General features: G+C 33.9%; 2 protein-coding genes and 1 long non-coding RNA gene across 3 annotated transcripts; 2 read left to right on the forward strand and 1 right to left on the reverse strand.

Annotated features, from left to right (window-relative positions):
- The first annotated feature begins 47,037 nt into the window (after nt 1-47,037).
- On the forward strand, nt 47,038-114,311 carry LOC102805016 (uncharacterized). Its single transcript, XM_078011363.2, has 16 exons — nt 47,038-47,246; nt 83,931-84,152; nt 87,470-87,579; nt 90,933-91,067; nt 92,042-92,134; nt 95,896-96,026; nt 100,718-103,636; nt 104,732-104,866; nt 105,711-105,773; nt 108,574-108,648; nt 109,589-109,793; nt 110,524-110,633; nt 110,878-111,039; nt 112,576-112,891; nt 113,611-113,749; nt 114,134-114,311. The coding sequence occupies exons 1-16, from the start codon at nt 47,080-47,082 to the stop codon at nt 114,309-114,311; spliced, it is 5,160 nt and encodes a 1,719-aa protein (XP_077867489.2). The 5' UTR covers nt 47,038-47,079.
- Nucleotides 66,612-67,776, reverse strand: LOC146729035 (uncharacterized). Its single transcript, XR_014928215.1, has 2 exons — nt 67,643-67,776; nt 66,612-67,202 (listed from the first exon to the last, which is right to left on the reverse strand). It is a non-coding gene; the product is annotated as an uncharacterized LOC146729035 (long non-coding RNA).
- A 15,469-nt stretch (nt 114,312-129,780) lies between the features above and the next one.
- LOC100371318 (2-Hydroxyacid oxidase 1-like) lies at nt 129,781-138,897 on the forward strand. The gene is made up of 7 exons (XM_002737235.4): nt 129,781-130,010; nt 130,848-130,999; nt 132,025-132,296; nt 133,481-133,678; nt 136,658-136,816; nt 137,405-137,474; nt 138,613-138,897. Exons 1-7 carry the CDS (start codon nt 129,835-129,837, stop codon nt 138,663-138,665), a joined length of 1,080 nt encoding a protein of 359 aa, XP_002737281.1. The 5' UTR covers nt 129,781-129,834; the 3' UTR covers nt 138,666-138,897.
- The last annotated feature ends 5,282 nt before the right edge of the window (nt 138,898-144,179 follow it).

Below are 144,179 nucleotides of genomic sequence, written 5' to 3' on the forward strand. Positions count from 1 at the left end.
GTTAATTAAATTTTTTACTTACATTTTTATTTTGTTAATTTTTGCAATCAAATATTTTAAGATATTTTTCAGCCACCTCGTACCAATTAGCTCTCCGTCTAATAATGCATACTTAAATAATATAATCGTAATTGCTCGCAAGTAACGACTTCTGTCGTGTAAGTCTCTCAGAAGAATCAAAGTCGCATATAGTCTTAAATAATATGTTTTTCCAATTCCAATTCTTCTCGACTTTTTTTTTGTGTTTTTTGTTGGAGAAGGCAATCGTATAATCATATAATATGTGAAATTGTATATATTTTCAAGTTTAAATTAAAAATTGGCCATTGAATTTGTTTATTAAACAGGGAATTGAATATCCAGTACGATGGGTCAGGTTTGGAAACTGGGTTGCGAACTAGTAATAGAGATAGTTGAATGATCCCATTACTATACGGGTTTAATTGAAGTCACGGATAATGAACTTCGCAAATAATCGCAAACAAGGAAATAAAAAATTATATTCTGGAGTGCTTGGGATTGATAACGACTAAAAGTAAATCTGAAGGCAATTTTGTTTTTGAATTTCAAGTATCCTGGATTTCCTGGTCTAACAAGAGAGTGGTTTGGCAGTGGTCTTGGTCAGTGGTCACAATCAATCAATCAATCAAGCCAATAACTAGTAATTATTATTTTTTGGTAAATTGATTGATGTTCAACTAATTGAATTATTTGAAAACTTGAATTCATTTATTTCAAGACTGGCATATATGTTTTGTTAAGCAGCTTCTTTGGTAAAGCGATAATAATAATAATAATAATAATAATAATAATAATAATAATAATAATAATAATAATAATAATAATTATAGTTTGGATTAAAATATCCCTCACTATATTTACAATTACAGAGGTAATGATTAGTGCCATCGAGTTAAAACAGCATTAAGTAAAGATACACAAATCCTGTGATGCGGTATCAGCACGTGTATCACAGTGGTAATATTTTTAACAGCTATATTATAAATACTCACATAACGCCTTGAATTCAACTTACTATGTTAAGAATGTTTATTTTTAAATGGTGGATTTTTGGCCTCAACGGATTTTGGGCGATTCCATATAGAAAGGGGTAAAAGGACGTGAGGTAACGTGATCAAACCTGTCGGAGTTGTAAATATCCAAGAGATGACATTGCAAAAGATACACCAGAGCGCCCTCTTGCGTATGGGCAAATCCGATTCATTCGTAGTGTGTTGTTTCGTTGTATTTTTACTTTCCACGTTCCCATGTTACTTTTTGATTTTTCAATGCCACACAGTACCGTGAACGGTTGGGCCTGTGAAGCTCAGTAGACAGAAATATGCAGATTCTGCTCTTTTATGTGCTAAGTAATTGCCATTCAATGTATAGAACATTGTACACACCAATACAAAAGCCTAATTGTACAAAGGGGAGTTTGTTTATCGTTGCGTAACTGACTAGCTGAAGTTCGCAAGCAACTTTCATTTGTTTGTCCATCCTCGAATTCGGCTAGATTTCAAGGAAATATTGATGCTTGTGCATAGCCTTAAGATCTGTGGTACAAGAAATCGTTATAAAATTAACATATATTCAAAAGACCGGGTTTTGTATCATCAAACAGGGAAATATTGAGGTGTTCTTAAAATACATCATGATAGCCTTTGCTCTAGACCCGTTACGAATTTCCTTCACTGCTACTTTATTTGGCATTTTTATTTTGCACTCTCTATTTTAATTGACTTTCGAGTTCACATGATTTCCCAATCTACTAGTAGTATTACGCCCCCATCGACACTGAAAATATAATCTGTTGTCTATGGTTGCGGCGGTCAAGATTTGGCAGGGGAAAGAAGTCTGAGTTGATGTGCTGAAAAATATCGATAAACCACAATTTCAACGCAAGATATTTAAAATTCTACTTTATTTCAGACCCTCCACAACAAATAGTTGTATGTGTTGGTTCATACATATTTAAAATGTACAATCTGAGAGATGAGAAGGTCGCGGTAATTAAAGTAGATGTGGACATTCAGCTCGAAACAAATACGGGTACTCGTGAACAGTGGCAAATAGATTGAATACCGCAAAAGTTTACAACAATGTTTGTTCAATCTACCATCACATTCTTTGTTACATATTTGCGGGTACCATAATATACACCTTCCCTGCCTATTCTAACATGGTTTCGTCCACTCTATCTCAGAAAAATCTTCATTTTCACCAAAACGAGGCTGGCGATTTCCTCACTGAGCTTTCCCTACTAGATTGTATACACACAGTGTTGAGGCGTAGCCTGTCGACTGTAAAATCTCCGCCGTTTCTCCTTCAATCGGTGACGACTTTCGCGTAGTGTAGTACACAGTGCTTCCAGCTTCGAGATAAAGCTCATCGCAAACAATTTGTTACGGTGTTTTAGCCCGATCTGCTATTGCAAGTGTAAGTTCACCTATGTCGTCTTGACTGTCACAACACTTTCAACACGTGTGGGGATCTTGCATACTGTTTATTTCAAGGGACTCTGGCATTTGCCGTCAATTATCCGGCTCTTCGAGATCATTAACGATTGAAAGCTAATTCTTCCAAAACGTCAATTCTGTGATAACTCAAAGTTTACCGGGAATAAGGTGAGTTCTACATGTTGTTATTATTTTGATTTAAACACAGCGAAACGAAATCAACAAACGCGTTCCCCCGGCCCTATCGTTCTGGGAATCTTGATATTCAAGGCGTTCTTCCCCAACGTCAAGAGGACAATGAAAAGGGCTGACGGTACTCTGTACAAACGAGCAGGTAACGACGATGGTTTCTAAATAACCCAGAGCTATAATGCCAGACACGATCCGCCGGGATGTGACTTTTCACACGGGAGTAGTCGTGTACAATTTTTTTTTTTTTTTTTTTTTTTTGGAATTCGAGTTGTTCATTCATTGAAGAGTTGCTCGGAACGCAAATTAATCGCGAAATGTTACCATTGTGAACATATAATACCCCTTATTTATATTGTATTGCTTTTACCCGACTGATTGGTTGGCTGGTACTAGTACTTTCCCTGTATTCGCGTAACGACCCAGGCTCTGTTACCACCATTTCCTGGGGAGGGGCGGGGGCGAGGCGCATGGTGAATAAATTGTATGAAAAAAAGGCAAAAATGGTACTCCGTCAAAAATCTCATTTTAATGTATGAAGATATATGCATGTACGTAACAGATATCTGGGGTGGATGCACTATAATGAATGTGGATTAACAGATACATTGTATCACCCTGCTTAGGTGGTTTACACAAAACTCACAACAAAAGGACACACCCCTTGAAGGGGGTGTTTGCATCACCCAACAAGGAAAACAAACTACAAAGTCACAGTGTGTTGTCAAAAATGTCTTTGCCACCATGTCAACACTTGTTTGGTGATCAATAAACTCCACAATCGGATCCTATCAATTACATGATCCATTCAGTTTACTCATAGTGTTCTCTCCATTGAGCTATCAGCCTGTGAGAGAGCATAGCAAGTTAAACAGCTGTTGGGTACCCAGGGTAAGATCTCATAGGCTGCTGTTTTTTAGAGTGCTACTGTGTTGTGTTCGATAAGGCACTCATATCAATGCAACGTGTTGTTTGTTTACATGAAACTTGAACACATGCTGCGTGATGACTAAATATCGCTTTAACCTTTTCACCACCAGTTCCCCCATAATCACAAATTCACGAAAAAGGTCCTGCTTAGAGTCTTGACTTTTCTTCAGAAGATTGAAAAAAAAAATAGTCAAATTTGTTGAGTCAAAACTGAAAATTGACTCAAATTGTGTCTGTTGGCTGCAAAATTAGGGTTCAATTCCAGAAATATTGACGAATATAAAAAAAAATTGCAGAAAAATTTGGCAGAGAAAGTCTGGGGGTGAAAAGGTTAAGTGAGGAACCTGTCATATTTTTAAATGTTATATGATTTGCGAGTTCTGATATTTTTCACCGGCCTATAAGTTAATGTAATTGGACCCATCATTCATTTGTATTATTATATGAAAATATTTAATATAGTTTCAGTCAATATTAACCAGCAAATTTAATTTTAAGGCAAATCTAATTTTCCATTTTTTGTCTAGTATCTATGAAAAATGTTCAAAATATAATGAATTATAGTGCTCAACGTGATACTACAAGGTTCAGATGATATGCTTAACTTTTTCAGTGAAAGGTTTGTTTTCATGACTGTTATGATAAAAAAAATGTTGGAGGCTCATTTGGTTTTTGTTAATTATTTAAAATCTATTAGTCATTTCATTTATATTCATGGTAAACAAAAAAAAAATTATATTACAATAGACTGGTTTCAAAGTCTAACAGACACATTTATCAACCTACTATATTCAGACTATTAGAAGCTCATTTTATAGAATGCACATTCAGCAATAATTTCAGCGTTCAGCTCATTGGGAGATTCAATAAAAGAAAATTTTTCTTAGCTTTGACATTAATACATTTTTTTTTATTTGACCTAAAAGTAGTCTAAAAAAAGGTTAATTCCATTACAAAACGTGTCTACAATACTGGGGTGTTTCTTACCTTTTTGAATGAAATATACAATGAAACATACATTTTTACACACAATTTCCTCAAGACAAAAAGTCAGTATGTACAATAAAATGCGTGGGTTCTGTCCTGGGAATTAAAAATACGCACTGATCAATATTGCAAACATTTGTCTTCTAGTCTTAAAAATTGCACAGCTTGAAAGTACTGTAAACTACCATCCCCGTTAAAAAAACGCTATTGTCTAAAGGTGCTAATCCCTAGATAAGCCGGACGATGCGCGTTTCGCTCAAATCGGCTAATAGTGACGTCATCAACTCCATGTTGTCACCATGACTTGTCTGTGATCTCACATTTTATTATTGACAATTTGTCTCGTTCAACAATTTAAACAAATCTTCTATTACTGTTGAGGGACGGTGTGTAAATGTCATTTTCACTATTATAATGATCATGATATCAGGACTGTTGGGCAAACGTGAAAGTCAGTAAAACTCCATATTTTCATCAAGTGGAGGATACAATTTGTAGGAAATAAAAAAAAAAACGAGGAATTAATGATTTATTCTCTTGAATATAAAAATGTCATAAAAATACTGTTTGGGGAATTTATATGTTTTATGTCAAAATAACACAGGCCAATGACACAATTATTGCAGTATTCTTTATTCCAGACTTGAATTGTGCACAATTCTCCTCGGAGCAGAAAAGTCTATTTCGCTTTTGCACTGTGTTTGGGAAAAAATTTGATGGAATTTTGTCATGATAGGAACTATGGGAAACATGTTATCCAATTACGCTTCATTTGTGAAATTTACGAATTAAATTTGTGAAATTGTAAATTTTTACCGGTACTCTGGGAACGGAGATAATGTAATTCTCTAAGCGGTATATTTGCTGGATAGTCTGGAGCTATTCACGAGAGTGCTCTCTGGGGAGAATGCTTCCCACATCAGCATCTGCGCTCCTAATGCAATTGGCTTTCAAACTGACACAAGTCGGGAATGACTACACCATTATCGTTCGGTCAAGGAGAAGATGCCAGAAAAGGGCAGAGAAAATTAGTTCCAATCCTTAAAGATGTTAATTGGATTATACAAGTAATTTTTTGTTCAGAAGAGGGATTAAAACAGTATTTAAAAGTGATTAGCTTCCAGGTTAAATCTAATGCATTGCATATATGCATATTTTACATTGGAAATAAAATTTAAGGGTAAGAGCAATATCACCTGGGGGGGGGGGGGCTGACAATGAGAACTTGTAAATATATGTATATAGTATAGGTCTTTCAAAAGACAAGTACTTTAATACTTGTACAGAACCACATTATGTGTTTCTGTAGGTAAGCAGGGATTTTATTTTTTTTTTAATTTAATTTCTCACAATAATATACTCTTATGTTTTAACTACAATTGTGAAAAATAAGATCTAAATTAGTTTTCATGATAAATTTCCTCAATAAAATACAACTAAAAAGTAGTCGTTTACTACATGGAAGATTGTACAAAAATATATTTATGAATTCAAAAATAAAAAAAACACAACATTGGTTGCTAATTCGCATAGAAAAAAATAATTTTGAACTCGTTTGCATGATATAAATTTTTTAAATTTTCCCACCAAAAAATATAGGTAGGTAAGGTTACGCAAAATTTATTAGTCCCCGTTCGGACGCACTGCATCCGTGCGTGCGTCCGTACCTGTATCTTAGAAATGCCTGAACCAATCACAATCAAACTTCACACATACATCATACATGATATTATACATATGCAGTGCACATCAATTTGTTTCACAATCTGATTCAAGATGCCGAATCGCAGCCATTTTTGTGCTAAAAATCATCAACATCAAGCATTTCTCGGCTGTTTACAGATGGATTTTGTTCAAACTTGGTATATACATTAGACATTATAGGACCTTGTTGCACATACATTAGACTATATGGGTTCCTGATGCACGTCATTTTATTCAGATTGGATTCAAAATGGCTGACTGGCGGCCATTTTGTTTTAATGATTGGGCTTCTAGAGCCATATCTCTTAAATGCTTTGACTGATTATATTCAAATTTTATATATTCGTATACATCATGTTATATATATACATGTATTAAAATGGCTGATTTTGAATGCTGTTCCAAAACAATATCTCTCAATATGGACAAGTACTTGTTTGACGATCAGATACAAATGTCAATCAATTTAATGTTATATTCCAGCTATATATATTGGTTACATTCCAGCTATATTACTATGAACAAAACTATATATCTTAAATTTGATAACTAGCGGGGACTGTGCCATGCATGGCTTGTTTTACTTTACCTTACATTGTATTTCACTCAGATATATTCACAAATAAGAATTAAATGTATATAAAGGGAATTTATGTTTCAGACTGAATCTATGTATTAAACCAAATTATACATACATGTAGGTCCACAGAAGCCATTACTGTAAATGCATTAAATATTCACTGTGTTTTAATTTAATTGGCTATTTTTGCTAAGTGAAATCTGCTAAATTGAATCCACGTGAACCAGTAAAATAACTTATGTTTCTCTGTCAAATGAACAAAATTAAAACCCTCAAAGCATCAAAATAGTTAAATATTTAATTTTTTTTTTTAAATTAAATGCCAGTGAAAATAAATGGTTTCATTATATATACTAAATAAAAATACCAATTCTGAAGCATACATGTACATACCTAACAACCCCAACCCACCAGAGGGTTCAAATCCCTTGCTTAGGAGTAATAGGTTACTTTGCTATATCAGTTACAGGGAAGAAAAGGCAGGAAGAAACGGATCAATTGATTCATGCCTATTGATTTTATGACACACCTTGTGCATGGCGAGGTATGAGAAATCAAATTACTGTCGCATCATTTGAAGGGCAAGTCGACACTTTAATACGTCACTGTCCTAGTAGACAGGTGGATAATAATTACAGGCTATTTTATTTTCGTTGCTACATTTTTTGTATATGTAACAAATCTTTAAATAAGCAGAAAAAACAAAACTACCGTACTTTTCTTATCAAATGTACTTTGATTTCTGTGAAATTACACAATTTGATGATTTTATTGCGGTTGTGAAGACAACATTTTTTAAAAAGTCGTTGACACTTCATGTCGAAGAATCCCAGAGAAATTTTCACTGCTACAAATTTCGTGATTTTTACTGACTTTTACTGAAATTCACAAGATATCGTCTCTCACAGGATTGAAATGTATTACAGTAACCTATCATAAACTGACAATGTCATATTCATGGCAAAATATTGGGCAAAGAGTGTATTACTAAATAAATTCCAGCTCAATTACTTAGTTACCATATACATTTGAAGAAACACAATTCTGACAGAAGCATGCAAAAAGCAAAAATGGCATTTACTGTATGCTTGATATTAAAATGACTTTATTTTTGATCATAAACATACACTGTACCTCTAGCAAATGCTGCTACTAATAGAGTAAATACGGTATATGCGTATTATCTCATGTAGATTTCATTACACATCTAGCTAGACCTCATCGTTGAGACAGTCTTGGCTCAGCTGCTCTTGCATGTAACTGACGAGCACAATTCATATTTGCCAAATTGAGTCGTTACCAAGGCAATCAATTTTTAGATTAAAACACAATACATGCATGTCTGCGTTTGAACAACTTGAATCAAAAAGCAGCTAGGAGGAGCTCCATGGTAACTGGGATTGGATGAAGGAGGGAGGGAGGTATTCGATGAATAATATTTACTTCTCTAAACTATGTACCGGGTACCGATATATGTAGCATATACAATTTACATAATTTTAATTTTGTTTCCACATGTGTATTCATTCATTGCTAATTAAAATATTATAATGACCAGCATGAAGTAGGATTTCATAAAGCAGAATACGGTATACATGTACATGCTAGGAGATTGTACAGATAAGAAAAAAATTATTTTGTCCATTTTTTGAAATATTGAATACAACTGACACACTTTTCATACAGTTGTTGTGACTGACTGATTTGTGAGTCTAATAAAGAAAAACATTGGTGTACCCGAAATAGTTTTTGAACCTCAGGAGTATGTACCGGTATATTAATTAATTTCCTATTGAAAAAAACAATCAGAGCTAGGTTTAAATGTATATTTCGCGTAGATTTAAAGTTTGGTCTCAACTGATAATTAAAATTTGAGTCACTAAATTTGAACTTTAAACAAAACAAAACATCTCTCTTGCCCTTAACTCAAAGTTCATTTAACCGTTATTTAAAGTTTGAATTACTTAATGTGGGCATTTAATATAAAAACAAAATATGTTGCTCGTAACTTGTTGCTCGTATATTGCTCTTAACTCTGTTAACTGTTAATTAAACATCAAGTTACAATTTGGGGGTGGTTTCGCAAAAGTGTGTGTGGTCATTTTTGTAACTCGATGTCCGTAACTTGAACAATTCAGCGACTTCATAGTAATGAACTCAGCTTGCTTACATGAAAATAAAAAACATGCTGCATGATAAACACTGTGGGAATTGAGTCCTAAGCGATGATAACAACACACACTAAGAACGCAAAGGCTCATGAGTAGACGCTTTAGCATCATGAGAAATCACTGTTACCGTGAAAACAATTCGCACTTTCGTTTTTTATTTTTACTATTCTACTTTCTTTCATTTCTTAAAAAAAGATTTCAGCTTATACATGTATTAATTATTATCAATGTGCCAACCTTGATCTTAGATACGATTACAATTGATAATGAATACCTGTTTACATTGTATATTGTAAATGTACTAATTATTGACATGTTATTTATTTATAATTTACATAATCAGAGAAATTCACAAGATTAAAGGCTCATTGTTTATGATCAAAGTAGTGAGTTTAAAACCTTGGTAATGTGTCTTGAACTGACACAATAACACAGTGAATATGCTCTGTAAATATTCAATAGTGAATGTAAACCAGCTGAACATAAATTACTTTACAATAGTTGTCAATTCATTTATGTTCATGTACTGTGGAATACTTTATTTTCGCTGGAATTAATTTTCGCTGAAAAGGCTTTTTGGGCGTTTTGTATGGAATTTATTTTCACTGATTTTTGATGAATTTAATGTGAAATATAGGAAAAAAAGTATATTCGCTGGATTTTATTTTCACGGAATCATCCCTTCAGCGAAAATAAATTCCAAGTGAAATTAAGGTATTCTACAGTATTTTAAAGCTTTTTTCAGAAATTGGATAAATTTAAAAATAAAAACAGTACTGTTGTATTTGCTCTATTGGTATTGGTATTGGCTCTATTGTGTAGCACATGTGTTCACATAAATGACAGAGCTGTGTCAAAATAAGCCAAATTTCAATGATTCAATATACATGTACAATAAATGTTGTTGTTGAATAAAAATTGACTAACCTTTCGGCCAATTATTAAAAGCAGTAACTGTCTGTATTATGTATATTTCAAAATGGTGATAAAATTTAGCGAAAATTTTGAAAATGTCAAAATATTGGAGTATTGAGCAGGAAAAATATTTCGCATTCAAAAATTTATTTATAGAATGTGAAAAATGTGGAGGAAAACGAACATAGCTAATTGGTATATGAATATAATTTTGACCTCATTTGCATAAAATTAAATTTTTGATTTTATTGAAAATATGAGTAAGGTAGAGTTATCAGAAATGCAAAATTTATATATTTGGCATGATGTCTGGTAATTGTACACACGCACAAGTCCGAACATAATTAATGTTGAAATATGCAATTAGCATTTAAGGTATAAATGGCCTGTTTTGTCCACGTGAAGATAATTTGCATAATTGTGTGAAATTACTTTTAGTGTTCAATTGATATTTGATATTTTATTTTTAATATATGTGAAAAATTGACATTTACTCTCTGGCTCATAATTCAAGGAGTCAATTTTTTTCGCGTTTTGATCCTAAATAAAACCTGTCTCAGTATGTCTATTTTCATGGAATATGGATTACTATAAATTGCTTTAATGTCATTAAATTTAATTTCAAATTATCCTGAATTTCGCAAATCGGTGAAAATCATGAAATTTTGTAGAGTGAAAATTTCTATGCGGTTTTGTGAAATTTTTTTTTCACGAATGCTTACAAATTTTTATGTCATGAAAATTCTTAGCAGGAAAAATTTACTTGCAGCTGTGTGTCCTTCAACAAATCAAAATGAAATCAACTTTCATCACCTTATTGGCTGCTGTGAAGTAAGTTCTTCAAAAAATGAAGATTGCATGTAGTTCTATGTAACAGAATAACTCCTGATTTTCCCTGATTTGTTTTTTATTTAAAACATGAATTAATTCCATTAACTGTAGTATGATGTTTTTCAATATCAATATTTCAATCAATGTGTGATGTTCTTTTGTGCTAATAACAAGCCAGGGAATTTGCATAAATTATTGTTCTACAAAAGTTATTGTGCGTCTATTAAGGGTCAAATTGGCTTAGAGGGCACACTCATTCTTAATACATTAGCTCTTATGTGGTCAAGTCGATGTAAAAGTACACAGAGCTAACAAAATTAAGGTTAACCTTTTTACCGCCAGGCTTTCTCGCCGAAATTTTTTTTACACTTTTTTTCTTATATTCTATCAATACACGTATTTCTGGAAATGAACCCTAATTTTGGAGCCAACAGACAAAATTTGAGTCAATTTTCAGTTTTTACTCAAAAAATTTCCTTTTTTTTCCTGATCTTCTGAGGGAAAGTGCAGACTATTTATTAACAGGAATATTTTGTGAATTTGTGATAAAAAGAGGGAACTGGTGATGAAATGGTTAAAGGCATCTCTTTAATAGTTTGAACTAACATCATCATCACACAAATGTAAAGATGAAAGGTACTGACTTTAATAACCTACTGTAATCAAACCATAAAATTGAAGTAGTAATACTGCTATTTACATTGAAGTGTATTGACCATCTTGACCCCATCTTTTATAGTAAAAATATCAATCAGGATTTTGATGGAGTGTTCTTATTGTTAATTACGTATGGTATCTGGGGTTTCAGACGATGCAGGATTATCGGGAATTACATGTATTTACGTCTTAACGTGCTGTCTGTGTGGTACGAGACTGCTTTTGATGAAAAAAACATTGATTCGCTTTTGAATCATCCATTTACAGACTGAAGATGTGAAGTAATTCTTTATATTCTGATCGATTCATTCTTGTCCAGTGTGCCTTAGTTTATTTTTAGGTGCTACAAATTTTCATGTTGAGGTGACCGAATTGACTAATTTAGTAATTATGTTCTGCTAATTATTCGAGCTAGATTTAATTTTTGCTGAAAAGACATTCGGGCTGTTTTCAACAAAGTTTATTTTCACTGATTTTCAATGAATTTCATATGTATATAGGAAAACAATATTGAATTATATTTTCACTGATTTGTTTCTTCATGGCGAAATGAAATTCCAAGTGAAAACAAAGTAGTTACAATACATTGTTTGTCATATATCCGACATTTTGCGCAATTACTGCTTTTATTATTTATATATTACCTTAAGAGAAATGAGTATATATTGATATTTCTTTTTTCTTGAAAGTAAATTAAACTTGACCCACTTTATGTCGGTAAGAAGCAAATATTCACGAAATCGGACAATTTTGTAGCTGCATAATAACAGCGAATAACCAAAGTTCATCTCGATGAATGCTATCAATTTAAAATACTGTGTTTCATATTATATCATTTTTTGAAAAAATCTAGAGGTTCTTATTATTGTTAGTTAGTATCTGATTTGCTTTTTTAGAAGTGAATCTTCGATAGAAGCATGTGTAAATGAACTATTGCATTTACAGGGCTTCACCAAGGCATTCAAGTCATTAGGCTCGATGCCAAGGGAATTTGTTTGGATGCCTTTCAAAAAATACAGATTTTCCTCCCTGTACATGTATATTGTACAAATCTTTACATGCTAAGATAATATTATTAAACTTTAAAAATGGGTGTGACTGCTTTTATTATAGCTTTTTATGATTTTTGTCATTTATGAAAGCACGTACACATGTACACTACAATTAGAACAAATACAATATAGTTAGTTTTCTGTGATTTTTTTACCCAAATTGACCCCCCCCCCCTTACCACACATCAACATTTTTTATGGTCAACTCCCTAATTGATTTTAGTTTCACTAGATTCTCTGTGAAATCATAATGAAAGAATGACAGATAATTTAATACATGTGAAAATGTAAAAGTGTCTTGTAAATTTCTGAGACTCCATTTTAAATTCTTTTCCTTATTCTAAGCACTGAATGTCTTAAATTTAATTAGAAGGTATCACACGTACTATCACTATGTATCAAATGTATACATTACTGTTGAAAATCAAATTATGGATTACCCGTTTGAACTCCATGATTATTCCAGTCAAATATTTACATATTTTGTGTATTTTTTATAATTTATTGATTAATTTTAGACAAATTTGACATAATTTTCCATTTCCTATGGATCAAGATCAAAAATATGCAAAAATGATGAGGATTTATTTTGTGAAAGGTGATATAAGTTGAATGTTACGCTCAAGGGGTTATCACTGTATCTCACTGGGGCGAAAGTAATTCTACAAATGAAATATTGTATCTGTTAAAAACATGGTTGGTTGATATGTATGCCTGCTACAGGGCAGCTAAAAGTTTATTGTCCTTTATATGAGCTGAAATGCAGTCACTTTGAATGCATCATGAAAGCAGGTCATACCATTATTGTGGAGGGATGGCAACTACAAAGATTTATATGCACATTAAAGACACAAATATAATTCGTTGACTGATTATTATGAAAAATTATTTTAACACCAGGAAAGGGTTTCCTCCCATATTTTTTGTTGATAATTGCCATTTCCAGACCGGTGTATAGAGGGACTGGGCTTAGGGCATAATGGTTGATGCAACTGTCTACACAGTCTTTGAGGCTTACTTTCAATAGATCACAGCGAAGTGGCTGCTCTGATAACCCCCTGAGTGGACAATTTGTAACATTCTTATTTAATCTTCTGATAATAATCTTTTAAACTGTGACTGTAAAAGTATTAAGAACCAGAATATCAAAAATAAAAAAAAATTAATTAGGGGACATTTTTGGCTATGAACATTTTTCAATCATTCCATATTTGGAATTTGCATTTCCTAATAAGGTAGGATGACAGATGATGTAAAGATATAGATCTAAGCTTCAATTGCTGTGGGTTTTTGTGTCAAAATAACACCTAAGGGTGTAAGTGTAACTTACACAAAGGTTTGAATACTTGGCTTATATGGTTTTGAAGGTTATATTTTTTTCTGAAAAGTGTACAACTCAAACTTTGGTATGATTGACATTTTTATCTCCGCTGTTGACATAGTTTATAGAATATAGAGCAGAATAGCTGTTCATACAGATGTACAGTGTACATATGTTAATGTATTTTACTGATTGTCTGTTATCATCAATTGGCGACAACTTTACATTTTCAACTTTTTGTTGTCTGCTTGCTTTGATACTTGTTTACTTTTTTCTTAAATTATTTTTTGTGCCAGACGACAGTTCCGGACATTGAATGTCACTGTTGTCTCTCCTGACTTTGTTTTTTGTATGTGCAAATTGCAAGTGCTAGTGCTGACACATAGTGAATTTTGCCACAGAAGTCATATTCATGTTTGGGACTACATGACAGGGCTGTGTGGCCATCTCTCTATCAAATGGCAATTTAATGCGTTATCCTGGCATCAACCAGGCTCGGTCGAACACAAGCACCTGCGGACCTTAACCAAGCTTTCCCCAAAGTCGCATTCATTAGTGAATGAATCTTGGCCAGTGGAATTAGCTTTCCCATTGGGTCTGTAGCACACTCACCCATGGTCGATCCTTTTGATGTTCAGCCTAAGGTAGAATTTGAACTTGAGTCTACCGATCATGAGTCTGATGCGCCAACCACTATGCTTTGATACTTGTTATATACCAGGTACATGTTTGTACCTTGGGTGGACCTCTGTCAGATTTGTTCAATTCATGAAGATATTTTCAAACCTCTAATTTTGATTAAAATTTTTGTTGTCTTTAGTGAAAAGTGCCATTTTCAACTTCTTCTTGAAAACAGCTAGCCTGATTGCTTTGATATTTTATATCAATCAATCAAATATTTTATTTTACCTAGTAATGTACACTTGTAGTTTACACCTTGAGCAGAACTCAGATTTCTTCATCTTGTGACCATACCCATAGACTCTAATTTTAATGAATATTTTTGGTAGCAAAATGCTATTGTAAATTTCTTCTTGAAAATGTCTCAATTACTTTGATATTTTACACCTTGGGTGGACCTGTGACAGATTTCTTCATTTTGTTTAATTTTCTAAATTTGTTGTCATTTTTCGTAAAACTTCTATTTACAACTGTCTACACAGCAGAGCTATGTCAGCGCTTTCGAGCTTTTCACAAAAGTGATAACAGAAGATGCAGCATCTGATTTAAATTATTCATGATGAATATTTTATATTAATTTGAATATTTTATAAGTTTTCCTGTGATAAAGCAAAGCAGTATCAGAAAATGGTCAAATATACCTCATGTATGACCTTTGACATACTGATACTTTCAGTTTGTAACATTAATGAATTTTTTGTTTACAATTTTTTTTTTATGAATGTTGCATTTGTTATAGATTTTAGTTGTATTTTAATAATTTTGTGTTTTACGAATATTTTATTAGTTCTTGTTTGGACACCGGGACTATATCATTGATAATTTATTTACCTATTTTCACCAATTTGGAATAAGTTAGATACATTGTATAAATAAAATGTACTAGATTTAAATTTCCAGTGAAAATAAAGTATTCTACAGTAATTTGACATCTAGGGTATTTTTGTATGCAGTAACATAAAGCTGTTTTTAACGATTCTGTAAAATTGTTGCCACGGCATTAAAATGTTATAATTATAATTCCTCAATTTCCTGTGCTGAAATTATTTGTTAAATAGTAGTCGTGATGTGAAGGGATTTAAAACGTTTATTATTTATGATGTTCCATTTCCTGTTCTGAAACCCATCAAGTAGCGTATCTTATAGCTATATCTATTTATTTTCAAACCCTTTGCTTGGAGTGCTTTCATATTTGCCATGCAGGTGATTGTCGGCAGTGTTCATTTCACGACGTTGTGTCTGATTTTTAATTTAGTGTATGTTTAGGGAATTTTTGAACAAAGCTAATATTTTCGACTTCCCCCAACACTGCAACTGCTTTCAAATTATGGTATACAGTACAATCCTTTCCTGAAATTCTTTCCTGTGTACTATATTTTCTCTATTAGTAGTGGAGAGGAGTTCTATAGTCAAATCAATTTTAATGTTTCAGTATACAACAAACACAATTTTGTTTGATGTGCCCTTGTAATAGAGCAAATATGGTAAAAGATCTTCACTTGAAACTGAGTTGCTTGTTTCTTGGAAGCATCAAGGTTGTCGTTCATATTTTTCTGAATTTGTGTGATGTCACGTAACACCAATCCAGTAAAAGAGCAATTTGTGGACATATTGCATGGGATTTATACCAAAAATGATACGATGCAACTGCTATGTTACTTTAAAGTCAATCATCACGTTGCGACATGTTGTGGTCGGTATATGGGTCCCATGTGATATGTACAACACATTAAAATACGTTGTTTATATAAACGCATGCAATTGGTACAAGCTCTGCATGGCAACTGTGACATATGCATATGTTTAACGATCTGATTCAAGATGGCCGAGTGGCGTGGCAATTTTTGTGCTGAAAAATCATTGAAAATGGCTGACTGGTGGCCATTTTGTTTTAATGAATCGAGTTCAAGAACCATATCTCTGACATGCTTTGACTGATTATTTTCATATTTTTTATATATTCATTCTAGATGTACAGATTTATTGGTTTGACAGTCCGATTCAAAATGGCTGACCAGTAGCCATTTTGTTTGTTCTAGTCAATTAATGCTGTTGCAGAGCAATATCTCTCAATATGAACAAGTACTCATACTATATTACTATGAACAAAACTATAGGCAAGATTGATACACATGTAACTAAAAGGGGAGATTTTTTTATTACTTTGTAAATTATGGAAAATTTCAATCAAAAGTGGGCAGGTTTGTCAAAAAAGCCCAGAGTGACCTCAAGATTCTCACCAGCAGGTACAATGTAATTATTCATGTCGTAATATGCTTAATTATATAGCAACTACCGTAAAATCTGTATTAGAAGCTGCATCCCTAATATAAGTCACACCCATTCTTTTTGAACAATTGAGAACCAAAAATTCACCATTTCTCATACGTGTAGATGCTCAAATAGAAGCCGCATCTGCTCGATTGCATTGTACCATTTTAAGCCGCGGCTTTTAATACAGATTTTACAGTACTGATCGATTCAATTTTGATAAATGAAACCTAATTCTCACTGCTGAATCAAGAGCGGAAAACTACTATTATTGTTCTGCTGTATTCAACATATTTTTAATAAGTCCTGGTTAATATCTGGTTATTGATTTAACTGTTTGAACAACAAAGTCAACTTTTCCCGCCTTTTATAAAGCACCGATGTTTTTTTCTTCATTTTTCATAAATTTTGATCAAGACATTTTAGACAATGGAAAACTATGTGCATTTTGACTAAAATTTAAAACAAATTTATGAAAATATGCAGGCAAATTAGCGTAATGTTGTATCATAATTTTTAGCGTATCATACATAATATAATCTGAGGTTTATCCCTTGTACAGTGCAGCACTACCAACCTTCAACCTACATTTTTAGATGTTTGTTATTCATTTCCTCCAGTCAATTATAAGAGATTCTGTCATTTCCACCTGTTGGGAATTCAACTACTAAAATTGATTTTGAGAATCTAGTAAATTGGAAAACATTTACTCAAAGTCGATAAAATGGATTATGATTTGAAAAATGGATGCAACTATCGTAATCTTGTGTTGAATTTTTTGGAATTTGTGTAGAATTCTTCTGCCGCAGCGCACCCTTTCTAAGTGACTGAATAGAAACAAATTTTGAATCTCTGGTAATTTCTAATTTCCATTAGTTGCATTTTTAATCCCTGTTCGGACAAAGTCTGAATTACAGGCTTATGGCTTAGTCTCGGTGTGTACATGAGTAATTTTGTTTGTCACTAGGGAGCTGTATCATACTTTATCACCTACTGAGACATACATGTACACTATAATTTCATGATTGGGTAAAAGCTGATATCAAGCATGTGTTGTGCGATTTACTCGCTAGAAGGATTAACCTTTGTGTGTAATTGATACACGCTGCTCTGATTTGTAAATTTGACTCAAGATGGCTGACAGGTGGCCATTTTGTTTTTGACAAATTCGAATCTAGAAATACATGTACACTATAATTTCATGATTGGGTAAAAACTGATATCAAGCATGTGTTGTGCGATTCACTCACTAGAAGAATTAACCATTCTGTGTAATTAATACACGCTGCTCTAATTTGTAAATTTGACTCAAGATGGCTGACAGGTGGCCATTTTGTTTTTGACAAATTCTACTTTGGACATATACTTTCATTAGTGCTTCTCATACGTGTTTTGATCAATTCATTTCAAAAATTTATACATATGCAGAATTTATAACTTGCAATGAAAGCTAGAATACATCATCTAAAAGTTGTTTATTTGTTTTCTTCAAGCGCATAGTGAGTACATGTACAGATAATAGTTTTATTGCTAATAGTCTATACAGATTTGTTCCTGAATTTTTATAGCTTTAAACTCTAAATATTTTATGTTTATGTAATATATATTTTATGTATTAACACAATTTTGTTTGTCGACTATAAATAACTTGTTTTGTTTGCATAATTTAGTGATTAATAAAACAACTGTCTTATCTTAGCATCTGCGTTGTGTGTATAAATTTAAAATGATAGAATCACAGGTGATGCCACTAAGGTACTTTTAGCTTCATCGAAATCAGATAAGTTTCTGTCAACTTAATACCCACGTCCTTCATTATCTGATGGTATCGGGTGAATGTCTGTGATGACTCAGTCTTTCACTGCAAGCACTGCAAAATCTGATCTTTGGTGTTGCTAAAGATGATTCTGGGGGAAAGTAATCTGATTTTGTTGAAATACTGCTTTTAAAACGCTTTTAATGATGTTGGTACATGTATACATAAAATTTAAGACTTGAGAGAAATTTTGCACTCAATTAAGATATCATCTTAACTTCATCTTCAGTTGTCATGGCAACTAGAAGAATGGATCATACATGTACGTGGGCTTTTGGGGATTTTCATTTTGTGTACAGGTGTCAAATTTTATATTTAAGTCTTAAATATACACCTCCATACCTGTTCCAATTCTCACTTTCAAACGTAGGTGTGAGTTTCACAGAGCTTAGGCAATATAGATTGAGTACTTCTAATTTAAGAGGAACAATGTTATATTATTCATCATAAAATGAAAGAAATTTTTTTGGCCATCAAACACAAAAATATTCATTTGAACAATCCAAACCCCCCCCCCCCCCCCCCCCCCGATTTTCCCTGTACATGTACCCACTGTATACAGGTTGGTAAATGGAAAGCTCACATGTAGTGGTGTGTTTCTGATATCATCCATAAATATAAACACTATTTTTGCTACCATTTCTATTTTGCAATATACAATATATCACAACGCCCCATTGGTTTTATCATGATGATAATTACATGTATGTCTGCTTTATCATACACATAGTTTATTCATATCACTGCTTTAAGATGAGTGATAAAAATTAATGCTTGTATGTTAGGAATATATTGTAATTTTGCAGTGACAGTGAAAATTAAGACTGTTCATGGTGGCAAGTATACTTGCTATTGTAATGTCATTGGATAGGCTGCCTGTTCTTACATTTTTTTGTTGATGTTGTATCAAATGGAAATAATACCTCATTGACCAAAGTATCTATGTAAGGTTATTTTGTTAAAGGTACATGTACATTGTATATGTAATATAGATATTATGCAAATTATTATGTCACAACTTTATGTATACGTGTACTAAGAGTCAGGTATGCATGCTGTCTGAAAACACTTATTCTATAGGTCTCTTTAGAGTCTGAGCGTAGTGTGCAAAGCTGTGGCTGCGATTTGGCTCGGAGTATGTATACTATGAGTTGGAAAGTTTCAGTACTTCAAACGTTAGGATTGACATTTATTGAACTATAGAAACAGAAACATTGACATCAGCTTGAAAATACATCCATTGGAAAAATAAAAAAAAATGGTGTCACATGACCTGAAACTCAAGCTGTGATAGGTCAGTTCTAATCCAATCACTGATTGTGGTAATAACGTCATAAAGGTCAAATATGATATGATAGAAATATGAATAATCTAAACTAAACATCAAAGCTATTGCTGCACTGAAATAATACAGCAAATGGAATGATAAGTTTAGAAAACATCTTGATGTCTAACTAGACAACTCAACTTTAATCATTAACAAACACACCTAAGCACCCGACACCCGACATACAAATGTAAGCATACATGTTTGTAATCAGCTTCATTCAATAACACCCCACCCAATTCTTGATATCGTCATTGAACATTTTGTTATTATTCAAAGTAACTTTAAAATTGTAAAATGAAATAATAACGCAAATAGTTGAGTGGTAACTTTTGCTGACACCTGTTGTTATATCAGTTGATTTGAGTGGCATGGGTGTTCATCCAATTAACACGTATAAATGTAAAACACGAAAGGATTATAAATAATTTTTAAAAATATTGTTTTTTTACTCTAAGTGCCAGATATTGAATATCTGCGTTGGCCTGCCTGACCTTTCGTTTATAAATATGACTGATGTGATGACTGTTAGCGTACTTAACATAAAAACCATATCTCTTGTTTCACTGACATGTAAATGTCATCACTGCGCTGCCATCAATGAAACATGCAATATTCTTGTGTCATGGCTGGACCAGAGGAACACATCACCTTAGCAATAGTTCCTCTATACAATGTAAAAGTTCCATCCATGAATGAATCTTAGCTAGTGACATAATATATCTCATTTTTTAGCTCCGCTGTCGACTTTGTCGAGCGGAGCTAATCATATGAGTGATTGTCCGGTGTCATATGTCGTCGTCCGTCGACGTCGTCCGTGTCAATGTTTTACTTTTTTGACTTCTTCTTGAAAACTACAAGCCTGAATGCTTTGATACTTCGTGTATATGTACCTTGGGTAGACCTCTCTCAGATTTGTTCATTTCATGATGATATCTTCAATTCTCTAATTTTGGTGAATACTTTTGGCATTTTTAGTAAAAAGTGATATTTTCAACTTCTTGTTAAAAATCGCAAGTTCAATTGTTTTGATATTACATATATAGGTACTACATGTGTACATCTCTCAGATTTGTTCATTTTGTGATGATGTCTTCAATTCTCTAATTTTGGTGAATATTTTTGTAATTTTTGGTAAAAAGTGATATTTTCGACTTCTTGTTAAAAATCAATAGTTCAATTGCTTTGATATTACGTATATAGATACTACATGTAGACTTTTCTCAGATTTGTTCATTTTGTGATGATATCTTCGATTCTTTAATTTTGGTGAATATTTTTGTCATTTTTGGTAAAAAGTGATATTTTCGACTTCTTGTTAAAAACTGTAAGTCTGATTGCTTTGATATTACATATATAGGTACTACATGTGGACCTCTCTCAGATTTGTTCATTTTGTGGTGATATGTTCAATTCTCTAATTTTGGTGAATATTTTTGTCATTTTTGGTAAAAAGTGATATTTTCGACTTCTTGTTAAAAACCAAAAGTTCAATTGCTTTGATATTACATATACACACGTATATAGATACTACATGTAGACCTTTCTCAGATTTGTTCATTTCGTGATGATATCTTAAATTCTCTAATTTAGTGAATATTTTTGTCATTTTTGGTAGAAAGTGATATTTTCGACTTCTTGTTAAAAACTTTGATACTATACATATTGTTCATTTTCTAATGATGTCTTCAGTTCTTTAATTGAAATGTGCATTGCTAACAGCGGAGCTATCTCAGCCGATAGGCTGCTTGTTTCATCCCATTTTGGTAACAACAGAGAGGATACAGTGTTAAGTGTAAGACCTGCTGCAAACCAAACATGGGTCTTGTGCACGTGTACATGGACTACTGCTAAACATTGAATTGAGTTAAGGCGACGCCCAATTTTGGGGCCAAATTTAACAATTTAACAATGATAAAGCATTTATAAGCAATTGCCTTCCTTGCTTTCATGGAGATTAACGTCTGTTTACCTGCATTGAATAAATCTAAACTGTATTTGCCTTTTTAAAAGTGTTTCTCCAATAGACTAGCATAAACTGAAAATCACATTTGTCATACACATGTACATCGAATCAGTAGTATATTAGTTATCACAGAAATACTTCTTTGATTTATGTAAGCACATGTGCTCCTAATAGAGACATTATGGTATTCAAATTATCTGGTGCAAATTAGCCCCTAAAGTGCCAAACAACTCCACACTGGACCTGTAGCCTAGTAAGGGACGACGTCAAAAAATCGATGTCGGATAAAAAACTTGTTTCCTTTAGTTTGGGGTTGGGGGGTTTTGACCTCAACAAGTTTCCATCCTACAAACATGATTTTATTTTTCAATGAAGTCATTTGTAGTTCTTTTTTTTCTATCTAATCATGGACAGAAATAAACGAAAAGGGAAAAAACAGAAAAATAGTTTGGTTCGAGTGTAAATCTGTACGTCAAATGAGGTGCATTTGTAAAATCTTTTTACACCCATCCGACAACCAACTGCTATGCAATACTACTGTCCGATTATCAATTTGTATTTAATGGTGAATGTAGTCTGACGCCATGACCAATATTTATCAATTAAGTTTCAGTGGGGGGGGGGTGGAAAAAAACTAAAGGAATTAAGTTTTTTATCTGACATCGATCTTTTGACGTCGTCCCTAAGTTAGGGAATTTATCGCCATCCTGTTTTTCACATATTCCTCTTCCACACAGGCTACATGTACAGTAGGAATAATTCTATATGATGTCCTTTTCCTTAAGATGTAACTTTCCTTTTTAAGGCTATTGGCTACCATCAAAACAGATCAGATTTCCTTGTATTTTGTAATATTTTTCAGTTTTAGATAGATAACAACACATTCAGTATGGCGACTCAAATACTTTCACCAAAATTACTGGTTAACTACCCATGAAAATTGTGATTTTGAAGCATTTGTCACTGATTTTCAGGGAAAAATTGCCGCAATATATCTAAAAATGTAGTTTGATTACACACTGTGAAAAGATCATGTCTATATTCTTCAATATTTCTGGAAATGAACCCTAATTTTACGGCCAACAGACAAAATTTGGGTAAATTTTCAGTTTTCACTCACAACATTTTGTAGTTTTTGTCTCAATCGTCTGAAGGAAAGTGCAGACTATAAACGGGACTATTTTGTCATGAATTTGTGTTGAAAAGAGAGAACTGGTGGTGAAAAGTTGGACACCTGGTACGAAGGTTGAAATTCTGACAAAATCTATAATAATAATTTTTGAAATATAAATTGCTCAAAAAATTAAAATAAAATATTTCATGCTGGGTAAAAAATTTATAACTTGTGTCCAAATCAATTATTATACAACAACGTACCTTAAATAGTCCATAGAGCAGAAAATAAAATATTAATAACATTTGTAAATAATAAACGCTTTTATCGAATTTATTTCTACATAGTGTCATGTCGTTTAAGATTTGCCTTTTGCAGTAACATGGTGTGAACACATGATAATACAGGAACATGTGTCCCACAATGCACTGTGCTCAATTCCCATGACTGGTACATGTATTGTCATATTACTAATTATTGATGGGTATTATCTATGCTCGTTAATGCATCCAGTAATCTCTTGGTAATTCCAGCACTTGTATCAGAATACTATAGCGATGGATCAGAGATAAAACAATGCACAAAAACAAGATATCATATTTTATTATTTGTCAGAGTTTTTGTTGTGAAAAAAAGTGATAAGTTTATTATTTTCTTATTAAATTAACAATTGTGTTCATTGATATTCTACATGTATAAGGACGTAAAGGGGGAAATTTGCCTTATTCAGTTTTTGAAAGATACTACTATACCAATTTATATTATATTGTCCCAACTAGTCGAGTGAGAGATAGACTTGGGGGGAAAATCTTTGCAGGAAAATAAACTGTGTATACATTATTAATTATCATTTTCAGCATCAATTTTTTTTTTCCCTCTCAAAATTTGCTCACATTTTCTGTAATTTTCACTGATTTCAATCATAATTTTGGGCCAAACAGTCAAAATTGCTTCTAGTTTTTGATCAATAACAGTTATTCTTCTGAAAAATGAATAAAGAAAAAAATAATTTGCATAATTCTTTTTTTTTAAGTTTCTTATGGTCAAACCCTGTATGAAGTACTTAAATTCTGAATTATATCTTTTGTTTGCCCTCTTCATCTATATTTATTACGTGTAATTACAATTTCTTCTCTTCTAGATCAACATGCATATACACTGGAGCCAACAAAACTATGTTTATATTAAAATATACATAAATAATTTATAAACCCTCCTGTTTAATTCAAATATAGATAAGATGTTCGTTTGACTTGGACGGCACCACCTCTATTCCGTAAAGTGCTCAAGCGTATGTTAAAGCAGCCGAATCTATGACAACACTGCATAAGGTTATATAATTCTGTAATCCTCGAGTTAATAAATATTTAGATTTATAAATAATTCATGGCTTTGTTGACTGCAACGTAAATATAGGTAATTTATAAATCGTAAGTTCCGCGTTGAATGCGGCAATTACAATTGGTAAAGGAGATATCAGGTGATAACTTCTAATCAATGATTTCACTAAAACTAGCGGGTCTATTTATTTTAATTTCAATGCTTCACTTTACTTCTCATTAACATATTCATTAATAATTGATTCTACTTATTCACCAAGCTCTCTGAATTAACAGACCAAAAATTACATCAGGTTAAAAAATGATTTTTTTTTTCAGTTTATTTTCGAATAAAACTGAATATAATTCTCATTTTATTTGTATCATTCATGATCCATTCTTGGATTGATTTAAAATCGGATTACAGGTAGAAATGAAATTTGCAGACATGTACTACCCTGACATTATTGTCAGATCTTTTATAACATTAAAGTAGCTTCCGGAGAAAAAGTGTCAAGGTCGCAAACTCCTTCTCTCTCGTATTTGATCTTTCGCTGCATATAATATTCAACTATTTTCGGTCATTTTTTTTCAAGGTCATGTCTTCTTATGCATTTTTTTTTCCATTATCTCATCGGCTTTTTAATACATGTATAAGTATTTTAAAATAAAAGTACAAACATTTTAACTCAATAATTTTGTTGATTCACACAAATTTGCACAAGAAATTTAAGAAAAATTTTTTTTTTTAATAAATATATGAAACTCAAATTTTCTATATTTTTTAGTTAAAAAAAATGAATTTATTTCTTAGTGACTACATGTACATAATCATTTCATTTGAAGGAATCGCATCAGAGCTTTTAAGATCTTTTGGCCTCAAATTTATTTATATTCATATTCATTATTATAACTAAACTCCCCAAGGAATGTAGTAAACTAATTTGCATACGAGGTCAAAAGGCTGATCGTCCCAGACTGCATGTAATTATGAGCAATTCAGTTTGATGTACAGTAACCTGGAGACGAATGTATTCATTAAAAGGTACTATTTGAAGGTCAACAAAAATATCTTTAATATTGCATCAATTGTTACATAAATGTACATGTGTGCCCCCCGTGGCTTGAATGGAATATTCAACCACCAGTGTGCAAAAGTGATGTGAGGTACAAATTATTTAAGGAAGTTGCGATGAAATTGAAAGAGTTACTGTATTCGTAGAAACATGCACATTTCTAAAAGAAGTGCATACAAAATGTATAAACAATATAAACAAAAAATTGCATATAAAGTGTACATGTATATACTGTAAAATGTGTCTTTTTCGCGAGCATGTATTTTTAGCGAATTTAGCGAGAGAACTAATTCGCTAATTTAAGATGTCGCTAATGACTTCATTATAAATTCAAAATGGCGGCCAAACAACGTCTTTTTCCCCACACACACTTTGTAAACAACACAGAAAACGTAATAATCTGGAGCGCTTCCTTATTACACTTGACAGTTTTTCTTTGTTTTTATGGAGGTGATAACTGCGCATTTGTTTTGGCAGGTGACAGACAAGTATTGTGAAAACAGGAAATCAACAAAGATGAGAGAGATTCGCTAAATCAACATTTCACTATTACTTCATTTTACCACAATCCGCTAAAATAGTATGTCGCTTTTTCAACATGTTTTACAGTATATGATTATAGGAACACCACTGCTTGCGCTACTAATAGAGCAAATACTGTATCAATCAGCCTTACAGATTATATCAAAATGTCACACAACCTACAATGTACATGTACATGTAATACTTTCTGGAGATTCAAAATTCATTGTAAGTGAAAGTGTCTTTAATAATTCCCTGAAAATGCAAGATGTTTAACATGGCACATATAAATGTATTTGTATAATATTAGAAACTATTGCTGTAATAAGTCAATAATGAGATATTTTGGGGTCATGTATCGAGTGTACATTGTCATACATTTAATAATGCAAGTCCATTGCACATTAGCTTGCAGAAAATGAAAACTAATGGTCGCTGAACAATTTTTTGATATACAATTAATGGACTGATTGAATTATGAGAAAATATCGCAAGCTTCTCATTTGTCACTCATTTTTCGCTTGGTTATCCAGAACACGCTTTTCTATTTTTATAGTCCAATGCTTCAACTTCAGCAAAATTGGGAATCATCTAATGTGTATAGCACGTTATGAAGCGTATAATTTCCCCAAAATTCGCGAAGTGTTCACGTCACCATGACACTATGATCTTTGTTTGTCCTTCTTTTGCGTTTAATTTCATACATATTCTTCATGCAAAGAGTCGTTTCCAGCATAAGCAGTAAATTCACATCCTATTTATTATTGATATAAATCTTAATATTAATTGTTACACATTTTCAAGAAACTGCCATTTAATTTAATTTAAATTTATTGCGTTTTCTATCTGGGATAAAAGGTTTCTATTATATTAAGTAGGAAAAATCTCTCCCATAATGCATTGCTGTTGTTGGGAAATTTAAATTTGGTTTGAGCTCCTATAATTATAGATTCTAATTGGTTTACTTATACCGCTATTATAAAGTAAATTCTGTAAATTGAACACCTTGTAAATTAGAGAGCAATTATCTGAGTCATTTTGATGTTTATTTTGTACATGTTTCACTGCACTACATGTACATGTACTGTAGAATACTTTATTTGAGCTGGAATTAATTTTCGCTGAAAAGATTTTTTGAATGTTTCTATGGAATTTATTTTCACTGATTTTTGACAAGTTGAATGTAAAAGATAGGAATAAATGCATAATCACTGGATTTTATTTTCACTGAATATTTCTTTCAACAAAAATAGCAAAAATTAATTCCAAGCGAAAATAAAGTATTTCACAGTACTTGTGAAATTATCAATCACACCCAAACTGAATGCAGTCTGAAGTTTCAGATTTGGAGCAAAATATATTTTGTTCATTGACAGATCATGGTTTTTCGTCCAGATTGATTTTTTTTTTTCAAATTACATTTGTACTTCTCAACTGCCATCAGCAAGAACTGCGTGGGAGAACTTTCAAGAACTAATCAACATCGACGCACTGGCATAAATTACATGGAAGAAAATATTTTTATGGAAAAATGTCTCGAATACTTGCACTTAATTTGGGATAATTTTAATATTTGTATTGAAATGTGTTAAAACAAATTTGTTAATGAATTACATTTATTTACACTGCCCAACTGTTCTGTAGTGCCGGCCACAGTGTAAAACAAATAATATAGTGTCAGGGTATTTTGAGAAGCAGTTTATACTTATATTTTTAGCTCCGCTGTCGACTTTGTCGAGCGGAGCTCATCATATGAGTCATTGTCCGTCGTCCGTGTCAATGTTTTACTTTTTCGACTTCTTCTTGAAAACTACTAGCCTGAATGCTTTGATACTTGGTGTATATGTACCTTGGGTAGACTTCTCTAAGGTTTGTTCATTTCATGTTCATATCTTAAATTCTCTAATTTTGGTGAATATTTTTGTCATTTTTGGTAAAAAGTTATATTTTCAACTCCTTGTTAAAAACCGCAAATCCAGTTGCTTTGATATTACATATATAGGTACTACATGTGGACCTCTCTCAGATTTGTTAATTTCGTGGTGATATTTTCAATTACTTAATTTTAGTGAATATTTTTGTCATTGTTGGTGAAAAGTGATATTTTTGACTTCTTCTTAAAAACCGCAAGTGCAATTGCTTTGATATTACATATATAGGTACTACATGTGGACCTCTTTCAGATTTGTTAATTTCGTGGTGATATTTTCAATTACTTAATTTTGGTGAATATTTTTGTCATTGTTGGTGAAAAGTGATATTTTTGACTTCTTCTTAAAAACAGCAAGTCCCATTGCATTGATACTATACATATTGTTCATTTTTCTAATGATATCTTCTGTTCTTTAATTGAAATCTGCATTGCTAACAGCGGAGCTATCTCAGCCGACAGACTGCTTGTTTGAGCTTCTAATGAATATTACATATTCTTTACTATTGGCCAAAGTTCTGAGAAAATTTGATTCTGTAAGTTAAATTTGCATACAATTTTAAATATGCACCCATTAGATAGGATCGTCCTAGAATATTGCTATGGAATGTTCTACTATAAACAAAGACGCCATCTAGCTGCTGTAGTTTTAGCAATATTTTTTTGACAAACATTGGTGAAACATTGAGTCGAGAATATAAGTTTATTATCAATATGGATATTGATCACCTTTACATTCCTACAACATTTCCAGACCTAGATAAGATGTTATCTCAGTGTTTTGCTCTGTGTGTCAGTGTTATCTTGTGTCAAAGTATAACACCTGTCACATGACCTAGTGTAAATGTCATGTGACATGACTCCTCCTCAACCAGGATACAGTGTATATTAACAGTTGCTTATATGATATTGCGTCAGATTTACAAGTTATCATAGTATTCTAATGAGTCACAAAGTGACAAGTCAAAGTACTATGATAATGACTACAATTGTGCATTAACACAAGGTTGTCATGTGATAACCTCTTTATCATACATGATTTCACCGATATGATGTAATGTAAAGTAAATACAGATGAATTTGCTGTAGATTTTATCATTTTCTCCATCACTAGATGCGAGCACTGCGAAGGACTGCTAGCATACTGATGAGAATATCCTTCATATTATATATACATGTATTCTCAAATCACAAATGAATGACATAGCAAAGCTGTTCATACAGGTGATTGTCCATCATCGTTTGTATGTCAAAATTTGTTTTTCAACTTTTTTTTTAAAACTGGCAGCTCAATTGCTTTGATATGTTATACATGTATATAGGTACCTTGGGTAGACTTCTATATGATTTGTTCATATCATGATGATATCATTAATTCTTTATTTTTAAGCAATAATTTTTGTCATTTTGTTCTAAAATTGCTTAGATATATATATATATATATACACCTTGAATTAGAGTCATATCTTTACATATTAAATTACACTATATTACTGCAGAATTTCATAAAGGAAATACCATTAAATACATGATCACCATTTTATTTGACAATATACAACCTAAGTTGATAATATACGTCAAATGGATAACCTCACAGGAAGTCTACTCCGTCTCCAATCCTGTCTAGGTCGGTAAAATCCTCCGGCATCACTGATACATGTATATAATTGATGTAGAATTGTCTTCCCTGCAGTTTCTAGGTCACTAATACGGTCACCATTTTAAATTTCGAGTGACTGGAAAACAAATATCTAACATTTAATATTGATGGGTTTTTTTTTGCTTCATCATGCATAATTACATTTCACATGAATTTTTCAATATTTGAAATTAATGTTTTCAAAACTGTGTATGTCACGTATTACTAAACAATCTGAGCATGCATTAGGAAATTCGTTCAAGATTTTCTGTAATTTGTTACTCTCTTTGTTTTACCCAACCTTTAACTTCCTTTATTTTTCAAATGCGAATATCTTTAATTCTCTAATTTTGACGAATATTCTTGTCATTTTTGGTAAAATTACTTCTCAGATTAAAAGCTTTTGTCTCCTTTCGCAGATATCTACACTGTAGCTTCGATATTTCATTTTTTAAAATATGTAAATTTGACGATATACATCAATATATATTCGAATATTGAACAAAGAAATTAGAAAAATATTTAAAAATTATTGAAATACAAAACAAAAATGTGTGATTCCCAAAATGTGTACTGTAAAACAGGTAGGGAACAAATGTAGGTCGAGGAAACCATCAATTTTTTTTTTCATCAGACTTCATTTCTTGTGTAATAGCTTGCTGATTGGTTAAATAAGGTTTACATTAAATAAAGTCTTCCAATTGTGGATCATTAAGTCGAATCTCATTAAAATCTTGTGTGATTTTGCACCATTTTCTTTGTTTAATTGATTTGAGTTGGCAATAAATTTCAGATAAGGTAGGATTATCGAAAAATATAAATATATTTTGTTACTTAACCTAATTACATAAGTTAAATTGTAGGAACATCTCATTTTTTTGAGAGGGTGACATGAATTGACTTCATTTTCCTTACCTACATTCCTATACTTCTTCCTGCATATGAAATACATTCAATGTCAATGTACATGTGGTAGTCTTAAAAAGGAAACTAAAAACAGTTTTCCCTTATCTTTCCTTTGATCACTGCTATCTCCTTCAAATTTACATATATATGTGGCACGTCTGTATGTTACCTTAGGATATTTTGTTTATTTTTGAGTAATTATATTTGGAAACAAGTATATATGCAGCGTCCATATGTACGCAAACTGATACGCATATTAAATTATTTTTTTAAATTGGATCTTGACCTACTTTCAGAATTACAGACTTCAGATTGATGGCTTTCCGCTGCATTTGAATGTTTGAATTATTCATACTTAGCTCTGAGTAATGTACACTACATGCATATAATCTTCTTCAGTATTTAGCAAATACAGTGTTGATATTTTACCGACCTCGATAATATTTTGTTCTCGTACATTTGTCAAAATGTAGAAGGCATACATGTATGCCGATTGAAATCGCAGACGCTTGATTTATATTTTTGCCACAGATATGTACATGTAATGGGATACATAAAAGGTAATATATAAATATAAAATTCAGTGATATAATCTTATTTTATCTTTTATAATTCATGATATAATTGATGCCGAATTGTGTTCCTTGCAGTTTGTGGGTCAGTAATACGGTCGCCTTTTTATAGTGCATGTGACTGGAAAACAAATATCCAACATTTAATATTGATGCTTTTTTAGTCCCCGTTCGGACGCAGTCCGAAAACGGGGACTTATGTTTTGCCCTGTGTGCGTCCGTGCGTCCGTGATCACCTGTATCTCGAACATGCATGGACCGATTAAGTTCAAACTTCACTCATACATCACACATTATATGGGACATATGCACATGCATTTTTTTCATGATCTGATTAACGATAGCTGAATAGCGGCCATTTTAAGGCCGAAAATGCATCAAAATCGCACATTTTCACCATTCCGGACCCGGATCTCAGTTATGCATGGACGGATTTTGTTCAAATTTGGTACATACATTAAACATAATAGGACCTTGTTGCACGTCATTTTTTTTTTTGGATCGGGTTCGAAATGGCCGACTGGCGGCCATTTTGTTTTAAAGAATTCAGTTCTGGATCCGTATCCGAGACATGTCTGGATTGATCAAGTTCAAACTTCACACACACAAGGTACATCATGTCACAAATATGTATGTGCATTTGTTTCATGATCTCATTAACGATAGACAAATGGGAGCCGCTTTAAGGCCGAAAATGCATTGAAATCGCACATTTTCACCATTCCGAACCCGTATCTCAGTTATGCATGGATGGATTTTGTTCAAATTTGGTACATACATTAAACATAATAGGACCTTGATGCACGTCTTTTTTTTTTTCGGATCAAGTTCGAAATGGCCGACTGGCGGCCATTTTGTTAAAGAATTCAGTTCTGGATCCGTATCCAAGACATGTCTGGATTGATCAAGTTCAAACTTCACACACACATGGTACATCATGTCACAAATAGAGATGTGCATTTGTTTCATGATCTGCTTAACAATAGTGGAATGATGGCCATTTTAAGGCCGAAAATGCATCAAAATCACGTATTTTCACAATTCCAGAACCGGATCTCAGTCATGCATGGATGGATTTTGTTCAGATTTAGCACAATGTGTTGTACATATGCAGGTGCATTTCGGTCATGATCTGCTTTGAATGTATATGTCACTCAAATATGAATGGAACGGGGACGTGTCATTGACAATGACTTGTTTGTTTCACCTCACATAATTCATAAATGTAAAATTCAATTATATGATCTTTTATACCTAATTCATGTACTGTATTCGCTCTATTAGTAGTACAAATGCAAATGTAAATATATACATCAAACCGTTACTCACACTGAGACAGGTTGTCTCATAAACTGTCAGTCTGTTTTATATAATACATATTCATGGGTAGCATCTAGTAAACAATCTCGGACTATAAGTAAAATTTTAATCAACTCCCAGATTGCATGTTATTACTGTATCTCGTGAAATACATGTTATGATAACATATTACTGTAAGATTGTATGTTACTGTCACATTACTGTAACCACCTACAGTAGCACGTTTACCATAAAATTATGTAATCACCCACAAAATTGCATGTTACCATAACATTACTGTAATCACCCACAGGATTGCATGTTGCTATCACATTACTGTAATCACTTACAGAATTGCCCATTACTGTAAACTTACTGTATATAGACCCACAGGATTGCATGTTACCTTAACATTACTGTAATCACCCACAGGATTGCATGTTGCTATCACATTACTGTAATCACTTACAGAATTGCCCATTACTGTAACCTTACTGTATATACACCCACAGGATTGCATGTTACCATAACATTACTGTAATCACCCACAGGATTGCATGTTACCATAACATTACTGTAATCACCTACAGGATTGCATGTTGCTATCACATTACTGTAATCACTTACAGAATTGCCCATTACTGTAACCTTACTGTATATACACCCACAGGATTGCATGTTACCATAACATTACTGTAATCACCCACAGGATTGCATGTTGCTATCACATTACTGTAATCACTTACAGGATTGCCCATTACTGTAACCTTACTGTATATACACCCACAGGATTGCATGTTACCATAACATTACTGTAATCACCCACAGGATTGCATGTTGCTATCACATTACTGTAATCACTTACAGAATTGCCCATTACTGTAACCTTACTGTATATACACCCACAGGATTGCATGTTACCATAACATTACTGTAATCACCCACAGGATTGCATGATGCTATCACATTACTGTAATCACTTACAGGATTGCCCATTACTGTAACCTTACTGTATATACACCCACAGGATTGCATGTTACCATAACATTACTGTAATCACCCACAGGATTGCATGTTGCTATCACATTACTGTAATCACTTACAGAATTGTCCATTACTGTAACCTTACTGTATATACACCCACAGGATTGCATGTTACCATAACATTACTGTAATCACCCACAGGATTGCATGTTGCTATCACATTACTGTAATCACTTACAGGATTGCCCATTACTGTAACCTTACTGTATATACACCCACAGGATTGCATGTTACCATAACATTACTGTAATCACCCACAGGATTGCATGTTGCTATCACATTACTGTAATCACTTACAGAAGTGCCCATTACTGTAACCTTACTGTATATACACCCACAGGATTGCATGTTGCTATCACTTTACTGTAATCACCCACAGGATTGCATGTTACCATAACATTACTGTAATCACCCACAGGATTGCATGTTGCTATCACATTACTGTAATCACTTACAGAATTGCCCATTACTGTAACCTTACTGTATATACACCCACAGGATTGCATGTTACCATAACATTACTGTAATCACCCACAGGATTGCATGTTGCTATCACATTACTGTAATCACTTACAGAATTGCCCATTACTGTAACCTTACTGTATATACACCCACAGGATTGCATGTTACCATAACATTACTGTAATCACCCACAGGATTGCATGTTGCTATCACATTACTGTAATCACTTACAGGATTGCCCATTACTGTAACCTTACTGTATATACACCCACAGGATTGCATGTTACCATAACATTACTGTAATCACCCACAGGATTGCATGTTGCTATCACGTTACTGTAATCACTTACAGAATTGCCCATTACTGTAACCTTACTGTATATACACCCACAGGATTGCATGTTACCATAACATTACTGTAATCACCCACAGGATTGCATGTTGCTATCACATTACTGTAATCACTTACAGGATTGCCCATTACTGTAACCTTACTGTATATACACCCACAGGATTGCATGTTGCTATCACTTTACTGTAATCACCCACAGGATTGCATGTTACCATAACATTACTGTAATCACCCACAGGATTGCATGTTCTATCACATTACTGTAATCACTTACAGGATTGCCCATTACTGTAACCTTACTGTATATACACCCACAGGATTGCATGTTACCATAACATTACTGTAATCACCCACAGGATTGCATGTTACTGTCACATTACTGTAATCACTTACAGGATTGCCCATTACTGTAACCTTATTGTATATACACCCACATGATTGCATGTTACCATAACATTACTGTAATCACCCACAGGATTGCATGTTGCTATCACATTACTGTAATCACCTACAGGATTGCATGTTACCATAACATTACTGTAATCACCCACAGGATTGCATGTTGCTATCAAATTACTGTAATCACTTACAGAATTGCCCATTACTGTAACCTTACTGTATATACACCCACAGGATTGCATGTTGCTATCACTTTACTGTAATCACCCACAGGATTGCATGTTACCATAACATTACTGTAATCACCCACAGGATTGCATGTTGCTATCACATTACTGTAATCACTTACAGAATTGCCCATTACTGTAACCTTACTGTATATACACCCACAGGATTGCATGTTACCATAACATTACTGTAATCACCCACAGGATTGCATGTTGCTATCACATTACTGTAATCACTTACAGAATTGCCCATTACTGTAACCTTACTGTATATACACCCACAGGATTGCATGTTACCATAACATTACTGTAATCACACACAGGATTGCATGTTGCTATCACATTACTGTAATCACTTACAGGATTGCCCATTACTGTAACCTTACTGTATATACACCCACAGGATTGCATGTTACCATAACATTACTGTAATCACCCACAGGATTGCATGTTGCTATCATGTTACTGTAATCACTTACAGAATTGCCCATTACTGTAACCTTACTGTATATACACCCACAGGATTGCATGTTACCATAACATTACTGTAATCACCCACAGGATTGCATGTTGCTATCACATTACTGTAATCACTTACAGGATTGCCCATTACTGTAACCTTACTGTATATACACCCACAGGATTGCATGTTGCTATCACTTTACTGTAATCACCCACAGGATTGCATGTTACCATAACATTACTGTAATAACCCACAGGATTGCATGTTCTATCACATTACTGTAATCACTTACAGGATTGCCCATTACTGTAACCTTACTGTATATACACCCACAGGATTGCATGTTACCATAACATTACTGTAATCACCCACAGGATTGCATGTTACTGTCACATTACTGTAATCACTTACAGGATTGCCCATTACTGTAACCTTATTGTATATACACCCACATGATTGCATGTTACCATAACATTACTGTAATCACCCACAGGATTGCATGTTGCTATCACATTACTGTAATCACCTACAGGATTGCATGTTGCTATCATTACTGTAATCACCTACAGGATTGCATGTTGCTATCACATTACTGTAATCACCTACAGGATTGCTTTTTGCTATCACATTACTGTAATCACCTACAGGATTGCATGTTACCATAACATTACTGTAATCACCTACAGGATTGCATGTTGCTATCACATTACTGTAATCACTTACATAATTGCCCGTTACTGTAACCTTACTGTATATACACCCACAGGATTGCATGTTACCATAACATTACTGTAATCACTCACAGGATTGCATGTTACCATAACATTACTGTAATCACCAACAGGATTGCATGTTGCTATCACATTACTGTAATCACTTACAGGATTGCCCATTACTGTAACCTTACTGTATATACACCCACAGGATTGCATGTTACCATAACATTACTGTAATCACCCACAGGATTGCATGTTGCTATCACGTTACTGTAATCACTTACAGAATTGCCCATTACTGTAACCTTACTGTATATACACCCACAGGATTGCATGTTACCATAACATTACTGTAATCACCCACAGGATTGCATGTTGCTATCACATTACTGTAATCACTTACAGGATTGCCCATTACTGTAACCTTACTGTATATACACCCACAGGATTGCATGTTGCTATCACTTTACTGTAATCACCCACAGGATTGCATGTTACCATAACATTACTGTAATCACCCACAGGATTGCATGTTCTATCACATTACTGTAATCACTTACAGGATTGCCCATTACTGTAACCTTACTGTATATACACCCACAGGATTGCATGTTACCATAACATTACTGTAATCACCCACAGGATTGCATGTTACTGTCACATTACTGTAATCACTTACAGGATTGCCCATTACTGTAACCTTATTGTATATACACCCACATGATTGCATGTTACCATAACATTACTGTAATCACCCACAGGATTGCATGTTGCTATCACATTACTGTAATCACCTACAGGATTGCATGTTGCTATCATTACTGTAATCACCTACAGGATTGCATGTTGCTATCACATTACTGTAATCACCTACAGGATTGCTTTTTGCTATCACATTACTGTAATCACCTACAGGATTGCATGTTACCATAACATTACTGTAATCACCTACAGGATTGCATGTTGCTATCACATTACTGTAATCACTTACATAATTGCCCGTTACTGTAACCTTACTGTATATACACCCACAGGATTGCATGTTACCATAACATTACTGTAATCACTCACAGGATTGCATGTTACCATAACATTACTGTAATCACCAACAGGATTGCATGTTGCTATCACATTACTGTAATCACTTACAGGATTGCCCGTTACTGTAACCTTACTGTATATACACCCACAGGATTGCATGTTAACATAACATTACTGTAATCACCCACAGGATTGCATGATGCTATCACATTACTGTAATCACTTACAGAATTGCCCATTACTGTAACCTTACTGTATATACACCCACAGGATTGCATGTTAACATAACATTACTGTAATCACCCACATGATTGCATGTTGCTATCACATTACTGTAATCACATACAGAATTGCCCATTACTGTAACCTTACTGTATATACACCCACAGGATTGCATGTTACCATAACATTACTGTAATCACCCACAGGATTGCATGTAATCACGTACAGGATTGCCTGTTACTGTAACCTTACTGTAATTACCCACATGATTGCATGTTACATGTACCTCTACATTACTGTAATAGCTAAAAGAACAAGTCTTTAAACTATAAAAAAAAAACATTACTGTAAAATTGAAAATGTCAACTTAAACTATAATACATGTGCATATATTATACAAGGACACATTACTAGTAATACATGTAGCAAGGATGATGTCATCATTAAAAGCAAGTAATATTAAGGATGTTACTGTGATGATGATTAGTAAGTACCGTTTAAATTACCATAATAATAATACTGTAGAATACTTTATTTTTGCTTGGAATTTATTTTCACTATTTTCGCTGAAGAGATGATTTTGTGAAAATAAAAACCGGCGAATATACTTTTTTTCCTATATAAACTCATCAAAAATCAGTGAAAATAAATTCCATACAAAATGCTCAAAAAGCATTTTCAGCGAAAATTAATTCCAGCGAAAATAACTACTCCACGGTATCATGTGAGGCTTAGGCATTAGTTTGTACAGTTCTCTTGTGGTTTGTAACTAATTTGAATTAAGTCATAGCAAGTAATTACATCGCAGACTGAAGAGCATTTTGTCGCATGTATTGTACATTATTTTCACTGAAATTAGTTTTCATTGAAAACAACTGAATTTTGAACAACTCACTTTATTTAAAGAGTGCTAAAACTGTTGTAATTTTTTGCTGTTAATAAACATGCACAACCTTTTCCATATTTTGCAAAAATGCAATATTGTGGATTTTTTGTTGTTGGTTTTGTATTTATTTCATCCAGAAATAGTAACTGAGACAAAACTTAACTAGTCACCGAGTAAATCTGCATGAAGCCAATTATGTCAATTATTCCATGATTAACAAAGAAGTTATGGAAAAATATGTTTAGAATATGTATTTTTAATAAATAAATTAATTCAATAAATTTATGTGGAAACAGATGTGGATCAAAATGTGCTTCAATGTAAATATGAACAGGTAGATATGCAAAGCATTCTGGGAAGCAAATATTATGGTCACTAGAGGGCGCTTTAGTACATCGTTTTAATTCATTGCTACCGGGTATCTTCTATTGATTATGTGTATTATGTTAAAGATGCATTCTGAGATCATTTGAATTCACTAGATTCATTCATGTGAATATGAATCTTTGTGAATCCATTCTATTCTAATGCATTAACAAAGGTAATTTGAAGAAAAAAAATCAAATAGGAATCTAAATAAATTGCCAGGTGAGCTGAAAAGGTATATTTTCCTCAATTCATAAAAAGTCGAACCATCACTCATTTCAATAGTGATAGACATTAATTGCACCATGGGGAAATATTTATTTTTCGAGGTGCCTGAATTGTGAGATTATATTTGAGTGATTGCATCGATATAGTGTATATTTACTTAACACAACACCTTTAAGGAAAGCCACCATGGATAAATAAATGGAAATAAAAACAACGTCAGCCGGCAATGTGTTTATTACCAGAGGTACATTACTTGGGGTTTGCAACGCGCATAGTACTGTATGGTGACATCATGTCAAGATCCCATTCAAGTCTCATCTTGTAAAGTGAGTGAGACTGATGCTACGGCCTTCTGACATGACATAGGCGGTTTGTAATAAAACAATAAAACATGTATTACCACATTCATAGTGAAAAAATATAATACATCGAAAATGTACAGAAAATATAGTTATCGTAATCTGTCATATCGTGAGCAGCTATTTTGATCCACCTGGACATCCTAGTATCTTAGTTACCTCGGGCATGTGCATTTGCATTTTTCTGAGTTGGAACGCTTATGAGAGAGTGAGATTGAAACGGGGTCTTGGTATCATGTCACCATAGTTGCAAACCCCAAGTAATGTACTTCTGTTATTACTGGTACATACATGTATGTAAATGGCAGGCGTGTCTATGGTAAAACGTAACATACATGTACATGTAATATCAAAAAAAGTATAGTTTAATTTTCTCTCAATAAGCATCAAGGTGACCTACAAGGTTTGACACTAAAGGTTAGACCATTTTCCATTCACTGCGAGATCCCGCGTTATGCGTGAAATTAAACGTAAAAACATGACAAAGGTTATAGTGTTGTAGTGGCAACCAATTTCGCGTGGGATTCGACGAACGCGAAAGTATTTTGGGGGATATTTTCATGCTTAATTATGTGCTGTACACATTTGATGATGGTTTATTTCGAGATCGGCCTTTCGACGTAAGCTACAAAATAAAGAAATTCAGGTTTAAAATCAAATCATTTTTTTTTTTTTTTGCGGCAGATGTTCAGTGCGTGTCTTTCATGTAATTCGTGAGAACTTGCAGTTGAATGAAAAATCACCTATTGCGATACAAAAATATAGTGAATTAATAACTTGATCACTTTCCTCAATAGACTATAGAAAATAAGCAATATACAGGTACACTTTACACAAGCAAGTGAGTTTTAAAGTTAACATCAAGTCTAGTTGTTCATTTCTAGTATAGAGGGACAAACTGATACATGTACATGTAGAAGATGTACTACACACATAATATATTATCAAGACCATGATGCAACTGTAGGAATAAACCCAGAATGTAGCTAAGAAAAACATCAAAAATTTAGATGACCCCAGAACATCCTGGTCTAACGTGTCATCTAATATAATCAGCTATTTTCAAATTGGCAGACAAATTGGTTTTATTTGTATTACTTAAATCTAATTAAAGTATTACATACTTTTTACATCACACAGTCAATCCTTGATTTAATGTCTCTCAGGTAACCTGAAATCTGCTACAGTAAGTATGCCAAATTAAACATGTTACTTTTCTTTAAAATCAAAGAAATATAAACTAGACTTAACAATATCAGTTGCTTAATTTAGCATAAATAATTCTGCTATATACAGAAAGGTCTAAAAGGCAATATAAAAAAAATGTCATAGACTTATTCTACTTAATAATATCCTAGGGCCATCTGGTCATAATTTCATGTACATCGCACTTAGGACTATACATGTACGTGTACAGTGTATAATCTATTGTCTTTGGGAATTGTACATTAATTGAACCACAAAACTGTCAACATACTGCTGTATTATTCATCGATCTTGCAATCAATAATAATTAAAAAAATATCTTTTGATAGTAATTCATATTCATTGTACACGTACATGTTTATATACAGCACAACGCAAACATACAAGTCATGTGACTGGCTTTGCCTTTCCTTAAAAAAACTTGTAATTTTAAGTTAAATGTAATTCATCGTCATTAATTTCAACTTATTCTTCATAATATTTACCTGTGCTACTATTTCAAGACATATTTGAGCATAGAACTCTTTAAAAAGATTAAAATTATGGTAATACATTGTATACTAGTATGCTGGATTTTAAAAGCAACCCAAGGTACATGTAGCTTCAAACTAAATAAAAGCTAAATATTGAGATATGCTTGGACTGTATGTTGCTCAGAATGTTGTACATGAGTTGTTTTCCATCAATAAAATATAAGCTTATCAGAAAAACAAAAATTGTTATGCTAACACAATTTTTTAACAGCAATTTCCAGAAACTTAGTCAAATTATTTTTGTGATCTTAAATTCTGAATAAAAATATCCTAGAGTACAACTGAATGCATCTTGACCATTATTCTATTTAAAATAGTCAAGTTCACACTGAAGAGCAATCTGAAAATCATTGTTTCCACGGAAAAAAAGTTTGAGTACCATCAAAGTTTATTTTCTCATTTTCAATTATTTTGATAGAACGGTTCTCTTGGCAAAATATCTGGAATTTCAAATACCATAGAATACTTTATTTTTACTAAATTTTCGTTGAAGGAATGATTCAGTGAAAATAAAAACCAGCGAATATACCTTTTATCCTACATTTTATATTCAACTTGTCAAAAGAAAAAAATTCCATACAAAGCACCAAAAATGTCTTTTCAGCAATAATTAAATTCCAGCAAAAATAAAGTATATTACAATACTTTACTTTTTTCTTTACTGCATCTGTCCTTATATTCACCCAAGTAGCTGTTCAGTGTGAATGTCATCGGAGACTGATCGAGTGTCATTTATACAAGATGCCGTTTTATTCCACTTCAAGGAGACATGCAAACCCACTTACTATGGCGTAGCAAGTACATTTACGATATTTACAAAAAGACTGTTTTGATAACATTGACTTTGTCACTTTTACACAAAGTCAAAAGTTCAATCACTGGAGTTTGTACGTCTTTAATACATTGCCAGCAGAAATCCTTCACGAATTGCCGATATTACTTGTATCTAACAACATCAGAAGGTGATTATACTCCATTGTTATACGTCTGTCACTGTAACGGCATAAGTTACAGCGTGCCGTAATTTTGCGGTATTTTACAGTGTATTTTCATCCTACCATATAAGGAAATGTGAATTCCAAATATGGAATGATTATGTGCGTAAGCATCCTCTAATAATAAAAACAAACATGGCTGCCACCAGAGTTTGACCGGACGGACCCCACACGAAGAAGTTTGCTGATTCTGTTCTAAACCTTTGGGATTTTGGCATTCCCATTCCTTGTAAAATGTATAATAATAAAGTTATTGCGAGGATACCTCAAAGTATGCAGGAAGACAGTACACCGTCGCATCGACCTCTGCTGTGCGTCGGCCGTTACTCTCGCTGTACTGTCCTTGCGCATACTTTGAGGTATCCTCGTAATAACCTCATACATGTATTATGTTAAAATTTCACTTTAATCAGTGTGGACTGAATACAGACGCTATAGTACTGTCAGACGCTATAGTACTAGAAGTAAACTTCTTACAAAACAGCCAAAGTGTCTTTTCAGCAAAAATTAATTCCAGCTAAAATAAATTATTAAACAGTACTGTATTCAGAGGTTGCCTCCAATAACCGACACTGACTTTAATCACTTTGAAATGTAACAGATGATATTCTCTTCACTGCGGGATCTAGCGTAATGCGAAAAACACGGTTCAAACGTCGGTAGCAAACTTGGATTTTTCTTTTTTATACTTCGTCAAAATTCCTATCTTTCAGAGAAGAATATTGCATTGAGATGTCTTGACTTCATCAAATATGTTTAGCCTATGATTAAGCATGGATCAATACCTCAAAAATAGTTTTGAGTCCTACGCAATGTTTAGACGTCACTACAACGTTACATGTATAACCTATGTTTGTCCTGTTTTTACGTTCAAATTCACACATAATGCAAAATCTCGCAATGAATAATTGTATAATTGACTGTATTTACAGTGGTTGATTTTCTTTCATGGATACTGAGGTCAAGTATGATGTATTAATCGTGTTCGAGCGTTTGTGACTGAATATACAAATGTATTGTGATGGGTTTCCAATCACTATACACGTATGTCGTCACAAGGTACGAGTTCAACTCATAATTGATCGTTACATGATTTTTTACGTCAACATTTTTGTACAAAACATTTCTGTCAGGCAAAACAAGAAATCAGTAGATGTGAAATAAATAATGTTATTGTTACCCAATTACGGTCAGCTATCGTTTTGGCTTTCCATTTCATGGTGTGTTTGGTAAATGTTGTAACAGAGAACAACTTTAACCGAAGTCAACAAATCCAGTGAAATTGCTCAAAACATGAAAATAGTAAAAATAAATAATTTTACAGTACTAAGGTGATTATGATTATGAATCCAAACCATTGCAGCATATGTTTATTAATATTAAAAATTCCTCTAAGAAGCTTTCACTTAGGCAATGCTTGCTTATACATTAATGGCAACATGTCAACCATGAAAGCTAAAGAAAATGATTAACTACAGAGTGACATATTTGAAGAGCTTCGTGCACTGAGGCATTGAAGCCTTAGAAAAATTGGATATTACACATATTACATAAGAAATTGTGACCCACTAAAAAAAAATTACAAAACTGATGGGTAGAAAATTGAATGGTTGCATTCATTAGATATTTTATAGTAATATTCATCTAAAAGTTAATATGTTCATGTAACACTAATCATGAAGCGACGTTGCAAGCGTACATGTATATTACGTTATGGTAATATGTACTCTTCTGGTTGACTGTACACCGTTGTCGATTTTTCCTGGCGTACTTTATAGATTTCATTATTCTGTCAGTCACTGGGGAACATAGACAATTACATATGAAGCATGTTTCAAATGTGGAAACGCTTGCATTGTACATATCCAGGAATTTTTTCAGCGAAATTTTGTGCTCGATTTTTGTTTCATATTTTTTTATAATATTCTGTATGAACAAACTTGTCTGAATTTTGTTTTCATATTCTTTAAAAAGAAATGTGAAATAGTACTGTAGTGAACTACTTTGTTGGGATCATAATTGAAATGAAATGTTGCTCAAGCTGAAGAGATGGAGTGATGCGAATAATATTCATACACATACATATGAGTCATGTTTTAAACTTCGTTATGCAAATTTGTTTAAATTTATGCATATATTCATCCACTAATGGGTGCTAATTATAAATGTTACTACGATAATCCCTGTCTGACGTACTCTGAAACAGGGACTTGTGTTTTGGATACCATCTGTCTATCATTGCGTACGCGTCTGGACCAATTTAGTAGGAGTTCGTACAAAGGCAAGTCATAATGGTCTACATATGCATGTCAACGTGTCTTACATTTTATCAACCTTCGGCTGAGCTCTTGGTTATTTTTTCAACAGAAGAACTCAGATTCCCAAATTTGAGCTTGTAATCAGCCAGTTTTCAGGCATTCCAGGGTCAAATTTATTCTAACTTATTCAGTTCAGTACACATGATGTTAATTTATTTGTAATCTACATGTAACAGAGCAAATACTCTACATACAAAACTGTACGTCATGCAGACACACTTCTAAAAGGGCAGATATGCTACAGAAATGTATGTTCCATTGTGTATACATGTACGCTTCTAATATATTACAAATGCAATTAAATTAAATATAATTTAATTGATGCTTTCAACTTAAATATTTTTGATTTCATTTAAAATTACCATCACAAATAAAATTTTAAACTTCCTGCTCTGAGATCATTATGCTACGTGTATTAGAGAAATTGGTGTTTGCGGCATATTGGATTTTGTTTGTCACAGTGAAACATTAGTAGAATACATTTGTACCAGTAAAATCTAAAAGTTGGTTTAAAATTATAATTAAAAAATTGTCAGCAAAATTTGTTTAGCCCTAAATACAATGTACCCTATTCGTGTTGACTTCAAATTTCTTCTAATCACATATAAAGCACTTCATGGCCACGCTCCAATTTACATGTACTTATCAGCTCTTCGAAAGTCATACAACTCAACTAATAATAATCTTCTTTCCAAAGCGCAGCTTCTACTTGAAGAATTCTTAGTAAACTCATCAAATATGTACGTGAAGTTTGTCTTTCTACATCCAGCACAAAAACTCTAGCATAATCTGCCATTCTTAAAATATTATCATTGGGGAGTGTTTCTAAATCGTCTTTAATTATCGCAATAAAATATTAATAAATGATAGCATGAAATAGATTAATCACATCCCCCGCTATAGGCCTCCATGGATATGTACCAAAATCGTCAGCAAGTGATTTGTAATCCACATTCCTTAAAATAAATATTTACGAGCGAATATACAATAATTTAGTGTAAAATGAGCTGAAATTCAAATGTCATTCACTACGTGACGTGAGTAGGACAACTACTTAACAACAGTCTGGAGGCGTGAAATACAGCGTTCCTTGGAGTGAATGGGAGTGGGGTGTCATCTGTAATGTATATGTCGATGATGTCTGTATGATTGACGCTGTGATTCATCAGATCGTGTGGGTGGAAATGATTTACAAACTGGCTACTTATGGCCAGATATTAATGAAAAGGATTGTCACTTTTTTTTTGGAAACTAATAAGTACAGTTTATCGATAAATCATAGTGATTTTTGTACATGTACATGTACAGTGTTCAGTTCATTTAAGACAGGTCTCATTGTGATTAGAAACCTCTATAAACTGAACTTATCTGTAAACTGAACAATTGCTTTAGTCTATTTGGTGTTCAGTATAGACAGGTTTATTTTTTAAACTGGTTATCAAGCAATTTTCTCAGTTCCTTTGGTGTTCAGTTTAGACAGATTTCATTGTGATTAGACACCTCTATTAACTGAACTTATTTGTAAACTGAACTATTGCCTCAGTCCATTTGGTGTCCAGTATAGACAGGTTTATTTTTTTATTATAAATTTCTATAAAATGAACAGCTGATTATCAAGCAATTTTCTCAGTTCCTTTGGTGTTCAGTTTAGACAGATTTCATTGTGATTAGACACCTCTATTAACTGAACTTATTTGTAAACTGAACCATTGCCTCAGTCCATTTGGTGTCCAGTATAGACAGGTTTATTTTTTACTATAAATCTCTATAAAATGAACAGCTGATTATCAAGCAATTTTCTCAGTCCCTTTGGTGTTCAGTTTAGATAGATTTCATTGTGATTAGAAACCTCTATTAACTGAACTCATTTGTAAACTGAACCATTGTCTCAGTCCATTTGGTGTTCAGTTTAGACAGGTTTATTTTTATTATAAATCTCTATAAACTGAACAGCTAATTATCAAGCAATTTTCTCAGTCCCTTTGGTGCTCAGTTTAGACAGATTTCATTGTGATTAGAAATCTCTATAAACTGAACGCATCTGTAAACTGAACAATTTCCTCAAACCATTTGGTGTTCAGTTTAGACAGGTTTTACTATAAATTTGCCTCAGTCCATTTGGTGTTCAGTTTAGACAGGTTTATTTTTTATTATAAATCTCTATAAACTGAACAGCAATTTTCTTCGTCCCTTTGGTGTTTAGTTTAGGCAGGTTTCACCTTGATTAGAAACCTCTATAAATTGAACTCATCTGTCAACTGAGCCATCACCAGTCTTTAGTGGTCAGTTTAGACAGGTTTCATTGTGTTCAGAAACTTCTATTGATGCATCTGTAAACAAAATATTTTTTTTTTTTTTTTTTTTTTGCATTTTGACTGTATGAAAATAGTAAAAAAAATTTTTTTCTTATCAGAAAAAATATAAAAACTACTATATTTAGAAAATTTAGAAATGTACCTATTTCTACTGCCTCGGTGCAAACAAAATATATTATATAATTACACATAAATTATTTGAAGCTAGTAAAAAAAAAAATTCCTACTAATTCTCAGATGACTAATAAATAAGTGAATTGTAGAAAAAAAATTATTCTGAAAATTTGATTTTAACGAATTTCTGAATTGTTTTGTATGACAGCCACCGTAACTCAATGTACTTTTATTGAATTTGCTGGTAATCACTCATCCAACCCAACTGTCTTTCTATTCTTCTGGAAATTATGCCAATAGACTTCATTTGTAGTCAGTGTCATGCCCCAACCATTTTGCCTTTCCTTTCTGCATACTTAATGTTGTGGTTGGACGTCATTAGATATATTCATTGGCGTACAAGAGTAAAACACTTGCTTTTTCAGTCGCTCTGAGTCATTGGCAAGTTAACGTTGTTTGTGCTCTGCATTCATTCTCACTCAAGAATGCTTCCCGGAAGCACGCACAAATACATACGCACGAATTTCTAATCGTGTAACGTGTGAGCTCTATTCGCGGCGTGTAACCGGCCCATGGGTTATATAAGTGAATCTATCTCAATGGAGGCTCTGTTTCTCACCAGATACCTGGAGTATAGTCTTGACTTAGAAGACAGGATGGGACGTAAAATAAACCTGGCACATCTTTCCGAAGATGAATGTCGGACCATTTTAGAAGTCATCCAGCGAGATTTCAAATTACGCCAAGGAGAAGAAAAACGAATCAAGTAAGTCTAATACGTTTTTATTGATAATACATGTACTTATCCCCATTTTGTGTGTTTGCTAAGATTCTGCTGCACTCACTCAACATTACTGGAATTACAATGTAGGTCTAAAATAACTATATACTGACTAACCAACTCTTTTTTATTTTCTGGATTTTATGACTCTTTTTCAATCTCTCAGACGTAATTTTTAAAAGAAAGCAATTGTATATTATATCGATAATTACTTGAAAAAAAGAAAAGAAATTACTCAGCGTTTGAATGATTTGGATAGATTGTGTATATTATTGAGCCGCTGTGATTCATCAGTCATTGAGTGCATTAATTGTAACATCTGTCTAGTGCAGAGTTCCTTCTACACATCAGAATGTAAAATTTGACTGACGAACGTCAGAAGTTTAAGATGTCACATATCTCTCGTTATGACCTCACACCATGTACATGTGCTGTGTACAACTATAGGTTTGGTGACGTTGCTTGAATTTTAAAATATTTTCCAGTCGAACACTCCGCACATTTTTATCTGATGTTGAATTGCTATTCCATTTTTTAAAGTGGTACATGTTTTGATTCTGTAAAAAACAAACAATGAATTTGAAATGCATTGAGTTATGTGTCATGTAACCCATATCAAGTACAACAATGGTGTGGTTTTAATATCCACAAAATATGATTTGTTTATGCTTGATATTATTTTCAGGAAAAGAGTGTTGAGTGGGGGGGGGGGGGGGTATATGAGTAAAGTGAACAAAAAATTTTTTGTATGAAACCTTGCCCCCTTTCCAAACGGTCAGACATCCTTTTATTTATATAGGAGAACTTTCAGAAATGTATAAATGAAAATATTATTTGCCCATGGGTATGTATGTAATAACAGGGATTTTTTTAAACAAGGGAACAGGGGCGCAGTGCCCTCATGCCATGGACAATACCCTCTTTACCCTGGGGAGCAGATCCTCTGGCAACCATAAAATTCATCATGTGGCCACAGTCTTCAACTGTTACCTGTCTGATAGTAATTTTGGCCCCATGGAAGCCATAGAATGCTCCATTTTAACTTAGAATTATCAAAAACTCCACACCCTGGTAGGGAGAACATCTCCGCCACTTGGTGGTGCCGCTGAATTGCAGTGCTCCCTTTTGCAGTTTTTTTCTAGAAAAACCCCTGTAATAAAATAGACTAGATAAATCTGAACTCATCTTTGTCTTCACTTTATTGATTGCTAGTAATTTACATGTATATGCATGGTGAAGATTTAAAGGGCGGCAGTCGTCGCGCCGCTTCCTGTTCGATATGCGACTCATAGCGACGTATACAAAGCGTGTAAAATACATTGTTTATTTACATATAATTCGAACACACGCTGCGCGACGACCACCGCGCTTTAAGGTGAAGCTGTCTTAACAGTCGACCTCTGCTAGCATACACATCTTCTGTAGTTTTTAACCAGGAATTATTTGAATCTCATCGGTGTTCAGTTTTGACACATTTGCGATAGAAAATCTATTTTATGAAGAGCATGATGTATTTTGTCCTGATAATATCAATGTGAAAGATTGCTAGTTTCTATAACAAAAAGATTCGTTGTCGCGCCATGGACGTGCAAGATTTGTGTTAATTTTTCCCCAACCCATTGCATCAGTACTCTCCTATGGAATGCATGATTGTGAATTTTTATCTAGTCATGACTTTGACTAAATAGACTTTTTTAGTATGTTCAATTAATCCCCGGAATTATATAGTTAAACCTTGATACCGTTTCTTTCTTTGTATGTGTTGACCTGCCAAACAATTAAAAATATATATTGTGTTTTTTGTGTATGATTATTGACCATGGTTAATGTATTTCCAATTCATTAATTTGAGTCAAATAAAATATATTATACTATACTATATAATTTGAGCATACATGGCATAATTCATGTCCATCGTCATTTAATTTTCTATTTGCAAGTTCACCAAAATAAACCTCTTTGAATCCCTTTATTGTTATTTTTACTTAACAAATAAGGATGGACAATAAATGTCTATTTTATTACTAAAGGATGTACGATGTTATCTGAGTAATCTTGTATTTTAGATCTTCTTGTTATTCTTTACACTGGTGATGTGTTTTTATGCAGGTGTGGAGGAGGTCATTGACCATGTGGGTTTTCAGTCATCGAATTGATGACTCAAAGATGTTGTTTTTGTGATATATGTTTGGCGTAAAATAAAAATATTTTGGTTGTTTACTATTAAAACAGAATGTAATTAATGAGTAGAAAGTAATGAGCTATGCAAATGAGTTTGAATTATTAATGAGTTTCATTATTCAAAATTATCGGTGCGTATTAATTCAATTGTGCATTTATTAAGTGGATTATTTCATTGCATAAGTACTGTACTTTTTCCCCCCAGAGAATTTTTTTTTTTTTTTTTTCTTTTTTTTTCTTTTTTTTTTAATTTATAAAGTAGTAGCTTAGGTCAACATATCGGGTATGTAAATTTGTAGCAGTAAATATTTCACTGGTGTGCTTAAGAAATTTTTTACGAAATAGAAATTTTTAGTCAAGGGCTATTTGCTGGTATTTTTGTGTGTTTTGTTGATTGGTAAAATGTACCATATTAAAACCCAGTGAATATACAAGTTAATAAAAGAATCTATGGCTTCCTTAACAAGCCAGTGAATTGACAATTTTGTGAATATCCCTGCAACACCAAAGTAACTTTAATCCAATAAATATGTCTGCCTGTAGGATATTAGATGTGCATAGATGAAAAGTTTCGAGGGAAAAAAAAAATTATTTCTTTAATTTCTATGTGAAATTATGAAGCAACCATCGATATACTGTGGAATACTTTATTTTCGCTGGAATTAATTTTCGCTGAAAAGGCTTTTTGGCGTTTTTGCTTGGAATTTATTTTCACTGATTTTTGATGAGTTTAATGTGAAATATAGGAAAAAAAGTATATTCGCTGGATTTTATTTTCACGGAATCATCCCTTCAGCGAAAATAGCGAAAATAAATTCCAAGCGAAAATAAAGTATTCTACAGTATTTACCAATTTCCACTTTTAGTGGCATGGTACATTTCTTTCTAATCTGGAACACCCCGAGACAAACTTTGGATCTATGAATCTTGAGTCTATGAATCTATAGTTTTGTTTATTGACCACGCTAGAATTTGTTATATTGAATGAGAGAGAAACTGCTTTGAAAAACGAGATGTTTCATTTGTAACAAAATTGGCAATTTGAGTTCTACCTGTAATGCAATTTTAATGGCAGTAGATGAGTCATCTGTCCCGTCAGGTGTGCTGAAATTGAAGTGATATATCTGTAGTCATCACCTTTGTGTTTATTATATATAGGCTCAAGTTGCATTTAATACTAAAACCCATTGATTATTCATGTGTGTTTTCCAGACCAGTGAGTGTACATCGGGATTCGGTGGTTGAACTCTATCATTACATTGAGAACTCACATATTGCTGTGGAAACTTAATTTTGAAATTAGCTTTGTTTTAAAAACGCTGAATTAAATGTATATAACAGCATTTACAATTCAACTTATTGTCGTGGACGTCTTGTAGCATAATAACATTTTCAGACCGTTTCATGAAAAACTGAAATTGTCTACGTAAGCTAAAAAATCAGCAGTCTGAATGTGGGCAAAATAATGTAATTTCAAAATGCAAATCATTACTTGTCAGGCTACATACTGCATTATGGGTAAATACAAAATATAGCGATACAATCAACTGCTTGACTGCGACAAACCAGTCGTAATAAAGATTATAGCATGGAACACATGCAATGCAGGTAACTTTTGGTGGACGTTTTACGACCGTGATAAACAAGAAGAAAGATTGGGATTTCTGTAATAATTGCGTCAGACATTGTTAGCAAATAATGTTCTGTACGTGACAACTGGCACATGGATTAAAATTGTCAACTCGTACACTGACTAGACATTTTCGATTTTTACAGGCTTCACTGTTCAAACCGATTTGTTAGCAGTTTCTTATCATAGATCCCTTATATAGAAACTGAATCATCAAGTTCTAATTAATTTATGCAAAAACTGGGATAATTCTCTTCTCAATTAAATCTAATTTTAATTATTGATTAATAAGTATATTTGATGTTATGTGTTGTAAATTCTCTTGTTAACTACCACAGATCCTAGTCAATAAAAATCTGCCAATCAAAGTCTGCAGAGTCAAAATCGATTATGATTCTCGGAAATTTGAACTTCTGATGATTAAGAAGTTTAATTTCTGAAAAATAATTAATGTTGACATTGGTTCTCAAAAAAATTAACAAATTTATTGAGCATTGAATTATTTATTACTTTTCTGTATTTTAGAAATATCAATATTATTTTTTTAAAAAGAAATCACTACCTGCTACATTGTTTCAGGTTGTTAACAAAGCCATGATTGAAAACTCAACAAAACGAAATTAGCAAAAAACAAGTTGTAAGTCTCTACATATGCGCATGGATTAGTTTTTGCCTTGTTGAACTTTGATCAGCTAGCGATCATTTTAGTCCTAAAAAAGATAACAAAATAGTTCCTTTAATTTGTGTAAGAATTTCATCGCATGTCACATCGTTTTCTTACAATATGTGTGTATCCTTATTTTATAAATTTTTGTACTTATCTTAATTTTTTTGTAGTTTTTGCTTACTGAATTATATTTAGTATTTACAAGTAGTACCGGTAGTATATACAATCAATTATTATTAGAGCAAGCTCTGCATATCGAGTTGCACTCAAAAAGAGCAAAATTTTATTGACGCCCGCGTGCTCAATCCACTCATGATGGCAAGAAAGATAATTGCATTCATTTAGTTTTTACGTGACATCTATATTAACCTTCATCATTTACAGGTGTATTTGTAACAGAGTTTCTGATTGGTTAATATGCATATCCACTAATTGATCATCAGCATTTTCAGCCAATTATATAAACTGTTTGTAAATCAAGACCTGACTGACCCATTTCGTTAGCGAGGATATATAAAGGAGACATCCTATAAGATGGAATCATATTGATTATGTCTGTTCCTCCATCCTACTAGAATTTTAATGAAGTTGCAGATAACATGCAATGATTTTCCTGCAAGCAAATTGTGTAGTTAATATCGAGATTGTTACGATAACATTTTATACTCAAATCACAGATTACAATATATTTAAACCAACTTTCAAATCTACATGTATAGTAGTTGAATGATTTATTTGCATTTCATGTCTACATTTATTTGAAAATTGATTATAATATCTAATTTGGAATTCTGTATGCGTTACATACATTGTAGTACACATGTAACTGGTTATTGTAATTCCATGACTGTAAAACATTTTATTTTGCTAGGAATTGTGATGGTTTAATGGCTCTCAAGTGAATGGTATTTACGAAAATTGATGAAACCCCAGTTAAATTTCACTACTACAAATTTTTTTGTAATACACTGATTTGGCAATATTATGTACCACATCATGCACTCAATAGGGAGACCAAAGCCAGTGACTGAGATCCATTCGCTAATGGATGGGACTTTAAGGGAACTGATTTGAAGTCCACAATTTAAGTGCCTGTGTGAAACAACAATGACATTTATGTTTGTAACTGACTCATTTATGTTTGTAACTGACTCATTTATGTTTGGAACTGACTCATTTATGTTTGGAACTGACTCATTTATGTTTGTAACTGACTCATTTATGTTTGGAACTGACTCATTTATGTTTGGAACTGACTCATTTATGTTTGTAACTGACTCATTTATGTTTGTAACTGACTCATTTATGTTTGTAACTGACTCATTTATGTTTGGAACTGACTCATTTATGTTTGGAACTGACTCATTTATGTTTGGAACTGACTCGTTTATGTTAATTTATGTTTGGAACTGACTCATTTATGTTTGGAACTGACTCATTTATGTTTGGAACTGACTCATTTATGTTTGAAACTGACTCATTAATGTTTGAAACTGACTCATTTATGTTTGGAACTGACTCAAAACTATGTGTATGCAATAGTGCATTTATATTACAGATGCACGTCTAGGACCCAATACAACTGCAAACTGCTGAAAAACATTATTTCGAATAACCGCCAACTTTACATCCAAATTATAGCGAACATGTACAATCTTCCTGTCACCCATCTACGTACATCCTAGCAACGCTCCGTTGCTGTGAAATCATTTAATCAGTTCTCTACTTAGTTACAGTCCAAGGAATATATGACAGATCTCTGTATGTATTGCATCCTGGTATCGGTTTGTAAAAGAGAATAATTTCCTGTTTGAACTGCGAGCCAAAATTAGAATTTTGGGATTAATGGTTGCATGTGCGGGATTCTGTAGATCATTTGGTGTAATCACTTTGTTCTTTAATCAATAGCTTGACATCATTACTGCTCTCACATTGTCAATAATCAATGAACTTTGCTCAGATCCACAGACCCTCTTGGGTTAATAAGGTTGATCTTTTATTAACCTGTTTAATTTATAGACAGTTTCAAGACTGTTTGATGATATAAATTATTTAGTTTATTTTCTGGTTTGATGAGAATTAATACAAATTTATAAAATAGTATTATTTTCTTTATTATCCCACTGAGGTTTTGAAAATGCATGGTGTTATTTAGCTCTTAGTAAAAATTGAACAAATCCGAAAGCATTCAATTTTCAAGCAGTCATTTATATAAGTTGAATATGGCTTCTGTATACTATCATGTACATTATCACCAATTTTAGATGAACCTTACATGTTTTTAAAATTAATTTTGAATGAATAATATATATAAATTATAAAAAGGAATGTTTCATGTTAAATTATTCATGGTTTACAGTCTTACATCTTTTGCCCTCTCTATTCTCTTGTGGTGTTTGTCATCGCCTTCCCTTAGATGAACAAGATGAGTTTAATCAAACCTTGTAGCATGATCATGCTTACTGGGTTACTGCAACACAGCATAATTTGTTCGATATTCAGACAAAAATGGCCCTTTGATGGCCATTTCTTTTTATTCATGCCACACAGATTCCTTACTCATAATTTTACCTGATTTATTTCAAAGCTTGCACACAGGTATTATACTCATAGGTAATACTAGTACTATTAATAGTTTGTGTTGTTTTGTTATTTGATTCAAATGTGTTGAATCAACTGCCATTTTGTCTAAAATCATGAAATCCAGTTCCATGAACCATTATTTGGTTACAGCTGCACATCATATTAGTTTCTCTAGAATACAATGGTTGGTTCTGTTCAATGCTGGCACATGGATGATGCACATATGCCCTCTTGTAGAGTTGATTGACTGCTGGTAAAACTGTCGTCAATGCTTGATTTACTATGGAAACTGAAAAACAACACACATCTTCTACATGTACATTTGCAAATAGCATTAATATCAACAATGTTTTCTGATCACTAAAACTTAGCAGATTAAAAAAAAACTAAAATTATAAAATTGCCAAAATTGCCATGGAAACATGATTTTAATTTTGTTATTGTTGATGATCTATATTTGATTACATGTATAAGTCCTGTTGATCCAAATTCACAGATTGACCTCCCTAGGGTAGCGGTAAGTTGTAAAATGAAAATGAGCTTCACGGTCGAGTGTTGTCTGTTTCCCACCTGACTTCATATCCTTTTCGAGATCTTTTGAAATGTACATTACATGCCTCAAAACAAGGAAGCTTTTAACAATTTTTACAAGTCCTCTGTGTGAGCGAAAATAATCTAAACAGGAAGTGAATGTAGTTATAAATTCTCGCTTGAGAAACCACATGCATATATAATATTTATGATACCATATTTTTTCTATTAGACGTGCTTGTCCAAGTGCCTTGTCAAAAAAAAAATGCATGTAGTAGTCTAACATTGTGCCACCTTAGCATCAAATTCTATCATATACAGTATACTGTAAAATGACTAATTTTCACTGGGTTTAAATTTCGCTGATTTACCATTTCAGGCATATTCAGTGGGTTTTATTAAATTCACGGTTTTATCATTTAGATAATGTGTTCTGTGCTAAGTTTTACATATTCACTGGGTTTTAATTTAGTGCATTTTCCAGTCAGTTGGATCTCGTCAAATAAAATAATATAAATGTCTTTACATAAACTCACAATTTAAATCAAAGTTGGTTGGATCTCATCAAATAAAATAAATGTCTTTACATAAACTCACAATTTAAATCAAAGTTGGTTGGATCTGGTCAAATAAAATAAATGTCTTTACATAAACTCTCAATTTAAATCAAAGTTGGTTGGATCTGGTCAAATAAAATAAATGTCTTTACATAAACTCACAATTTAAATCAAAGTTGGCTGGATCTCGTCAAATAAAATAAATGTCTTTACATAAACTCTCAATTTAAATCAAAGTTGGTTGGATCTCGTCAAATAAAATAAAATAAAATAAATGTCTTTACATAAACTCACAATTTAAATCAAAGTTGGTTGGATCTCGTCAAATAAAATAAATGTCTTTACATAAACTCTCAATTTAAATCAAAGTTGGTTGGATCTGGTCAAATAAAATAAATGTCTTTACATAAACTCACAATTTAAATCAAAGTTGGTTGGATCTCGTCAAATAAAATAAATGTCTTAACATAAACTCACAATTTAAATCAAAGTTGGTTGGATCTCGTCAAATAAAATAAATGTCTTTACATAAACTCACAATTTAAATCAAAGTTGGTTGGATCTCGTCAAATAAAATAAATGTCTTTACATAAACTCACAATTTAAATCAAAGTTGGTTGGATCTCGTCAAATAAAATAAATGTCTTTACATAAACTCACAATTTAAATCAAAGTTGGTTGGATCTCGTCAAATAAAATAAATGTCTTTACATAAACTCACAATTTAAATCAAGTTGGTTGGATCTCGTCAAATAAAATAAATGTCTTTACATAAACTCACAATTTAAATCAAAGTTGGTTGGATCTCGTCAAATAAAATAAATGTCTTTACATAAACTCACAATTTAAATCAAAGTTGGTTGGATCTCGTCAAATAAAATAAATGTCTTTACATAAACTCACAATTTAAATCAAAGTTGGTTGGATCTCGTCAAATAAAATAAATGTCTTTACATAAACTCTCAATTTAAATCAAAGTTGGTTGGATCTCGTCAAATAAAATAAATGTCTTTACATAAACTCACAATTTAAATCAAAGTTGGTTGGATCTCGTCAAATAAAATAAATGTCTTTACATAAACTCACAATTTAAATCAAAGTTTGTTGGATCTCGTCAAATAAAATAAATGTCTTTACATAAACTCTCAATTTAAATCAAAGCTGGTTGGATCTCGTCAAATAAAATAAATGTCTTTACATAAACTCACAATTTAAATCAAAGTTGTTGGATCTCGTCAAAGATTCCACAGTTTAGCACTCGGATATTTGAGTGTCTTTTTGGTGAACTATTGCCACCATTTTTTTGTCAAAATCAAACTATGTTTTATCAAATTTTGATCAAAACCTGTAAGCAATGTAAATTTGTCCATTTTGCCCAAAATTAAGAAAGATATTTATGAAAAATACATCCATTCACTAACAAATGCGACTTTGGGTGAGCCTGGTTGACGCCAGGATCAGGGTTTGCGCTAATGTTTCCGCAAGACGAGTTCCACTTTTAAATTTTAAGAAATTGAAATTGGACCTCAGCTTGCCTGGAAAACTTGGTCCCTCTTCAATAATCCGGGGTATGGGGTAATAATAATATGGGGTTAACACAATCCCTGCAGGATAGCACATTAAAATTGTCATTTGATAAGGAAATGGCCTCACAGCCCTGTCATGTAGTCCCAAACATGATTATGACTTCTGTGGCTATAATACACTATGTGTCAACACTAACAATTTGCAAAGTCAGGAGAGACAACAGTGACATTCAATGTCTGACACTGTCGCCTGGCACAAAAAAAAAAAAATTGTGTACATTATGTTGTACCAAATTGTGGCGGGAAATTATAGCCTTGAAAAGGTTAATAAATATTTATGCATAAATTATGTTAATATTTAAAACCCACTATTTAGGAATGATACACAGCAGCATGTCGGCTTGCATAATGATTAAATCTTTAATGTGTATTTCAACAATTATTTTGTTTTCACTAAAATAATTATAAAACTGTTTTTGCTCCATTTATTTGCATATTCATAAACAGTCTTAGTAAAATTTGCATTAGTGTACTTCTCCACCAAAATACGCATTTTTGTCTTACACTTGCCTCTTCATGAGAGACAGTAATAAAGCAAATATGATAAAAAAACGTGGATTCTTACTAAAAAAAAAATTTATGCATTTCTAATAGAGAAAGTACTATACATCGTTTATATTGTTATTCCCTGGACATCTCAGAATTCTCCTCTGTCTCATCCGTCATGGTTACAGCATCCTCTCTAGAGTACGAGCTTAGAAATAACATTTCTTCATCAGCGTATCCTAGCATCCCATTATAGCTGTTCTCCACCTCTTTGTGATCGTTCTACTGACACTCTAATTACACAAACCGTGAGATGGTGTTACTTGAATGCTATCAGACTTACTACTATTATTAGAAACGCCTCATTCTGTGCGCTGATGAGAATTGTATAGAAGTCAACTGAACCTGACATGGCAGCTAGTCGACTTCTTTATTGATAGCTTTAAGTCTTTGGAGACTCAGATAAAATACAGTACGTCTAACTAAACCCATGTAATATCCATTCCGCCCGATGACAGCTAATCTATTGTTGTTCCATTTTGTCACGTTGGAAACTACCCGGTAGCACATGGGATTTGACTGTGTCCCACTATGTGGAATATTCGTATTTTGAGATCTTTGAAAAGTGGATAATGTATTGTAATGAGGTATTATAAAATGAAATGCTCACATTAATTTGATGAATTTGTGTCTGTAAAGGCACTTTTTAGACACCAGCCTGTATGAACTATTGCCTGTTTTTTTTTGTTTTCTACATGTATGTAAAAAGGCCTGAATTTTAGATATTTTTCAACTGTGTATTTATGGGCTGTTGAGATCATTTTCATATCACTAGGCTTAGGTTGAAATAAAAAAATTGAAGAGAATCCATTGTTGAAAGGTGGTGGTCGACATGTATTTAAATTTTATGCAAAGAAACAAACTATTTTGCATGTACATGTACGTGGAACAAGTATTGAACAGGACTGCATGGCCACGACCACTAGACTCTATAAATGTATATAGACATAATTGGGATTGTTGGATCCGCTGCATAAAAAATCAAAAACAAAATAATTATTCTATTTTTTCATCAAAGTTTTGTTTTTTGTGGATTGTTGGTAATTAATTTATGCATCGCTTACTAAAGGCCACCATGCATAGCCAAAATGAATGGGAAAAAATTGCGACATGGGGCTGGGCATGGTGTTAAGTCACTTTCTCTTAAAACATAATATGTGTCTGGATGTTAGCGTGAAGCGTTGTTTGAAATCATTTGAGCAGGAAATTTTGTTTTAATGTCATGAGAAAAATGGAAAATTTTTACAAACGTTCAACATTTCAGGGTGTTCTCATCACGGATGATTCACATGCATAGATGCTCTCAAAATTTAAAAGGAATGATTCCTCCATTTTCTTTTGTTTGTCGCTGTCTGCAATTTCCGTCTGGTGGATTGGACTTTAAGTGGTTGTCTTTCATAGCTTGATGGGTTGCCTGTAAATTATGTTGTTGTTCAGGAAAATGGAAGTCATCAGGCTGCAAACCAGACTGATAGACAGATCACTATAGTCATTATGTTTGAATTTCATACACTGTGAATATGATCTTTGTATTTTAAATCCGGTTTTATATTAAAACAAGTTGTTGTTTGAGGGGATCATGCAGTTGTACAATATACAGTAGTATTGTTAAGCAAGTACCTTCCCGGCAATAGACATTGATAAGTACAGTATATTCGAATATCTTGTAAATGAGAGTCGGGTACCTGAACTTTTATTTCATTTTTATCATGTATTTAATTTTTATACATACCTTCAGCTTCTCAATAACTAAATGGGGTATTCCACACAATCAAGTACCGGTAGATGTAATTTTATGTGTACCAGGACAAAACTGAATGTGCCAGACTGTGTATACTTTTAATGACGTTATAGAAAATTTTATATGCAAAATGTTTTGCTGGTACAATATATGTTGGTTATTTTAATGACAGAAATGCAACTGTTAAAAAATACCTATATCAGTATTTTGACAGAATTTCAAGTCATCACTACCAAAAATGTCAAAATTACAGTTTGGAAGGAAATTTCTGGCTATGGTTTTCTACCCACCCCCCCTCCTTCCCCCAGGAAGTTTTCAAGCCCTGCTTGTGCCTATAGTAAAGCATTGCAGTAGTAATGTGCTTGTGTATATTTGGATTTCATGTATAAACCAATTTCAGAGGTGTTGTCGGGACTCTTATCGTACATGACGTACGTGGCACGGTGACTATTGCTTTAAGTACCTACTTGATTGATACCCGTACATAGTTTTCATTTCTCGTAAATATTATAAATATTGATTTTCGGAAATATTGATTTTTTTTTTACAGTATATTACCGGTATGTTTCTACCCTGTATTTAAAACATGACATCAATATCAAATTCAGATCCTGACCTGTGACCTTTTGGTGTGGTCATGGTGACAAACATACCAGCAAAGTAACTGACCTACAAACCTTCAAGGACCTCAAAGCTCCCTACTAGTATTGAACTGAGTGCCTTTTCTTTTAAAATCTAGCATAGTTCACGAGGGTTGCTTAAATTAATATTCTACAGTTTATTTCCCCACCCAATACACATCTCAATATTTGATACATGCGCGTATCCTCAGGGGCGGACATCTGGGCATTTTCTACCGCCTGGCAACCCTCGCGGTGAAAACAAAGACCAAAAACTCGCAGAAAACGGTACTTTGCGATGGTTGTTGAGAGTCACCTGAACAGTGTAACAAGATTAGCCCTACGTGTGTAACATATATGAATTTGGTTGTTCAGGATTACTTCAAAATTGAGTTTGTGCTGTTTTCTCAAGTTTTCACCGGCGTTCCACAGCAGCGCGCACAAAGCCCATAGAAATACGTGGTACAGTGGTGCGCGTCTTAGCAACGTAGAACGTCCGTGACGTAGCTCCGCCCCCGAGGATATATCGGCCAAGGTATGGTACCTTACAGATTTGCCCAATGGGATGCAAATTTTTACTCGGCAGCAGAACAGGCATACATACATACATATACTCTTGCATGCATATGTACCTGAATTTGCTTTCTAGATACCTCAAATAATTTAATAACATAGAACTACAGTAAATATAGATTTATAAACATACACTGCTCAGTAGGACAAGTGAACATGCACATATACATGTGTAAGGTGTTGAATCTTGTCGCAACGAGAGGCTGTAGCTCAAATTGGCAATCATTAACCTGGTCATTTCAACGTTCATTCTTCATGTAGACGTAGAGACGACTCGGTAATTTATCACTTAAATTGGCCGCAGTGGAAATTACAGCCATTATTGTCACTAGATGGCATGTGACCAAGTTTTTGATTATGCTTGATACAGTTCTTTGTACATTTAATTCCAGCAGCTTTTGTACAGTAGAATGTATGCTGATTACATACATAAAAGTTTCTATTCTGACTTTTTTTTCTCCATTTTTTTAATACCCTGCCTTTCTACGCTAGTGTACTTTGGATTTAACAGATTCTTTTTAAATGTGTTAGTTTTGGTGTTGATTGAAATTGTCTATTTGTAAAGGGATTTTCGTGGATATATCAGGATCGTTTATTGTGTAAACTCACGAATATAGGAATTCGTGTTTCTGGATGTACATGTTCGTGACGACTAAAAACGTTTCCTTGAAATTATTGTACTTCAATGGAATAGGAAGTTTCTTATTAGCAAATTTAATTGTGCAATTTTCATGATTAAAATCTTTGTATATAAAAAAAAGCAAAAACCAAATAAATAAGTGAAATCTGGAATTTTTAAATGACTTAGGGAGCACAAAATGCAAATTCTGGACCACTTAACTCTTGTGAAAAACTTCAAATTATTGAAAATGAATACTACTTAGAATGTCACATGGTTGTCCAGCATAAATATACAAATAAAAATAAACATTGCTGCAGTAGTAGCTAGAAATTAGTTATTCTGGAAATCCCATTCATTATTTTTAATTTTTTCAAGTAGTTAAAACAAAATACAGTTGGTCAGTGATAATTTTTTTTTCATTCATTGTTGCCATCAAGCATTCATGCAAAATAGATACAGTAGTGAAGCAGTGAGTATTTGAGTCACTTACTCATGGTTTTGTGAAGTGAAATATATTGTCTTTCTTATTTGTATTTGTCCATCATCAACGAAAATTTTTCACCATTCTTAAACTTTCATATTTGTTCTCACAATTTTTTATTATTGAGACCTGTAACCAATGAAAAAGTATGTTCATCAGGTTCAAAATCAACAGAAACTATAGAAAAATATATAAAAAAGTGTAAAATAGTGAAACAAAATTAAGAGGTGCAAACAGTATAGCCACAAATGCTCAAGGCAGTTTTCTGAGGATCCGTGACTTTGACATGGTTCTTTTTGGAGAAGTCATTTCTAATGATTTTAAAAAATACGTCTGTGACCAGTAAAGTGAGAGGTCAGACCTCAGCTGTGCACGTGTATATAGTGAACATCGCTTTTCGCATCATTAACGTTCTTCTACTGTATGTTTATTTTAAACGTCTACGTTGAGTAATGATGCAGTCAGGCAGCCCTTACTCATGAAGTACCCCACAATTTTTCCTAAGGTGAACTCTTCCCAGAATAAATTAACCACAGATGCGTAAAATATTGAGCTCACTATAGCGTCATTATATGATTAAAATACCGGATGGGTTGTTCCTTTCACAATTCTGATTCTAATTATTTCATAATGCTTATTAAATGTTTGAAAGTTATTTCACATAATAATGTTCTCACTCAATATTCATTATTAACTAACGTGGCATCTCTATGTTCAGTAAAAAATAAAAATACTATAGCGCCCTCTAGTAATGGTTAGCGCCCTCTTGGGGTCAGAATATTTTTTTCATCAAAATGATGAATGATGGGTAGGAAAGCAGATTGAACTCACATGTAGCTTAAAACACTACAGTTGTCACGCAGCATGTTTTCGAATTTTGTGCAACCGAAAAATTCATTTACACGTCGTACATATATGTAACTGTCGGTCTCTGGAATGCTGATTCTTGTCTAAACAGAAAACTGTATAATGCTGTATTATTGACCCAAGTAGAGTATATATAGGCTTCTAAACAACAGGGATTATTTTTTCGCAAGTCTCGCTGTAGTAAACAGCACGGGCAAACTTCGGTAAAATCATGTTTTCTTCAACTTGTACACTAATTATTTAGTACCAAATAAGATGTATGTGACTATGAAAATAAATAACGTCAAAGTTAAGATTTTGTCGATTAAAGATAAAAAAAAACCCACAAACCGGTAAACCGACTCGCTGCTAGGCATGAATATTTAAATTCTGTCAATCAATGTCACCTGTTGTCGATGCATAAATACATGTTGTAAACGTCTAATCTTCACAAACATTTATACAGTTTCATATCGAACATGACGCGGTACAATGACTGAAGCGATTTATCATAAAAGCAGCTAAAATCTCACTAAATGTTAAGCTCTGCTTATACTCTGTGTGTACATGTATATTCTCATGTTCATATATATGTAGGCTATTGGCCCATGGCAAAAAAATAGTATTTCTAGACTGACAAGCTGCAAATACATGTAAATTAGATGCTTTTCTTGACATGTACGTCGTATATTTCCTCTGTTTTCCTTATAAACAAATCATTTTAAGAACCTGCAGCAGGTGCTGTCAAGCTTCTAAATATAGATCTTTATTAGGTGCATTTTTGTTATTGCTTGATGTTTTGTTTGATTACAATGGCTTTAATGGAGTTCATTGATTCCATTTATTAAATGTGTGACACTGTATGCACTATGACATTTCCAAATCATCTCATGTCGACTTCAAATTTCCGGACAATTCTACTACTTTGATCCTTATACCCTTTGTGTTTGAAACATTGTACAAAGTGTGAAAAATACAATTATTTTTAGTATCTTAACCTTTTTAGCACTAGCTTTTCTTGCCAAATTTTTTTGCACTTTTTTTCTTGTATTCTTTAATATTTCTTGAAATGAACCCTAATTTTGAAGCCAACAGACAAAATTTACGTCAAATTTCAGTTTTTACTCAAAAAATTTTGCTATTTTTGTCCCAATCTTCTGAAAAAACTGCAGACTATAAACTGGACTATTTTGTGAATTTGTGATGAAAAAAGGGAACTGGTGGTGAAAAGGTTAACAATGCCAAAGTCATACAGTCCGCTTTTAAATTTCATAGTATATTTTTAAACATGCTGTATATGTCATTTGGAACTTGTATCGAACATGACACATTGTCACAACAAAAGTGTATCATAAGTACATACATGTATATACCTTTATTTCAATAGGTCTTAGGGACGATGTCAAAAGATCGATGTCAGATAAAAAACTTAATTCCTTTAGTTTTTTACCAAACCCCCTTACCCCCCACTGAAACTTAATTGATAAATATTGGTCATGGCGTCAGACTACATTCATCATTAAATACAAATTGATAATCGGACAGTAGTATTGCATAGCAGTTGGCTGTCGGGTGGGTGTAAAAAGATTTTACAAATGCACCGTATTTGATGCACAGATTTACACCCGAACCAAACCATTTTTCTGTTTTTTCCCTTTTCGGTTATTTCTGTCCATGATTGGATAGAAAAAAAACGAACTATAAATACTCCAAGATTTTTTTGACTTCATTAAAAAATAAAATTGTTTTTGTCGGATGGAAACTTTTTGAGGTCAAAACCCTCCACCCCCAAACTAAAGGAAATAAGTTTTTTATCCGACATCGATCTTTTGACGTCGTCCCTTAGTGACCAGATAATGTATATTATCGGTACATTCAAACCTGTGTGATTAATCACTCTATATAAAGACCACCTGACTGTAGTGACCGCTTTTAGGCAGTGCATGCACCATGACATAACGTACATGTGCATGTATGATCAACCTGTGTATTCTTTAGTTATCTGACCACATTTTCAGAAATATTGTGGCAGATTTTTCTTTTTTTTAAAGACCAAAATAATAATTAGCATTCTGTTTATAAAAATGTATGAGTTGAATCCATAAAAAAATATCCTACTTCCGTATATAAAGACCATTTTTCTATAAAGACATTTTAATGAGAAATCCCTTTGATGGTTTACTGTGCATAGTTTTGATTTTATTAATGTGAAGCATTTAATGAATTAAAAACATGGCACAAAAGGTACGCAGCTCTGCTCTTATAGCAAATGAATAGTTTTATGAATTATGGTTGAAAAAGTCTCATAAATACTAATGGAGAGTGTTTTTTTGTGAACTCAATTGGCAAAGTAAAGAGGTCATTTCCATCAACTGATTCAACCTGATGTACAGTGTACCTGTAAAGTACATGTACCGATATATGTAAAGCACTGATAGTATGGCTGCTTTTAATCATGTTAAGGCACTATTACCTGTAGTGACTGCTAGTTTAAAACATGTTTAAATCATTTTATGACACCTTGTTTTAGTATATTATTTTTAAATTAGTTCAAAAAAACGGTGTTACCACAAGATTGGCAAAACGAACGCTAAAATGGAAACAAATGTGCATATAAGTGGAATTTTGTCCATAAAACAAAATACTAAAACACTGAAATTTGTCTAAATTGAACACTGAAATGCTGAAATCTGTCTAAACTGAACACTGAAATCTGTCTAAACTGAACACTGAAATCTGTCTAAACTGAACACTGAAACACTGAAATCTGTCTAAATTGAATACTGAAATATGTCTTAACTGAACACTGAAATCTGTCTAAAGTGAACACTGAAATGCTGAAATCTGTCTAAACTGAACATTGAAATCTGTCTGAACTGAACACTGAAATGCTGAAATCTGTCTAATACTGAACACTGAAATGCTGAATTCTGTCTAAACTGAACACTGAAATCTGTCTAAACTGAACACTGAAATCTGTCTAAACTGAACACTGAAACACTGAAATCTGTCTAAATTGAATACTGAAATATGTCTTAACTGAACACTGAAATCTGTCTAAACTGAACACTGAATTCTGTCTAAACTGAACACTGAAATCTGTCTAAACTGAACACTGAAATCTGTCTAATACTGAACACTGAAACGCTGAAGTCTGTTCAAACTGAAATATATCTAAACTAAACACTGAATTTTGATATTGTAAATAATGCACGTTGCCATTTTCAATGCATTAACTAAATGTATGTGCAGGTCATGTGATAATTCCCACATCTACTTCATGTATTTTCTGTTAATGGATGCATTTCTAAGTACTACACAGTTCATTACAGAGATTCACATGAGTCACAAATGGATGTTGATGGAAGCTTTCATTTACAGAGATAATACTATCACTGTATAATGCTGGACGCTTTCATTTCTACATCTTTATGGTGCACTTACTTAATTCAACATGAAAGAAATCAAGTAAATAAAGACAGAACATCTGTCTGTCTGTTGGTTATTTATTCTTTGCTGGAAAGACAGAGGTGCCTTAAATAAATTAATTGTGTCATTTTCTCCCAAAAAGACTGGTATATATATTTTCTTTTCTACTGGGTTTAGTTTTTGATGAAAACCTCAATTTGAGTTGACATGTGTGCCCATTTTCATTGATTTATCATAAATTACATAATCAGGAAAAAAACGTTATCATTCAAAAATATTTTTACTGATTTATATACTTGAAGTGAAAATGACGCAAAAACAATTATTCTGTATAATCTTCTGTTATAATCATATCCTGATTTCTATGCATGTACCCGGTACATAGTATGCAATTTTACATTAGAATGTGTGTCTATTAGAAGTGCATTCCTAAAAACATTTACATACATGTAGACACATAAATGTACATGTACATTTTTATTTATTTTTTGAAGACCGACCTCTTCAGCAATCAACAAGATGCCTCATGTTGATTTTGAGGGACACCATTTTGACTCAGGACCCCTACAATTAGGCACACTAGTGCTCTCTCAACTTCATCAATACTATCAACAGGCCTCGAAAATTTTTTAAAAAATGTACTTGCCACAGGACAAGTAGATTTTTAATATCACTTGCCCTGATGAAAATTATGCTTGCCCAATTTTGCATAAGTGTGTATTGTAACATTATGTGAAGAAAACACACACGATTAGGATTAATGGAATACATTATTTATTTCATAACAGTTACATCATCACATTCACAAATATTGCTATTTGTTTACTGATATGATATTGTTCTCTGATTCATCATGCTGAAGAGCGTATCCATGTATATGTTTCGTCCTACCACTTTCAAGCCAATGTTGAATTGCTGGTAGTGGATTGAATTCTACTATGGTAGGCCCATGTAACATTGTACAAAGCAAAGCTTGTAAGGATGATTGCTTTAGACAGGAGCGGTTTGCAGTTTTGATTTGATTCATGTGAGAGAAACATCTCTCACAAGTAGCAGTACTGCAGCTAATTGTAAACATGATATCAACCAGCTTTAAGATAACATGCAGATTATGAGGCCTGATAGTGAGCAGATGCTGGTACATCTTATACATCCCAGTGACAGGTAGATCTTTCATCCTTGATTTTAAATTGGTGTACTGCTCAATGCCCAATGCCACTTCCTCCTCAGTAAACAGAGGACTGAAATCTCTATACCATGAAGTACAAGTTTATCCCTTTCTGCTGGCCAACGAGTTATGTCAAATGCTTCAAAGTAGGAGATAGGTGGCTCAAAGAAGTTGTCAAATCTGTAAACAAAAATGTATATGTAAATTAAAACAATATTAGTCAGCTGGATAACCATCTAACCTAGGAGTAAATCAACAAATTAATAGTACATGAATATAAACAAGAAAACGTTCAAGATCTTTGAAATATCCTAAGTTTATCAAATGAACAAATCTTCACAGTATATAGAAAAATTGAGGAAAATAAACATGCAAACCCAAAAATCATTCTAGTTAAATTAAATTAAATTTAAAATAAAATAAGTGTTATTGTTGCTTACTAGTATTACCATGGTAAATGCAAAAAAAAAGTATATTGTACATTTATATATTATAATTAATTATTATACTCAAAGGCAATTATGTACATAACACGCATATTGAATAATCCAGTAAATATTTGTTTAGACGAAAATAATAAAATTGTGAATAATAAGTAATTTAAAATTATTAACACTGACCTGTTTGATATATCCAAGATGTGCCAATTCCTCGTCCAGAATTTATGCAACTAACTTTAAATCCCGTCTCTGTTTTGGGCTGTAGTGATAAAAGTTAAAGAGGCCTTTCACAGTGTTCTCAAACTTGTTTATTTCGGGAAGATACTTGACACTGTCAAGCACAGCGAGCTCTAACTTGTGAGCAATACAGTGCACTGGTATAACATAGGGTGCCTCCAATATATGGGCAACAACTCCCGACTTCCGTCCTTGCATGACGGATGCGCCATCAAAATTAGCACAGACTAATTTAGGTCCAGGCTTGTCACGTGAAGTCATATTTTCCATGTTGAGATTGACAGAGCTCAGGTCGTCTTTGATCGCTTCGTACACACCAAGTGCATGGGAATGAGCCGGCGCTTCGATGCTTACCATCGTCGTTACTGGTACGCCCTTGGAAACGTAACGAACAAAGATATTGTCTTGTTCGATTATGCTGACTGACATCGGCACTGCCGTCAGCTAATACTGACAAGAAAGCTGCATCTTGAATTTCGTGGATGTTGTTTTTCTTGATGACAGCGGCGATATGTGTTAGGAAAGCACTTGCAGATTTGTCGTTCTGGTAGTTATCGCCGATCTCTGCTCCGATTTTCCTCAACAGGGCACATTGCATCGGCATGTCTGACATCGGTTTCCCATACTTGGCAAGCATAAACACTGTGATGAAAAGGTTGCTGTATCGTCGTAGCTGGTCGTCATTCAATTTACGCATAGCAAGCCCGATAGGTGTCGCATTTATATTTGGAGATGACAACTCGTTGGGACTTCCGATGACCTGTGTGACGTCGTCTCTACGAAAATACGCAAAGCACTCCAAGTGTGGGCGGCTGCTTTCATTGATTCTACGCGAAAAAATATTGCAACCATCAAAAAAAGCATTTCGCTTACCCGACGGTTTTGCAATACTAGGATATTTCAAACAAACTTGACAAAATATTTTATCTTGCCTGTGTTGTAGCCATGGCCACTGATCGATCCATTTAGGCAAAAACTTTCGTTGGCACTTTGAATCATCATAGCGTTGGTTTTTTGACCTCTTGTCGACCTTATCTACAGTCTGATCTAAGCATCTTTTGTTGTTTGCCGACGATGGTGACTCGGGTGCCGATGGTTTGGTAAAATACGTGACGATACTCATGACTATGATTCGGAGATCAAGGGCTATAGACAGTTCAAATGAACCAATTTTGAAACCAAAATTTTAAAGTTAAAAGTCGTAATTTGATTGGATTTCACATCAATTTTATTACATGAAAAGTTGCAAGATAAACCACTTCATTGGACGAAACAAAAAATAAATGACAGCTATCACACGCGTTACTTTGGCGTAAAATAGAAACATGTTGATAATTTGTATCAATCTATCAAGGGCCGAGCTTAGGGAAATAAACATCAGCTTCAAAATGGCTTGCCCGTCGGACGAGGACATTGTTGATTTCACTTGCCCTGACATAAAATCTAGTTGCCACGGGCGTCGGGCAGCGAGAATTTTCGAGGCCTGTTATCAAACCATATAAATAGTAAAATAATTTAAATAACTGTTGCACAGCACCAATATGTTCGTAATATCAGTAGACAGTTAGTGGGTTACTGTGTAAATAAGTTTTTTTTTGTCTGGGTACTTCATCAAATCTGCCATCTTTGTTTTTAGCTTGTGGAATATGTTTCGTAATTTAAATGAAAATATTATGGCATCCAGTTAATTTTATGAAATACACTCCATGTCTATTATTCACATTTGGCAGTTCGCGAAGTAATCTAGGAAAAAACAAACATTGTACAAAGCACCACAAGTACTAGTGTATCCTTGTTCACTTTAAAGTAAATGACATCATACGTGTACTTATTGATACATGTTCTAACCATAATCTAGAATGGAAGCATTTACCTTCCCAGGTGAACTCGTTATTTTTTTTCACTATGTCTTGCATTCCAATATGTACAATGTACAAAAACCAAGCAATATGCCGCAGGTTTAACAGTTTTTTTTGTTTGAACATTTTGCTTTGTTGATAGCATGTCAAATTTCATCTTTGAAAGCCTGATACCGAAAGCTAATTCAGAGACTAGAAATTTCACATTTATGTCAGTGTCCCCAGGGTAACTTACATATATGAACAAATAACAAAAAATCACTTCAGATAAAAATAAATAAATACTGATGAAATACACTATATAATCCGTTTCAAAACCTTTTGTATGTTTAGAGGGTAAGCCAGGTATACATCTGGGAGTTATTTCAATTTTGTGATTGTGTTGGATTGACCTCTCAAAGGAGCTTAATAATGGAGCCACTTAGATGCTCGTGTAGGAGTTTCAGATTACTTATTTTCAGCAACATAAATACTATAAGATTCAATTAAAATAGATGCATGGATGAAACTTGTATAGGCTGTGAAAAATATTCTGATTTCTGTCAATCATCCTGGGTGATGACTCTCAAATAGATAGAGCCAGACATTCTCGACTTATTCCTATAGTTAATCCTGGCAATTTTGAATTCTTATTCCTATAGTTAATCCTGGCAATTTTGAATTCTTATTCCTATAGTTAATCCTGGCAATTTTGAATTCTTATTCCTATAGTTAATCCTGGCAATTTTGAATTCTTATTCCTATAGTTAATCCTGGCAATTTTGAATTCTTATTCCTATAGTTAATCCTGGCAATTTTGAATTCTTATTCCTATAGTTAATCCTGGCAATTTTGAATTCTTATTCCTATAGTTAATCCTGGCAATTTTGAATTCTTATTCCTATAGTTAATCCTGGCAATTTTGAATTCTTATTCCTATAGTTAATCCTGGCAATTTTGAATTCTTATTCCTATAGTTAATCCTGGCAATTTTGAATTCTTATTCCTATAGTTAATCCTGGCAATTTTGAATTCTTATTCCTATAGTTAATCCTGGCAATTTTGAATTCTTATTCCTATAGTTAATCCTGGCAATTTTGAATTCTTATTCCTATAGTTAATCCTGGCAATTTTGAATTCTTATTCCTATAGTTAATCCTGGCAATTTTGAATTCTTATTCCTATAGTTAATCCTGGCAATTTTGAATTCTTATTCCTATAGTTAATCCTGGCAATTTTGAATTCTTATTCCTATAGTTAATCCTGGCAATTTTGAATTCTTATTCCTATAGTTAATCCTGGCAATTTTGAATTCTTATTCCTATAGTTAATCCTGGCAATTTTGAATTCTTATTCCTATAGTTAATCCTGGCAATTTTGAATTCTTATTCCTATAGTTAATCCTGGCAATTTTGAATTCTTATTCCTATAGTTAATCCTGGCAATTTTGAATTCTTATTCCTATAGTTAATCCTGGCAATTTTGAATTCTTATTCCTATAGTTAATCCTGTCAATTTTGAATTCTTATTCCTATAGTTAATCCTGTCAATTTTGAATTCTTATTCCTATAGTTAATCCTGGCAATTTTGAATTCTTATTCCTATAGTTAATCCTGGCAATTTTGAATTCTTATTCCTATAGTTAATCCTGGCAATTTTGAATTCTTATTCCTATAGTTAATCCTGGCAATTTTGAATTCTTATTCCTATAGTTAATCCTGGCAATTTTGAATTCTTATTCCTATAGTTAATCCTGGCAATTTTGAATTCTTATTCCTATAGTTAATCCTGGCAATTTTGAATTCTTATTCCTATAGTTAATCCTGGCAATTTTGAATTCTTATTCCTATAGTTAATCCTGAAAATTTGAATTCTTATTCCTATAGTTAATCCTGAAAATTTGAATTCTTACCCCCTTAGTTATCCTGACAATTTTGAATACTTATTCCATAGTTGTCCTCAAAATAATGAAATGTGACCCCCAGAAATTCTGACAATTTGAAATCTTGACGCTTGAGTTATCCTGAGTTTTGAATTTTGAGTTCGTCAAATATTCCTATCATTTATTCAATCTAATCGAAACATTCCTTCTAGAAACTTGTTTTTGCTTGGGAGACTGAGTCTACAAATATGATAAAATAATTAATCCCTTTACATTGTTCACTTGTGTGACGTCATATAGCTATTCTCGGGGCGGATATCTGGGCATTTTCACTGCCTGGCAAACATCATGGTGAAAATGAAGGCTGAAACCTTTCAGAAAACAGTACTTTGGAATGGTTGTTGAGACTCCCCAACAACAAGATCACCCCTGCATGTCCAACATATATAAATTTGATTGTCCAGAGTACTTCAAAGTTGATTTTGTAGTGTTTTCTCAAATTTAGCTATTTTCCCTGGCTCTTCGACCAGCATTCCACACCAGCTCGTGCAGTACATGGTACAGTGTTGCACATCTTACCAACGTGGAACGTCTTGAGACGTAACCCCCCCCCCATGGATATCCCTCCTAGCTTGTGACTCATGATGATGTCATACGCAATCAGAATTCCATATGATTATATATAATTATTTGAATAAAAATGATAAATTCATGAAAAATACACATGTACACGTATATATAGTTGCACATGTACATAGAGGAGGAAATATACACTGGGTTTAACTTTAATGAATTTTATGTTGCAGGGCTTGGCTTTCAATTCACTACTTTGTGAAAAAACATTCCATTGTTAAATTTTAATTTACTTACAATTGCATATTTAAAAATAATAATATGAAAAGCAAAAATAAAACTCAGGCAAGCCAATATATAGCAGTTATACAATAGTGCTTAAAATTTCAGAGTATAGTATGACAGTTTGGACTTAAAATTAAATCTGAGTTCTCACGCTTGGCTCTCTTCAATGTACTCAATTGCCATGGTGATCTTAGGCTCGCCGTTAACTTTAATTCAATGGAACAAATTGCAATTTACAAACCTGAAACATGTTGTAAAAAAAATTTACCCAAATTGAAAAAAAAAATAGTAAGCCAATAGAGCATACATGTAGTATGCCAGGGAAATTACATTTCTTGATTATTTTATTAAAACATTTCTTCCAAAGGTGGTTGGGGGCACTATAACAGGATTTATTCAAATTCAATGTGCAAGACACTCAGGAGCCTGCAAGACTGATAAGAAGGAGTGTTACTTTATCAAAAGTCATGTTTTATTTAGTTTTAATTTCTTACAATACTGATTCCCTGTTAAAAAATGTAATTAAAAACTTTTTTTTCCCACTATGAAGCTTATGATAGTGTATTTTTATATATCAAATTTCAAGTTGTGACCTAAGTTTATTGATTCTAGTGTCATACATGATTTGATATTTAAGAAATTTTCTGGGATTTAATTTTACTATTTGAAGTAAATTTACTGAGATTTAAACGGTTGCTCTAGTGAACCAAATTTATTTTAAAAATTGAAAGATGAATTTAACTTTAATAATGGGTTTCACTTCTCATTGAAAATAGTGAAATAAAACCTAGAAAAAAATTAATGCAATCACAGTATAGAAGTTTGTGTTATATTATAGTTATAGTTAGTACAGTTACCCATACATCCTGTTCGCCACCTATCCAGTCCCACTCTGATTAATGCGCCACAGTTGTACCACCGGGTTGCGTTTGACATTGACATTGATTACACACGAAGTATACAACACTTATGAAATATTCTGTTTTTTTTTCTCTTTACACAATTTTATTCCATATAGTTTCATTACATACATTACAGTAAACATATTGTGTTTGCTTACATAGAATTCAAACGCACATTCTACCTGCAAGTGTAGCGCTTTTAAAATTTAGTTTCTCATAATATAACGAGTCACTGCATATGCAAAGGAATCTGTTATAACTTTACAAATAATGACATTACCAGTCATGCATTATTGATAACTGTTTTCCAATTACATACAAATCCAGAGTCAGTATTGAAAGTACACTTCACCACTTCAGATCTAATACTGGTGTAAAATGAATTATTTAGAGTACATTCATATCTCAAGTGTACAGTGGACGGAATGGAAAACGACTTACCCCGGTAGTTGGCATTACATTTATCAAATTAATTGACAGTTTTCATTATTTATTCATGAATACTTTTCCAGATAGTGTTTAGCTTTTATTTTTATTCTGGTCTGAAATGAAAATTAATTTGTCTTTTTTTGTTGTTGTCATACTTTGGTCATTATTAGTTCCCGTTCGGACGAATTCAGTCTCCGTCTGTCTGTGCGTCTGTGTGTCAGTGCGTCCGTGCGTAGTCATATCTCAGAATCCCTTGGACCGATTCTGTTCATTCTTTGCATGTGCCTAGCACTTTATGTGGGACATAAGCACATGCAGTGGTTTAGCGATTCGATTCAAAATGGCCGACTGGCAGCCATCTTGTTTTTTGAAAATGTTGTATTTTGAACATGCTTTGTCAGTTTTCATTCAAATTTAGTACATAGATCATACATGTTAGGATACATGTCCCCGACCGTCTGTGAGTTCCTGTGTCTGTCCATCCATGTGTCCGTCCGTCCCTGCGTCAATCTGTCCAGAGTCATATTTCAGAATCCTGTGGACCGATTCCGTTCATTCTTTGCATGTGCCTAGTACCTTATGTGGGACATATGCACATGCAGTGGTTTAGCGATTTGATTCAAAATGGCCGACTGGCAGCTATCTTGTTTTTTGAAAATGTTGTATTTTGCAAATGCTTTGTCAGTTGTCATTCAAACTTGGTACATAGAATATACATGTTAGGATACATGTCCATGACGATTTATTTCACAATTGGATCAAAGATGGTAGACTGGCAGGCATCTTGTTTTTTTTTTATGCAGTATCTTGGACGTGCTCTGTTAGTTTTCATTCAAATTTGGCACATACATGTACTTTATACATGTTAGGATGCATGTCCATGGCAATTTGTTTCAAAATCTGGTCAAGGATGGCCGATTGGCCAATCGGCCATCCGACTTTTTGGCCTTACTACTATATTTCCACAATTTATGTACCATTTTCATTTGTATTTGGCACATACATCATACATATCATGCGACAACCCCTCCGCTTTAATATAACGAGCACAAAGAGAACTTTCAAAAATTTAACGGGGACTGTGTCATTTTCAATGACTTGTGATCTATACGTTTCAATTACCATAATCTCAGGTCCTGGCCTGTTAACAAAGTAAATCTAAATACAGTAATAGTTTAATGTGTTCGGTTGACTTTGTTCAACCTACACTATAATTTTAATAGTACCTTTGTACTATATTTAATTCATTAACTGGATATTATAAGTGCATGTTATGATGTCATGCAATCTCAATATATGGGCAATGGTACTGTAAACGTATTAATTTTTCACTGTTTTTAATTATTTTTTTCTGGAAAGTTAAATCTGCTAAATTAATGCCCATGACAATTTCCAAAATAACTGGTTGTTACATTGGTACATTTGTACATGTATAAATATACAATTGTATGAAGGTATTAAAAATCGGTAAATAAGCTCTAAAAAAATCAAATCATAAAATTGAATCTCAATGAAAATTGCTTTTAAGTTATTATATCGTGAATTGTTCGTGTATGGCACGTGTTATTTTGGATTTCTTAGCAGATACATGTACGTGAGTAATTGCACTTTGATTCAAAAACTGAGAAAATTTAATGAAAATGTTAAAGGTGAAGGCAATGATTCAGACATATCTGACAGGAAACATGCGCTTATGGGATTAACATAGTGTTATGATTCATACGAATTAGTGTGCACAGGATTTCCATGGCAACTGCATGGAGACAATTTCAGGAATGATATCAGACCTTTTCATAATTTTATTGTTACATGTTATTGTATTGAAGATGACATAATTATCTATTATTATCCCCTGAGAGTAAAAAATGTTGTCAATAAGTTTTACTCCAAACCATTCCATTTATTCAATCAACAGTTTGAGGGGCAAAAACAAGTCACCAGAGTCTCTCTCTCAATGAGATTTTGGGGAGCCATTTTTGAATGCAAAAACTTGAAAAAAAAAATAAAAAAGTAATTTATAAGTAAATTAATGAAAAAAAATTATCTAGATTAAGAGGGTTACGTACCCAGACATGTACTTGCATCACTATAGGCATATGTCCTAATGATGGTAAAGTGATTTGACAAGCTTTAAAATCAAATTATATTCAAATTTTCATCCTAAGCGTTGTATTAAAATCTACTGTACATGTTAATAACCTTATGCCATTTAAGTTTGTAGCTGTATTATGTGTAGCTACGTCTATTACATTCACCGGATTATACCTGCTGTCGTTAGTGTACTTCCAAATGGAATTAATGCAAAGTAATGTTTTCTATTACGCATTTTATTTAGTGAAAGTCTGACAGCCTGTATTGTTTTGGTTACGTTAGTCAGTTTGTATAAGGATTACGATCAGTTAATTACAGCATGGTTGAGAAGGGTAATTTGGTCGAATGAAAGCTAGTGACTTTGTTGACCTGTTAACTGTATTAGGAGATAACGCAATGTGACAAGATATATTGGTGGTGGATTGACGAACACTGATGGATGAATTATGTAGTATATGTTGTACTGCCGGGGTGAAAATGTTAAATTGGTAGGCAGGAAAAAATATTTAACAACAGTAAAAATACATTTTGTACTGGAAGAATTTCACGTTTTGTTTCATACAGAGAGTCGTATTACGATGCATAATGCTGTGTTGACTTTGTCGACAGCGGAGCTGTTCATGCATGTATTACTGATTGTCCGTCAACTTTACAATTTCAACTTCTTCTTCGAAAACGCAAGTCAGAATGTTTTCAAATTTGATATGCAAGTACCTTGGATGGTTCTTTCTCATATTTGTTCATTTCATGTCAAAATCTCAAATTCTCTATTTTTGGTGAATATTTTTGTCATTTTTGGTAAAAAGTGATATTTTTGACTTCTTGTAAAAAACCTCAAGTCCAATTGCTTTGATATTACATATATAGGTACTACATGTGGACCTCTCTCAGATTTGTTTATTTTGTAATGATATCTTTAATTCTCTAATTTTGGTGAATATTTTTGTCATTTTTGGTAAAAAGTGATATTTTCAACTTCTTGTCAAAAACCGCAAGTCCAATTGCTTTGATATTACATTTATAGGTACTACATGTGGACCTCTCTCAGATTTGTTCATTTTATAATGATATCTTTAATTCTCTAATTTTGGTGAATATTTTTGTCATTTTTGGTAAAAAGTGATATTTTCCAATATTGTTGAAAACCGCAAGTCTGATTGCTTTGATACTATACATATTGTTCATTTTCTAATGATATCTTCTGTTCTTTAACTGTAATGTGCATTGCTAACAGCGGAGTTATCTCAGCCGAGAGGCTGCTTGTTATATTATATAGATAATATTACATAATGACTATTATTATACATCTGTCATCTTAACGCCATAAGTTACAGCATATTTGAGTATTTGCCTCCTACCATATTAGGAAATGCAAATTCCAAATACAGAATTGATTACACAAGTAAACATCTTCTAATAATAACAAAAATGGCACTCCCCAAGGTTTGACCAAACCACACACAAAGCAATTCGCTAAATCTATTCTAAACTTTTTGGATTTTAGCATTCCCATGATGTATCCTTGGGAGGAAAAGATGTTTAATAATAAGGTTATTACAAGGATACCGAAAAGTATGCACTCCGACAGTATGCGGTCACTTCGACCTCCGATGCGTGACGGTCTATACTCTCACTGTACTGTCTTTGTTCATGCTTTTTGGTATCCTCATAATAACCTCATACTTGTATTATCAAAATGCAAGTTTGTTAGGGGCCCAAGCCTGTAGGGCGTCGCCCCTATTCTTATTGTCCGGTTTTTTCTTCTTTCTTCCGTAACTTTTTCGTCAAGCCGTTTGAGAAAACCGCTGAACGGAATAGTCTGATAATTCTCTATACTGATAGTCCCTAATGTGAACTGGTGCAACATGCTTTCAGAATTTTGATTGGCCAATTAGTTTGGCAGCCATATTGGATTGAAATAAAACCGGAAGTGGCTGTTTGACCACTTTCTGAGGGTCTAGGCGTCTAGATTTTTTTATGGTATATAGTACAACTCATGTGTAATAAATATCAGAAATAAAAACTTTAGCGGTCATGTGACTTTTCCCGCCATTTTGTTTTTCCTAAAAACGGTAAAAAAAACTTAAAAATATTCTTCTTCAGAACCGCCAAGTAAAATGCCCTCATATACAGTACTTAGCTAGCTTCTACATATGGAGCAGATTTAGATTTGAGAAATTCGTTATGATTGGTCACGTGGTTTGGCTGCCATTTTGGGTTTGTTCTCAACAGGAAGTAGTTTTTTACTCATGCCACACTTGAGCGTTAATCTCAAATATTGCGTCATGGCATGTCCCTATCTAACCCTTTCAGAAACCTAAAAAAAATTTCAGATCAGTCACATGGTTTCGCCGCCATCTTGGATTTTAAGGAAAATTGATCAAAAGTTTGGGCATTTGTTTCTCAGAGGTGGGTCAACCAATCTACTTGATGTTTTTATATTTACCATGCCTGGCCTTAGCTTCATATGAGAAAAATAATATTATTTTGATCAGTCACGTGGTTTGGCCGCCATCTTGAATTTTGTGAAAATAGAAATTATGCAACTACATGTTTTGTATTAGTTTGATTGGAATAAAATTTTGTACGTGTATTCTACTCTTTAGATACATTCTTTCCCCTGAATGGCATATGGCTAGGTCATGTGGCTACGCGCCCATGGGGTAGGGGCTTCTAACCTCATTAATATGCATAGCTGCTATATCTCAAGCACTGTTGCAGTTAGGAAGATGATTCCTGTGTTATCATGACAACAGTGAACAAGAGATTTCATTAAAATAACAGATGACCATATATGGTCATGTGAGCTCATTAATATGCATAATCGTTATATCTCAAACACTCTTGCAGTGAGGAAGATGAATCATGTGTTATTATGACAACAGTGAACAAGAGATTTGATTAAAATAACAGATGACCATATATGGTCATGTGAGCTCATTAATATGCATAATCGTTATATCTCAAACTCTGTTGCAGTTCGGAAGATGAATACTATGTTATTATGACAACAGTGAACAAGAGATTTGATTAAAATAACAGATGACCATATATGGTCATGTGAGCTCATTAATATGCATAATCGTTATATCTCAAACTCTGTTGCAGTTCGGAAGATGAATACTATGTTATTATGACAACATTGAACAAGAGATTTGATTAAAATAACAGATGATCATATATGGTCATGTGAGCTCATTAATATGCATAACTGTCATATCTCAAATAAATATATGGAACCAACTGCATTTCGACTTCATGGTACTAATCATTTAAACTAACCAATTGTGTATCATGTGTATCATTTGACCTCATTATTTATGGCATATACTTGGGCCCCTGTGATGCTGCTTGCAGCTTTAATTTTATTTTATTTTTGCATGTGCATTGTATACTGCATTTTCTGATGTATAGAGCTCCCTAGTTACGTAATAGTAGTAATTTGAAGCTCCTTAGTTTTCAAATCTTGACAGCTTTCACTACCTATAATACCAGCTAGCACTCAAATGATTGTGATACTTTTCTCTGTAATTATCTTAGAAGAAATGACTCCAATTTGAGAATTAGTAATATTTGTCAGAGAAAGATATCACCAGACCTTTTCAGCTAATCTTAATAAGGATGTCTAGACCTCTACTTACAAGAAGATTTTTCTCATTAGTTTTAGTGCAGTTGTGTTTTTAAGGTCTTACTCCACCATTAGTCTTTCACCACATTTGATTCACCTTCTATATATTGTTTTATGTTTTTACAGTTTTCTAGAAAATAATAAATCAAAATTAAAATCTTTAAATGAACTTAGATTTTTGTAACTTACATGTTATGGCCAATTTTAATATCTTGTGAAGTTTAAACTAAAAAGTCATTAAATTATTTAAAACTGTAGCTGGAAGTATGCATATTAAGTTCAATTAACTCACAGCTGAACAATTTTACCAACAAATTTTAGCAAATTCATAGCATAAAAACTTGTTACACTCGTACAATATGTATATAAATACAACCACTGTGTATGAAGTTAAAAATCAGTGAATACACTAAATATCTAAATCATGAAATGAAATCCAATGAAAACTGAATTTTGTTGAATATTCAGAAACACAAAAATTGCACTAAAAATTTTACCCCAAAAAACATGTACGTGAATTATTTGACATTTTCTCAGGTGTCTTCAGGATTTTTTGGCTTTCCCGTCATACAGTGTAATAGTGACAAAATGTCTGTCATCTGGCAGTCTCCATCGTTGGAATCGTCATTGTTCGACATCATTCTAAACTTTTTTTGTGTGTGCGATAACTCCAATAATATTCAGCCAATCGCTATCAAACTTATATGCAATGTGTATTAATTTGTAGGTATAGTTGCCCTGTTTAGAATCAAAACTTGACATAAAAATGCTTTTCTTTTAGCAAAAATCTGGCTTTCTATTCGATTAAATTCTCTGGTGGTTTTGATACATACGATAACATGCACATGAACATTAGTGGTTTTGATTTTTTTTCATGAATGCTGTTGTGTGTCCCGCAATTGCTCATGTTGAAATGATTTGTCTACTGTATCTATATTACTGTAATCTATAAAAAAAAATATGTTTTTGTCTAAATTGTATTTTTAATAATGTGCCAGTGATGAATATTTCCAAAAATACATGCTCTTCTCTCTTCTCTCTTTAAAAATTGGAAAAATCTGTCACATCTGTAAAATTCACCTCCTGTTGTATTTATTTCTGAGAACTTTAAAAAATTCTGGCTGTCAGTAATCGATCATGATAGCTTTGTTATCAGATCTGAAGGATGATGCTTGCTTCACTGCGGGATAGTTGAGGTCATGTGACAGCTGACCTTAGATAGTAATCTATCAGGCCCAAATGTCATATTTTGTAGTATGTACCTCCTTATAGTTGAAAATGAATAAAAATGAAAATGACAGCTTCAAAATGTAGTAGCTAGTGCACTTTCGAGAATCCCTAAAAATGCGTTCGCAGATACAATTGTGCTTGCTGACTTGATAAGGCAAAAAGTAAAATGAGTTTGACCACTAGAGGGATGCTCAAAATCACTAGAGGACGCTATGCCTGAGTTGACCTATTCGGAGATTACTCTATACTGGAACACGAACTCCTAAAAATACCAACATAGTTGAACATCTTTATTGTTAGTGAGTGAATGTGTGTATGTGCGAGTGTTCAAGTATCATAATCTGAGTGTCCAGGTGTCATTATACAAGTGTTCTTGTATAGTAATCTGAATGTTCTGGTATCATAATCTGAGTGTTCAAGTGATGACATACTAATCTTCAGGTATCATGATCAGGGAGTTTAGATATCATAATTTTAGTGTTCAGGTGTTGTTAGTCCCCGTTCGGACGCAGTCCGAAAACGGGGACTTATGTTTTGCCCTGTGTGCGTCCGTCCGTCCGTGCGTCCGTGATCACCTGTATCTCGAACATGCATGGACCGATTAAGTTCAAACTTCACTCATACATCACACATTATATGGAACATATGCACATGCATTTTTTTCATGATGCGATTAACGATAGCCGAATAGCGGCCATTTTAAGGCCGAAAATGCATCAAAATCGCACATTTTCACCATTCCGGACCCGGATCTCAGTTATGCATGGACGGATTTTGTTCAAATTTGGTACATACATTAAACATAATAGGACCTTGATGCACATCATTTTTTTTTGGATCGGGTTCGAAATGGCCGACTGGCGGCCATTTTGTTTTAAAGAATTCAGTTCTGGATCCGTATCTGAGACATGCTTGGATTGATCGAGTTCAAACTTCACACACACAAGGTACATCATGTCACAAATATGTATGTGCATTTGTTTCATGATCTCATTAACGATAGCCAAATGGCGGCCGCTTTAAGGCCGAAAATGCATTGAAATCGCACTTTTTCACCATTCCGGACCCGGATCTCAGTTATGCATGGACGGATTTCATTCAAATTTGGTACATACATTAAACATAATAGGACCTTGATGCACGTCATTTTTTGTTTCGGATCAAGTTCGAAATAGCCGACTGGCGGCCATTTTGTTTTAAAGAATTCAGTTCTGGATCCGTATCCGAGACATGTCTGGATTGATCAAGTTCAAACTTCACACACACAAGGTACATCATGTCACAAATATGTATGTGCATTTGTTTCATGATCTCATTAACGATAGCCAAATGGGGGCCGCTTTAAGGCCGAAAATGCATTGAAATCGCACATTTTCACCATTCCGGACCCGTATCTCAGTTATGCATGGATGGATTTTGTTCAAATTTGGTACATACATTAAACATAATAGGACCTTGATGCACGTCTTTTTTTTTTTCGGATCAAGTTCGAAATGGCCGACTGGCGGCCATTTTGTTAAAGAATTCAGTTCTGGATCCGTATCCAAGACATGTCTGGATTGATCAAGTTCAAACTTCACACACACATGGTACATCATGTCACAAATAGATATGTGCATTTGTTTCATGATCTGCTTAACAATAGCGGAATGATGGCCATTTTAAGGCCGAAAATGCATCAAAAACACGTATTTTCACAATTCCAGAACCGGATCTCAGTCATGCATGGATGGATTTTGTTCAGATTTAGCACAATGTGTTGTACATATGCAGGTGCATTTCGGTCATGATCTGCTTTGAATGTATATGTCACTCAAATATGAACGGAACGGGGACGTGTCATTGACAATGACTTGTTAATATAGTGTTCTGGTGACATAATCAGGGTGTTGTTTTCTGAGTGTTCAGGTGTTGTTAATAATATAGTGTTCTGGTGACATAATCAGGGTGTTGTTTTCTGAGTGTTCAGGTGTTGTTAATATAGTGTTCTGGTGTCATAATCAGGGTGTTGTTTTCTGAGTGTTCAGGTGTTGTTAATAATATAGTGTTCTGGTGACATAATCAGGGTGTTGTTTTCTGAGTGTTCAGGTGTTGTTAATATAGTGTTCTGGTGTCATAATCAGGGTGTTGTTTTCTGAGTGTTCAGGTGTTGTTAATATAGTGTTCTGGTGACATAATCAGGGTGTTTTTTTCTGAGTGTTCAGGTGTTGTTAATATAGTGTTCTGGTGTCATAATCAGGGTGTTGTTTTCTGAGTGTTCAGGTGTCGTTATCAAGGTGTTCAGGTATTGTAATTTGATTGCTCAGGTTCCTTATCCGAGTGTTCATTTGTCATAAACAAAGTGATCAGGTGAAGTTATTAGAAAGTTCAGATGTAATAGTCAGTGTTAAGTGTTGCTTTCTGAATGTTTTAGTGAAAATTTTTCAACATGTTTTATATTTCAATAAATTCATGACTTTACAAAATGGTACGGTCTGTCCATGTAATTTGGAATAGTATTCTGAATGTTTTAGTGAAAATTTTTCAACATGTTTTATATTTCAATAAATTCATGACTTTACAAAATGGTACGGTCTGTCCATGTAATTTGGAATAGTATTCTTAAATTCATTTAAACAGAAAGAGAACTAATTCGCTAATTTAAGATGTCGCTGATGACTTCATTATAAATTCAAAATGGCAACCAAACAACGTTTTTTTCTCCACACACACACTTTGTAAACAACACAGAAAACGTAATAATCTGGAGCACTTCCTTATTACACTTGACAGTTTTTCTTTGTTTTTATGGAGGTGATAACTGTGCATTTGTTTTGGCAGGTGACAGACAAGTATTGTGACAACAGGAAATCAACAAAGACAAGAGAGATTTGCTAAATCAACATTTCGCAATTACGTCATTTTACCACAATTCGCTAAAATAGTATGTCGCTTTTTCAACATGTTTTACAGTATATTATTGCCCTCACAGTAGTATACTGTGGAATTAATTTTCACTATTTTCGCTGAAGGAATGATTTAGTGAAAATAAAATCCAGCGAATATGCCTTTTTTCCTATATTTTACATTAAACTCATTCAAAAATCAGTGAAAATAAATTCCATACAAAACACCAAAAAAATCTATGGAGCGAAAATTAATTTCAGCTAAAATAAAGTATTTTACAGTATTTGAGCAGGTTTTCCATAAACAATACTCCGAATAAATATTAACCATGCATAAATAATAGTAAATTCAAAGCTTCTTGGTTTCAAATTTTCACGGGGTTTTGTTCTTTCACCTATAATATGCACATATATGTACTCACTGGGTTTTAATTTATTCGTTTCGCTCGATACAGCTGTATTCAAGTTTCTGTTTTCTTTTTTCACAGTGAACTACAAAATGAAATCAATCAAGAATTCGGCAAAAGCAAAATCCTTTCCAAGCAAAAGAAATTCAACCACAACTTCTGTATGCGATGCTTTTCTACTTTCTACTTCATCTTCAACCGACGAATCCAGTGTCGACAATGCAACTTTAATGTTTGCAAGGAGTGTTCAGAATTTGACGAAAAGACGAAGTTGTGGACGTGCACAACGTGTCTCAAACAAAAGTAAGTACAATTTTTGCCTGTTAGAATATTGTTCAAAATTTCTGGAAATGAACCCTAAATTTGGAGCCAACAGAACAAATTTGAGTCAATTTTCAGTTTTTAATCTCAAAATGTTTTCTTGTCCCAGTTTTCTGGAGGAACGTGCAGACTATAAACAGGACTATTTTGTGAATTTGTGATGAAAGAGGAAACTGGTGGCGAAAGTTAAGCCAAAAATTGCATTTGTTACATATTAGATCATTAAAATATGACATAATATTTAGACTTTGGACACACATGCCTATACCTCTCATTTTGTGTTTATGTGTGCACTTCAATCGCATGCTTTTCTAACCTGCTGTATGACATCCCAGATTGCAGTAGACATTGAAAGATGTTCGATCGCGTAAAATTACCGCAGTATTCAAAAATGTACACTTGAAAAGCAGACCAAGATGAATACTGACCAGTTGTTTCCCAGACTCTCACTCATCTACATTCCTACATTGTATTTGCCTCTGACTCATCTTTAGTTTATAAATCATTGTTAGGACCCTTATCAAATTCTGTTTATTTCCCTTAACATCATCCGCCTCACCTTGTGTTTCCTCGGGCCGGAGCTACATCACAGACGTTCCACGTTGCTAAGGCGTTCACCACTGTACCACGTATTTCTATGAGCTCTGTGCGCGCTGCTGTGGAACGCCAGTCGAAGAGCCGGTGAAAATAGCTAAAGTCAATAAAACTGATAAATAATAATAATAAATTACTTAGAAGTAATACTGAGCAACCGAATGTATATATGTTTCACATATAGGGGTAATCTTGTTACACTGTTCAGTAGAGTCTCAACAACTATCCCAAAGTATCGTTTTCTGGGAGTCTTTGATCTTTGTTTTCACTGTGATGGTTGCCAGGCGCTGAAAATGCCCGGATGTCTGCCCCTTGAGGATATGTAATTTTTGATAGTGTCACTCATGACATTCAGGTTTAAATTCACAAAAGTCACTCTATGTATTATATAAATTAGTAATGTAGTGTTTCTATTTAACTTCTGCAAAGGGTATTTTACCCTCAATTCTGATTTTGCATCCTAATGCTATGAATGAAAAGATGCAGAAAATCCCTCAATTTTGAAAATCACTTGGAATAAATGAGTAAATTTACACGTTTGTAAGTACATAATTTAACCTTCCTTGTTTCTGTGTACCTTCATTTTATAAAATGGAGATTATTTAAAGGAATGCAGCAAATTTCCATCTCCTACTGGTTTCTTTGTTCCAGAACACACTGCAACATTACATTACCCATAATGCAATACAAACATGCACTTGCAGTAATACATATACTACACTTTTCATGATTCGAAGTGAGTTTGAAAAAAAAAAATGACTATAGCAATGTTTTGAGATGCAGATCCTGACGCTGCTACATGTATTATAAGACGACCAAGAATTGATATTCTGTATTTGCTACTGCCCTAACGACTTAACGACCGTCTAGTGATGATGATTTCATGTTAAATGGGTTTAGTGTAGTAGACCATGAATGAGAAATGTAAGCGTGGCTGACAAATGACATTAACGGGATGGCATGGCATTTTAACAAGTTGACAGTGAACAAAACGAATCAGCCAAGGCATATGAATTGGTGTAAAGAGTATTGAATGTAAATTTCATGGTAGTACTTAATTTAAGCTATGAACTATGATATAATTTTTAAATTTGAATACTAATAAATAAATAAGAACTAGTATATACATGTACTAATGCATCATCAGTCAGGCTAGACTCCCCATGCCTTCAATGGGTGTATGGAGAGTCTGTATGTCTGTTGTGGATGAGTGCAATAGTTGTATACCAGTTAAATCATTTATTTTTTCTGGCATTTATTTCACTATTTTGAGCATATTCGCAGGTTTTTTTGAGATCCAAATTTGCGATGGAAACAATGAATACTATAATTGTTATTTTACACGTTCACATACATGTAGACAGGATAACTGATTCTATTTAATGAATTAGAGAAAGAAGAAAAGAGTAAAACCCAGTGAATAATTAATGAATTTATTATGGTGTCCTTTTACATGGTGATGATAAAACCTGTTCTTAATGCACACTAAAGAACATTTGTCTTCTTTTCAAAAAAGATGACTTCTCTCATTGTTTTTTGATCCAATTAACAAATTTATTATGAGGATATTGAAAAGTATGCACAAAGACAGTACAGCAGGAGTATCTACCCGACGGGCAGTGGAGGTCGATGCCACGGTATACTGCCTTTGTGCATACTTTGTAATAACCTTATTATTGTACATCTTTTCCTCTCAAGGATACATCATGGAAATCCAAAAAGTTTAGAACAGATTTAGCGAACTTCTTTGTGTGGAGTCCGGCCAAACCCCTGGGGGATGGGGGGTGCCATGTTTGTTTTTATTATTAAAGGGCGCTCATGCACACAATCCCTCCATTTGCATTTTCTAATATGGTAGGATGAAAATACCAAGTGCAATACCGTAACATTACAGCACGCTGTACAGTGTAACATATGGCGTTACAGTGACAGGTGTATAATAATAATAATAATTAAATTGGGGGATGTTTTTCTTCATACGTGTATACATATATTCATGAGTTAGCACTTTATACGTTCTTGCCAATACATCTTAAAATGAAGAAAATTTAAATCACATGAAGTTGAATCAGCTGCTCAGAGAAAGTGATATCTTGTAATAAATACGATCAATTGTGTGTGTATTCTATTTTTATATATTATGAATTATAGATATTTTAAGCTAACAGCATATCTGCCTGATTTATTTAGTTTCAGTTTGTCACATAGTGTCTCTGAAATCAAAGGCACACTTTATATGAATTAGTTGTGAAAAAATAATTTCATTCTCGACTATTATTTCTACATGTAACCTGTCTCAGTGGAGGAAAGATTCGGCCAACCTACCAACAAATATGCGATGCTTAATAAGATCCTAGAAACAATAAATTAGAATAGAATTTGAACTTATAACGTAACAGTAGATTGACCTGTTCCTATTTTTATACCCCCCCCCCTTTCCCTACAACCACCCACCCACCTGTTGATGATTTTGAACACTCCCTTCATATCTGGTCACATTTGTCACTGGTGTTTTTTAAGTTGTCAGTACCATTAGAGTCAGTGTAGTAAATCATACCTGAGTTGATGCAGTGTCTCATGAATGAAAAATGAGTTTATCACACGTCCTTGTGCTTTCTGAACTTTGGATCTACTCCTAATGTTCTAATTTGTCTTAAATCTATAAAAATAACATTTATTCTCATTTTCTTTTTATTATATCTTAGAATTATCAAAGGGCAGTCATGTGAGTGGTTCTACAAGCAGATTAAAAGTCGGTTTAGGAGATTTGGAAGCGCTAAAGTCATCAGATCACTGTATAAAAGAAAACTTGAAGGCAAGTCTCAAACCATGTGCCTAAGGGAGGTGATCAAAATCAAACCAGTGGTTTCCGGCCAGGTATCTCTTGAGTTCCGCTGAGATCCAAGGAGTTCTGAGGAGCTAATTTGTTTTCTGCACAGCTCCCAGGAGCTCTGCGCTATATGCAAATTTATGCAAAAATATGCATGTGCTGGAAGTTCAGTGTGGTGCCTTATTTTCGACATCAGACTTTACTGATAGAAAACCTTTTGTCTTATTCCAGAAATTGCTGTAAAACTTTAAATAAACATAAGTAAAAAAATTCATAAACGCACATAGGTTTGTATGAATAATGTGTTTGCTTATTCACAGAACTATGTGTCCCAGTTAAATCTCAGTCAGAAATTCACAGGGAGACGAGGTAGCTCCTCAAACCTCCCAGGATACTGGGCTGGAAACTTTGATTTTGATCACCTTTCTAACTCAGATTCAATGTTTGCCTAATTTAAATTCACTGTTTGTCTAACGTTGAGTTACCCTGATGGCCAATTCTAATTCATCATCTACATAATTCACCATTTTCCTGAATTGATTCAGCTTGGTTCTGTCTATTTTTCATCATTTTGCCTTACTCTGTTTTTCATTCCCAGTACCTGTCACATTTGCCTAACTTTCAATCACTATATGCCTAACTTTTATTCACTATATGCCTAACTTTTATTCACTATATGCCTAACTTTTATTCACTATATGCCTAACTTTTATTCACTGTATGCCTAACATTTTAGCTCCGCTGTCGACTTTGTCGAGCGGAGCTTATCATACGAGTGATTGTCCGTCGTCCAGTGTCTGTCGTCCGTGTCAATGTTTTACATTTTCGACTTCTTCTTGAAAACTACAAGTCTGAATGCTTTGATACTTGGTGTATATGTACCTTGGGTAGACCTCTCTCAGATTTGTTCATTTCATGATCATATCTTCAATTCTCTAATTTTGGTGAATATTTTTGTCATTTTTGGTAAAAAGTGATATTTTCAACTTCTTGTTAAAAACTGCAAGTCCAATTGCTTTGATATTACATATATAGGTACTACATGTGGACCTCTCTCAGATTTGTTCATTTTGTAATGATATCTTTAATTCTCTAATTTTGATGAATATTTTTGTCATTTTTGGTAAAAAGTGATATTTTCTTCTTGTTAAAAACCACAATCATTTATGGTCAAAAATGATATTTTTGAATTCTTGTTAAAAACAGCAAGTCCCATTGCATTGATACTATGCATATTGTTCATTTTCTAATGATATCTTCTGTTCTTTAATCGAAATGTGCACTGCTAACAGCGGAGCTATCTCAGCCGAGAGGCTGCTTGTATTCACTTATGCCTAACTTTTACTCACTATACGCCTATGCCTAAATTTTACTCACTTATGCCTAACTTTTATTTTGCTATACCAGTACTCTGATTTGTGTCTGCCTAACTGTTACCACTATATGCCTAACTCTGATTCACCATAATGCCTAACTCTGATTCACCATAATGCCTAACTTTGATTCACTATATGCCTAACTTTGATTCACTATATGCCTAACTTTGATTCATTATATGCCTAACTTTGATTCACTTATGCCTAACTTTGATTCACTATATGCCTAACTTTGATTCACTTATGCCTAACTTTGATTCACTATATGCCTAACTTTGATTCACTTATGCCTAACTTTGATTCACTTATGCCTAACTTTGATTCACTTATGCCTAACTTTTATTTTGCTATACTCTGATTTGTGTCTGCCTAACTGTTACCACTATATGCCTAACTTTGATTCACTATATGTTTGTATATTGTTGTTTATGTGATGTGTCAGTACGCACTATATATTCATTGCAAACATCACATTTTCACTTTTGTCAAAACCGTGTCGTAACTAGAATATTTCTAGATTGGTTTATTCTTCCCTAGAAGAAATTGAGTCTATGATTCTTGAAAAAATAATCTTGTCAAAAGTGACAAAACAAAACATACAATCTAGGGAGATTGTTAAAGAAGAAAGTTGATATGTCATGCCATATAACTTTAATTTTGCAAGATAAATATGGGTTCCATTTTTTTGTTTAGTCATACCCATTCTAAATCCATCTTGTCAATGCTCCCTAGCTTGTCAGTTTTTATCTTATAACTAAAACTCATGACCCCCTAGTAGAATCAAAACTAAAACAGAAATTATGGTAGCAACCTACACATGATTAATAAAAATAAGAAAAGTAACCTGAATTTATTAATTGGTCCTGGCTAATGTGAAGATATTGGCTTTGAATCTCCAGCCTAATTTTCAAGGAATTGGTGGTTATATTTTAGTGAATTATGTACCAAGACAGATAGGGTACTTTTTGTTATCAAGCATTGATTCAAAAAATCCAGGTTAAAGGAAAAATGATGATTGTGCATTGTCACTTTCTCAAAAAATATGACTATATTTCTACCCTAAAGCAGTCTTGATAAGTCTTCTATGATCTGTAGTGGCATTGTACTATATGTGTCACTAGAGGGCAGTCTTTATCCAGGGATATTCAAAGTATTCTTGTTTTGTATTTCAACTTCAGAGGGCGCTATCCTGCTAAATTTTCAATGCCATGTACAACATGTGTGTTCCAATTATTAACAAATAAAAAATTACTTCCCTAGGAAGATTTTAACACCAAGTAGCATGAAAACCTCTATTATGCTCATTCAACTTGGTTCCAGTTGAATGGAATGTACGATGCATAATTTAAGAAATCACGATTCACGATTTTTAAGTTTTCAATTTTTTTATTTTGAATACTGTTAGTTAGATTATCTTAATTAAGGATGTGGTTAGTGATAAGGGGGTGAGTTAATAATAGGAATTAAAGGTAAATGATAAAAAAGTACTTATCAGTGTACTTTTTGAATCTGAGAGCATAGAAAAAGGTCAGAGGTCAGAGTATGTTTTTCGGCATTTGGAGATGTATTTTATTTTGCTTTGTAAACATAAAAAACTAAAATTTGTCAATGCAGTGTTTCTATAATTTTTATAAAGTGGTATAACATTTTTATAAATGATATTAGAAAGTAAGAAAGTGTTTTTTTTTTTCTGCATATTTCCGTGTTCTTATTGTAGAAGTGAATAAATTCCTGGATAAGACTGAAAGGCAATTATCTATAATACTTAAACAAAAGGGAGAGTGGTTTGCCTTGTACATACATTTTATGTACGTGACTTGAGGGTGAAAATGTGAATGTTAAGCACAAATTACTATCAATATATTTCTATAATTCTTTTGCTTTTTTCTCCATCTGATGCTATTTGTCGGTGTTTGTGAAGTGTTTTTTTTTGTAAAATGGATCTGTGTTTTAATTTCACAGCTGAAAGTGATCATAGTAATTCTGATTCAGGTTACGACCAGGCCAGTTCCAGTCCGTCTTCCTCCATGTACGGTAGCCATGGCACCCTGCTCAGTGAACAAGTACCAACCAAGGACAGTTCTACTAATACATCAGGTAAGGTATATGAGCCAACTCCAGGTAGGTCTTTTGAGTATTACCCATGGTTGACTTTTTATAAACTCAACCACCAACTTGTATGTTTCATTAATATTCCCCATGATGCAATTCACAAAATGGTCGACAGCGGCCATGCATATGGAGCACTTAAAATTAAAATGAATTTTAGGGTACCAGGTATATTACTCAAAATGAAATGGAGCAAAATTTATATGGCAATAAAATTATGTTGATGTTATCTTCATTGTTTTCCTGTGGTAATAATGACCTAATTTAATTATTAATGAATATGTAGTCAGAATATGAAGAATGTTAAAAATTACAAATTAATATTAGCATTGGGGTTTTCATGACAACTAGTCTAGGTGGGTATAACTTATTTGATAAGTAAAAAGATGACAAAATGCTATAAATGTTGATAAATGTTGAAAAGTTCTTGTCCTGCACTTAGAAAGACAAAAATAAATTTAACTTAATTTGCAGAATACCTTCGCATGTAAGTTTGGTTTTTAAACTAGAAAATTCAAAAAGTTATCTTCTATAAATCTGTCAAGAAATGGAGTGAAACTGCTCCCATAATGCACCTCATGCTTGATAAATAATTGACATTTTTTTTGTCAAATCAACAAATTATTCTGCATCGATTTATTATTTTTAACTTATTTATTTTTTCCCTCATTCATCAAAGCTGTTTCCCATTTTTTCTCATGTTTTATTAATTTTTTCTAATTTGCTGACATTTTCATGTACAACATTGCTAAAATAAAATGTTGATATGTTTTTTTTGTTTTTACATATTACTATACTTTACCGGTACATATCATCATTCATTTTGATAGAAATAATTTCTGTAGTGTTTATACATGTTTTTTTTTTTTGTTTATGTACTTTTTATATGCATTCATGTTAATTAATATTGCTTTTATTGTTTCTGCACTGTTTGTTTTTCATTGCATGGTTTGTTTTTGCAGATTCAGATTCAGATTCCGATCCTGAAATCCCTGGCCAAGGTTTTCACACTATTAGTCAAGAACTTGAAATGATGATGGCCCAATTACAAGAAAGTAAGTTAGGAAGGGAGGGGGAACTATGGCTGATAGTGTCCTAGATGGGGAGGGTGGGGTCACCTGACTTTTTTGTTATATCCTGTTAAAACATGTCAGTGTACTATAAGACATAAAATAAAAGTTAATAAGAAAAATAAGTTTGAAAAAAGATAACAAAAATACAATTTTTTTTTTGTAAAAACGTGTTTACAAGTAAACAGTTGTCTAAAGAAGCTGTAAAGCTTCAAAGAAAAAAACCAACAGAAATTGCTAGCTAACCTGTGGTGGCGCCCTTTTCCAGTGTTTTCAGCTGCAAAGATCTACAAAAAAACTTTTTAAATTATTTTTAATTATTAAACAACATTTTTTTTTGTTTAGTGTATCAATTGTAAATGATTTTTAATTTACATGTGTCTTTAATTGTTTCTTGTTCTGGCGATATTCTTCTAATGTTTTTAAACGAATTTGTTCATACCTTAAAATATAAAAAAAAAATGGTAGATTTATCAAAAATACATCACTTTGATGAATACTCGTTGAGAAAATGTCTCAAGATTTAGAGATAATCTCCTTTTCAAGTAAAAAGTACCTAATTGATCATAAGCCATCTTCACAATTTAATTTTTGAATATGTGTAATTTGTTGTCAGTTTTAATTACTAGTATTAGCCCAAAATTGAAAAAAATGGTGTCGCTGCAGTCTAAAGTAGGGAAAATGGCCATAATTTGAATTTTTGCACTGGTTTCTATATTATTTCTTGATATCTCAAATTTGTTTTCAGTGATATGAGATGAAAAAGTTATAAATAATAATTGATATGAATCCTAATATTGTTAAAACATTAACTAACATTTAATTTGGTACATTTCCCATATGATAATGGCAATAATTTACCATTATATAAAATAAAACGTTCTGTCCCATAATGCATTGCATATATGCATATGAACATGCACATTGGAGCAAAATTTGGATTCTGTGAAAACAGTTTTTCGAATTAATTTTATACCGTACTTGTCAATCATCCATCTCCGTGTAATAAATAAATCCACAATGTGAGCATGCTAAGTTTATTACCATTGCTTGATTGTATAATTATAATTTTACACTTCATCATCAGTTAACATGTCTCATTGTAAGTAAAACAAATTGAGCAAAAATACTGAAAAATTGCTTCAGCTTACAGAGGGGCTTTTGATCCAGCTGAGTTATATCGTGAATAATATACAAACTCATACAGATGTCAGATGGTATCATTTTTAATTCTGATAAATAAAACAAAACCTTATATAACGAAAAATAAACAATTGAGCAGTACACAAACAGCAGCAGTGTGGAGTCCTCCTCATAGAGTTGAGCTACACAAGGCTATCTGTCCTTGGTTCCACTTGCACAGTGATTGGATGGAAGGGCATACATGTAATAATTGGTCATTACAGGAGTATCATAACAGCATGGCAAAATAGAATACTGTAAAATACTTTATTTTAACTGGAATTAATTTTTGCTGAAAAGACTTTTTGGGCGTTTTGTATGGAATTTATTTTTGCTGATTTTTGATAAGTTGAATGTATAATATAGGAAAAAAGGTATATTCACTAGATTTTATATTCACTGAATCATTTCTTCTGCGAAAATTAGGAAAATTAATTTCAAACGAAAATAAAGTATTTTACAGTACCTTATTTTTTTTAATTGAAGGCCATCTCCTCTAAAAGTGCATATAAACCCAAATTGCAATAATTTTGTTGTTCTGAATCATTAAAATATGACTTATTTTGACCATAGAAGTGCCACTGAAGAGTAATTACATTTAATAAATTTGTTAAAAAACAATAAATCTACAAAACCCATTTGATGGAACAATCTATCCTTTTATAAATAAATACATGTATGGATTCTTTGTCATACATTAACAATTGTATGCCACAAGGCATCTGTTGATTACTAGTTAATGAATGAACTGAAATTGTTTTTCTATTAAAAGTGCACTTATCCATAGAAATAGGTTTTTGTGATGTTATACATTCTAAACTGTCACATTATTGTGAATAAATCACCTCTAAAAAAATGCAATTGATAAAAAAAAAAAGTATACATAAACATAATGAGCTCTATAGATGTTAATCATAGCTACAACTTACGCAATTTGTTATTGCCTGTCATGGTGATGGTCAGCCGTTCTGTTATCATACTTGATTTTAAAGATTTTAACAATTTATTGCTTAATTGATTATTAAAAATGTTAATTCACTCGAATTAGTTCTACCATGATAGCGTGATGTCATAAAACTATACTATACTAATGAAATATGCATTTTTGAGCTTCACACTGAAACTGATAAAATAAAAACATTTGTCAAATTGGAATGATACATATATTGCGGTGGCACTGGTCACTTTTAATCCGTTGACCCTCGCATTCACAAAAAATAAACCTACATAATAAGATCTGTAGCAAATGGAAAATAACATCCATTTCTTTCAAAATTAACAATAAAATAATAAAACGTACAAAAAATATATAAACTGTTTTTTTAGAATGTAAAATATGAGATTTAAATATAAATCCAGATGTAAATGCTAAACCTAAGAGAGAAACTGAAAATTTTTCACATTTTGGTGAGACTCAATGATGTGTATCCTGTGATATGAAAGGCATTGCTAAAAGATTTCCCATAATTAATTTTAGAAATTGAAGGAAAATTATTAGTTAATATAAATGAAAATAATTTTGTGTCCTTTTTTGCACAAAAGTATGTAGCAATGGCTAGAGTGCATGTCCAGTGGAAGGAGCAAGTAAATTCTTTAGATATTTTACAATGTTTTTATTTTGTGAAGTTCTAACCAATAGTGTGCAACAGCTAATTTGAAAACCGCATACTGACCAATAACCTGGCTGCAGCTAATTTGAAGGCCGCATTCTGACCAATAGCCTGGCTGCAGCCAATTTCAAAACCACATACTGACCAATAGCCTGGCTGCAGCTAATTTGAAGGCAGCATTCTGACCAATAGCCTGGCTGCAGCTAATTTCAAAACCACGTACTGACCAATTGCCTGGCTGCAGCTAATTTGTAGGCCGCATTCTGACCAATAGCCTGGCTGCCAATTTCAGAATTCACATTCTGACCAATAGCCTGGCTGCAGCTAATTTGAAGGTCGCATTCTGACCAACAGCCTGGCTGCAGCTAATTTCAAAACCACGTACTGACCAATAGCCTGGCTGCAGCTAATTTCAGAATTCACATTCTGATCAATAGCCTGGCTGCAGCTAATTTGAAGGTCGCATTCTGACCAACAGCCTGGCTGCAGCTAATTTCAAAACCACGTACTGACCAATAGCCTGGCTGCAGCTAATTTGAAGGCCGCATTCTGACCAATAGCCTGGCTGCAGCTAATTTCAAAACCACGTACTGACCAATAGCCTGGCTGCAGCAAATTTGAAGGCCGCATTCTGACCAATAGCCTGGCTGCAGCTAATTTCAAAACCACGTACTGACCAATTGCCTGGCTGCAGCTAATTTGTAGGCCGCATTCTGACCAATAGCCTGGCTGCCAATTTCAGAATTCACATTCTGACCAATAGGTGCCAGCAACTCATCTCAAAACTCAAACAAGCTACATAATCCTGTTGCCAGCTTGAATAAATATTCAGTCAAAAAATTAGCTTTTAATATTTAAATTTATGTGAAAATTTACAGCGTTAAAAACATAAATGGATTGTGATATCAACATGTATGGCTGCTTCTGTATTTTGATATTTTCTTTTGATATCAGCTGATGATGTACTAATAGCGATTGAGAAGACCTCTATTGGTGTGCAAGTACCTAAAGACGCAGTCCGTGAAGTTGAGGGCTTAGTTCTGGATGCGACTGATATATATGGAAGAAGCCACTCAAGGAGAAGGGTAAGTGAAAGTTAATTTCTAGAAAAGTATTCATAAGACACGATACAGCAGTTGTGTTTAAAAATAAAAATTCAAAAATCTTCCAGTAGACCTGACTAACCCATATTTTGGTACTGTCAAATACTTTATTTTAGCTGGAATTAATTTTCCCTGAAAGGACTATTTGAGTGTTTTGTATATGGAATTTATTTTCACTGATTTCTGAGTTGAATGTAAAATATAGGAAAAAAGCGAAAATAAGGAAAATTAATTCCAAGCAAAAATAAAGTATTTTACAGTAGTTGAATTAATTGTTTGCAGGATCATTAAAATATTACCTATTTTGACCATAGACACACTTCGGATATTTATATTAAAGCGGGGAAGTGGTCACCTGCGTATGCGTCAGATGGCCATAGCGTGTCACTGTTTACAAACACGTGTCCACCCATGAGCGTTTGCGTTTTTAGCGTGTGTTGTTATCGTCGCTTGGGACTCAATTCCAGTGTGTGCGCAGGGGACGACCCTCCCGCTTTAAGCGCATGTGCTACTAATAGAGCAAATAGTTGCATACATTCCACCAATGCTGTTATTTTTTCCTTTTCATTTCTGATTACATTTTCCCTTCAGTTCCTTTATTTAGACTACTTAGCATCTCGAATATACACATGCTCTGTATGCGTCACACATGCATTTGCACTTCAACCGAACACATAACGCAAGTCACAATCCCGATCCACCTTCTCATATGTAAATATCTACCATGATTTTACAATAATCCTTGGGAGCAGGGCTACGTCACAAGACGCTCCAAGATGCGCACCACTGTACCATGTATAAGAGCCAGTGAAAATAGTTAAATTCTTGAAAACAGCACAAACTCAACTTTAAAGTAATCCTAAACACCAAAATTTATATGTGTTGTACACGCAGGAGATATCTTGTTACACTGTTCAGGAGAGTCTCAACAATCATCCTAAAGTACCATTTTCTGAGAGTTTTCGGCCTTTGTTTTAACCGCGATGGTTGCCAGGCAGTGAAAATGCCCAGATCTCCGCCCCCCCGAGGATAGTAACACTGCCTTCCTAAATTCAGATTTTCACTGTCACTAACCACTGGAATGAACTCCCAAATTATATTAGAAATATGAATCTGAGACATAAATTTAAAAGCAAACATAAAACACACTTGTTCACAAAGTGATCTATTTTGTCAGTATCTTTAGCAACATTTCATCTTGAATTTTTTCGTCATTTTGCCTCATGAAAATGTATGTAGTCTATATATTCTTTTTTTTTATGCTTGACTTTGTTTTTGTTTATTTGTTTATTTTTTATTTACTCTACTCATATTTTATAATAAGATACTCTCAGTTATTAAATAAAATTATTTATTTATGTATTGCCACATTATCAGCTGTTAATTTTTGTTTGTTGGTCTGTTTGTTTCTTTGTTATGTATTGTTTATTTATTGTTTGAGAAAATTATTCCACACAATATTATTTTCATTACAATTATGGTTATTATTATTTTGTTTGCTATAATTATTTTTTATTTTAACAATAATTACTACACAACTATTGTATTAATATTATTTGAAATGTAGTTTAATTAACTCTTGATCTGGTGAATAAATAAATATCTAATATTTAAAAATAATTACCAAATTGACTATCGACACATTTTGATGGAAAAGGATCTTTATTATAGAATCTAACTTTATAATGATGTCATTTTTCACATCTGGGATATAATGACACAGTCGTCATTAGTTTATGTTGTAATACCAATTCATCATTAATAATTAATTTTATATGAGCTGTATATGTAGCGTAGAATGCTTATCGAACACAACACAGTGCTTCTACGATAAGAGTACACCTTATTGTGTAATTATAGATAAAAACTCTATTTATACCTTATACCCAGTATTTTTTCAGCCTGTTAACAGAAATATCAAATTGTTTTTTTTTTGCCCTGATTTAAATATACTACAAGCAGGTGATTACCCACACTACTGCTTATTACACAACGATTATTAATTGGAATGCTATTTTCGCATAATTAGAACAAAGGAATTAAAAAAATTATGAAATCAATTAATTTGCATATATTTCATTTTTGTCTGTTTAATTGGAAAGAGTTAAATTTATAATGTATTGAAAGGGGAAATTTTAACAAAATTCATTAATCTATAAATCTTTTCTGTATACTAGTAGGTTGAGGTTGATTTATAGGTAATGTGATACTCTTCTTTTGTTGTGACATACACTGTACCACAGTTATTTGCATAATTTACTTTTACATTGTATTCCTAGCTTCAGTTAAGTGGGGTTCCATTAATAAAATAAATCTTCACTGGTAATAAATAACTGCCAGTTTTCTAAAATCTTGTTTTTTCTCTCTCAATAACGTCTATTAACTATTTATTATTTTATAGTATTGAAAATAATATGAAAAAAGACTTTAAAAAAAAAAGGAATTGCATGTATTCTGCAAAGTGTACATGTTATCAAACTGCAGTTATTTTAAAAATTTATAAATCTGTCAATTTGACTAAATAATTTTTTTTGTTTAGTGTGTTATTCATAAAATTTCTTTTTTTTCTATTTTGACCTTTTTTTAACCTTTTTTTGTTGAATTTATCTGAGAAATAATTTATTTTTACAAATTATTATCTTTAAATTAAAAATAATTTATCTTGCATATCAAACTACACTTTCTAGAATCATTACATTAAGTATTCATCAACCCGGTGGATTTAAATTGCACCAGCCAGTAAGATGATGTCATCAATGGATGACTCATGGTGATTCAAATCCTGTGTCTAGCGCATAAATTAATTTCCATTCAGAACTACACACTCCGAGTCAGTCACTTCTCGTCTGCTGTTATGCAGCTATTGTGGATAAATTCACTGCTTGCAACGAGCTGAGCATGGCACATGTATATTTCCAGCTGAGTTTCTCTCATGGAGGCTACGTTCCCATTCTTCGATGTTAGTAGTTTCTCTATTCCTTCACTTTATATTTTAATTCGCAATTGCAGTATTTTGTTTATTTTTTTTTTTGTTCTTTTGATACTTGGTAGCTTATTCTCAAAAGATAAATTACGCATGTATGTTTTTTAATCCTTTAAATGGATTTTTTGCATTATTTTCTTCACTGTCTTTACATAAATTTTCAAGTCATGCTAATTGTTCATAAATTGTGCCCAGTTCAGCAGCTAGTACATTGGGGTGGGGAAGTGGGAATTGGTTTTGTTCGAACCCTGAAAGCAGAATATACATGTTCAAGCCATTCTTAATTGTGATTTTTTTTTTTGTCATTATTATTTTCACTTGTGGACGAACAAATTATTTATACAAAAAGATATATCAAGTAAAATTTAACACTCGATATTCCCCTTTAAGGTCAAATAATCTGACTAGTGAATCAATTTTGTCAGATAAGTGAATTTTAGGATGATGTGTCATTAGTAGGAAAGTCTTGTGATCACAGAATTTATTTAGGAATCTTATTTTTAAAGTGATTTCAATTCAAAATGGCTGTCGGTATGAGATCTAACAATGTGGTGGAAATCCCAAAATGTTTGTTACCATGGAAACGTTCTTGAACAACCTCTATTTCTTTTTATTTGCATATTTTCATTAGCTTGATTTACCCAATATCTCCAATATTCCAATTTTACGTTATTATCGTTTTTTCATATTTTCCTATAATACCAAGCTAAATACACCCTAAGGACATGTTGTGTGACACTCACCTAGGCAGTCCTAATTTATTTGTCAGATTCTATCACTACATAATATATGCTGCTATTTAAAAATTATACTGTGGATGGCTGTAATTTATTTTCACAGATTAGTCATGAGTTGCAGGCAATCCTTGAGAAAATACTAATTTTATTATTTTTCTGTCTTCAGAGGAAAAAAATCAAGTGAAAATAACGCATCTTACAGTATTAAATTAACTTTTGAGTGGCATTACTAGTATTTTTCGTCACTAAAATTTTTGCGCCAACATATTGCATATTTTTTAAATTTTGAACCAAATGTTCATTATTAGCCATTAGATTATGAGGGGAAAAAAATCTGGCTTTGACAAAGCTATTTTTAATAGTTATTTAGGACTACGATTACCAAATATTATCTTCTATATATCATATGGCTTTGACAAACGTTTATTTTGACATTCAGTGTGTTTCAATAATATTAATTTTATGAGAAAAATGTCAAAATTATAGTTTTTTTCGTCTGAATTTGATGATTTTATAATTATAACATTTTGCAAAAGTTGATTTGACTCTTAATAGTAATCTGGTGAAATAGTTATAAACACATTCCTCTGACTCGCGACTTTCATGAAATCAAATCGATGTGGAATTGTAATTTATCATGACCTTCATTTCCTAGCAGGTACATTTGTTTATATTGAATGTAGAATTTTACTCAAGAGTAAAAATAATTATGTTATTCTTTTATTTTAACGTATGTGATGTAGGAAAACATGTATTCAAATGGATACAAACCTGTAAAGTGTCAAATAGAGGATTAAGCAAACATTTTATTCAAATTTTTCTGTAGTGAAGGATATGGCATTTTACACGACTTTTGAAAAATTGGAACTTCAAATCATAAAATCGAACTTCAATTTATTTGGATTCAACGATTTTTTTTTTGAGTTTAAGTACCTCTGAATCTTTTCTTATAGGGAAAGCATCATCGTCGTAGACCCTACCGAGGGGAAGTCGCAGGCATTGTGGGTAGCATCCCAAGCCCTATAGAAGAGCTAATCACACCACCGATAGAAGCCTTACCGAAAATAGATGATGCCGAAAACACAGCTGCCACGCAAACTAGTGAAGATAAATCAACAGTTCAAGAGAGTCCTAAGAAGGTGAGGTTCAGAGACGCACCAGTTTATGTCGAGCCAAGTTCACCAGAAGATGAGGCACATTTGTCACCTATTAAGGAAGACATTATCATGAACAGCACTTCTCCATCGACACTGAAAGCTACAGGATATACAGATGGAGATGATAGATTCCAACATGGTTTGAAAACCGGGAAAGAGTCTTGGCCGAAAACAACCGAGAGCGGTGAAGCGTGCATTCTTGATGATCATCCAGAAGCTTATGATCTCTCACCAGAAAGTCAAGAGTTTTTGATGGAAATGAACTTTAAAAACAAGACTAGAGGGTTAACAGAAGCGGACGGAAGTAGAAAATCTTCTCAACCAGAGGGAATGGATTTATGTCAAGCTGCTGCCTCCAAACTTGAAAATTCAAGATTAGATTCAATGTCATCTTCATATAGGTTAAAAGGTCAAAAGTCAGATTCAGTTGATACACATTGCAATTCAGATAGTAACCATAGCAACATTTCGACTCCTGCAACCCCTCCACCGAGCAAAGCCTCTGATTCTGAAGAAACACACTCTAATGGTATCTTCGATAATGAACTTGAGCTTGATCTAGAGCCAGACCTGGAGCATCTTTCAACAAGTATAAGCTCCGAAACTGTCAAAAGTGAAGGTTACTACACACCTGATATGAGATCACCTGAGTCTATGAGCAGAGAGGGTACAATGGAGTATGGTCTCAGCACCTACCAATCAAACCGTGAGTTCGAGAACCACTCATCTAGTGCTTCAGAGCACTCCACAGAAGACTCAAATATCGAGTACCTGACACCATTATCTGAGACCGAACCATTTGGGATATGCGAAATTGATGGCACACAAGACAATTTTTTAATGAGAGAACTTAATAAGAAGCTTGACTACTCTGAAACGTGCAAAGAAGACAAAGAAGAAGATGCAATTAAAAAAGTTGTACAAGAAGTTATAGAATCTTTAGTCAGTTATGTTGTTGCAGTGACAGACAATGTTTCCATGGAAACTGTTTCTGAGTCAAATGATGCTGGTCTGAATAAGATGTATGTTGGTTGTGGCAAAGAGTCTGTTGCATATTGCACTGCTGGATTAGAATCGCTTCCTTCCTTTGGAGATTCGGCCATGTCGACTAATTTGAATGCTGAGCGTGATTTGGCTGAGGGTGGAAAAGAAATTCATATGGACCTGCCTGATGTTGTACGACATGAAATACCAAAAGAGTATATGCCTGAGGATATTGTGAGGCACCATCAGTTTCAGACGGAACAATGCGCGATTGTTGCTTATAATGATTATGTGCCTCAAGTTCAAGAGAAGTCGTTTGTCGGAAGCGGCCTTCCTGGTTCGCTCCCGCAAGTGCAAGGAATATCCCATGTTGATAGTGATACAGATAGTGATGTCAGTGATCATCATGAAATCTCATTGGAATCTACCCTTGACAATGTGCCTGTTATGCATTTGGATGTCCATGCTGGTCATTTAATTCATGGTGAGAGCAGCGATGGGGAGGATTTAACGACAGAAGATATGAGACCACCCTCATATGAAAGTGCTATCACGGGTCAGCATCTGAAAGATATTGATGAGCATCCCGAAATGGAATATAGTGAGAGATCAGGTGCTAGCGTTCCGGTGATTGAAATCTCGGAGCCACGTAGGTCTCCAGTAGATCCAGCTACCCTTTTTGAGCTACCAGATCTCAGCTTTCCACCAGATGACATCGATTCTTGCCATGCCAAATGTGACAATGAAAGTGACGGCAGCTCAATCAGTAGATCTCCAACTTTAGAAATGTTGGAACTTGAGAGCCGACTGACACCAGCAGATAATACCAAACCATGTGACATATCTTCAGAGTTAGTAAAACAGCTCAGTGATGGTGCTGCAGCATCAACCTCAAAATCAGAGAGGATAGAAAAAGAGCTACTTACAAATGGTCATGCAATTTCTGATGAGGCACTTCTATTTTCACCATCCGATGGTCCAATTGGAAGCCAGAATGCTTATGATGGTGTGAGTAATATGGCTGACTCATTTTCATTACTGCATTTTGATGCAGAATCAACAGCAACCGATTCGCATGAGGAAACTTCTCGATTATCTCAGTCTGAGAAGTGCATGTCACCTAGAATGAAAACTGCCAATGACGATATCAACTCTGCCAGCAGTCCTGTACTTTGTATTTTTCCAACTTTCTCTGAAGTTTGTAAGCGCAGCGCCGATGATGATACTGTTAGTATTCCTGGTGTTGATACTTATAAACAAACTGACAATGCAGTAGATGATGTGGGACGGGATAGTCATGTAGAAGAACATGTCATATTTTCTGGACTTGATCCTTTGCTTGCTCATCAAGAAGATTTTACTGAACATGTTAGTGACTCGGACTCTGTCAGATCCATTGCTTCATCGTCTGATGGTGAAGACCTATTTGATGACGATATATCTCACGAATTGAAAGACCATTTTTCAACTTCTGAAGATGATGATGATGACCTTGATGATGATGTCGATATCGAGCTTCAAAGTGTTGCCAGCGTATATGAAGAAGCCTTGAGTCGAGCAGCTGCAATGAGGGAACGTGAACGGACGCATCGTCCAACACCACCTCCATCGCCTAAACATTCACCGAAGAAAAAGGAATGCTTAGAGATTGCCAACTTGACGATGAAGGTATCTCTAAAGCAAGGAGAGGTACTTGAGTCAGCCGAACATGTCCTTGATTCCGCAAACCATGTAAGTGGCAGCATGTATGTCTAGCGTAATTATTGCACAATTGATCCATGCCTGTGAATATTTTAAGAATTTTAAAATGAGCGTATGAAAACAGTGTGATATGTTATGAAGATCTCGCATAAATTGAAGAACCCTCACGAATTGCAAGAAAAATTGAAATGTACATTTCTTGAAATCTTTATGCAAATTAGTGATTCCGAAAAAAAATGGTTAGTGTTCATCTCAAACCGTTTTGCTAGCGTTCTTTCATATTATGTGTATTTTCTGTTTTCAAATTTGGTGATGGTCTCATTCATTTTACACAATCGCACATTTCCGAGCATATTCTGCATTTTGTGAAATGCGAATTGACATTCACATGAAGATCTCGAAAGGTCTCTTGATCACATATCACCATAAATAGATCAAAGTTGCACACTCTAATTTTATTAAGTCTGTAAGCGTTGAGTAATGTTGAGTCACAGCTCATTATCTACAAGTATTACCATTTAAATTTTTCCCAATCTGATGACTGTTTGTCTGTTTTTTTATACTATCAGACTCTCATATGTGTGTTATGCTTAATTGAATCTATTCTCTTCTATTGTTCATCCATTCGTCAACTTTTCATATAAGTATGAAAATTGTAAATTATTAACTAATATATCTCTCTGAGTTGCATAGAATTTGCTGTAATTTATTTAGCTGTATTGTTTTAGTTCAGTTTAAACATAATATATTTTTTTTTTTCCATTCATTTCAAATTTCCATCTTCCATTATGTATTTGCTCTATTAGAAGCACATGCAAGATTATGACCAGTTAAAAAGTTTACATAATTAAATAAAACAAAATTGTACCTGATTGGCTATTCAAACTTAACAGTCAGACCAATCAGAGAGCAGCCTATTTTTTTGACAGGTTTTCTTGACCAATCAAATTCTGTCTTGTATATGAGCTTTGACTTAACTGCGAGTTTGATGTGAAAGGAAAGTTGTACTGAAACAAAATGTTCTATCTTGTGGCTCCCTTGCGTCAACACCTGGAAATGGTCTTTTCATGGAGCAAGAATGGTGATTATATCTTGTAATGTTTGAATTTGTATTGAAATGCACAGATGAGACAACTTCACAGTCAGGTGGAAGAACTAGAAGCATACATTACAAATCTTGAAAAAGAAGTGATTGGTCAGGACTCACTAGGTGACGGTTGCGCTAGCGATGCCGAAACTTCCCAGATGAAATACCGAGAGGTATGTATTAATAGCAATATGACGTCATTGAGAATTATTATGAAATACTATTTTAGCTGGAAAATTATTTTGAATGGAGTTTATTAGTCCTCGTTCAGACGCAGTCTGATTCAAGATGGCCGTATGGCGGCCATTTTTGTACTGAAAAATCATCTCTCGGCTGTTTACAGATGGATTTTGTTCAAACTTCTTTTCATTGTTTTTTGATGAGTTTAATGTTAAATATACAAAAAAGAATACCCAATGGACTACATTTTAACTGAACCATCCCTCAAAGTAAAAAGTTAAATCCAAGTACTTCACAGTAGATAATGTGATTAATCATTCATTAAGGCATTCAATTTTGACAACTGATAAGTAATAAACACTAGAATGCCTAGGCTATAGTTGTAGAATTGTTGTGCTGTTCAAGTAAGTTTGCAAGGACTTGTAGTTCAGATAGTACACTCTGCATCGGTTATTGCAGTCTCGTACTGACTGAGTGCAGACTTTGCAGTATTCTTGCTATAACATTATTATACATCTTTACCAGTAATGGACACAATTAAGTTGGAGTTAACATCTCAAAATGTCAGGGACAAACAGTTTACAAGATATGTTTCTGTGTAATCACTGATGAACTGATGTGATTATATTACTGCTGTGTGTTATATTGAATGAAAAATAAGACAATAACAAAATAATATTTGTAAAAAATATTAGTAATGTATTGAAATGTATCAACAGCAATTTCAACTCATTCACCTGTGTGAGTTCTTACTGACTAATTTCAGACTGGTCTCAAAGAATATCAAAAACCCTCAGTATCAATTCATTGAATCCTTGCTATGTGATTTATTCTCAGACTAGTGATGAAAGCGAAGTTGAATCCGACCAACAAATAAAAGAAGGTGCTAAGAAATCCCAGGTATACAATGATGTCCTTTGTTTTTATGGCTGTTTTATACTCAGTGAGGGTAGCCTCTTCTCCAGTGTTCCCTCTAAGACTTATTTTCGCTCAATTTTTAGCTCCGCTGTCGACTTTGTCGAGCGGAGCTTATCATATGAGTGATTGTCCGTCGTCGTTCGTGTCAATGTTTTACATTTTCGACTTCTTCTTGAAAACTACAAGTCTGAATGCTTTGATACTTGGTGTATATGTACCTTGGGTAGACCTCTCTCAGATTTGTTCATTTCATGATCATATCTTCAATTCTCTAATTTTGGTGAATATTTTTGTCATTTTTGGTAAAAAGTGATATTTTCAACTTCTTGTTAGAAACCGCAAGTCCAATTGCTTTGATATTACATATATAGGTACTACATGTGGACCACTCTCAAATTTGTTCATTTCATAATGATATCTTTAATTTTCTAATTTTGGTGAATATTTTTGTCATTTTTGGTAAAAAGTGATATTTTCGACTTCTTGTTAAAAACGACAAGTCCAATTACTTTGATATTACATATATAGGTACTACATGTGGACCTCTCTCAGATTTGTTCATTTTGTAATGATATCTTTAATTCTCTAAATTTGGTGAATATTTTTGTCATTTTTGGTAAAAAGTGATACTTTCGACTTCTTGTTAAAAACCACAAGTCCAATTGCTTTGATATTACATATATAGGTACTACATGTGGACCTCTCTCAGATTTGTTCATTTTGTAATGATATCTTTAATTTTCTAAATTTGGTGAATATTTTTGTCATTTTTGGTAAAAAGTGATACTTTCGACTTCTTGTTAAAAACCACAAGTCCAATTGCCTTGATATTACATATATGGGTACTACATGTGGACCACTCTCAAATTTGTTCATTTCATAATGATATCTTTAATTTTCTAATTTTGGTGAATATTTTTGTCATTTTTGGTAAAAAGTGATATTTTCAACTTCTTGTTAAAAACCACAAGTCCAATTGCTTTGATATTACATATATAGATACTACATATGCACCACTCTCAAATTTGTTCATTTCATGATGATATCTTCAATTCTCTAATTTTGATGAATATTTTGTCATTTTTGGTAAAAAGTGATATTTTCTTCTTGTTAAAAACCACAATCATTTATGATCAAAAATGATATTTTTGAATTCTTGTTGAAAACAGCAAGTCCCATTGCATTGATACTATGCATATTGTTCATTTTCTAATGATATCTTCTGTTCTTTAATCGAAATGTGCATTGCTAACAGCGGAGCTATCTCAGCCGAGAGGCTGCTTGTCTTAGATTCAGTTGTAGTTTCTCAGTGAAATTTTGTCTTTTGAGAAACTTTCCATGCATTTTGTATGCAGAAAAAACATTTCAAGGGGAAAATGGGCAAATTTTCACAGTATTTTCAAAATTAAAAACAAATTAAAGGGAATAGTGCTATTCCCCAAATTTTTTTTATCTTCTTTTATACTGTTTTCCAAAATCGTTTTTCACCAACTGTGATTGCCTCATTTACCATCACTTCCTGGTATATATATATTCCACTTGTGTCACTGCTCTTTCATCACTGCGTATGCATCCGACTGGCGGCCATTTTGTTTTAATGAATGGGCTTCTAGACCCATATCTCTGACTTGTTTTGACTGATTATGTTCAAATTTATTATACATCATGTCACAGATATACTAATATATTGGTTTGACGATCCTTTTCAAAGTGGCTATTTTTGTGCGAAAAAAATTCTCAAATATCAAGCATTTCTTGCATTTATGGATGGATTTTGTTCAAACTTATAACACACATTAGACATTACAGGTTCCTGATGCACGTCATTTTATTTTTCAGATTTGATTAAAAATGGCTGACTGGCGGCCATTTTGTATTAATGATTGGGCTTCTAGAGCCATATCTCTTAAATGCTTTGACTGATTATATTCAAATTTTATATATTCGTTATACATCATGTTATATATAAATAAACATGTATTCAAAATGGCTGATTTTGAATGCTGTTCCAGAGCAATATCTCTCAATATGGACAAGTACTTGTTTGACGATCAGATACAAATGTCAATCATTTTAATGTTAAAAAAATCATATTCCTGACATGGTTATATTCCAGCTATATTACTATGAACAAAACTATTTATCTTAAATTTGATAACTAACGGGGACTGTGCCATGCATGCCTTGTTTTCACTGGATTATCCCTTCAGTGAAAATAGCGAAAATAAAGTAATTTACAGTTACTGTATTTGCTCACATTGGGAGGGTTGTTTGTACAATCCCAATGACTATTCGACTAATAACTCGGCAAGTTACAAAATGTATATCACATTAGGTTTGGTAGTCTATCTTTTTATTGAATGGAGGCAATACAAACTTTGTGTGTCCTTTTGCTCGTATCCCTACTTTAAGAGTATACTTGATTACCCAGGCTTCTGTTTTTTTTTGTCAGCCCTCATAAGTGTTTAAGCAAAACAGCCACATTTCATAAAATATTATAGACAGCAGAGCGTTTATTTCATTCAATAATTCATGTTGTTTGTTATTCACAAGGGAAAATGGTTGTATTCTCAAGCATTAATTGTTGGAATTGAAAGTCTTGGAATTGCTAAAGTCAAAACAAATAATGATGGCAATGTTCGTAGAAATATATTGCAATGTTGCAATGAAAACTGTTTTCTGATCAGTTTATATTTGGGCCTGCTATAAGGAAATTTTTTATTTGTCAGAAATGTCCTTTCTTATTCTCGTCATTGATTACTTTTTTCTATTTGTTTTTCAGGAGCAGTTAGTGGAAGATGTTCAGGCATTAGAAGAGGAACTTCTAGAAGCCACTGTCGACAGTGCTGAAAGTGAAGTATGCCAATTCTTTACTTTTTATTCCCCTTTATGGTTAATTATAAGCACATTTTTTATTCTTGTGTAAAAAAAAACCAGGTATGTCACATGCACATTAACTATCGCTGTGCGGTTAAACACAACATGGTACGATGACTGTAGCTAAAGTGTTGTTGCACTCTCATTTCAATTATAACATTCATTACTGGATGAACACAATTAAATGATGAAACAGGAATTTTAAATGAAGCTTGATGATACACAGATTTTAATATTAAAGGGCGGCTGTCGTCACGCCGCGTCCTGTTCGATATGGGACTCATAGCGACGTATACAACGCTTGTAAAATACATTGTTTATTTACATGAAATCTGAACACACGCTGCGCGACTACGACCGCCCTTCAACTTCATTTTACATATTGTTATATCAAGGCCATTCAGTAGCTTACTACAAATTTAGCATTTTGTAACAAGTGTACACCTGTTAATAAATTTAGTAATTAAATATATTTTATATCTTATTGAATTGATGTTTTTCTCATTTGTTCTTTAGTCATGTTTTAATTTTTGTTTTGAGAAACACAACTTTGCTTTGTTAAATACCTAATTAAAGCTTGGTAACGTCTCAGTTCGTACACGTTGATCTGAGCAACAGTCAAAGTCGCCATCTTTGTTTATATGAGACCCATATGTCTCGTGCGACGACTAACCACTCTTTAACAGAAAATCATACATGTTTAATAACAATACCAGCAGTGAACAACAATGTATTTCATCTTTGCGTGTGTACAACAGGTTCTTAGAAATCGGTTATTACACATGACATATACGCAACATGTGCCACACAACAAACTGGAAACATTTGCATTTAGAACCTGGATACAAACCTGAATATCATGAATTGAAGAAAATCATGACAAAGTATATTAATATAAAAAAAAAAATTTTTTTTTCCAGAAAAGTGCCGCAACTGCTGTCAGAATGATTACGGATACTGTTCTTAAAGTTATCACTTCCACTGAAAAATTCATCACAGAAGAACAACAAAATGATGAAAGTGGAGCAAATAGCGAGGATGAAGAAGACAGAGATGAAGAACCAGAGCCATTAGCAGAATTATACATCACAGAAAGTTCCAATGATTCCAGTCCAATAAAACCAGGTAGATAAATATACTGTAAAAGCATTTAATTCTCACTATTTTTAACATACTGTAAAACGCTTTAATTTTGTAAAGTTGTGTTTCAGTGAAAATTTGTCTGGATGCTACAACATGGACTTTTGCAAAAAAAAAATTCTTCACAAATGCTATAAGATCCCGAGATTGTGATTCAGGAGTGAAAATTAAACAGTTTACAGTTTAGTCACTGTGATTCACAGACTTCCAGTGAAACAGTATTTTACATATTCAAATGGTTTTTATGTAGTAGATTTCACTCATCAGTGAAAATGGTATTGAAATACTTTGTGAAGATTTCAATGGTGTTCCCAACTATTTGAGCAACATAATTTACCAGCCAAAATTTTGGTTTTAATTTTTTTCCATGCATGTGCAATATATTTGTGATAACTTCAATGGTTATTGCACAAATAAACAAATACAATAGAGAGACCAAGGTTTAAACTACTGTTATGAATAGAATAAATATTCCATTGAGTCAAAGTCAGTGTACATCTTATCTAGATCTACTTTGGGGTTGTGGGAAATACATGGAGCAACAACTAAGTATCTTAAAATCTGTAATAGAAGCCGCATCCCCTCTACTGTACCATTTTAATAGAAACTGCGGCTTCTAATACAGATTTTACAGACTTCTCTTTAAATTGGTTGACATTAGTAGTTTTCCATATCGTTACTCTTTATTCATACTTCATTGTTAATTAATTATTAGCAGATAATTCTTGGATGTTAACGAGATTGCAAGTAGATGAACCTGATATACTATTTGATGAAAGCCAGAGTGCTAAAGTACATGAAGAGGTCGCCACTATTGAAGAACGAGTAAGTTTCACATTTCTATAATATCACTCATCTACCATACTGTAAAATAATTATTTTTCAATTATTAATTTTCACTGAAAGAACATTTTGAGTGTTTGTATGGAATTTATTTGTACTGATTTTTGATGAGCCCAATGTAAAATAAAGTGAAACAAATATATACGCTGGGTTTGATTTTTTTGCTGAATCAGCAAAAATTTATGTTTAATTAGCTGTGACATATTTTAATTTATTCACATTACAGGTGTACATGTCTGCTGGAAGGGTGTTCTCATTGGAGGAGAAAATTCAAATCTTGGAAGGCCAGGTGGATCAGATTGATCAAAACTCCCCTGAACATCAAATAACTGATTTGGAAGACAAAGTAGCATTAGCTATTGCACAAGTAGCACAGAGTGAACAGCAGGTAAGTTAGGGAGTCCAGACTCCCCTGAACATCAAATAACTGATTTGGAAGACAAAGTAGCGTTAGCTATTGCACAAGTAGCACAGAGTGAACAGCTTTGTTAGTATTTTATTTTTATGGACACTGTAGTTTGAAATATGCACAAAAATGTGCTTTTTTGGTCAAAAGTGATTTAAAACCATGCTTCTAAACCATGCTTCTGTCAAAATTGGTTTATGGGTACATCTGTTTACTATGAAGAAAGTGTCGTCTTTAAAACTGTCTACCAGTTGTCAATTTTGTAGGGCAGCAGCTCAAATTTCACTACTTCAATTTTATGCATAAATTAACATCCAGGCTAGTTGTCTGTACGATTATTGTAACACTGTTCAACCAAAAACAATGCCCCGGCAGTGTTTTGAAGATAAACACATTGTCAATCATTTGTGAAAATTTCAAAACAAAAAGTCAAAGCGTCTAGGAGCTATTTTTTTTTAAAGTTCTGGAATGTGCACTAAAAAGAAGCTGAGATAATTGCTAATTTGCATAACAATTCACTCAGTAAGAAGTTTGCTAATGCTCATAATTAAAATGGCTGTTACAGTTTCAAATTTCGTCTTGTTAAAAGTTAAATATAGTGCATAATATGGAGATCCCGTCATTTCTTTTTTTCACCATGTTTTTTTATTATTATTTATGTACAACCTTGCTAAATCTTGCATTCAAAAGAGATAATGTTTGCACCTGTTATCTATATTTTAAAATCGTTTTTTGAGTATGTTCCACTATTCACAATTCTACAAAATTTCTATAGCCAAGACTTTTTGGATAATAAAAAGCAAAAAAAAAAAATTTGTGCCCACGAACCTGCATCTCTACCTTAAGATGACAAATTATTATTGACAATATTGCCTACGATGCTGAATAAAGATAGAATGTGATAGGTCATCTGTTATCCCAATTAATGTTGTCAAATGAGAGGCTAAAGCCACTGGTTAACTAAGTAATTTTTTTCCTATGAAAGGTAAAATTTCAATGTAGTCACTTTCATCCAAGATCTGCAAATGATCTTTTTGTCTTAGTGAATACTGACTGTAATTGCTCTATCAGAAGCACATCTTCAATACAAATGTAAATTTTTGTGTTCTTCCTCATTAAAATATTACTTATTTTGATCATAGTATTTTTTTACTAATAGAGCAAATACAATGTTTTTTTTAATGTTCTCCCATTGTCCTTAAGGGCGCTGGTCTTCACATAGATACATGTAATACAGTTTGTTTGATATGATTTTGTTTATAATTTCATTTTTCATGTCAGTTTTTCACTTTATATGTTATGTTTTTATATGTGCATCTGTAATTGTTTGTTGTTTTTGTTTTGTATTTCTTTCTTTCAAAATGTGCTTTCCTATCCAGTTTGTATCAAAACGAGTAAGTTTTTGTTATTATTGTTGATTTAATTTATAAATATTGTTTATTTTGTCTGTTGTTGTTTGTATGTTTCCCAAAAAATTCATGCAATTGTCAAAAATTAATGCAATGTTTTATAAAACAGGTGCTGAGCATAGAAGATAGAATAATTGCTCTAAACCATGCCAGCCAAGGTGCCATTGGAAGGAAGTACAACACTCAGTACTCGCTCGACTCGAGCATTCCAACTGCAAGAGGTGCCGCCTGCAGTAGGTCATCTATGCTACTGAAAGGTCAAAGTTCAAATCATGGTGCTACTCATGGTTTACTGCAGAAGCCAACCTCCTTGGATTTACCAATGAGGGAGAGATCCGTTTTCCATAGAGGAAGGGGGTCGAGGCCTAGACAAAGGGGGAATGTTGCAGCAAGGTGGAACCCAGCAGCACCCTTACAATATTCAGGTGAATATTTATCTTGTAAATTAATTGTAATTTATGAGGCTTATGTATTTAAGGCCTGAAAAGGTATTTTATTTTTCAGACGTTTTGGCTGGGCATCTTAAAAAACCCTGAAATTACATGATGGATGTAAATGCAATGTATTTAAAAAATCATAGGCCCATCGTCATGAGAAATAGAAATATACTAGGTATTATCACCGGATGAAATGAAACTTACCCTTACTTGGGTTATATGGTATTTATGTCTATACCTTAGGAATGAACACAGATTTGTAGCTAATTTGGCGGCCATTTTGAATTGATAAAAATATCTACGATTGAGATTTATAATTTTACAATTAGTTGGAGGCACAAATACCTTTAGTTTTTTACTCTTCCTTTTCTGTAAACAGTCACAGGGAAATTCCTGTTTTAGTGTTTTAGCCAAGTCCACGTTTAACAAGACTACCATCAATTAATAGAATACTGTTAAAGACTGTTAAAGTATAAGGCAAAGTGGATGAAATGTGACATTAGGGAATCCACTACTTTTGTACTATCAAACTGATTCTTATCGATGATAAGATCTAAACGCAGGAGTTGAATTTCTTACCCGCTGTGACGTTTATGTAACTACGCATATGACTTTATTAATGCCAGACTCTGCTCTGCTGAAAGTGTAGAGCTATTTTTACTCTCATGTCGCTAGTCATTATATAATCTTTGTATTTTTTTCTTCAGATTGTTTTGGTGGAGCTAGTGGTGGAAGGGTGACCTCTCAAAATGAGCCTGAGGAGGTCAAGTCAGGTAGAACGTCAGTCAAGCAAAGAGCCGCATTGTTTGAAACACAGTCTTCTACAGAATCTGTTAAAAGTGAAAGGTGAGTGTGTATGGCTTATATAGAATAGAATAGAATAGAATAGAATAGAATAGAATAGAATAGAATAGGAGTAAATAGAATAGAAGTTAACAGATTAGAATAGGATAGAATTTAATAGAATTTAATAGAATTGAATAGAATAGAATAGAATAGAATAGAGTAGAATAATATATAATAGAATAGAATTGCATTGAATAGAATGATGGTGTTTGTTGTATTGTCGACTTATAGATGTCTTTCTCAACCAATGTTCAAACAGATTAACATAGTTTTCAATTTCAGTGTAGTTTTTAATGTCCTGTAGACATATTAGAACAGGGAAAGCCTACAATAGTTTCACTATGTTTATCTGACCTGCAGTCAAATGTATCCCTCTGTTTCTAGAACGGTGAGTGGAAGCAGTTCATCAACTTGTCGCCAAATGGAGGAGAGAGACAGCAATGGTAGCAAGAGTGATCAGTTCCAAGAAAGACCACACAAGGGTAAACACATACCTGATATTTGTCTGACAAAATACCTAGGTTCTCGACCACTTCATTTAGTGGAGGTATGCCGGTTGTAGCTGTGCTCAGAGATTCATCTGGATGCTACTAAACACATACGGGTAAAATATGTGTCTTCAGTGTTATTTCCTCCTGCTGACGTCTGCCTGATCTGCTTTTCGTTGTTTAGTGTGATGGTTTCTTAGGCTTGCAAAACATAGATCCTAGATGATTAATGTAGTTGATAATTTATTAACCATGTAATGTTTTTATTAATTGATTTGATAGTAAACATTTAATTTTATTAACAACCCATTCAAATGCACATGGTTTATTAAATTTACTTTATTAACCCGTCAGGTTCTGTTCGTAGAGGACAATACACTGATATTCTTGCAAAAATAGGCATGTTCATTACATCGCATGTAATGTATATATTAATCAAATTGATAATTAACATTTAATTCAATTAACAACCCAATTTGGATGAGGCACATGATTTATTGAATTTACTTTATTAACCTGTCAGGTTCTGTATTCAGGGGAACAATACACTTAGTCTGATATTCATACAGAAATATGCATGTTCATCACATTGCATGTATCAACTATTGCTGTTGACTTCCTGAGTTGAAGGGCTTTACCTTGAAGTGCTTACAAACCCAGTAATATTCTCAATAAAAATAATAATTTACTAAATATATTTATATGGTTCATGTTTAAATGATGACTAAATTATTAAAAGTTTTCCTTTTTTTTAATTGAAGTGCTTGCGATGTAACCAGAAGAAGATCTCATGAGGTAATTATTTATTTTTTTTAAATTAGTGTAAAATACTTTATTTTTGCTTGTAATTAATTTTCACTATTTTCGCTGAAGGAATGATTCAGTGGAAATAGAATCCAGGGATTATACTTTATTTCCTATATTTTACATTCAACTTGTTAAAAATCAGTGGATATAAATTCCATACAAAACACCCAAAAAGTGTTTGCAGCGAAAATTAATTCCAGCTAAAATAAATACTTTACAGTGAAACTTTATAATAGAGTTAGTAAAATCAAAGACTATCAAAGACTTCTCTATAGTCTTTGGTAAAATACTACTCACTCATAGACATACTGCAGATCTTGGCCTTCAAGAGGGCGCTAATCACCATTCTGGTGCCATAATTGAGTAATGACCAAGAGTTCCAATTTCAATTATGGTTTTGTGATGTCATATTTCCATTCTGATATGAATTTATCTTTTTGGACCTTTGATAAATTTGGAATGGAGATAACTTTAGACTACAAAAGTATTTGTATTGGTTATAATTTTGAAAAGCCTGATATTTTTATTGAAAACTTATTTTGGGAAAATGTTATATCGATTATTATCATTGAAATAAGCTATCCATGAAATTGATCGCCTTTGAATCTCTAGTGTTAAAAAATAAACAATTTGAACAACTTGTTGCTTCTGACAAAAAAAATATGTTGGGTGAACATGTACATAAATGGAAAGGATAATTTATTTTGCAAAATAAGTAATCTGGTTGAGATGGTGTACAAGCTGTGAGCATCCTTGATTCTTGTTGACTCTTCTTTTTCACTTATATATTATGTATCAGTTGTTGGTTTCTGTTTATATGATCAATAATAATAATAACACTAATAATAATTATTATACATCTGTCACTGTAACACCATAAGTTACAGCGTGCTGTAATTTTGTGGTATTTTACAGGGTATTTTCATCCTACGATTATGCGCGTAAGCATTCTCTAATAGTAAAAACAAACATGGCTGCCACCAGGGTTTGACCGGACTCCATACAAAAAAGTTTGCTGATTCTGTTCTAAACGTTTTGGATTTCGGCATTCCTATGATGTATCCTTGAATGGAAAAGATGTATAATAATAAGGTTATTACGAGGATACCTCATTAATATTAGGAGCTATCCTCATAATAACCTTATATAATATTATAGTAATAATAATAATGAAAAAAAGGTTTCAATCAATATCTTTCTAACAGTTGGTTTCACTATGCAAAATGTTGAATTATCACCTTTGTGCGTTTGTTATGTGAATATGTTTTCATTTACCTTCATATAGATTCATCAACTTTTATATACTCCTTCAAGATGAAATCTAGCAAACTTCAGCTTACACCGACAGAGCTGAGATAAGTCATTTTATGCTGTACACGAAAAAACGCTGATGTCATAGTGTTGAAGTAAATGATGTCATCACAAGTTGTGATCTTTATAGCTTGTACCATTATGTCATCTGAAAGAAGTGCACCAGTTTTGATGATGTCATGAAAATGTGATTAACACGAGTCCTAATTTATGCAAGTTATTGCCAATAATGTGCATTTTGCATCAAATATTTTCTACATATCTAGTCTAGTGTAGTTCCATAATAAGTATATTTAGTGTTTTTTTTATATTTCAATTAACATACCAAGGAAAATTGGTAAATATTTGAATTACAAATGGCAGTTATACTTAATATGAACGTATATAAATTACAGTATATAGCAGACTAGTTTTTGGGACTGGAAACCATTACTGGAGGCATGAATTGTCAAACACCTTGAAAACAAACCAAACAGATCTACTCATTCAGTAGACAATGCCAAGTTAGTGGACTATACTGCGTTATTATTGAGTTAGTATACAGTACTGAGTTAGCAGACTACTGAGCTAGCAGACAGTACTGAGTTAGCAGACTACTGAGCTAGCAGACAGTACTGAATTAGCAGTCTACTGAGTTAGCAGACAGTACTGAGCTAGTATACAGTACTGAGTTAGCAGTCTACTGAGTTAGCAGACAGTACTGAGCTAGTATACAGTACTGAGTTAGCAGTCTACTGAGTTAGCAGACAGTACTGAGCTAGTATACAGTACTGAGCTAGTATACAGTACTGAGTTAGCAGACAGTACTGAGTTAGCAGTCTACTGAGTTAGCAGACAGTTCTGAGTAAGTATACAGTACTGAGTTAGCAGACAGTACTGAATTAGCTGTCTACTGAGTTAGCAGATAGTACTGAGCTAGTATACAGTACTGAGCTAGCAATCAGTACTGAGTTAGCAAACTACTGAGCTAGCAGTCTACTGAGTTAGCAGACAGTACTGAGTTAGTATACAGTACTGAGTTAGTATACAGTACTGAGTTAGTATACAGTACTGAGTTAGCAGACTACTGAGCTAGCAGACAGTACTGAACTTGCAGACTGCTGAGCTACAAATGTAGCAGACAACTAAGTTAGCAGACTACTGAGTTAGCAGACTCCAGAGCTAGCAGACAGTACTGAACTAGTAGTCTACTGAGTTAGTAGACAGTACTGAGCTAGTTGACAGTACTGAATTAGCAGACAGCACTGAGTTAGCAGACAGTACTGACTGAGTTAGCAGACAGTACTGACTGAGTTAGCAGACAGTACTGACTGAGTTAGCAGACAGTACTGACTGAGTTAGCAGACAGTACTGACTGAGTTAGCAGACAGTACTGACTGAGTTAGCAGACAGTACTGACTGAGTTAGCAGACAGTACTGACTGAGTTAGCAGACAGTACTGACGAGTTAGCAGACAGTACTGACTGAGTTAGCAGACAGTACTGACTGAGTTAGCAGACAGTACTGACTGAGTTAGCGGACAGTACTGACTGAGTTAGTGACAGTACTGACTGAGTTAGCAGACAGTACTGACTGAGTTAGCAGACAGTACTGACTGAGTTAGCAGAGTTCTGAGTACTGGGCTAGTGGACAGTACAGAGTTAGTAAGCAATACTGAGTTATTATTGACTTAGCAGACAGTACTGACTTAGTAGACAGTGGTGAGTTAGCAGACAGTACTGAGTTACTAGAGTTAGTCTAAAAAATAAACAAAATCAAAATTATCTGTTACACACTTATCACTTTTGCATATCATTTGCATGGTTATAGTATCTGACTATGCATTGCATTATGGGTACATATTAGCAGCATATGTCTATATTGATGTTAGTTTGAATAATGAAACTGAAAGTATCATTATTTTTTACAGTGTATGATCTTTGAACTTTGGTCCTTCTACAATCTAAAGGTGTTTTGTACATATCTGACAACTTCTTCTTCAGTCAATCTCTTTTCAGAAATCATTAAACTTATCTATCTCGGCAGTAAACTTTAACAATATCTGCTCTGTACAATCTTATCTCTAATTAAAACTTAAATTCATATGAAACTATAATAGTTTATTATAATATTCATATTTCAAGTTTAGTGGTAAATCTAGTAAACATAAAAGGTCAAAGTCACAGGAGTCACATTCCTGCTATTGTGATAGATGGGATTTCACTTTTTGCATAGATATAATAGGTCAAAGTTTAATATCTTGTCAGAAGAAGTCAACCAGGTCTTTTCTCGGTTGTCTAGGGGTGCTCTCACCTTAGATCCTGAGTCATGTTAGTAATTTGTCAGATTTTTTATAGAAGAAACATGAGAGCAGCTGTGTAATCATTTTTATAAAACAAATAAATGTATTGAAGCGTTTTATTTATTCAGTTATTCTCTCTGGATTTGTATTGATCAACTACAACTTGGTGCAATATTTTGGGGCTGGGTTTGGGCAGATTCCTCAGAACTCGGGAAGGTTTTTATATATCAGAGGGTATTATTAGATTTTATATGGGGGGTTGCTGCAACATGTAATATATGTAAATTAACTATTTGATTATGGATGTTTGTATGAATATTGTATTACTGTATGTAATGAGGTATTTGATTGGCTGCTTTCAGTATTAATACTAAGTGTTATTATATTATTGTCCAATAAGAACAGTTGTTACTTAATGTTACTGTTTCCTGTAAGTAGTACAAGTTGTTTGTTGCTAAAGTACCAACAAATGTGTGCAATTGAAATATACTTTGTTCTTTTATACCTTGTTGATTGCAACAGGGTCTCTACATTGCATGTAGTGCTTTATTATACAGTATTCACTGCACTAGTTATTTTTATTGTATTTTAGTTTTTTAGTTTTATTTTTTTTTTCAAAATTGTTTAAAACAAAATTGGCTGCTAATACCTGGAAAATTACATTCAAGATAAAAATAGGAATAATATATTGTTCATTTTGAATATTTTCTTTAAAAATGGGAAGTAGAAATAACTAATGTTTACAAACATGCTAGGTATCCTTCCAGGAATATACATATTTTGCAGTACATACTCCTTCAGGTTAGAATGTGTACTGTGAAGTGCAACTTGTAATTTATTTTGTGGGAGCTTTTGCTTGAACTGAATATTAACTTTCTTTTCGTGAGCTCTAAGTTTCCATGGTGATGAATTGCAAGTGGCATTTTACAGTTTCATAGTTTGGTCAGATTATAAAATCACGCGAATCATAAATACAAATTTATGACAACTGAACTAGGGGAGCCTAAAATTGTTAACATGTGCTTTGGTAAAAAAATATCAATTGTAATGTTTAATAGCCATTTTCAAAAACCTGCATAACCGAATAATTTTTTTCAGATTCATGTATAGATATCGAGGAATCACGTCTCCCACACTATCAATATGGATAAAATATTAGCATAGTCCCCTAGTGCCATCTTAATTGATACATAACTCCCTAGTTTAGTCAAATAAATCAGTGTAATCATGAATTCTGATTAGATGAACATCCTCCATTTCAGTAAGAGTATTACCAATCTCAGTTCTTGAATATGCAAATTATTCTAACTTTCGGAATTTGTTTATATTTTATTATTATTTATACATATAACATTTATTCATATTTATTTATATATTACCTTTTTAGTAAAAAACAAAACAAAAACTAATTGTTATTTATTAAAAGTCACTTCCTGATTTATTTGTTACCATGGAAATTCCAATTCCATGCAAAGTATTTATTAGAAAAAAGTTACAGAAACAAATATCAAACTTTCTGGTTCATTTTTTTTTCTCCAAAACTGATGCAGAAATATTTGTTCATTTTAAATTGTAAAATTGTTGTAATAATTGTAATTTTTTTGATTTTCTATTGAAATTGTATTTTTATTTTTATTAATTCTTTTAAAAAAAAGTGACGCACATTTATACTGGTGCATGCTGCAGCCAATAATTTTATTTATTCTAGGCCTAATTTATATTGTTCAATAATATTGTAAAAATAAAACAAGTCTGCTAATTAGGGCTTCTGACTTCTAGTGATTTAGCTTAAAAAAAATGAATTACAGATTAAGTGAGATGCCAATTATTAACTTATGAAAAATGTACTACGTTATTCTGAATATTTTGTAAGACTTGTGTTGTAAGTTACTGAAGAGTAGATGTCAGTACAAAAATTGTGAATGTCATGTGACATTTTATGTTGAGATCTGTACAGATTTATTACACTATAACAGGAATGATTTTAATAAATTTTAAATTAAAAATGATTCTAAGCTGTTTATCTTCTTTATTTCTATCAAATGCAGATAATTTGTTGTTTGAACCTCGTTATGTGTACATTAGACACCAGTTCTATCATTCAATTCTGGGGTTGCTAAATATATTTGTGCAAATTTTAACATGTGTGTTTTAAAAGTTTGGATAAGTTGTGAGGAAAATTCAGTGAGCAGACTTTGCCAGTCAGCAAAATTGTGCTCACCAAATCATGCAAGAAATTTTTATCGTAAACGATGAGCAAAATTTTGTCCTGAAACAGATTGAGGGATGACAATTTGAAATTGAGTGGGAATCTTTATGTTCACTTATACCAGAGACCGTCTATTTACACATATGCATTTCCATTCCACGTTTTCAAGAACTCACTGATTTAAAAATTTCAATATTAAACACTAGCTGGTTCTCCCACCCACCCCCATTTAGTTCAAAGTGCGCACCCTTGTTTTTTTGAAAGGGAAATTATGTGCATTATTTATGACAAGAATTCTTTATCTGATTTTGTGAACAAAATTCTGCTGACTTGCATAATGTTGCTCATCGTTTACGTAACCCTCCTCTTTTAATGTATTTTTACCTTGTCCGTACAATCAAAGATAAAAGGGAAAATAATATTAAGGGAAAAATTTCTGTCCGGCGTTGTCGTTGATGCTGTCGTCGTTAATAATCGTTATTGTGTGCACAATAACTTTACTAATTCTATTCCAAACTTCAAACTTGATCACCTTATTCATCAGTATAAAGTCTTCCCTGAGTATGAACAACAGATGTCCTGTATGAAAATATCAGGCAAAAATTGAGAAAATCTGATAAAATATTTTGACTGTTTCTACTTGACTGATCACTGGTGATACACATTCAAAGGTCACTGATCTCAGTGGGAATATGCATTGTTGTACGTGTTCAATGAAGCAAATCATTTATCTTGTAATAATATCCTTGGTAATGTATCTCCCAAATCCCATGGGAATACTAGACTGGGTTTCAAAACCAACTCATGGAGAGAGTTTTTGCACAGTCTGATACACATTTGCAAACCTACCAATAAAATTATTACAGAAAAAAAGATCTCAGAAAATCAATATAAGCACTACTATGAACTGGGTGCCAAACTTTGATAAAGATCAAATCAAAAACAATACATAAAAAGAAAAACGTTGCATCCACATTTTGAAAAGAAAATTGTACTCAAAATTATATATTGTGCATTTGACAAACAGTTAATTCGACAAATGAAAATTTACAGGAATTTGGTTCAGCTATTAGAACAGATTAATAGAGCTTTTATAATACTAATTTAAAAACGTACTTCAAAAACAAAGATTGCAGTGTTTGAAGATGTAGATTCTCAGGAGACAACAGTACTGTTGACTTTTTTTTCCACTGGACACCAACTAACTATTTAAGTTGATTTGCATATAAAGTAGAGCTTGCAACATGATGGCTATTAATAGAGGGAGTTTGTTTTTTTACTTTTCAAATAATACAGTGGTCACACAATGAATATAATAAGGCAGTCTATATTTGTTTCAGTGAATCATGAATTTTTGACAGATACCTGTACAAAATACTTTGACAAAAGCCAGCTAAGATTTTCTGTTATCTTACATGTTTTATAAATCTATTCACGTCTAAATGCAGCACTTTTTTTCTAAGATGAGGCATTTGTTTTTATACTAAAATAGCTGAATTACTTTGAATATAGCTGGAAATTATGTCCCTCAAAATAATTAAACAAACTAGGTACCAATGTTTTTGTAAGATATTTACATCTATCAAGGACATTCGGTAAACTGCTTTCCTACTGCTGTTTCAACCCAAAAACTTGTTTGTATTCAAAATTAATCGTGCCAATGCATATTCATATTGAAACAAACTATATAGAGAATAATATATAACAAAGGGCAAGGTCACTAGAGTTCAACTATGTTTTACTCCTGTGTTCAAAGCACACAATGGTTGTCTTTACAGTTAGTGAGTGTATGTATGTATGCCTGGCCCACCGATATCCCAGGAAACAATTTTAACAATGAAACTTGGTACATAGATGCTCCTTGACAATGCACAAACTTGATTAGTTTGCGCAATAATCAATTTGCTGCTTTTCCTCTGATATTTCAAGTACTAATCATCTTATTTCAATGAATCTTGGTACGTGAATGCAATGTGAAGACCTAATTAGTTTTGGGTTGAAATATGTCCATAATAATTACATAATTTGCATAATAATTTCGTTTTCAGCTTTCCCTACTCATGAACTAATCATCACATTTTAATTAGTAACACTTGGTACGTAGGTACTCGAGGACAATGCACAGTTTGGGATTTCAATCAGTGATCTTATTTATGTAAGATCTTAAGCACTGTTGCAGATTGGAATATGCACCCAGTGCCAGAGTGAAGGCATAGGAAATAATGCCATAGGAAATCTGATAACCATACATTGTCACGTGATCTCATCAGTATGCATAATTCTATTATCTAACAAACTATTGCAAAATGGTTCCTTATGAGATTCCCAAAGCCACACAGAATGGAGAAATTCAAGCCCGAGTTTATCAGTTTAATTACAATAATTCAGTTTTGTTTTATTTATATTAACCTATCCTCGGGGGCGGAGCTACGTCACGGACGTTCTACGTTGCTAAGACGCGCACCACTGTACCACGTATTTCTATGGGCTTTGTGCGCACTGCTGTGGAACGCCGGTGGAGCCGGTGAAAACTCGAGAAAACAACACAAACTCAACTTTGAAGTAATTCTGAATAACCAAATTCATATATGTTACACACGTAGGACTAATCTTGTTACACTGTTCAGGGGAATCTCAACATCCATCGCAAAGTACCGTTTTCTGCGAATTTTTGGTCTTTGTTTTCACCGCGAGGGTTGCCAGGCGGTATAAAATGCCAGGATGTCCGCCCCGAGGATTGTCGGACCTTTCTCCCAAATATAGGTCTTTTCTATTCTGGTTTAGGCCCTCTATTGTTGGGATCAGTTTATTTCTGTTTTGTTTTTTGACGCTGAGGACGCTATTACAAAAAACTTAGTCACTGATTTATCGGTTCAAATGCAGCATCCAGAACTCTGTGCGAATCCCCCTTGATTCTGGCTGCTGGCCATTTTCGTTCATGAAATCGTCGGATATCATCAGAAAACGCGCGATTTGTGCAGTTTTGAATAAAACCTAGTTAGCGATTATGAACAATGGTTATTAAAGTAACACCTGACCCCCTCTAAAATTTTTGTTTCGCATTTTAAGGTAAGAAATCGACATTTGAAACCGACAGGGTGTCGATTTACTAGGTGCCGTGTTTCACAACTTGTTTATTTATATATGTATAGCGGATCATTTTTTTTGAAAATTAGTATTTATTGATTTTCAGCCCCCAAGTGACTGTGCTACAATCATAGTATCTTGCAGTTGTAGAACGAAGTAGTAGTGTGGTGTGAATACATGAAACAGACAATAGAATACTTTTCACGGTTAAACTAACCGCATTTATTTGGAGGTAATAATACACACGGGGGCATGAGGTGACTAATGGCCTATCTCTGTTGTAAATACGCTACTTACAATTAATTACGATTCGCAAAGACTACATGCGTTTGGACCAAGTCTGAAATATGCGAAACAAAACACAAGGAATAACTATGCGCCTATTCTAATGTGTTTGTGGGACATGTTACTAACCAGTCATTTGACGCAAAGTCCGACGTCCCAATATGTGGTCACACAAAGTATTACTTTTCACTGTAGTTTTCCGTCATCGGCAGTTCCCGTACATGTAGTCTCGACCAAAGCAGATGTTTCAAACTGCGGAGAGTTAATCTTTAATGTAGTCTTCGTCTTTACCGGCGAACAACCAACATCCAATAGCACCCACTTCCTCACGTTCTTCTCTGAAACCTCGTGCTGCATGGGGGCAACCCCAGTAGTAAACGGCAGCCATGAGGCTTGATTTAGACCCCTTTTTATAGACTCGTCCATCAGGCTAGTTTATTTCACCGCCTTTGACTGGTGGACCACCAAGCATTCTCCCAGATTCTACTGTACAGCTTATCTTAAACAAAGGACATAGTTATGCCAAACAATAACATGGCAGAACTGACCACGCATACAAGGTGACGTCTTCTTAGTGCCGTTGCTAAGGTGATTTTGTTGTTCCCGAACAGTTAATATGTACAGACATTCACCAAGCTGTGTTAAATAAAAATCGAGATCGAAAGTGTTGCATTATCACTATGGTAACCATATCATGTTGAAGCACTCTCCAAACTGCAGAATTATCACCTGTCCAACATGTCACCCGACACACGATGTAGACATACAAGGTTTGGTACATTGGCCATTAACAGTCCCAGTGAGTGTGAATATGTGCATTTAACACTAAGCTAAATTGAATAGCGCATAAGTTCCGATTAAAATCTAATTACGTGTGTATTTAGACTATCTAGGATTTATTCAAGTTCGTACCACACAATTAAACCATACACAGAAATGCACACTTTGATAACTTCTGGTTGTACATGTATTTATCATTTTAGGTAAACATTTTCACGGCAACACTTTAACATAATGATTCATTTTTTATTAAAATAAAATGACGGATTACTCTCATGTATTGGTTAGTTCAGTACACTTTTGTGATTTCGCTATCTATATTTGTGATTTGAGATTTGACATCACAGTTGCAAGACAAGACTGTAAAAATGCACCGCCGATGTGTCGCTTGACTGACACTTTTAGATGTAAATCAGGAATTATCATCAATCAATAGTTTCTAGAGTTTCATTTGAAACAACGACACAGGTGGCAGTTTTATGCTGCTCGAATGAACCAGCTGCTGCACACGTGTCATAATGACGCCAAAAGAAATCTGAAATGAATCTACACTGCAAGCCTCTACATTGTACGTGTAGTTATGCTAAATTAATTGCATGGGGTTGATGGCGTACACCAAGTCCTATAAATATTAAAAGAGGAGCTCAGCCTTGCTATGGCGCTTTCAGGTAAACATACGTGATATTGTGTTTCTGTGACTTGTATCGACATAGGCTTTCTTCGTACTCAGTTTTGTATTCCATTATTGTTTCCGTGTTTACTTCTATCAGGATCACACCTGAAAACTATTTTAACACGGAATTCTACATCTGTTACGTATTTAGTTAGCTAATGCAATACTGCCTTCAGTCGTTGAAATGTTCGTCAATCCACCACCCCCATCGATATTTCATCTTCACGGGAGCCGAAGAAATCACAGTATCATCAATTCTCAGTGATGCGTAGAGCATTGTGTAAAAAAAAGTGAAAAGACAATATGAGAAAATCCACAAATATAAAAATTACAGAATGAGGACGCATTGTGGGTGTTTGGATTGTAGCGTTAAATCAATACCACAGTTCGCAATTAGTAGGACTGTAATTAGTGTCGGTAAACTAACCATATTGCGTTTACTAATAAAGGTCTGAAAGGTAATCCAGGATAAAAGCTAGTGCAGTGTGAACACTGCATTAAACGGCAAACGTTATACCCAACACTGAGAGCATTATTGGACACAGTTACATCGTGTGTTACACGAATAATACACACTACTACTAGCAATCCTTGCATCAACAGTCGCGTAGTCGTATAAGTGTTTCGCCGAGAGCGCGAATTGTTTTGGCAAAAATATTGAAGGTCTGTCGTTATGAACGAGATGTGGCAATTGACGGCCATTTGAATCTTGTTTTGGCAAAAACTATCGAAGGTCTCTCGCTAAGAACGAGATGTGGCAATTGACCATCTTGAATTTTCAAGGTGAATGTTCCGGCGAAGCACTCCACTATCACCTTGAAATATTTCATTAGGAATATGTGTATGTGACAATGCCCTCACAGTTAGGAATCAGTTTACCAACAGCCAATCATATTGCTTTTTTCATCAACGCGCTTGGCCAAGCTATCAACATTGTCGGGGCGCTTTAAAGACGCGCACCACTCTGCCATGTATTTCTATGGGCTCTGCGCGAGCTGCTGTGGAACGCCGGTCGAAAAGCCGTTGAAAATAGCTAAAATCGAAAAAACAGCACAAACTTAACTTTGAAGAAATCTTAAACAACCAAATTTAAATATGTTGCATAAGCAGGGGGTAATCTTGTTACACGGTTCAGTGGGTGTCAACAACCACCCCAAAGTACCGTTTTCTGAGAGATTTTGGCCTTTATTTTCACCATGATGGTTGCCAGGCGGTGAAACTGCTCGCACAGTGGAAGCTGTGTTGGCTTGCAGTGGATGTCGAGGCAATACAATATTCGGACAAAAGCCGTTCAGGGTACTTAGTTCCGAGTCTGATGTGTTCGTTTTTAGTCGCACTGGAAATGGTAAATCATTTATGTTATTATGCTTTACCAGCCTTGCGACCATCGAGCGTGGTAATAGTGTTGAGAAGAGTAGGTGTTATACCTCAAAGCTCATGGTGTCGCTGCAACATATATTGACAGAAACGAAGCCGAAGATGATGAAGACGTCAGAAATGAAAAGCCCCAAGCGCTTTTTGGTAGTCATTGTAACAAAGCTTTCTATTGGTCGGTAAACTTTTTATCGCGCAACCACGTGACATACACGGTTATGAATAGAATATTACCGCACGGTGTTGTGGAGGGAGGACTGTTCGAACGGAGCAACACCGCGCCGTGCAGGCGGACGATGCAATTGACGGCCATTTGAGCCTTGTTTTGGCAAAATATCGAAAGTCTCTCGCTAATAACGAGATGTTGGCGGGCATTTGCGTCGATGGTTTATTATCCAAAAATAGAGGTCCTTACACTGTGACGTCATATGTTTACATTTCTGTCAACTAGCATGCGCATGCATGCGAATGTCTGATAACAAATCTTGGATTACCGATCGAAATAGCTCACGATCTGTGACAACGTTGTCCGCAAGTTGTTTTCTTAACAGGGACACCCACAGGTATATTTAATATCAACAACAACGAATTGAGTCCCAAGCGATGATAACAACACACGCTAAGAACGCAAAGGCTCATGGGCAGACGCTTGTTTGTAAACAATGACACGCTATGGCCATCTGACGCATGCGCAGGTGACTACTCCCCGCTTTAAGACTTCAAAAAAATAGCACGCGTTCATCCGCCTGTTATTTATTAAATAGGCACTAAAATATTTTAATATTTTATCTGTATACAGAGTTTGCTTTGTTTATTAAACTTATAATTTGAATGTTATTTTTCTTTGAAAAATACATATTACTGACAATAATAACCAAGAAATGGGTACATCCTGTCTTATAAAACTTGCTGCACTGGTTAAAATCCAACCACCAATGCGTTCCATTGCACAACATTGTAAATTGAAGCCCTGGTAATTGATGCGTTGTGTAGTATCAATGGTCTGGGATGTAAATTTATGGTACTGGTGATATAATTTATTCCATTGTATGCCACTGACTTGAGAGGTTAAAGATGTATCATCTATTAAACTTATTTGAAGTCTTTAATATGTAGTAAAATGAGCCATGGATTGGAATCAATGGTTATGGCGTTACGTGTGTTAGTTAGTACCTGGCTGATTTATCTCTAAATTCCCGACACGCGCAGGTATCAGGGAATTAAGCAACGTCTTTAGCATTGTCTCTATGGCTGACTGGAAAACTGATCTGAGCATGGGGCTAGCTTGCAGGCATTACAGTGGAACCGTTATGTCATCGTCGCCCCGCTCTGTGCGACTGCGCATGCTACGATGCAGTACGATGCAGATAATTCATACATTTATATTAAGAATAATTCATAACGAAATGTATTCCGTATGCACCCATAAATAATTTTCATAATTACCGATTACACAAGAAAATTACAGAAAAAAGATAATTTGCTATATTCTCTATATTTTTGTCTTTTATTTGTCTATGTTGAATCAGTGTGTTCAACAACTCGTGTATGAACAATAAGTTAATACATTATGATTTTACTTGGTAAAAATACTGTATTCTTCTGCATAAAAAGGAAGGAATTTTACATTCACATCGGTGGTGGTATCAACACTCAGGTCGGTAAAATAGGGTAACTCGCATAAGATGGAACTGTAGCTAACTGGTTTCGCGTTAACACCACGACGAACGAAATAACCGACAGCGAAACCAGCGAGCTACGGAACTGCAGATATGTCGACCATCAACAGTGCTGCCGACCATTATCGACAGTGCTGCCGACCATTATCGATAGTGCTGCCGACCGCTATCAACAGTGCTGCCGACCATTATCGATAATGCTGCCGACCATTATCGATAGTGCTGCCGACCACTATCAACAGTGCTGCCGACCATTATCGATAGTGCTGCCGACAACTGATTCATTGATACAATATTTGAAGGAATATTAGATGAATTCGGGTCCAACGCAGCAAGCTCTTTATTACAGGGAATTCGAAAACTAAATTTATGTCATTCGCTAACTCCAAAAATTTGATTAACAAAATGAAATCTCAAATGAACAAAAATCATTGGCGATCAAACATTATGAAAGATGATAGCAAATTACTAGTACGTTTATACTCAAAATTTAAGCTAACGTTTTGTTATGAACACTATCCATCGACTGTTATAAATACTAAACAAAGAATCCGTCTAACCAAATTCAGGATAAGTAATCATGACAATGGTATAGAAACAGGCAGATACACACACACCAAAACAACATTACAAGATCAAATTTGTCTACATTGTGATACGCACAAAGTAGAAGATGAAGAACATTTGCTAATAGTTTGTCCAAACATGACATTATGACAAGAGTTGTTCTCGCATTATCATTATTATTATTATTATTATTATTATTATTATTATTATTATTATTATTATTATTATTATTATTATTATTATTATTATTATTCATTAACACTAACGCCAAATTATACTATCTACTATATAGTAAGATATTGAACAATTTACACTACAGTGCGGCGTAGTGTTGGTGATTTTGTCCTGTCAGTCTTCACCATCTGCCGACGATTAATGATAATACATACGCCCGGGCAATGAATTGTCATTATGCGAATGTGACCGAAATGATCACATTATGAAATGACACGGAAAGGTCATCGGGTCAAAGACGTGCTGGTTTGTTTACAGTTAGTCTATTCCCATTTACAAGGCCGCTCATCCTCGGTAATAAACGCGCGCAATGTTCAGCAGGATTACAACACGGACATCGTCTAGCATTGCAGCAAACGCGCTGCTATGCTTGCGTGATTATGAAATAAATGCTAAGAAAATACTCCCGATACCGGCATGGACATTTCTCGCATCGGGAGCTGACGAAGAAGTGACCCTCAGAGACAACAGTCGGGCCTTTCTAAGGTACGTTGCATATCGCGATGATATTGTCTGTCATCCTGCCACAGTAAAGTTGTCGTTTTTATTGACAAACATAATTGTCTGATCGCAGATAACCCCTCGTATAAATATACCCACGCGCCCCGTCTAATATATTCTGTCAAAGTGAATGTCATGGCATGGCGTTGTTAAATTCAAAGGCATGACAATGTCACGTTTTTGTTACAGTTCTGATATTTTACTACCGAGTATGGGTCAAACTTTACACCCAAATATGGCTACAATATTATAGATAAGTCCACGGTTGGAGATATACAGTTGCATATTATATAATGTGTTAATCGTGCAGCCCATAATGACAGGTCAATGACCCTATTAACGAATGTGTTGCACATGCGCAGATTAGTGTTCGCAAGTCCTTAGGTTACATAATGGCACGGCTACTAGAAGACCGTGATAAGGGCAACCAGTTTTATATACACATGCCTGTCAATTAAAATTGAACTTGAATCTTTTCATCTTGATTTTATGCTACACTGTTTAATGCAACTGTTTGCTGCGACAGAAATTTTCATTTTATGTTATTAATTCCAGTGTCAGTTTTAAACCGCCGGACGGATTTCGATGAGGATTTCGAATGCGGTTAAATATATTCAAATACATCAAGGTTAAAGAACCAATGTGTGTGATTATCATCGGTCATTCAACAAATAACAGCCACGTAATAATTTTAAACGCCACAGTCGTCGCGCAGAACGCCTTCGAAATTAATGTAAACAAACACATATTTTACACGCATTTTAATATATATATTTATTTAATATAAATTTAAATATGTTGCAAAAACCGTTATCATTTCAGGTACAAATTAAGACCACGTGTACTTCGAAATGTTGCAACGCGAGATTTGTCGACAACGATTCTGGGTAGGGAAATCGACATGCCTATATGCATAGGTCCTACAGGGTTACACACAGAGGCCCACAAAGATGGCGAAGTTGCGACAGCGAAAGGTATGTCCAATAGTCACGTGATCTCTAGTTGCTAGGCGACTTGGCGTATTTTAGCTTCTGAGTTTTGTATAGCAGACTGATAATTTAATCCTAGCGTTTGTTGGTGACGCTTTTTATTAAAATATTTTGTTTTCAACGTATTGGCACGAACATTAGAGACAATGACCTTCTTCGGTGCGTGGACGCATTCAATAGTTTTAAAGCGGGAGGGTCGTCACCTGCGCACGCGTAGGAATTGAGTCCCAATCGACGATAACAACAGACTCTGAAAACGAAAAGGCTCATGGGTAGACTCTTGTCCGCGGATGACTGGATACCAATGGCAAATTGAAGATTTGTGTTCTATGACACCAACACTTGATTTGATTTGATTTGATTTGATATGATGATGTCTTTGTTTTCGTTCTGCATATATTCGCCATACCACGATACGTGTTACTAGGGATTGTCTTAGATTTCCTTTATTGGTAGTACCCATACATGGATTACAAGAGGGAAAACAGTTAATCAATTCTGTTAAATTTCCACGAACAAACATGATTCTGAGATCGATTATCCTATTATTGTCACATAATCGACACAGTGCACGCCCAGTATTTCGTATTTGCCCCTGTAGGACCTATGCATATAGGCATGTCGATTTCCCTGCCCAGAATCGTTGTCGACAAATCTCGCGTTGCAACTGTATATCTCCAACTGTATATGAGTCTTTGCGTTATTAGCGTGTGTTGTTATCGTCGCTTGAGACTCAATTCCCGCGCGTGCGCAGGTGACAACCCTCCCGCTCTCACATTGAACATTAACACAACACAACACTACAATACGTATTATTATTTCTCAATGGTAGGACGACGTGTATCGGCGGTACCATTTGAATTTTTGGGGTGCTGGAGAAATTAACTTTTTGCCTGGCAACAATTGTTGCATTTATATTTTTCTTAATAGCTTTTTATTTCTCTCATTGACATACATATTTTTATTTCAAAACTTTCATAAGTGATATTTTCTATTCTTTGTTTTAAAAGGGGTTGCCGATTTAAATACTTGTTATGTTCCTAGTATCTATTCCGGCCGACTTATTGAAGATATCTTCCCTGTACCAACCAAAGGACCAAAATGGCAGCAAATATTTATCTGGAAAAATCGCGACATGACTAGGGATGTCATCAAGAGAGCGGAAGATGCCGGTGCCGACGCACTTGTGTTAACAACAGACGTCCCCGCTCCTGGGAATAGATTGGGACTACGTCGTCTTCCTCCAGGACCCTTACCAAAATTTGTTAACTTAGAGAGATATGTAAGTTCTCATATTTTTAGATACATGTTACGACACTAGAGTCATTGTGGCTCGTCAGCACCTGAGTGAAAGGGACACTCGTATTGGGTCACATGGTGCGAAACTCTAATTGGTTTCCGATGGCAAATTTACCAAATGTCCATGTAGCCTGGTTATTTGCCGACATTCTACAACATTCATCATAACACTAGCTACGAACTTTCGAAAACGTGCTCAAGTAATGATCATAGTACTGTTTCGTCAAAATCAAATATGGCCGCCACCGACCTAGTGAGGCGCTTCAACTGTATGTCAGATTACAAACACAGACGACTCTTGATCAGTTTGACATTTTTTGGCCGACTACGTACCCCTCACCCCAAAGAAATGCGGTATTTTGCGAAGAAACAAACTTTTGATAATAGCAAAGACTATAGTCTTTGATAATAGTAAGCACAATGTACTTAGTGATATTGTTCTATGAAGACTTATGCACCATTTCAAATTCATATTGAACATTCTCGCTGTGGCTGCACAATATCGGAATAGATCATTCCAAGATTGTTACAACTTGGGATATTATCAAAGTTTTGAAATATTTATTTAAAGCGGGAGGGTCGTCACCTGCGCACGCGCGGGAATTGATGATAACAACACACGCTAAGAACGCAAAGGCTCATGGGTAGAAGCTTTTTTGTAAACAATGACACGCTATGGCCACCTGACGCATGCGTAGTAGGTGACGACTCCCCCGCTTTAATATATGTTGTCTTCAAATAGCACACAGACTGATAATTACATTGAGAGGGCCTTAATTTTTAATAAATGCAAACTTGAACGAGGTGCGTTCTACGATGTGTTGAATTGATGGTGACGTTTGATTTACAGAAAAATTATTCGAGAAATGTGGAACTGATAACAGTGGTTAGCATTCTGTTCATTTGTTTACATAAATAATCGCAAGATCTTCTAAAAAAATGCGTCGTCCAAATATATGCAAATTAGCGTCACATTATAGTCGGGGCCTAGAACAAATTTGGACATTTTGATTGCTCATTGCAAATTGGTTCATTAACATATTCTGTATACATAAAAAAGCTTCTGAAATCGAATGTTATTATTGTTTTTGTACTATAATAGTATAGTACGTGAGAAACTTTTTGTGTGTTGTCTCTAACGCTCTTTCATACTACACGTATTTTCAGGGACCTACTGAAGGCATTACAATGGATGCATCTGTTACTTGGGAGTACATCACATGGCTAAAATCTATAACGAAATTGCCGATAGTACTGAAAGGCATTCTTACTGAAGAAGACGCTGTGTTGGCAGCAGAGTACGGCATTAATGGTATTATTGTATCCAATAACGGTGGCAGGCAACTAGACACGGTTCCAGCATCGGTGGGTTTAACTTTAAAAGGCGATGGTCTCCGCGAAGCGCGTGTTCGAATTTCATGTACTAAACAAACAACGTATTTTACTTGCGTTGTATACATCGCTATAGATAGCATATCATAGACACGCGGCGCGAAGACCACCGCCCTTTACGCTAATATTATTTCACGTTATTTTCTCGCACAAGTTGTGTGTACAACATCGGATAGAGTACAGCAATTCTGTGTCAAGGATCTATCATTGATCTATGAAAGTCAATGGTGTAATATATATCGATTATCCGGGCGAAACGGACATAAAATTAAGTTTTTTTCTTTTGAGAGTCAATTATGAATAGCAAACATTGATACTAAATCGATATTTTTATCCTGCCTGTATCATCAAAGATGAAAGGGAACGGTAAATTAAGACAAAAGTGTCTTTCGTCGTCTTTAATATTTGTTAATGTGTGCACAATAGCTTTACTAAATTCTATTCCAAACTTTATTAAATTTTGTCACCTAATTTATCAGTATAAAATCTGTGCTTAGTACGAAAGTCAGATGTCCTTTGTGAAAATATCATTGCACAAATTGAGAAAGTAGTCAAAATCTGATAACACATTTTGATTGTTTCTACTTGACTGATCGCTGATGATACACATTTAATGGTCACTGGTCCCAGTGGTGATATGCATTGTTGTATGTGTTCAATGAAGCAAATCATTTATCTTGTAATAATATCCTTGTAAGTATCTCCTAAATCCCATGGGAATACTAGACTGGGTTTCAAAACCAACTCATGGAGAGAGTTTTTGCACAGTCTGATACACATTTGCAAACCTACCAATAAAATCTTTACAGAAAACAAGATGTCCGACTAGAAAATTGATATAAACACTCTTATTAATAACCCTTTGGGTGCCAATCTTTTGATCAAGATCTGAAGCTGATAGAAAATTATGTCTGTTTAGTCCAAAGTTAAAGAAACAAAAATAATGCAAAAATACATAAGAGGCAAAACGTTGCATCCACATTTTGAAAGGAAAATCGTACTCAGAAATATGTGTTCTGTATTTGACAAACAGTTCATTCGACAAAACAGGAATTTGTTAAAGCTATAAGAACATAACTATAGAGCTTTTATAATACAAATTTAAAAACGCACTTCTAAGACTGTAGTGTTTGAAGATGTAGATTCCCAGTAAGCAACAGTATTGTTGACTTCTCTCTCCACTGGACACCAACTATTTGTAGGTGCATGGTACATGCTTCAAGAGTGAAGTTGATTTGCATACAAAGCAGAGCTTGCAACATAATAGTTATTCCTAGAGGGCATTTTTTACTTTTCAAAGAATCAGTCACATAATGAATGTAATGAGGCAGTTCGTATTTGTCTGGAAATTATGTTCCTTAAAACACAGTCCCTCTATCCCCGGTCTGGAAACGACTAGCGTTCTTTTGTCTCGAACCGCGGTGCGGTAAACAAACCGTTCACACCCGGGCCGAGGCAGTCAGGAAGTCAGACAGATTACAATACCATCAAAATATTCATTAAAATCGAAAAATTTACCGTCATGCAAAGCGATACCCCATTGTATGACTTCACTTTGACTTCAAATTCGGGCAACCACAACGTAAACAAACATGTAAACAAAATTATCACTATGAAATTTGAGTTTTCTTAATGGTAATGCACATCACAACCAGCCTACCAACTCATAAACATCCAGTTCCTACAATGTAAAGATTAATATCGGGAATTATATTCATCTTCTAGTTTTAATAGGGAAAAAACTTCGCGTGCCAACATGCTGACATCGCTAAACAAATCTTGTCAAAATGGCGTCGTACATGTTAACGTGATCGATCGAAAAATCTGTGATATTTCTGATTCTTGGGGGTTCATAACAGTTCAAGTCAACTATACAACAACTAATGACTTTATTCTATGCAAAAGTATAAGTATAACAATGCTTGTATATAAATGATTTTTGCAGCACAGAATTTAGTACATTGTCATTTCAAAACGTCGCCATTTGCATTTACGATCTAAAAAGCATCCATAAAAGTCGCTCAATTTAACATTAATAAAATGCGGTGTGACAAATAACAAATCAGCCCACCAATTTTTAATGATATGTTTCGATCATAAAATGTCAAAATCGAAGACAAATATTGGTTTCGCGCCGAGAAGTATGGCAAATAAAATAGAGTTCATTTCAATCACCCCAAAATCAAAAACGACAAAAATCTGGGTAAAAGTATGAAAATTTATTGCGAAAATGTGTCGCTATTGGTAAAATAGATGAATTGGAGAACTACTCGCCGGCTAAAATATGACCTTATACAGATATCCTGATTATAAAATTATGTAAAAAAGCACGAATTCTGGAATAAACAACTAAGTTGTAAAAAAATACATAACACTGACGATGTAAAAAATAGTGGCCGGCTGCGTACTGATCACGTGATATAGAGGGATAGAGGGACTGTGCTTAAAATAAATAAACAAATCAGGCACCATGTTTTTGTAAGGTATTTACATCAATCAAATTTATTCAGTTGGCTGCTTCTATGTTGCAAACTATGATAAAGGGCAAGGTCACCAGAGTTAGGCTATGTTTTCGAAAATTGAGGTTAATTTCGTTTCATGCTGGGAAAACGTACTAAAAGTATGGCCATTAAGATATATGTAAATAATATAGACAGTTAGAGATAAGAGAGAAACCCACTTTATCAAAGATGAGTAAGCGAAACCATTATAATAGACTGTCCGTTACATTAGTTCGGTCGAGTGAACTTCAATGTCGTGTGGCAGAATGTATGACACGTATTGGCATTTGGTAGTACGTACCAGTATTTCAAAGCGCATGCACAGTTGTGTACATTCATTGATAATTTGTAACGATTATCAAACACCCTCAATGTGAAGGACCCCCACCCAGTAAAGGATTTTATTTATTCATATGCCGGTAACCGTATTAAGGGCTTTCTTTTTCCACAGATCGATGTTCTTGAAAGAATCGCTAAAAGTGTCGGTAATACAATTGAAATCTACATGGATAGCGGTATACGCACAGGAACGGATGTGCTGAAGGCTCTGGCATTTGGAGCTAAAGCGGTATTCATAGGAAGACCCATCGTGTACGGACTCGCGTTGCAGGTAGGATATTTCACACGATGAGAAGCGAATTGACGTACTTTTCCTGGTTTCGGTGTACTTTATGTACAACGAGCGTGCAAGAATGTCCGCAGTTATATGCGGGAAACGGGATTTACACGAGCGGGTTTACAAGCGGCAAACAAAAATCCTTCCCACCGATTGTCAATAGGAGCGCGCCCCCTTACCGAATTTCTGGATCCGCCAGCGATTTACTTTTAACCGTTTGCGGGTTTCTGAGTCTGCAATATTTTGTTCGATTGCGTCACCAAATGTTATCCTCGTTCCATGATGTTTATTGTAGGCACGGCCACCCTATTTTGCATACAAACAAATGGTCAAAACGAATGCAACTTTTTTAGGACCTGACGGCGTTTCAAACCGTGGTGTAATAGAGATATATTTGGAAGACGATTATGATGTTTATTCCACGGCTGGCTGCTAACGAGACAGCAGAGTGAACAACGTACTCGGACATAAAATACCATGTGATACTGAAACCAGTAAAACATCGTTTGACATGTAAGTGTCATTGAATGAATGAATATCATCGAATGTTTATCATTTTAAATATGTTATACTTTCTCACAGGGTGAAGAAGGCGTCAGTCAAGTTCTTCAAATACTGAAAGATGAATTAAGCCTAGCAATGGCACTCTCAGGTATAATTTGTTAACTTGTTTAAATCCATATCTTCTATAATCCCTATGATCCGAGTCTACCCTAATTCCCTTGAAGTCAACGTAAACTTGACATCTGCTAACGATTTAAACTTGCTAGCAATTTTCCACATTCTATAACAACGGCAATCATGATCAGGGTTGATAATGTCAAATTGTGTTCATCAGGTAAAAAAACAAACATGAAATGTCAAAAAGAATTCCTGTAAGTCGCGCCCTCCAGTGACGAAGCACTCCTGTGACGTCAAAATGACGTATATGCGCGAGAGCATGGACTACTTTCCCGGAAGTAGCGAGGTTTGGTTGCAAAAATACTTCTGCTTTGTCATAATGGAAATAGACAAACATGTCAGTTTGCTGATAGGCGATATAAGAGAATTTCTTTGTGTGACCTCGATTGGTACATCCATTCGCACGATATCACGCGTGCAAGTTAAAGCGCGGTGGTCGTCGCGCAGCGCGTGTTCAGATTTCATGTAAATAAGCAATGTATTTTACACGCCTTGTATACGTCGCTATGAGTGCTATATCGTACAGGACGCGGCACAACGACTGCCGCCCTTTAACTTCACACTCCAACGCGGTATGCGCGCGCATGCGAAACGCCTTATCTTCGACTCCCAGGAAAGTCCGCTATTGTCGACCAGTCTGTGTTAGGTTGTGTAGTTGTTCGTCATCTTGTGTATATAAAAGCTCTTAACACATACTATGTTAGTGGCAGGTGACAACAGATCAAAACTCGCGATTCACCACTAGAGGGCGCCTAATAAAAAATGTATTATGACGTCGTTCGATGGTTAAAGTGTCATTCACACTCAGCCAATATCCAAGGCACCATCCCTGCCCAATATATACACCATAAAATATTGTGATGTTGATTGTGGATTAGTAATGAGAAAATAATTGCATATGATGAATTTTAGTGGGTCTCTTAAATTAAGTCGTACACTCACTGAGTTAAGAGGCTTTTTTCAGTAAAACAACATATATTTTATGTGTTCAACTTGTTTGGGAGTGGTGTTGGTTTTGATAAATAGAAATACAACTTTAAATATCTGGTATGGGATATTCATCCACTGTGTCTGTACTCACAATAATTGATTGATGTTTATGATTTCAGGTTGCCGATCTATCGGGGATATCACACCATCTTTGATAATGAAGTCTACTTAGAGTCAAAGGTCACACAACGAGGCACGGGCATTTAATTTATGTACGAGAGTTGCTCATCGCGAGAATTTTGCATAAATCCGTACAGTAGAATCATATACCCAAGTTAGGCACCCGACATTTGTTTTTACCTCTACTGACAGTGTTCTGAGCTCATGAGCAAGTTCAAGTTCAATTGCATTAAAAAAAACTGTCGTTACTGTTCATTTGAAAGACAACGATATCGAAATGTCAATGTCGGTTCACGAGGTACTGAGAGAAAAGTTACTAGTATTGAACTGTGGGTAAATTGGAAATCAGGGTACGAGAATAACAAGTAACCTGTAGAATGCTGTGTGGGTAATATTTTTATATTGATTTTTGTTGCATTTGCAGCAAATAGTTACCAAACAATGAGAAATCTATAGGATTGGATATACCTCTCAGCTGGCTTCACATGCATAGTTCAAGACTGCCTAACCGGTGCTTATACCAGGATTTAGTTGCAGCACTGTGGTCTGTGGTTACAGCTTCATTTTCCGAGTAATCACAAGAAATTGACATTACAATAGAAAATAAAAGACTGGCACTCCCATACAATTAATAGCAAGTGAAATTCCTGGAATTGAAACATAGATTTTGAAGTCACTGGTGTAGGCATTGAATAACTTCAAGTTGGCATAAAGACGAGGTAGTTTATTTAATCAGTGCTGAACTAGAGGTTGAAATTATAATTAAGTTCGTTGTCATATAATTTGTTTATTTAAATTTCTCCTGAATTCAAATAGAATACACTGGTGAAAGGATGTTTTTGAGGTGTGGTTACATTGTGTGTGGAGTGGTAGGGTTGGGTGTCATATATTTTTTTCATTTTCAACTCTCATGAAATCACACAGAATTTCACTTAATTTATTTTCGATGAAAAGTTTTCAAGCATACGGTGTGAATCAAATTTTCACTGTGCTGTGTCAAGTCTCAATAGAGTATGAGGGAAATGGCATTTTCACTGGAATTTATTTTAGCGGAAAAATGTTCACAGTGAAAGGAAGTATTCCACATTATTACATATATACTGCAGTTTATTTTGATTCGTCCCTGAAATCAAAATCGGTACTTCCACACCCCATATGCAAATGAGGTCTGAGAGCGAATAAAGTAGTCCGTTCAAGAGTAGCGTTTTTCGAAACATAGCAGAAATAAACAATATTTAGAAGTACAATACTTTACGTTTGGGTACATGAATATATTTGCCGAGTGAAATGAAATTTGAACAACAGTAATGGTACTTCTAAGCAGTAACTTATTTTGACTAAAACTAATTTGCATATCACCCATGCAATGATGTTTTTGGTATTTTCACGGTCAATATGCAAATGAACATGGTACTGGCGATTCGCTCCACTTGGATTGCCCTTAAAATCACTTTAATTTTGTGTATCTGTGTGTGTGTGTGGTTTCTAGTGTTTTCACGTATTAATTCTTCTGTGATTTGTTTGGCTTGGCCGATTTCGCTCAAACTTAGCAGGTAGGTCACACCTTCACCCTAGTTATCAGGAAATGTATCTCCTACAAATTTTGGATACAACACCTCAGACATAGCTCATTTTGCTCAGCTTGAGTGTGGGCACAAAGTTACTATTGGTAAAATCTGAAAACAAATTCTGACCACCATTTCCATGGAAACAGCCAACAACTGGATTTTTTAATACCTCCACGCCAAATGTATGGACGTAGCTCATTCTAATCCGCTTGAGTGTGGGCAACAATTTACTGAGACTTTTTTTGGCTTGGCTAATTTTGTTTATAATTGACAGGCAGGTCGTACCGTCACTAATTGGCAACACAATCCTGGTCCACAGCTACCATGGCAACAGCCAAAAACTGTTTTTTGAATACTTTCGACCCCAAATTTGTTACCTCCCACTAGTCTTGTATTCATGCCTTTTATTTTGGCTACGTTGCACACCGGTAAGAGATCACCGACGCCGACATTGTTACACTGTATCAACGTAATCCCGACGCAACTTTGAACTTTGAATGAACTGTAAATGCTGCCTGCAATCTAGAAAATACTGTCGGTTGGAAATAATAAATTTAAGGGATTGTTCAGTTACTCTGGCCTGGGGGCGGCAGATTCCATTTTGTCAGCTGTAAATCTCAGTTGACCCACCCCTATCAACAAAAAAAAGTGGGCGACCCCCTAACATTATATTTTAAAACATGCTGACCACCCCGAAAAACAAAGAAATATTAACAGTTTTGGCTCTGACATGATTACAAAATGTATGATGTGCATTGAAAATATCGTGGTTTGCCGTAATTTTTAGTGTTTGCATTTAATAGACCAGTCACCTTAGGAGGGGAGGGGAAGCATAAAGCCAAAAAACGACTACAGAAAAGGCTGCAGGAAGTAGGGAAATCTATGTTGCTAAAGATAGTAAACAAAAACAAAGCTGTGGAGTACTCGCTTGATAAACGCCCTTATAAGATAGGAAAAGAGGATTTGAATCTAGGCGGTTTGAAAACTAATTTGGATTTAATATATCTTTTATATCTTATAGACCAGGAAAGCTTTACACCTGAAGCACAGTCTGTGCTTATGAAAACAAAGAACACTTTGATTTTTGTATAAATTTGTGTTGGATTTTGGTATTTTACAGAGCAAAATATGCATATTTAAAAGTTAAAAAAACAAAAAAACTATTTATTTATATACATGAATCCATTTAACCTTTTTTGATTTGCTGAACAAAAATTGTCACTGCTCTTTGTACTAATTGCTGTGTTTTTCCGTCTCCAGCTACAATTGGATAAATCCAGTAAATATCTTATACAATGGTGACTTCAGACTTTAAATAAAATAATCTGATATCACATGGACTTGGGATGTGTTCAAAATTTAACTGTATAATTGCATGGGGCCCTGCCGCATTGCATAATCTGTTAGTTATTTGTCAACTTCAACCCCAAAATATTTAGCCTATAACATTTTTTGCATCAACAAATTTATAGGCAATATGGGTAATAGTTATTATTAAGAACACATTTGTACGATTAACTTTTTAATCTATTGTTCTGAAATAAAATTTAAAAAAATATATGCATAAGCGCGTGTGTGAATTGTGGAAAACAGGGTGACCCCCCCCCCCCATTCGCAAAATCAAAAACAGGGTAACCCCCCTACTGATCCACCCCCAGGCCGAAGTAACTGACCAATCCCTAACAACAGCATACGTCCTAGCAATAAAATAAAATAAAATGACTTCTAAGGACTGAATGTTTTTTTTGCGAACTTTGTATACGGTGCCCGGTTTTAGTTATAAACCGACGTTAGCTTCACGTTCATGTCCTACCATGGCAACAGCCGAAAACATATTGCTAGTTTTTTTTTAGTGGAGTGGATCGCCAACTGCCTTGTTTTCATTGGCAAAATCGTTCAGCAACATATTTGGCATATTAGGTGTACATCACATGGACTACTACGATTGAGAGAACTTAATGTATGTTGAATGAGTTTTATAAACCCCGAAGGGCTCTTGGAAGATCCACCCGCAGTAAAATTAGCGATTGCCATGGAGGCGCAACCATCAACATCAAAATCCCAGGAGGTTTCTGCTGGCGACGTTACCCAGTTCCAAATAAAGATCACCAACGCCAAATAAGCAACATTTTAACCGGTAATCAAGATTAATTCAATCCACGGCTAACAAGCAACATCACAAGTGAAGTTGTAGGGTGAAGCTCAGCGACTACTGCTGACAACGTAAGTCATGCTTGCGTGCCTTCACCATTGTATTCAAACGAATCACGTGGTGTGTCGTTCTCTTTCAAACCCGGGATTCGATCAATAGGGGAGTTTCAGTAAAAAAACACATTGCAAATCAAGCAAATTCAACATTTTCAAACCAGTATACTAAAACAGAAATGCTCAGCGATGCAAAAGAAGGATAGATGTTACTTTTCATTATACACATCTCTGTTGATACAATCCCTCACATATTCTATTCCCAGTTATACCTGCGTAAATGGATAGCCTCTTTTGATGTTGACATTCAGACTAAAATCACGTGACAGGCTGTTAAAATTGGCTGTTGCATACACTTTCGCCGGTCTGGAAAATGTGTTTAGTTAGCTCTCATTCAAGTAACAATGCAGATTTCCCAGTGGGAGTGAAACTATTCGACTCTGCCATTAAAAAATAGGGGTGTTTTGAGCAAAAAAACGGATAACCCTGGAGTGCACACAACACACTGAATTTCGGAACAAATCTTGCATTATTTACAGCAGCAGAATACCACAGAAATATCAGACGAAACATGGAAACACTCTATATATGTATTTCGGCCTGAACCCTCTCTATTGCAATTCCAGGAATTACCCCCCATATGTGCAACCATTTTCCACCTTGGTACCACCCAAGCCTGAAAACAAAATCTTAATACCACGCTGAAGCGTTTGGTAAAAAGGAAGTAATTACATATTGCGTGAGATTGTTCTACATTGAGTGATGCGTTGACGCCGACGCCATATTCGGATTGGTATGTTATTTGAACTGGGATTCGAAAGATCACTCATTCTGACCACACTATCAAACAATTTGATGGATAATATATGAATAACCTTGTTAAAGGTAATCGATGGTCAATTTGCTTCACGAAATTGTTAAATTAGTAGCATGGAACCAAACGGTAACTTTTTCACCCAAGGAATTATATTGGCTTTGTGCTATTATAATAATATATTGTTTCATAACCAGGCACGTACCCTGCACTTTTTGAATGCGGTCAAATACTATTTCACTTCGCCACCTGTAACGACACTTATGTGAAATTTACGGAGTCCTGTCCATGCTGACAATTTGACAACCTTTTGAGATGTCCTCTTACATCCTTACAACCGCAATAAACTAGTATTTAATCCAGAATTGCAATTGTATATTACAGCGTATGACATGGTGGGAGTGTCTACAAATGATCATCAGCAGTCACTGGGTTGGTGTGGCTTGTTAGCTGGTGTATATATCTGGTAGCGTCGCTTATGTGTGGGCTTCGAATACGAACACAACGTTCAGCACCATCAATGTGGTGAAACCTCATTGACGGTGCTGAATGTTACGTTGCATGGAACGTAAACTTCAATTGACTTCACTGTGATGACGCCTGCGTTGTGGAATACGGAAAACGAGCCCGAAGCATGCGCACCACGTACACAATATGCTAATAACCTTTAACGAAATTATGACGTTATACACATCTCATGAATATTATTTAAAAGTGAAAATATTAATAGAAAGAATATAAAATGAAACGCCGGAATCATGTATATTCAGTCTTGCCCCTTCTTTCTATTGTGTTTATTTGAAGACTGTAAACGTTTTCTATCATTCTAAAATGGTCACCAAATTTAACAACTGTTTCTGCGGTTTGCACTCAAATCTAAATGAGCTACGGCAAGCCTCATCAGGTCTCGATTGTATACAGCGCCATCAGCGGCTGTTCCCAGCTCCATACGTCGAGTGATAGCGCTCTCTCAGTGTTC

Source organism: Saccoglossus kowalevskii, chromosome 22 (assembly GCF_978046115.1).
Source record: "Saccoglossus kowalevskii chromosome 22, keSacKowa6.1, whole genome shotgun sequence".
Taxonomy (NCBI): domain Eukaryota; kingdom Metazoa; phylum Hemichordata; class Enteropneusta; family Harrimaniidae; genus Saccoglossus; species Saccoglossus kowalevskii.

Bases quoted from the DNA above. Each gene is read 5' to 3' on its own strand.
- LOC100371318 (XM_002737235.4), top strand. From the start codon at position 129,835: ATGTTCAGCAGGATTACAACACGGACATCGTCTAGCATTGCAGCAAAC. The intron at 131,000-132,024 runs GTATGTCCAATA...TTGTTTTAAAAG, and splicing joins CGAAGTTGCGACAGCGAAAG to GGGTTGCCGATTTAAATACT. The intron at 137,475-138,612 runs GTATAATTTGTT...TTATGATTTCAG, and splicing joins CCTAGCAATGGCACTCTCAG to GTTGCCGATCTATCGGGGAT.
- LOC102805016 (XM_078011363.2), top strand. From the start codon at position 47,080: ATGGAGGCTCTGTTTCTCACCAGATACCTGGAGTATAGTCTTGACTTA. The intron at 104,867-105,710 runs GTATGTATTAAT...ATTTATTCTCAG, and splicing joins CCCAGATGAAATACCGAGAG to ACTAGTGATGAAAGCGAAGT. The intron at 108,649-109,588 runs GTATGCCAATTC...TTTTTTTTCCAG, and splicing joins TCGACAGTGCTGAAAGTGAA to AAAAGTGCCGCAACTGCTGT.